A 121,896-nucleotide genomic window follows, 5' to 3' on the forward strand; every position below is an offset into this window, starting at 1 on the left:
AAATCCTTATGCAATTGGGCCCTAATACAAAATTTGTTCGATCATGGATCCACGACTCAAAGGAAACGTACACTGCCAGAACTTTTAATTGTCTGCGCCATAACTTTTTTTTATTGTCTTTCTCGATACACATGCACCCCGCCATGTTGTTGTTGTGTTTTGTTTTTGTTTGTGTTCGGGAGGGGGGGGGGTATTGTATGCCATTGTATTCAAAATTAATGTTTGCTAAAGTTACTGCTTAAAACATGCAGGAAACACCCACTAAAATTAACAGTACAAGGTATCATGACGTCTTTATCAAAAACAGAAAAAGAAGGTTGACACAGTCCTTAAATCTTTTCCTAGTGGTGTGAGTAGTCACACCAGTGAGCATGGTCCTTGCTCAATGGTCACACCATGCATGTAGGCCTACATGTACACATTTCATGGCAGCCTTTACTCATGTCTATCTAAACACAAACACTGATCATGACTTAAGCTAATAGTATTTATCACTGAGATATTTATGAGGTCAGCAATCAAAATGTGATGTCCAGGAGTGGTTTTCTTGTAATAATGGGTGTTGAGGGCTTTCGGGCTGACCCACCAAGTGACATGGTCAAGGTTTCATTGTTTGACATGGAGATAAAGTGAAGGTAAAACAATAAACATATAGTACACATAGTGACAAATTTATGATTGGGCATACAGATTTGTCATGAATACATATACAAATCTTGTAATTAATAACCAGGCCACATTGCAGTAGAGCTGCCTTTAAGCACAGATAGTAGCTGTGAACTACTACTCGTACTAGCCAAAATACAATGTCACCAACACTGAAACTGGAGTCAAAGTTTAAACGGCACAATCATTTTTTCTAGGTCAGCCCTTCTGGCAAAGTTTCGGTTTTTCTCTTCTCTTACAATCCCCTTTTCAACACCCTTGATGTGTCTAATTAGTTTCATAAGATAATCTGACTTTTGAGTGTAAAAACAAATCCGTAAATGAAGAAATGGTTTGAAACATTGAAATTATTGTAAAATAGAAAATCTGATCATTTTTAATTTCAAAAGTCCAGATTTCTGAATGGGCGTGCAGGGGGGGGGGGGGGGGCGGTCATCAATTGGGGGGCATTAAGGGGGCATGTTCCCCCACCCCATGACCCTCTTAGTTTTGTCTCTGAATATTACAAGTACAACCTCTGACTGGTAATGGTATCTTGCTTAGCAGCAAATTGGTAAGCAATATTTTTTGCTTAAGCAGCTCTCAGAAATGTGACCTGGATAATTGTATATAGGCCCCTGTAAAAAATTAACACTTGAGAAGTAAAAATTGTTTTTCGAGTTGAGATTGACTCACCATTTGGGAGGGATTTAGACTCGATCATCACAAACCGGATACTGGTAGTCCCACTCATCAGTTAGTAGCCTCTGTAAAAGTAATTTGAGTAGTCAATTAATCAGATGTTCAAATTATAGTAATTTGTTTTTGTTCACTTATGCAGTTAGGATACCCAGAGAAAATGTCTGATTTAAGAATCAACAAAGTTGTGTGTGTATAATGCTATGCTTTATATTGCCAGCCTGTTTTGAGCAAGCACCAATCATCATAGGAAATGTCTTGGCTAGTAGTGCAATACTCTCTCATCTTACTCTCTCATTACTGTCCACATTGGAATGAATACATACACTCTCTACCCTGTAATTATAATCGACAAACCGTCTTTTGAAAGTACAGGTTGCACTCAGCATGGAGCAATATTGATACATGCACTGATTAAGACACCTTTATACACCCATCGCAGACAGGCGCGCACCGAACCAAATAGATTAGGAGCGACTCTAGGTTGACCCAAATCAAATAAATTTTGGTTTCAGAACTCAGAATAACATTGGCTCGGCTCGACGTCTGAAATCAAGGTGCTGTAGAGTCATTCGGAACGACTGCAACAGTCGATCTTTTGACTTTTAGCATGTCCAGTCGCTTCGCTAACTGTTCAGGCGCTGAACTTTTCGTGTACTTAGTTCAGAGTTTGGTTTGGCGCGACTCTGGAGCACCTGTCTGAAATGGGTGTTATGTACATCACTCTGTAAGTAGTACAATGTACCTTGATACAGGGAGTTGATCTGGTTTTTATTTTCAAGGTGGTATACAAGTTAATATCATTAATGAATATATTAACTTCTATAATAGATGATAAAATTTGAGCTGCCTCTGGCTATGGGACAATCTCTTTAGTCTAGCTGGTAAGACAACTGAATTCTACAATAGCAAAGGTTGTGGGTTTTAATCCGACCCAAGTAATATGCCTTTGAATTTCTTTTCACAAAACTCGGGAAAGTACCGAGTATACAGCGGTTAGGGTAAAACCAAATAGTTTCTGGTAATGAAACCAGGGATGCCTTATAAGTGAACTTATAACTTGCAAGCTTGAGGAAACCTGCAAATAAAGGTGCTTGCTATGTGAACCAGGAACACTGGGGTTCGCGATAAGTGTCCTGGGTTCTTTTACATTCACCACCAACCCTAGTACATGAGGCCTATGGCTTAATGTCCCATCCGCAGGACAAAGCTATTGTGGTTAAGTATCTTGCTGGAGGGCACACGTACCATGACCAAGACCTGAACCCTCACTCTGGACCTGAATTCCAGGTCGCATGGGGCCTAACCCGGAATCTGTGTCAAACTTACCTGGAATATTAGTACCTCAAGCTGATGCAGAATCCGATTGAAATCTCATCCATTTTTAACCAGTTTCTTGGTCAGCCTGAGCCAGGAAAGGATCATGCCCCCTGTGACCCACAATCTGGGTCAATGCCGAGTTTCTAGGGTGAGAAAGATTGTTTAAAATTTATCAAGAAGTGTTACAAAAAAAGCCTGAGTGAGAAGTTACAACATGGGTCGACCTCTGACAGCTAGTCACTTGCAATTTTTAAGGGAAATTAAAGTACACTAGTTTCAGTTGTGAGCTCCTTCTCACTTAAGCCTTTGACCCAGAAACTGGGTCACTAATTCTGAGTTTTTAGACTAGGGTGAGAAAGGTTGTTTCAAAGTTACCGAGAAGTGTTACACAAATTCTGAATGAGAAGTTACAACATGGAGACCTCTGACAGCTAGTCACTTGCAATTTTTCAGGGTAACTTGAGTACACTAGTTTCAGTTTTGAGCTCCTTCTCACTAAAGTCTTTCTGGGTAGTTTATTTAGGTCACCTCTTGCATGGCCGATGGCATATCCATCCAATTATTCCAACCCATTTCATTGCTGTCAAGTTGAGTCTGCTGCACAGGCCTGAGAACACCAGCTGTTTAGAGGCTGAAGAGAGTGCCCCAAATAAACCCAAATGCCCCCCTTAAAGACAGTGGACACTATTAGTTATTGTCAAAGACCAGTCTTGTCACTTGGTGTATCTGAACATATGCATAAAATAACAAACCTGTGAAAATTTGAGCTCAATAGGTCATCAAAGTTGCGAGATAATAATGAAAGAAGAAACACCCTTGTCACACGAAGTTGTGTGCGTTTAGATGGTTGACTTCGAGACCTCAAGTTCTAAATCTGAGGTCTCGTAATCAAATTCATGGAAAATTACTTCTTTCTCGAAAACTATGGCACTTCAGAGGGAGCCGTTTCTCACAATGTTGTATACCATCCACCTCTCCCCATTACTCGTCACCAAGAAAGGTTTTATGCTAATAGTTATTTTGAGTAATTGAGCAGTGTCCACTGCCTTTAATATGTAAAATAACTTAAGCCCCTTTCACTTGACACAAACTTCCTGGGAAATTCCTGGGGAAACTTATTTGACCTATTTTACCTTTAGTTGCCAGCCCTCGCAAACTCCCGGGAAAAGGCAATTTTTTGGGAGAAAGCTCTCCCTGCTTTGGAGTATGTTAAGGGAGATTTAACCATTGGGTTGAGTGGTTGCATTTTCACCAGGAAAATTGCACCAAAATTTCCTGGGGTTTATTTCCAGGGAATTTGCTCTGTAATGTGAACAGGGCTTAAAGGAACACGTTGCCTTGGATCGGACGAGTTGGTCTATAAAAAGCGTTTGAAACCGTTTGTTATGAAATACATATGGTTAGAAAGATGTTCACAAAGTAGAATATAATTATCCACACAAGTATCACTCAAAATTGCACGGTTTTCATTATACGTCGCGAACTAACATGGTCGGCCATTTATGGGAGTCAAAAGTTTGACTCCCATAAATGGCCGACCGTGTTACTGGACGAGGTAAAAAGAAAACCACGCAATTTCGAGGGATATTTGTGTAGATCATTGTATTCTACTTTTGCAACATCTTTCTTACCATACCGATTTTATAAAAAACTGTTACAGGACGCTTTTCAAGGACCAACTCGACCGATCCAAGGCAACGTGTTCCTTTAAGAGTACAGTGAAAGCAGTCTGGAGCATCATATGCGTTTCTTCATGATATCAGTGTAATTAAATAATAGATGTTAAATTTGCATCGGGGATAAAGAATATTAATTTTGGTTTTTACCCATACATCGATGTGACTCACAGGACTCGGGAAAGTACTGAGTATACAGTGTGCTAACACACATCGGTGTATGGGTAAAAACCAAAATTAATATCAGTGTAATTGGTCATACTGTAATGGCAATGCAGACCCATGAAACATCTGATGTGAATCACTATTATCATCGTGGTCCTCCATGGTTGTGTTGTGACTCAGTCAGAGGGCTTTCTGAACATATCTCTTTTGGACACACTCTGTTTAATTTGGACAGCCTGCTTAATAAATAAGCAATTTCATATCAAGCTGCCACTGGATGCACCACTTTGCAGCAGAGATCTCTTAACTAGGTTGCGCCACATGTTAGGTCAGGCTTAATAATTTACCTTCACCAACACTGACATACCTTACCCTCAACAAAGTTTTCTTTTACTTACATGTAGGATAAAGCTTTCTGGCTCCAACACTTCCACATGTTGTCTGTTGTCTTAGGTGTACAGCTTTTTTTCCTTAAAACATAAAACATATCGTTTAAGGTAATACTGATAATTAATTTCCACAAAAAATTGGATGTCAAACATAAATGTCTTTGTACATAATTTATCACTGGTTGTTTTCACGACAATGCCAAGGACTGCAGCAGTGTCGTAGTACTCATACTTGGTACCCGTACTTGAGTACCATTTTTATGGTTCTTGTACTCTATACTCAATACTCGACTGAAAATTATGCAACATACACTGGACTGTCAAAGACAAATCTGACAATGCAGGCATGATACTTTAGGGAGGCAACACAGGCAATTACCTCCATGCCCCTGGTCATTGCCTTGGTGCCATTTCAAATGCTCCAATGCAAATTTACATTGTACTGATAGGGTTGCCCTTGACTGCGTAAAAACTGCCTTTACCCTTACAACAAAACATCAGGGGTGGATTTCAAAAAGAGTAAGGACTAGTCTTATCTCGAGTTAGGACTAGTTACTTGTCCTAACTTAGGACTAGCCATGCAATTTGTATATCTCCTAGGACTAGTCCTAAGTTAGGACTAGTCCTAACTCTTTGTGAAACAAACCCCAGGCCTGCTATTAATCGCGGATATTTCGTTATTGTTAAAAGTGCAGAGCCTTCCTTTTTAGTTGTCAACAAGCAAGGATACCAACATTTATGGAGGTAGTAGGCGTTTATCCTCCCGAATCCCCACCCAACCTATAATATCCCACATTTGCATCTGAAATTCTGACCATACAATGCTTCCTGCTTATGTCTTGTAGTTTGTCCCACTAAAAAATGAATGATAGCCCATTTTAATAGCAGTAGCGTGCCAATACCTGAACTATGGATTTCTACTTTGAATTACCTATCACTGCTGAGCATGCGATGCTGTGGTGGGACTGTAGGTGTAACAATACATTGACTTGCATTGTTTTTCAATTAATTTAAAAACAGGTGAATCCTGTTAACGAAAACTTGGAATTTGAGGAGGTAAATGCCCTTGATCTTGTATATAAGGTGCGTGCGGTCACGTATGTGGCCCTTTACTGAAAATTCATTGTGGGTTGGCTGAGCTACGTTCAGATGTACAATGTCACGTCGTTCATAACGAGTCGTAGCCCTGGCGCTGGCGAGCAGACGATGTTTTTTGTTGCCCAGTGTTTTGGGCGGGAGCTGTTTTATGTTTGGTTGGCAGCTACGCTCAAACCCTTTCTTTTAAACCTTACCTTGTAAGTCTACCTTTGTCTTGGTTTTGATTTGTCCATCTTGAGTATGAAGGGCGTAGTAAGTCATCTCAAAATAATACAGTTTTGTCCAAAAATGACATAACCAGACGAAATTCCAGAATCTCCAACACGGCAGCCATCTTTGAAATGGTTTAACTTACCATAGACACTAATGACCCTTTAACTTATTCACTATTCTATACATTACCTCAATTTGTTTGCACAGTTGGATTTATTTATAACAAAATAAAACCCACAAAAAAAATTTAAATCAATTTATTTGGTACAACTGTTCAAGTCTTTACAGACTGATTGATTGTTTCATTCAGACGAAAAAGCCATTTTACTAAAGAGACAAGTGCTGTCTACGGTAAAACTCTAAACCAATCGGTTAAAAGGAGCAAGCTTTTGGCGGCGGGCGTGGCTTTAATTAATAGTATGCGACCGTGCTTTTAGGAACGATTGTCGTACTTTAGGCTCAGGAAGGTACTAGCGGAACAAAGGGGTTATAATCAACCATTCAGAAAAATGGAGATAAACGTAGACAAAATTCTGTCTCGCTGAACAAAGTATCCTTAAAGAGGGAGGGGTGATGGTCGCCAAACGGCGGAAAGGCCACACTCGTTCCTTCAGCAGAGAACTTAAACATGTGTACATGGTTTTCTTCCAATTAATTCAATGGCAAAAACAAAGTCCATCTTGCATGTTTGCATTTAAAAGACACATCAGCACATGAAGTCAGTTTTATTGGATGGTATCTCCCCTTTGGTCTTTGCTTTGATGTAGAAAATGTCCGCAGCACGGGTCCCATATCAGATCCATCCCCAGATCAATTGACAAACATTACATGCGGGGTTGCTTACATGGATAGGCTTGTCACATAACATGTCGAGTTTAAATTAAACTTGGCTTGACCTTCTATTTAATCTATACAGCCGAAGCAGTATGGGGTGCATGCTTCGATGAAGACTGTTTCAGATGAGAGATCTCCTCTATAATAGGTCGTTAACCGGAAATTATATTAAAGGAGAGGTGTAACATTTTGATCGTTTATTATTGCGGCCATTTCTACTGTGTCTATGTTTAAGAGATGCAAATCAGGTTCCGATTTCATAGAGCTGCTTAACACAAAAAGTAGCTCTGGCCCAATTTTACAGAGCTGCTTAAGCAGAAAAAAAATTGCTTGACAACTCTCTGTTAGGCAGAAATGGGCAGGATACCAATCACAGACGGTACATGTGACATGGTAGTTTGGCTGGTAACCTTATTCTGGTAAGTAATTTTGTTGTGCTTAGCAATTTTGTATGTGCTGATAAGCAGCTCTCTGTTGAGCCCATCAGGTCAGCAAATCAAAATGTTGATTTACCAAAGTAAGGATACGAACCAAAATACCGTTCATGTATACGCATTTGTGACTGTTTTCCTGCTACCTTGCAGTTATAATGGGTATATGGGCTGTGGAAGAGATGACCGTGTAGGCCTTCTTTTATACTTGGGTTGCAAATTTGAAAGTGTTATGCATTTTGTTTGCTATAATGCAAGCATAGTAAAGAAAGCATCCTCTGTCATACAAGAACCAATTATTCAAATTGACTAGAGTTTTTGACACGCATGACAAAAGTTTCATTGAATTATAGTTAACTTTTGGTGAAATAGGTCATTCGTGATGCCTATATAAACAGCCATGATAACAAGTGTAAAGTGGATTGACAAATTGAGCTTAAACTGATTCCACTTTACAAGGGGAACCGTGCAAGCGACATAACACAAAATGCAACACACTTTCTAAAAAATCATAGCGTACGAACAAAATATAATTGCAGAATTCAATAAAGAAATTGGATTCATTTTAAGAAAATTACACAAATCCATAAAGGGAAAAAAAAATGCGGCCGATAAACGTATGACAATCAAGGGGTAGGCCTACCCCGGAGAGAACTGGTTGCAGCGTATCGGGGCACTGTGTGTGAGTAACTCAATCGTAGTTGCCGGCAGGGTAATTGGAATAAGTAGGCCGCCATAGCGCGGCAATTACAACAGATCGTGCAAAGGCGGACTTTTTTTATATCACCCGAGTTTTCTCCCTGGACATCATCGGGGCAGATGAGATCGGGGGAAATTGGGAGTAATGGCTGGGGAATCGGAGAGCTGGCGACACTGCAGACCAAGCACGGACACTGTGGGGGAGAGGAAAGACAGGATGCGAGGGGAGGAATTAGACTTAAATGGGGAGAGACAACCATCGCAGAATATTGAGAGAACATGATGAACAAAAGAGGTGGGAGGGTGAGGGGGGTATGGAAAAGAGGAAGGGAGAATGGGGGGGATAATAATTGAAGAAAAGTGCTGAATCGAGAACGAGTGAGAGACAAAAGAGGTGGGACGGAAGGGAGGAGTTCAGTTGGAGAAGGGAAATAAACTAGGGGGTAATTGAAGAAAGTGTTAAGATGCTTGACTGAAACAGTCCGTAAGAGGGACGAATATAAGACACTGTAAAGGGAGGAAATGGGAAAGTGGGGCTTTCGATGATAAAGGAAGTTCTTTTTTCGATGGTCTGATAAAGAGGGACAGTAAAATAAAAAAAGACAGTACCTGAAGCACAATATATGCTGATGACCGTCCGTTATCAGAGGAGGCTTGTCACTTGTACTTTCAATATTGGACCTGTCAAGTAAAAGTTTACATTAAAGGCAGTGGACAGTATTGGTAATTACTCAAAATAATTATTAGCGTAAAACCTTTCTTGGTGACGAGTAATGGGGAGAGGTTGATGGTATTAAACATTGTGAGAAATGGCTCCCTCTGAAGTGCCATAGTTTTAGAGAAAGAAGTAATTTTCCACGAATTTGATTTCGAGACCTCAAGTTTAGAATTTGAGGTCTCGAAATCAACTATCTAAACGCACACAACTTCGTGTGACAAGGGTGTTTTTTCTTACATTATTATCTCGCAAGTTCGATGACCGATTGAGCTCAATTAATTTTCACATTTTTGTTATTTTATGCATATTATGTTGAGATACACCAACTGTGAAGGCTAGTCCTTGACAATTACCAATAGTGTAATTTTCAGAGTTGTCGTAATAAATACACGGTTGTGGGTGACTCACTCTGGTCAGGACTTTCTTTGCAGGTCGTTCATAATCTCTCTCCAACTTCTTAGTCGACTGAGTTCAGAATTATGGCGAGATTTGTTCATTCTTGTTTATCTCCCATAAGTGTGGGGGGGGGTCAGTTGGAAGCACCCCGATGTCTCTGGCAACTACATCTGTAAAGGAAGATGTCTTTCCCTTTATCCTTCCATGTTTTGGTGACCAGGTGATGAGCTGAGACAAAAAAATGGTTCTTTAATGTTTCTGTGTGAGCGCCCTGCTAGTCTCAGACGACCCTGCTTTGTTTTGTTTTTATCAAGTGGACAGGTTTGGTTCATTGTCATACAGTTTAGTATTTTGTAAGTTGAGTTCCATGCAGTTTTGAAGTTTAATCATGTCGGACTGATATTAAAAAAAAAAAAACCTAAAATACATTGAAAGCTTCACTTACTGAAAACCCTACTTTTTTAAATATAGAAAGCAATGTTTGATTCAAGAAAAAATATAAATTATTTAAATCAATGTTCACACAGAGACAATCACCACGCAATCTCAGTGTACTATTCTCTTTGTATACAGCAGAGCAAAATGCCATGCAAAATGTGTTAGTTGCTATATTAAAAAAATCATCATTTGCTACTAAATTACTGCCATTCAGTTTGCGCAAAATCTGTTCAGTCGAAATATTTCGCTGTTCAAAAGTGCTGGATGAAATCGTTCCCTGAATCTTAAAGATGCTGATGAAAGAGTATTTTGCTCTATGATGACTCATTGCTTTATTGAGCATGGACCAGCTCTGTTGTCCCGTGTAACAGCAAAAGGACCCCAGGGGCTAAACATCACCCTCCATTCCAGGGCTATACAGTTTTTAATGAAACAACAGTCTTGGGAATCAGCACAATCATACAATATAGAGATGATTCCATGGATGAAAGAGACCGGATGATACCGATCGCCCACAGCAACTGTTTTTAAGGAAAAGGTTGACTTCCTTTTTAAAGTTCAAATTAACAAATTGGGCATATACATCAAATATGGAGGAAGAAAATCAAACTAACCAGGGAGGAAGGTATATCTTTCATCTATAAACAAATACAATGTACAAATCGTGTGAAACCCAACATTATATTACTTAACCCTTTTCTCGAGCCGACGTTCCATCAAGCCATTTTGAAACATTGTGGACACATCTATATACACACTAATGGATTTGGGTTAAACAACATTTCTTTGTACACCCAAGCCAAACAATGCACCCCTATACATCAATATGCAAATTGGTACAAGTTTCTTAAAATGAAGGACCTCTAGAATTTGAAACCACCCCGTTAACCGTCCCTTTAATGAGCTATCTGTGTCGCGGTTGACGCTTCTTCATCAGTGGATGCATGCAGAGTTGCATGTCATCACCACGTTTATTGGTTTTGCTCAATTACGCCGTCATCCTCATAACCAACTCCCTGGACTCCATCCGTTCTGGAACAATGTCATCATTATTAGGATGTTTGTTCCATCATTTCTACTGCACCCGGATTATAAAGAATAATGGGTTTTTTTTTTGTAAAATACCAAACTGCATGTTTTGCTTTTTGCAACCAGTTGAACCAAACGCATTGGTCTGTAAACATCTTCATCACATTATTTGACATAGTCTTTAACTTCTGAGAATCATTAATCAAGGAACCAGACCAACTCACCCTCAGCCTCGATTTGGTTAAAGTTTGATTTGAATGAAACAAACAAAATTGCTGCACCATGATAGAAATCTAAAGCCCGGCCAACGGATTGATATATTAATTAATTTAAAGGCAGTGGACATTGGTAATATTACTCAAAATAATTATTGACATAAAACCTTTCTTGGTAACGAGTTATGGGGAGCTCTTGATGGTATAAAACACTGTGAGAAACGGCTCCCTCTGAAGTAATGTAGTTTTCGAGAAAGAAGTAATTTTCCACGAATTTGATTTCGAGACCCCAGATTTAGAATTTGAGGGCTCGAAATCAAGCATCTGAAAGCACACAACTTCGTGTGACAATGGTGTTTTTTTCTCATTATTATCTCGCAACTTCGATGACCGACTGAGCTCAAAATAATTTTCACAGGTTTGTTTTTTTATGCATAAAAATGTTGAGATACACCAAGTGAGAAGAGTGGTCTTTGACTATTACCAATAGTGCCCAGTGTCTTTAAAAGAATACCATAATGTCATGCCTTGTTTTGTTTGCTCTATTTGGTAAGACACTGCTCTGGAATTGCAAAGGTCGTGTGTTCGAACCAGCCGAGTAGTAATTCATGCGATTTTTTTCCCCACAGAACTCGGGAAAGTACTGTGAGTATAAACAGTGCTAACTCGGGAAAGTACTGTGAGTATAAACAGTGCTAACTCACATCGGGGAAAAAGGTAAAACCCAAATTAGTATTCTGTAACTCTACTCACACCAAACACTGCAGACAATTAAACCCACAAATCTTGCTGGTAACAGCTATTCCCATAACCCATCCAAGAAGATGGACTGACCATGGCACGCATGGGAAACCGCTCCATCATCCTGTTCAAAAATGTCTAACCTTTTCGTGTTACCATTTTGTTAATTGCATGCAGAATTCTGACCAAGATTTATTTCTTAAGTTATGGTTGATGCTGATACAGTAAGTTACAAGTAACGCATGTTTTGTACCATTCGCATAATCCTTTAGAATTCTGGATATGATTTATCGCTTAATTACATTGCAGTGTCGGTTCATGACCGCTGCAACCTTTTTTATATTATTTTAAAAGTGAGCGATGTAAAAGTACTATATCGATTATCAGTATCAATACATGGCCCAGTTTCGTAGAGCTGCTTAAAGCAACAAATATTGCAATATTCTGCTTAGCAGAAATTAACAGAATACCAGTAAAACAAACTGTACATGTGACATGGTATTTTGGCCGGTAACCCTGTTTTGGTAATTGTAATTTTGTTGCTTAGCTGCTTTTTGTGCTTTAAGCAGCTGTATGAAATGTTGCCATGTGAAAAAGCTAACCAGTATCGATGAGGAAATTGATATGCGGATACTTGTTTCATCGACACTCTTTACCGCCAAGAATGTCCTCACGAAACCAACATAATCTAATTATGACAGATTTATGGTAGGACGATCTGTGGTCTCTCGCGAGGTGTACTTTTTTCTTGAACCTGCCGATTAAAGGGTTTGATATGATGGGTTCTTTTTGTAGGACACAAAACAAAATGTCCACAGATTTTATAAACTTACACGGTTTGAAGATAATGGTGATAGGAAGCTTCCCTTCAATACTCGCTGAGGTGCTGTAGTTTTTAAGAAAGTATTAAAAATAAGTTTCGTCTACCGAAACGAAAATTATTGTCGTGACATTTTGTTTTACTCATTATTTTCTCAAAAACTATAGCACCTTAGCAAGTACAATATTGAGGGAAATATTTCTACAAACATTATCTTCAAACCGTGTAAGTTTAATGTAAATCTGTGGACACTGTGTTTTGTTACCTACAATAAGCACCTCGACCCTTTAAAGGGGCAACAGCTCTCGGATTTTCAATGAAAAGTCACTGGAATAATACTTAATAGTGTTCATATCAAACTGGTGTTAATTTACTTCCTTGGGAATATTTATAGGGACTCACGGGGTTCAGGGTTCGGCTGAAGAGGAAGGAAACTTCCCCTAGGTTCAACACCTGTGTAAAAAAACTTTGTTTAAGTTCAGTAAATGCACCATAGACACTATCTTGACCTTCCAGACACACGTGGATACACTGCTTTCGGGAGTAAAACAGCTATGATGCCCTATGGTAAATATCTCAATGCCATGGCTAGCTTGCCCATGGTAATAGGAATGCGCCAATAACTTTTGTCAATTATAAAAGCAGCTTAGGTTATGATAACATCAAAACAGGAACATTTTGAATAGGAAATTATGGATAAAGGTATCCTATTTTTCCATCTTAACAATTGACATGAATTTATGCAGAATGTTAACTCTAATTGGCACATTCCTTTAGAAACAGTTTTTTTTTTAATTGATGAAAATACAGCCGGCCCCCGTTGTTTCATTTTGCCTAAATAGTTTTTCCCACGAGAGGGCGACATTTCATTTTTAGCACTGAAGCTTTTGAAGAGGGTGTCCCAGGTAAATCTGTCCACTGGGGATTTTTGTTACGATGTGGGAAATTAACGTGGGCTGAAGTAGGGTGATTTTAAAAGAGGGCGCTATGAGAAGAAGTTTGTACACAGGTCGCCACATGGGAGGACAGAATCTCCGAGGAAGGGGGGGGTGGGGCAGAATCTCCGAGGAAGGGGGAGGGGCAGAATCTGTTGCCACAAGGGCACTAGCATTCCGAAAATGTAATTTTCTCTTTGCGGTCCTGTTTTATAAAAGTTACTCCACTGGTGCGGACTGCCGACTCTGCTTATTTTCACTGAACAAAAGCAGCATTTTCAGCTCTAAGAAATTGGGCCCTCGATTTAGTTTGAAACCCTCCCAACGAAACCATAACTTTTGTATGACTATTTCCAGGCAGAGAGGGCGCTATTCAGTCTAGCCTACTTCGGTTTTCCGGGGTTCTTTATGTCTGTGGTTTCTCTATGTCTGGTATCGTTGGAATCTGGAGTGATTAATTACTCTCCTGATCAACGATTGTTTACCGAGCTGTCCAATAATATTGATTAATTCTCTACTGAAACTAGATACAACTTCATTTTATTACTATCACCCCAAAAAAATCATTTCATATATATATATATTTTTTTTAAAGACTTTGTTTTGTAAAGGCCCACATTTTTGATGCACCTGCTTGTAAAAAGTATAGTGACCGCGGCATCGTGTCCTCTATTCTATTAGTATTTTAATTTTGTGGACAATGACGTCACCCACTTTGTTCACTAAAAGTGAAGATTTGTGGAAATGTATAACTTGTGATGGCTGGCCTTAAAGACACTGGACACTATTGGTAATTGTCAAAGACCAGTCTTCTCACTTGGTGTATCTCAACATTATGCATACAATAACAAACCTGTGAAAACTTGAGCTCAATCGGTCATCGAAGTTGCGAGATAACTATGAAAGAAAATCACCCTTGTCACACGAAGTTGTGTGCTTTCTGATGTTTGATTTCGAGACCTCAAATTCTAAACTTGAGGTCTCGAAATAAAATTGGTGGAAAATTACTTCTTTCTCGAAAACTACTCCACTTCAGAGGGAGCCGTTCCTCACAATGTTTTAAACTACCAACCTCTCCCTATTACTCGTTACCAACTAAGGTTCTATGCTAACATTTATTTTGAGTAATTACCAATATTGTCCACTGCCTTTAACCCTTGCAGTGTACAAACCAATCAGTTTGTATCTTCCAGTTCATACCGTCACACCCGGCGCCAGCCCGGACCCAGCCACACTTCAAAGTATCCATTCAAGTTAATTTCATCATCTTCACATTCTTACACTTGAGAGACAGAGAAAACTATACCAAACTATTTTTTACCGACCCCCCCCCCAAAAAAACAAAAAACGCCTGTAGACTTTAAACGCAACCTTGTGTGTACCTTAAGGGTAATCTTTAAAATGTGTGTGTAGGCCTACATCAAAATTGCCACTGTCGTAGTGCTTTTCATTTTGGGGAAATTTTGTCTTAAACCGATTCAAAAAGAGAGTCCTTAAACAAAATCAGGAATTTTGTTGGGGTTGGCACTCAAAAAATGCCGGATGGGGCACCTCGAGAATGAACATTATTTTTGTCCAAATCGTACGCCAACGCAAATTCCCTCCTCAAGTTTTGACTCTGTGTGAACGGGTAGGCCTACACATTTTAAGGTGGAAATAACTTTGATACAATGTGAAGATTATCCATCAAGGATGGAGCCACTTTATGAATTATTATTGTGTGTTTCAACACTTTTTTATTATTATTGTAAATACCACAATAACCACAAAAACCACATCACTACTTCACAGAAAAATCATATCATACATTTCGTCACCCGCAGCCACACGACACTTGAGAATAAACGACACCTCCTTGACCCTGGTTACGAAGTGACTGGAAGCAACAAAAGAAATCTCTAACAATAGCAGGGGGATGCAGTGCCATGCCGCAGTGTGTGGACAACAAAAGCCACGCTAAGCGAAAGTCTTTTTTGTTGTCGGCTAGGGAGCAACACTTGCACAATGTTGTTTACTTGGGGAGTTTACATTTCACGCGTAGGTGTCTAGCAGACACGCGTTTGTTTAGCTACTGTTCAGACAGGGTACCAGTCGCCTATGCCGTGAGAGAGTGCGTAGCGTCGTCAACTCTGACGATTGAGTAATTAAATTTACTCGCAATTTCTTGGTAAATCATCATGGAGATATGAACAAAGAGTTAGTAATTACGTCAACTGACTGCCTTGAAACCATTCGTTGAGATACACAAGTTTTGGGTGAGTTTTCTGTTGTACAAACTGTTTTAAACATCGTTTGACTTTGATGTTGCTGGTTGTGTGTGCCATCTTCCGTACTAAAACTGCATTTAGCGGACCGACGGTAATCCATGCCGCCGGGCAAACATCAGTGAGCACGGCGTGGTGTTAGTAGTGTCTGTGGTCCGTCATGCGTTCATCCCATCCCATCCTTTCCATTATTATAAGTTGAAATGGTCGATGGTGGAAGGAATTCTGGGAAGTTGTCCGTTCTGAAATAAAATATCTATTGTACTTTTACTCAACAAATGAGATACACACAGTCCTCTTGAGACTTGGTAAAAAGAAAAATGAGTGAACAAGACGAATTAATTTATAATAGACGACGCTCTCCCGACCTCCTTGTAAAGTTCCCCAGCGGAAGTTTCAGGGGGAAACCTACCAAGTACCAAGTAACAAAAAGTGTTGCACTACATACCCAAACTGCGGGCAGGATTATTATAGGGGTACATAAGTTTTTCCGGAATTCCTTTTTTTAGTAAATATTTGGGACCAATATTTGTGAAAAAGTGGTGCACTGGCAGGAATATGAGTGAGAATACAGCAGTAAGGTTTTCTGGAATTCTTTTTATAGCGAGTTGCATGAATAAAAGCATTTGCAAACTAGCATCAGTTTGTTGGGGAAAAGATGCCAAATCGGATAGTTTATCTTCTTTCTCACTAGTTTTGGGGATCAAAAAATGGTTGCGGTAGGCCCTATGCCAATCAGAGTAGTTGCGATAACATAACCCTCCTGCCGATGCAGGAGAATTACGTTATCACAACTACAGTCAGAGATGCTCTGGCTCAGAGTCAGATTAGTAATGATTGAATTTGCTCTTTATGTGGGCCAACCTTTGTTTACAAAAAAAGTGACCTTGCTTACATTCCACAGCATTTCCTAACTAGGCCAAGATACTACACTACTAGACTAGACATCATATTCATAGGAAATGTCTTTATGTTTCTTGTCATATTTTTGAGTTAAGAGTTTTAAAGTCACCTGGAAATAGAATTTTTTTTCTTTCAAACATAAGAGTATATGCTTACAAACAATAAAACAATTTTTTTAGTAATTGTTTGTCACGATTTATATGTTTAAAAAATATATAAAGTTGTTTGGGGGGCTGACTCCGCCTACCCCTTTTGTGACGTCAATCGAGGCCAGTGTTGATCGAGGCAGACTTTGCCTGCAATGCGTATAGTAAACACATGTGCAAAGTACATGTACGTCCAAGTCGTGAGTTGGTACATTTCAAAAAGTGTTTTTCTGCATTCAGCAGCAATACACCTGGTCACGACTTGGTCTGTACATGTACTTTGCAATTGTGTGTACTCTACGCATTACAGGCAAAGTCTGCCTCGATTGACGTCACGAACAGCGCCCTCTCGGGTCGGGGTCTACTCTTAAATTTGTAAATAACATAAGAACTGATTTTGTTAAAACCTTAGTTAACTGTTTATTCACATTCCACTCATCAAAACACATATTAGTGACAAAAGCTTTATTTTGAAAACATACCACTTCCAGGTGACTTTAGAACTAAGTACTAAAATAGCAAAGCAACGGCTGAACATTTCACAGCATTTCCTAATAACCAGGCCGAGATACTATACTACTAGACATTATTCATAGAAAATGTCTTTATATTTTTTGTCATAATTTTGAGTAAGTAGTTATAAAACTGAGTAGCAACAGCTGAACAAGTCGGTTGCACCATCAGCAAGTTAGTCCATTCTTTGTGGTTGCCAAGGAACAAAATCAGTGGTCATTGCATTGCTGTGGAATTTGCCTGAGGCTTGGCAATCAGAATGCCACATTTCTGCAATGTTACCGTCAAAGAAATGAAAACCTTCAAGTAAATTGTACCATAGAGCAAGGAAAATGAAATGCAAATTGTGAATACTTAAGGCCTTGAAGTAGGCCTATGTGATGTGTTTACTCATCTGTAGTCCCAAATTGAAAAATTCTGTCCAACAGCCACATTTTACTAGGCTAAAAAGGTCACTGAAACCACCACCGTACATAGGTCAGCAAAGCCCTGGTAGGTCCTATGGTCCTACTCAATAAGATTTTTTGTCCAAAGACCAGAACGATGCATGACTGATGGTATAAACAACTTTGTGTGTTAAATCTCCGCTCCAAGTTCCATAACATGGCCTATCAGTTGATTTGCACGAAAAACTACTCTGGATTGAAATATTATAGTGTGAATAGGTTTGTCAAACTTTAAATAGGTCAGGTCCGTGTCCAACACAGGGAGTTTCATTGTGGTGAAAATGGCCTTTATAGTTGAAGGAGAATTGTTTGATCAAACAAAAAACCTGCAAAAAGTTCATCTCCATACTTCCCCATGTAGTGTGGCTATGGCATTGTAACCATCCCATCTTGATACCATGAGTGTGACTGTGTTGATATAGTTTACTGTGAGGTTTGTATTTATTGATGTGGCAGAAACCTCTCACACCAATGCTTGCTTCAACCTAAAATTTCCAACCCCCAACTCTGGCCATACCATGCTATCCCAAATAATGAGCAAATTTAGAAATTAAAGCTACCCTCATTCATACCATTTCTCTCCTTACTTAATCCAACCAAAGGCAAACCCCAAGTGTGGACTTTTCTTCAGAACTCAACAACTGTAAAATATTGTGTCACAAAGTATTGTTTTGAGATTTACAAAGTTTTAGACTTTTAAGCTACATTACAGCAAAAACAGCTTCCTTCAACAAGTCACCAAACTGAAGGCAGAAATCTATTCCTTGTAAAACATTGGCCATGTTGTTTGCATTTATAATTTATGTTTGAAGACGATTGATATTTAAATACAAACCTAACACAGATATAACAAGAACTGTGGTGGACTTTGTTCAATTGTGATGTAGGTTTTATTTGTACAATTGTATGTACATGACCTTGTGTTGTAAAGTATTGCTCTTCATGGCAATTCACTGTTGGTTTAAAACCAATAATCCATAAATGATATCTAACATATCGAATATTCTAGAATATTTTCTGTGACTTAATTAACTTATGTTTGGGAAGTTAATTTAGTATTGTACATTTTTGAGTTATTGTAGAGTCTTGTGTACGCTGTATATTGACAATAACAAACACGATGGTATTTTGTGTTTGGTCCCTTTATGCAGTTTGAATTTGTTTTATCTTCTATTCTATCATCATAACCAACATTATGTTTCTAGCCATCTTGGTCCAACTTCATAAACAAAACTGCTTAACGGTATCGGCCAATTTTGTGCTTACTGCAAGTTTCCATTTCATAGCGTTGCTATCGTCAGCACACTAAAAGGTCCATGCTAACCTTCCTGTGCTTACTGTATGAAAATGAATGACGTAAAGATGCATATCCATGGTAAACGAGCAGCTGGTCGTCTAATTTTCTTGCCAACTTGTTGAATAGGCTTATGATAAGATCAAACTGTTTTGCTATGTATGAGTTAGCACAAAAACTTGCTTCTGTTAAGCAGAACTGTGAAATTTGACTAACTGTACTGTCTAATACGTAAAAGAGTGAAAAACACCACTCTTTAAATTTCGAGTTTTCCCTCATATGGCTCTTTAAAAAGAGCGGTGGTTATTTCAATCTTTTAGAGGGGTTTCACTCCAGGACATACAGAAAAATCACTAAAAAAGATGCAAACTTCAATCTCAAAGAGTTGTCTCTCATATGGCTCTTCAAAGAGTGATTTTTCACTCGTTTGCATTAAGAGAGTACTCTACGGTTGGCAAAGGTGGTATTATATTTAAATTCCATATCCCACCCAAGTAACATTATGAATTACAGGCAACGAGCCTGTGAATTTTTTTCAAACCGGACTTACAAGGAAATTTTGAGGGTTCCTTCACATGGGTCAAACACAAATATCATGTTACTAATGCACTACCAAAGTTCAAGTTGACAAAGCTCTGAAATCTAAACAATGTGATTAATGGGAAGTGTTTCTAGGGGCTCTTCCAATGTTAATCCTGCCTTGTGCGTGATTCCCAAGATTCGACTGACCCATCTTAAAGGTTCCATCTCAGGCTCTCTCTGTCCTTCCTTTATGGTCTTGCCAGCTTTGTCTTCAATATTTTAAGCTATCATAGTTTGACAATTATCAACAGTTAGAGGTTGATGTGAGTTGTTCAAGAAAAGTGAGAAAAGATAGCTTTTCATATTAAATTGGCATCAGGGATTTAAAGAATCTATATAAGAACAAAGTACCCACTGCTAAAAAAGGATTCAAACTTGTGTAGCTGTAAGACACCTGGGTTCGAATCCCACCTGAGTAATATGCCTATTAGAAGTGTGTTTTTTTTCCCACAGGTCTCGGGGAAAGTACTAAGTTTACAGTGCTTTCAAAACAAACACAAATGAGATTGTGATGTATAGCTGGCAAAAAAGGCAAAAGACATATTATACAGAGAAATCATTGTTTACAGCATTATGAGCAAAAAGGGGACAGTCCTCTGGTCATTAACAAACTGCAAAAGAGGGGTGCAGCAACCTGAATTGGATTTATGGTGAAAACTGGAGGAAAAAATAAATCTCAAAACTCATTGAGCAGCTGTGCAGAACTCTGTTCATAATTTGTTTAGCTATGTGGAGGGAAAAAAGAGGCAAACATCCTTTAGCTTCGCGGAGGGGGGGGGGGGTTAAGTTTTTCAATGACTAATTTTAGCCGCAGGACTAAAATGGAACCCTTTGTAAGACATCATAACTTTTACTGTGTAAATGACCTACAGGGCATTATTCCATTTCATTGAGTCAAGTGTTAGTCTAAGAAAGCAATCTCTGTTGAGTTTACCCACTGATCTGGGGCTAATGTTTGTTTGTGGCGAGCGGCACAAATCTCTCTTCACACGGCGTTTCGCCGGATCCGAAGTGATGTGGTCTGAAATGAATTTCATGGGTGATAAACATCTCGCAATTATGATATTCTGGATAACCATGTAACCTGTGTGGTCTATTGGAAGACTAAATTACCGTGCCTAAATGACTTCATGGTCCAGCAGGTACTGGATTCTTAAAAAAACAGGGTTTCTTTGATCTTTTGATTAAGATGCAGTTCCAGGTGTTTCCCCTTTGAGTTTGAAGCAAACTAATCATTACGAGTGAATAGTATCCCTAGAAAAAATGGCCACTTAGAGTTGAATCTTAGGGCCATATCACATGAGGCAATTTACAGGCAACCAGTTCCAGGCAATCTCCAAGAAGAAAACGCATTCACATTTGATTGTTTGCCTATTGCTCTTGTGGATCGTGAGACAATGTTGCAAAACTGACCCATGTGCTACCAAAGTGGTCCTGTAGCATGCACTGCAGTTGGTTGCCTCAAAGTTGCCTGTAAAAGTTGCCTTGTGTGACAAGGCCCTAAGTGTTAGCCAGAGGGGCGTCTTGGTGTCTGTTGGACACCCTATTTCCCTTTACGTATTTTAACTGGCATAAGTTTACATCGTATATTTTGTATGCAAACAATTTGGACATCAAGTTTTCCGAAAAAATGTTTGAGACCCTTTTACCAAATCCTGGCTGAAACCTTGCCTCGAATCAAACATTAACTTTGATATTATGATTTTTAAAGGAATTATTTTCAATATCTAAGAGAGGCACCATGGTGACATTGAGTTTTGTGGTGCACTCATTTTCCAATTGATACAGTCCACATGAAAATGGAGAAAAAACGTTCTCTGACCGTATGTTAAAATGGTGTTACTGTCAAGTGTTATTTGTTACTCTTCCAAAACAAAATTTTAAACGTGGCTTCATCGGATATAAAAATCAAATTGGTCTGTTTATATTCCAAGTACTGATTTACAGTGCTTTTATACACAATCACATCGGTTTAACCTGGCCAAAACTTGAATAATATTCTTTATCCCTGAGGGATAATTAACATCAATCAAATTTATCTTGTTTGCAAAAAAAGTTTTTTGAATTAGATTTTGGGGGAAGGGTACTTCATAAACAATACTGCATAACTACGTTCTTAAAGGGGCACAGCAATTTTCTTTTGATAAGGGGCACTTCCACGAGAACAATTTAAACTTGTATTGAAACTTTGCAAAGGGCACCACAGCAAAAAGCACAGGGCACCAGACAGTTGCTTTGGGCGTCGTAGCGTAGATTATGATAGGCTCAATAAGTTAATTATGTCGTGTTTAGATTTCAAAAAAACAATACAGGTGGCCATGTTCAGCTGGCCATTTTTGCACATGAGCACCTGCTAGAGGTAACATGGTACATTTACATGTACCAGGAACAGGCAGTGCACACGTACAATATGTCGGGTGTTGAGTACAAGCAAGCAACCAAACAAACTTGCACTTTACAGACATCATCTCACAGCTTATGTAGAGATCTGGTTCAAGGATTACATCCCATAGTACCCCCCTTGATCTGTTTAGATTAAACTAGGAAAGAAAGCTCAGCTTCTGATAGCCATGATGAAAGAAAAGGCGCTGAAAAGGGGGATTTCCCAGAAGAGATGAAAAAAGGAATCATTCTGGGTATTTAGAGCTACATATGTAGAAATTCAAACTGGACCGTAGACCCAGTCAGACCTGATACTTCACGGAGGCAAGGAAGGCGATTGCCTCCATGCCCCTGGTCATTGCCTTGGTGCCCTTAACTTTTTATTCAGTAGAAATGTACAATTTCCTTTTAGGGTGCCCTTTCCCAAGAAGAAAATGCCTTGGTGTTCTTGCCCTTTCAAAATTGAAGCTTACAGGCCTACTGCCCGGTGATTTAGCATCAGTCCAAAGCGCATTGACTAGCAAGTCCTGTGGTATTGTATGTTTGTTAGCTCTTGTAATGTAATGAGATTTTTTTTCCTAATGCTGCTTCAAATTTAAATAGTTCAAATGTTTTTCTCTTCTTAAGTCAATTTTGGTTTTGTAAAAAAAATTATGGTCCAACAAACTTTGTGTTGTTGTGGATTTTTACCCTAAGTTTAAGCCATGCCCTACATGTACATGTACCTTGCATGGGTTTTCTTCAATTTGGTCCCCCCTCCCCCAACAACAAGGATCAATCATTTCTTCTTGTTTCCTATTGATATTGTTCATTGACACAAATTGTGCTGTTGGATGGGGGTTGATCAAAGAAAAATTGACTAGAGCGGGATTTGAACCAACGACCTCCGGTTTAATGTGCCAGCGCTCTCTTCCAACTGAGCTACATGTATCTAGCCACATGTTAGCGGTCTCAAACAAAGATATCAGACAAACCATAAGGAGATTGCCAAATATAAGGATATGATAGCAAACTGTATACAGTTGGTAGAGCGCCGGCACGTTAATCCAAAGGATGTTTGCTCATTTATCACTCAAGTAAATTATTCTTTGTTCAATCCAAATCATTTCATGTTTACCCTGTCGGTTTTCCTTGTGGTTTATTATTTGATATCTGGAAATAAAATAAAATAAACTTATCATATTCTCTTAATAATGTTTATCAGCAATATTATCTTAACACCAAGTTACATAACGGCATAATTGGATTAGGGGTTACCAATCCACCTACCCCCAATAACTGGCAATTTGTCTCTCTGGGCCCAGCCAAGGCCTCAATTTACACAGACCAGGGCTTGGATTTGACTTGAATGAAGATGTACCTCGGTGTAATATTTTGAAGAGAAACAAACTATGTTCAAATATTGATTTTTTGAGTCTATAAAATACCTTTCAATTCTGTTGAGTTAATACCCAAAGAGACAAATGAAACAAATCTGTTCTTACGTGTCTTTAAAAGGGTCCGGGAAGTTTTTGTCGGACAAAAACAAAATGTCCACAGATTTACATTAAACTTGCACAGTTTGAAGATAGTGATGGTATAAATTTTAATGCATCAGCAGCATGTTGTCAAGAATTAGGAAGTTATTTCTCATTTTAATTTCAGTCTTGTACAAACATTTTTGGTCCAGTAAACATTTTGTGCTACACATCGCTTGGTGTTGTGAATTTGGAGCCCTGCGAGGGGCTATGGGGTATACATGTATGTCCTCTGTTGCCCTGATCTTTGCCTTGGTACCCCCTGAAAAGTTTCTCCCTAGAATTCAATATTTCTCAATGGGAGTGCCCTTTGCAAACTGAAAATGGCCTCGCCCCATCAAAGATGAAATTCCAGGCTTGTCACTCCTGTACCAATGTATCCTACAGTCATTGTAAGAAAACATTCTTGAAGAATAGCCCTTCAAATTCCTTGAAATGTATGATTCATGATTCATAGAAATATGATATCTCGTCCCATCGGACTCAAACTCACTTGGTATGTGGTTGCCAAGAACCCAGCGTCTTGACACTCCCTCACTCATGTGACTTTGGTCTACTTGTGGGTTTGTTCCTCACCCGTATCAGGTTCAAGTCACAGGTAATTGAAGATTCAACCATCAATAGCCAAAACCAGAAACAAATTTTGGGTGGTGGGGAATGTTTGTGCGTTTGTCTCAGGTGGCCTGGATTGAGTTACTACTTTGCATAAGACCATAATGCAATGTACTTTATAAGTGAGTACATCACTGGTCTCAATGACATGTGATTTGATGTGTGGGTGAGTGGAGCTATTCTTAAATTTGTGATTTCCATACATTTTTGTTCAGATCTAAAAGCCATGGCACACACTCCATCTTTGAGGCAACCAACTGCACTGCACGCACAAGGAACACTTTTTCAGCTCAGGAGATGTTCTTTTATGTAAATTGTAACTCACTAGCCCTAAGAAAATATTGAACAAACTGAAACGGGAAAACATTTTTTTGATTGTCATTCTAAACATCTCCTTGTTTTAAAGGGAGCCACAGAGCCAACACCAGGGCAACAGTGGCCAAGGACAGGACACAAGTTCAAAAACCTATAAAGTACATTCATAAATACCTCAGACAGTTTCGCTATTCATATTGGTTGAGAGCACGTCACGTGGGGTGTTTAAACCTTTGATAATGACCAGTGTTTATAACTGGTTGTGAGCGGATACTCCGCGCTAGTCTTGATGCAAGACGTTTCTTGTTACAGGCGATGCAGGCGCTGTCGGTGAGTTGGCCGCGCTGTGGGCTCGGGCCTTTATCACACGGCAATTCGACCCTGCCTGTTTTAAACGTCCGTGTGAGAACTACACATTTATTCCCTTAATATTATAAAGGGGCTTAGTCTGTGGCCTCCATACAATTCTGGGATCTAGTGTAGCCACAGAGGGACTTCATTCATAAGTGCAGAGTTGTAAAATTAAGAAGTTGGAAGAATTATTACACACATAAAATATTGCACCTGTAAGTTATTGAGCACTTGGGCTATTCTTGGCCATAAAATAACCAAGGGTTAGCGCTTTCCCCTAGAGAGTGAAATAAATTTGAGGACTTTGGCATTATGTGCCACCAGTGTGTCTGACCTGGTTCCTCCTGTTGGCATGGTTGGAGTGTTTGACTTGTTTGAGCATGAAATCAGGCTTTCTGCTTGTCCTGATCTCACTCATACACTTTAGCTTTGCTTAGATGTAGAACAAAGAGCCACTCCAATAGCTGTATTCCATGTACTGCAACTCTTTGGAACTTTCTGCCTGGTGCATGTCCCCCCATCCTACGTTCTAGACTGTTTTAAGATGAATATCAATTCCTAACTTTGGCTCCCCTTAAAGCCATTGGACCCTTTCGGTACAGAAAAAAAAAAAGTTCACAGATTTACAAATAATTTACAGGGTTTACAGAAGGTAATGGTGAAAGACTTCTCTTAAAATATTAGTCCATGAAATGCTTTACTTTTTGAGAAAACGGTAAACAATATAAATTCTTTTTAGCGAGAATTACGGATTTTTTTTAAACACATGTCATGACACAGTGAAACGCGCGAAAACAGGAGTGGGTTTTCCCGTTATTTTCTCCAGACACCAATGTCAGATTGAGCCTAAATTTTCCACAGGATTGTTATGTTATGTGATACACGAAGTGTTGGACTTGGGCAATACTGTTTACCGAAAGTGTATAATGGCTTTAAGCGATTTTTTATCTTTGTCTTCTTGTAGCCCCTTATGAAGAGTGTTTTTTAACCTTGTTTTGAGCTTCCCTTTTTCCTTTTTAAAAAATCATACTTCACCATAAAAGCATAGACAGTGAACTGTTGTGATTTTCTCCTAACGTGAATGAGATGTCAGTCACGGTCACAGAGCACTTGGGTTTTTCTTCAACATCAAATCCATTTATGGCCCCATAAAGGAACAGAGGTTGAGAAGCAAAAACTGCCACTCAAGTTGTAAAAAAACTAAACCATTAATCCATTTGACCCCCAGTTCACAACTGGATCATTTTGCAGGAGGAGGTGTTAGTGCTAGACATTCTTGAGGAACACCTTTGCAGTACTCCAGCTGTCCCATGGGGTTTAGGCAGGGACTGTTGTAGAGGATTATAAAGGGAGCGTATTGCCTTTGTGTTTTTAACTGTTGGTTTGCTTTAATAATAAAACTAAACTGCAAATTTCAATTCAAAAGGTGGTGGTAGCGTTATAGAGCTTGTTTAAATGTCCATGCAGGAAGAATAATCCATAATTGGAAAATTACACAATCTGAACCCAGATTCAAGTATATGGAAATACAGTATATAAACTGACATATTTTGTTCCATAATCACATTTCTTCAAAGTGAAATGATTTTTAAAATGCTTTCCAGTACACAATCGAAAGCTTTTTAACTTAAGTTATTTTTTATTGCCATTAATTTAGTTTTAGCTTTAAAAGGTTTTGATACCTTTTGTAGTATCAAGTTTTTGGTCGTGACATGAATCCCTACTCACTGAGAATGAAATTGTTGTACATGTACATACAGACATGTAATAAAATTTACCTAAGGAAGTTTTTGAGAAAAAACAAAGTGAACATTACAAAGCAATGTTTTTAGAAAAGTCAGGTAAACCCAATGTATAAATGCTTAAATAATTTTCGTCTCACTGGGAAATGTTTTACTCATTTCTCAAAAACTACAGCACCTCAGCAAATAATATTTTAAGGGGAGTTTTTTGCAATCATTATCTTAAAAAAGTTTAATGTAAATCTGTGAACGTTTGTGTTTTGTGTCGTACAAAAAGTACCCAACCCTTTAATGATGGACTGTCAGTGTCAGCAGGCAGTATGAATAGCTTGGGATGACCCTTGAAGGTGGCCCTATATTATTTTGATAGTCCCCTCTTGGTAACGTTGCCATAACCTGTTGCTCCATGCTTGGAGGAAGGAAAGGGCTAGGGTTGAAGTGCTCAGATGACAAACAACTGAGGAGAAAAACTTACTCAGCAGTGTTTCTTTACTAGCCAAAATAACATTAAGTTTGCATTGTGACTGATGCCCCACTTAATCTTTGCTTAGCAAAGTATTGGGCCTAGGCTTTCTTTACAAAATGCTCTGCTGTTATGTAGTGATGTCGGCATCAAAATGAACATTCATTTTGCACGTATGTACACACATTGTATTTGTAGTGCTTTTTTTTAATTTTTTTATAAAACAGTTAAGACATAGGCCTACACAGCATTTCTCCCTTAGCAGTGATCCGTTGGCCTTAAACCAGTTAAATCTGAGGACCAGTCAGAATTCTCCCTAAGTGGTCCAGGGCCCAATTTCATAAAGCATGTGTAAGCACAAAAATTTGGGGCAATCCACATGCCAGATTCTGCATGAAGAGAACCTTGCATGTTTAAATGTAGGAATTTCATTGCCCTGGTGTTGGCCTTGGTGCCCCTCTCATTTTTTTTCCAATGGAAGTGCCCTTTCCAAAATGAAAAAATAGCCCTGCCCTCTCACAGATGAAATGCCAGGCCTGTACATGGGTTACATATTCTTATATTATAGTCCTTTTTGAAATTACATGTATTTATAATCATGATGTCATGTACATGTATGTAGGTGGCTGCAAAACTGTAGCAATCGTAGCTTTAATTATAATACTTAATTGTCCCCAGGCACTTAGCGGCCCTTATACGGCCCGAACCACATCAAGTGGGTTTGAGTGTCCTATAGTATACTGCATAGCGGAATGTTTACTGTTGTACATACAACAGGTAAATAAGCTGATTGATTAATGTACCTCTATGCCACAATGATTGGCACCACACAATACCTTCATTGCGGGTATACTTAGCCCAGGTATTCCACACATTGTCGCCCACAATAGCCCAGTTGCGAACTGACATAGGATTTGGGGGTTTTAAAATGGGTCTTGCTGGGCCATTGATTGATAATGCATTTTTTATACGGGGGAGGCCGGGGGTTTTGTAGGACAATATTAAAAATTGTGGGGGGTTTGGAGGGAATGATATAAAGTCAATATTGAACAATGTCTGCATAGACACGCTCTAGACATCAGACAAGCTGGGTTGGGCCAAATTGTTAAAAACTTGTTTAGCGTCCTGCCTTTTTGAAAAAAGGAAGGAGGGCCTTTTTTTTTTTATCAAAAGGGTCGCCCGATACATATAGACATTCAGTTTGCCTTTTTTTTTCAAAGTTGGATTTGTTTTTTCGTCTGAGATGGTTAAAATGTATCCTTTTTTATTTGTTTGAAGAAAAATAAAAGAAACATTTAAAAAGGAGGCAGCCTCTTAATTAAAAGGAAGCAGACGGGCACGCTCAACATTATTTTTAGAAAATTTATTAGGCCTTAGGCGCTAGCTGACTGTAACGCATCGGTCTACGCACATTTTTTTGACTGGATGATTTCTTTTTGACTGCCCGAGGGGCTGCCTTGGGAGACATTATTGTTAAAGAGAACAAACTGCATCGTGACTGAGTGGTGGTTATACCCGTTCAAATCCTGCATAAAAGTTTTCGATGAAATCTAATCAGTGAAACTTTGATAAACATTTCCCTTCAAACAATGTCGGTTTTTACTTTTTTGTTCTTTTAAATAATGTGAGTGCTTGACAGAAGTTTACTTTTATAAATGGAAATTGGTAGAGTTAAAAAGTTCACAAACTGGCAGCATTGTCAGGTCGTTGGCCTGCATGGCTTGCAATCAAAATTCACCCTGATTTATTGAAATGTAGTTCACAATCATCCAATGTGAGTGGGACAGTAGGGGTGTTTGTCGGTTAGGGGATTTGTTTTTCGTCAAATAAGGTTCGGAAGAGGAAGTGCCTGACAAAAGTTCACTATTTCACAAAGAGTTGTTCTGCAAGGTGGAGCTTAATGTTCATTGTTAACTGGTGCCACGGATTTACATGTACTTGGAGCTGTTTTATGTTCTCAAAAAGTGTCAAAAAGTGTCATCAACCGTAGGTAAATGTAACCATGTTATCAAAGAGGGCATTCACTCAAGAAACACCATTTGTTTCAGAAAGCCTTTTGTTTGGTGAGAAAGGCTTATTTATTAATCTTTTTCTCAGAATTTCGAAAAACCCTAAAAAATCTGGGCATTTTGGGTAAACAGTTTACATTGCAAAAGAAAACACTGAATGAAAGAGTTAACAAGCCGCCATCATTATCAGGGCCCAATTTCATGGCTCTGCTTACCGTAAGCACGGAATCGGCGCTTACGGAAGCAGGGAGTTCTGTGCTTATGACAAGCGTATTTTACGGGTTACCGGCGTATGTGGGCTTCTGCGTGTGCGTACTCCACGTTACTTGGTATTCTGCGCTTACAAGGCTAGCGCAGAAATTCGGCGCTTGCACGTAAGCAGGGAATCGTGATCGTAAGCGCAGAATTCGGCGGTTAGCGTAGCCATGAAATTGGACCCAGGACGTTGGATTGCATGGGTTCAATCTAAACGTGTAGAGTTCAGCTCTTGCCAGTTTGTCGTACATGTCTAGTTAATTTCTTGATTTCGTTCTCTCTTGTCTTTAGGAAATTTGAAGGTCTTGATAGTCCAGCCCTAAGCCCTGTCCGATGAGGATAAGAAGACTTCAGCCACTTGAGACGTTACAACTAAGAATGGCCTAGGCTATGGCTGAGCCTATGGCGCAATCGTCAGAGAAACTACGATTGGCTGCCAGCAAGGGACAAGTGGGTTACATTCGAGAGCTTGTCAAGGCCGGGGCTGAATTCACACCGGACAAGGTAAGTACATTCCCATCAAAGCCTGGAAAGTCATCTTTAAAGGGGCAAGGCCGGTTTTGTCTTGCAAAGACCACTTCTTGATTGCTCAAGTTTGTGATATTGAAGGGACCAGCAGGAACAGGCCATTACCTTTATGACCTCCGTTTATTTCCATCCCTGGTTTGTTTACTGAATTTTTTAAACAAAAACAGTTTTTTCGGTATTTTTCCTGATTTCAGAGAAGATTACTGTGTAGTTGTGATCAGCAGATTGTGTGGTAGAGCCCTGGTCTTGACAGTTGTGTCCTTTTAAAAGCAAGACACCTATCATCATTTTTCAGTGGGATGTAAAGGCATTGGTTCCCCATGTTGTGTTAAGCACGTACAAGAACCCAGTTACAACTACATGGGGTGCGTTTTGGCGGCTGTAACCAATAATTGTTTCTGACGTCATAACCAAACGGTAACCGAGCTCACAACTCGATTGTCGATCAGTCTGAACAGCAGAAACACTGACCAACAACCAAAACAGTTTTTGGTGGGGGTCGTCAAAACGCACTCATGTACATGTACATGTATCGCTCAGAGAAGAACACTGTTTTCTCTCTGCTTGGCGATTTTATACTACAGTGCCTCTGGGTCAGCTTGGTAACCTTTCAAGTTTTGTATCCTGACTGGTTTTTTTCTCTCTCACACAGTATGGACGGACAGCCCTCCACTATGCAGCCAACTATGGTCAGATTGAGGCTATCAAACTCTGTGTACATCTCGGCTGTGAGCTGGATACGCAAGATGTGGTAATTATTAATAATTATTAATATATTAATTGTTTTTATATAGCACTTTATCTATGGGTGTCTCAAAACGCTTGTCATTATTTATTTCTAGACAGGTTTTTTTATATACCCATTCATGTGACACCTTAGTAAGGGTTTACAAATTGCTGCGGTAAGGGTTTACAAGTTGCTGTGGAGCATTCAGAAGCCACTGCCCGAGACACAGTGCAAACTCCCTTCTCATTAGTAATAAGTGCAACTGCGTTCCTTTACATGCATTGCACAACACTCAGGACCAGCATCTCTATCCTGTCCCAAGGATGAAGAAATAATGGTTAAGTGTCTTGCTTAAGGACACGAGCGTCAAGACCCGGACACAAACCTGTGTCTGCTGATCAGAAACACCAGAGCTTGAGAGTCCAGTGCACTCTACTGCTCAGCCATGACAGGGCATTTACAACTAATTCTTAAAATGGAAACAAACCAAACCTCCATAGTTCTAGGAGTATGACCAGGGGGCCATACCTCCATAGTTCTAGGAATATGACCAGGGGGTCAAACCTAATGAAAAGATACATGTGTGCTGGGACAATTTTGTCCAGCAATTTTGCATAGCAAAACATTTAGACTGCACTTATTTTGTTCACACTGAATGCCCATACTGAGAAGCAAATCATGATTTTTGAGTAGCAACTGAGTCATTTTGTGTAGCATTCTGCTCTGCTATACAGGGGAAATCATTCACTGGTGTTTACAATACATTATTAATCCAACAGCAACCCCATCATCAGTTCAAAAAAATGCAAGCTGTTGTAAAAAATATTTTAGGTAATGAATCCTGTGTACTTACACTGTTGGAATTGATTTTTTTAGGGGTTGTAATAAAATATGTTTTGTATAAATGTTGCAGTGGTAACTTGGTAAACTAGCCAGCTGTAACAGCTTGCTCATTGAGTTAAACTTGCAACACAATACAGTGTTATAGTGTGACAGACTGCCACTTCAAGGTTAGGCTATGCTTAAAGATACTTGACACTATTGGTAATTGTCAAAGACCAGTCTTCTCGCTTGCTGTATCTCAACATGCATAAAATAACAAACCTGTGAAAATTTGAGCTCGATTGGTCGTCGGAGTTGCGAGTTAACTATGAAAGAAATAAACACCCTTGTCACACAAAGTTGTGTGCTTTCAGATGCTTGATTTCGGGACCTCAAATTCTAAACTTGAGGTCTCGAAATCAAATTAGTAGAAAATTACTTCTTTCTCCAAAACTAGTTCACTTCAGAGGGAGCTGTTTCTCACGATGTTTTATACCATCAACCTCTCCCCTTTACTAGTTACCAAGTAAGGTTTTATGCTAATAATTATTTTGAGTAATTACCAATAGTGTCCACTGCCTTTAACTGATTTTGGCTATCAACCCAAATCAACTGCCACCAGGGGCATGTTGCCACCTATTCTTGGGGCTGAAACAGGGTTACCACCAACTGTTGAGGCTGAAACAGGGTTACACTCGTAACAGTCCAAAAGGATGTAGGGAGGGGTATCATCCAATAGGATGCCTGGCTGGTGGAACAGAATGCACAACCCTCCTAACATTTTTATGATGCAAATGTGGTTAAAGTGCCTTGCTTGGGTTATGACTGGTTGTCTGCCCCACACTCTGCGGCTGACAACACCAGAGCTTGGATCCGGTGAACCATACTAGTCGCGCCGATTCCAGTTCTTGTTTTTTTTAGTAACAATTAAGTAATTTAGGTAATGTCCTCCCAAACTTTAAACCTTGGTGTATAGGTTATGGGTATTTGCTCAAAATACATTTAAACTCAAGTGACTCGTGACTCAGTCACAACGCAAATGACTTGTGACTTGGACTCAGAATCCACACTGAGGACTAAGATTTTGTGACTCAAAGAGTGTGTACTTGAATCCAAGACTGCAACAATAAACAAAACAATAAACAAAATAAATGAATGCAGTCATTGAGGAAAGCTGCACAAGGCTGTGCAACAAACCCTCAAATGTTGGATCTCAAACTTACATTCGAGCAGGGCTCAAATTCTTAAAGCTTTGGGTGGATTTCACAAAGAGTTTAGACTCGTCCAAGTTTTAATAATAATAATAAAAATAGACTGTCTTCATAGGGCGCTTTTCACGCCCAAGGGTTGTCTCAAAGCGCTTCCCATTATTACCTCTGGTCACTGGGCCTTACATCAATCCTTAAACCATCTCAGCTCCCTGGGGAGTATACAGACTGCGCAATATATGCACTTGGCTAAACCAATCAAAAGAACCATCTCTGCCCTCACAGGTACCCGTTTTACCCCTGGGTGAAGAGAAGCACTTATAGTTAAGTGTCTTGCTCAGGGACACAAGTGTCACGACCGGGATTCGAACCCACACTCTGCTGAACAGAAACATCAGAGCTTGAGTTCGTTGCTCTTATCCACTCGGCCACGACACCCCTTTATTTTTAATATCTCCTAGGGCTAGTCCATAACTCTTTGTGAAATCATCCTCTGTAAAAAACACATTGTTAAGCACAGACAAATATTGCTTTGCAGAAACTTGTTACCAGCCAAAATTCCTTAAAGTTGACATTGTTGTGACTGGTTCCCCGCCGATTTTATTACTTTGCATAGATGTTTGCTAAGCAGTAGTTTCTGCTATAAAGGCTTTATGAAATCGGGCTCTGATGTTTTAAAGGCAGTGGACACTATTGGTAATTACTCAAAATAATTATTAGCATAAAACCTTGCTTGGTGACAAGTAATGGGGAGAGGTTGATGGTATAAAACATTGTGAGAAACGGCTCCCTCTGAAGTGCCATAGTTTTCGAGAAAGAAGTAATTTTCCACGAATTTGATTTCAAGACCTCAGATTTAGAACTTGAGGTCTCGAAATCAACCATCTAAACGCACACAACTTCGTGTGACAAGGGTGTTTTTTTCTTTCATTATTATCTCGCAACTTCGATGACCGATTGAGCTCAAATTTTCACAGGTTTGTTATTTTATGCATATGTTGAGATACACCAACTGTGAAGGCTAGTCTTTGACAATTACCAATAGTGTCCACTGCCTTTAAATGCATTGATCGATGTTAGTAAACTTATAACCTTTCATTTCATTATTCAAATCTTTAAAATACTGTAATTATATCAACTAGCTTGGAAATCTTTCAGTTTTTGGCAGAAGAATCCGAGGAGTTTTTCTTCTTTTCCCCCACATTTTCCATCAAATTCATGTCACACATTTTAATCGATCGGGTTTTCAAAATGCAATTTATTTTTCTTCAGAAAATAAAATTCTTCAAATGGTTGTTTTTTATCAGAATGATGGATGCTCCTACCACCTGTACATTGTAGATTCTTGTCAACTGGTTCAATTGTATCCTTAATCTCACATCCTTTTCCCCCCTTTTCTTTAGTATGGATGCACCCCTTTACACCGAGCAGTGATTGATAACCACCAGGATGCGATCAAAGCATTATTGCTGGAGGGGTGTGCAGTAGACAGACAAGATGAGGTACAGTAAATGATGGAAAGTTTGAGCTCACACTCAGTCAAAAATGTCAGACTGCAATTATTGGTGGAGGGAGGCATGACGCCTGGAAGCTCTGTCCCTATCTTGATCCGTCGTCCAAAGTGACAGAAACTGAAATCCATAGAAATCCAACCACAGGTTTTGTTTGAATAATCTCATGGTGTTGAATATCTGAACTTTTGAAACCCCCTTCCTGCCGGGTTCACTGACTGACTGGCTTGTTGAAAACGCTCTTTGAATTTGATCAATTCACGTCAACTAGCGATACAAATCATAGTTCAATAGGCATAGGGTGTCATGACTGAGCGGTTTAGAGTATCAAATTCGAATTACAGACCCAATTTCATAGAGCCTGTAAGCACAAAAAGATGCTGAGCACAGAAAACTCTTGCTCAGCAAAAATAGGTTACCAGCCAAATTGCCGTATATTTACCATTGATACCCCACTCATTGCTTGCTTAGCAAAGGATTTTGCCAAACAACATTTTCTGCTAAACAGCTTTATGAAATTGGGCCCTGGTGGTTAAGTCATCGGGGTGTGGGTTTGAATCCCGGTCATGACACTTGTGTGCTTCAGCAAGACACTTCACTATAATGGGACGCCTGATGGCAGCAGACTTACCAGGTTAAATCCATTGTTCTCGGTCATGTGCGCGTGCTCAGAACTACGTAAACAATGGAAGTTTACCTGGTAAGTCTACATCCACCTAGCGTTCCAAAGTCTCCCATTGCTTCTCTTCACCCAGTGAAATGAAATTAAATAAAATGTTACAATTTTTGTCTTGTGAATTAGAATGGGAATACAGCACTACATGAAGCAGCATGGACTGGATATGATGAAATAGTACACCTGTTGGTCAAGCAGGGAAAAGCAAACTTACATGCAGGAAATAAGGTAAGTGCAAATACTTTAAATATGTGGTCAGTCTCCAGATGATGACCAGAGCAGGCTTTGAAACATTGCGACCAATTAAGCAGTGAAGTTAATAACGAAAAGTCCTTTCTATCCACAAAAGCGAAGGTAGTAGTCCCAGCCGATTGTCTACCTTCCCCCCAGGTAGTAGTTAAAAAGCAGGACAGTTCTTTTCAGAACTGAAAAGTCTCCCAAATTCCGAAAATCTACTTCGCGTTAATAGAATATATGCAAGACAAGTTCTCAAAAGAAAGTTATCATTAATATCAACCTAGCAAGTAGACATATACACACGGTGTTACTGCAAACCAAATATATAATGATACCTCACCATGCAATGCCTCAAATCCCATAAATAATTTCTACTTTGTGATGAAAATTTTCCACTCTTCTGATTTCTTTAGCATGGTAACCGACCCCTTCACCAATCATGTCAGAACGGTCATAGTGAAACCACACGGATACTCCTACGAGGTGGATCCCATCCAAGCATCAAGAATAACGTAAGTAAACTTGAATATAGGCTCATACTTTGGTAATGACCCTGAGGAGAAATTGTGTAACTTTTATCTGAACATCTAATTGTTATAAAGGTGGTTATGGTAGTAAGTATTCTGTAAAACTATTTTATCAGAAGTCAATAAAAGTATGTCAAAATATTTAAATCTCCAAAGATTGCCTGCAGGCAATTTAATGGAAATTTTCCATGGCCAGAGATGCCATTGGTACTTGTTAAACGTGGGTAGATTCAATGCTCAGTCTCCTGACGATGACCAGAGCAAGCTAGTCGAAACTTGACACCAATTTAAGAACTGACTCAGCTGTAGTACAGTTAATTACGATCCTATAAGCTAAAGTAGTAGTCCCAGCCTATTTTCTATACCATCCCCCCCCCCCCCCCCCGGTAATAGTTAAAAAGCAGGACAGTTCTTTTCAGAACTGAGAAGTCTACCGAACACCCGAACAATCTACTCCGAGGTAGTAGAATAAAGAAAGACAGTTCTCTAAGAACAAACTCTACCTGGCAAGTAGATACAGACATGGTTGTAATGCAAACCAAATATATATTGATACCTCACCATGCAATGCCTCAAATCCTATATAGATTCAATGCTCTTAATGAAAATAATGTGACAGTTTATTTGATGTCTTCTCAACAAGTTGACACTGTATTCAACTCAGTAGGGGTAAATAAAAGAAGCAGCTGTTATTTCTTCAAAAGGGGATTAAAAAAATCCTGCTCTTTTATAGCACTTTCGATACTGTTCCCACGAGCCCCTTGCAATCTATAACTCCAGGGGTTACCAAAAGTGAAGATGCAATCATTTTTAAACAAACCTCCGAATATTTTGCTCCAAGTCACTCAAACCTTTTTGTCAACAATGACTTTTGCCTCATTTTACAAAAAAAAGCAATTTGTGTATAGAATTCATTATGGCTTTTTGAGAATTTGAAAGAGTAAAAGTACATGTTGCCTTTTTATCCAAACCGCTTGACCCCTCATTCTATCAGTCGTGCATGAATAGTTTTTGAGTAAACATCGGTGAATAACTATAACATTCCATGTACATGTATTTAAGTTTATTACCTTTATTGCACAAACATCAAAATGCATCGTGAAGCAAAAGGGAAACTCCAAACAGGCACCCAGGCCCACTAAATGGGGACCCTTGATCACACAATAGAACATGTTGACATACTATACAACAGTTGGATTTATTTTGCCTGCATTGTCGCAGACTACAAACACTCTGTGACGTCTGGGCTATTCACGTTTTTTAAGGCGCAGCTGTAAAATAGAATAGTACAGATTTCACCAGGTGAAATTATTCTGCAACAATTGTGTGAATGAAATGCATTCAATATTTGTTTTCTATAACCTTATACAAGTACAATAGTGCTTTTTTGTAATTTGCTTATTTGTATCTTGTATCTTTCTCTCATTTTTTGTTTTATTGTTCTCGTCATGCACGTGGAGGTATTTTGCATTAGGCGCTTTACAAATGTCTTTTTATTATTATTATCCTAAGTTTCGTTCGAAATTTGTTTGTACAAAATACAAACTCGTCATCCCAACACTCTTTTTGAGATATCGCTTGAAATCTGGAGCGTTTACGTCCATGCAGGAAGAATAATCCTGTCCAATCCTGATTGGAATACACAATCTGAGAAAACATTCCGCCTCTCAGATTCAAGTTTCGGGGGATTCATTCATTCAGTCGATGCGGAGCATCGGATGATGGCCCTCCAAACACGTTGGTCCTCCATTGCTGTACGCAGCTCTTCCCGACACAGTCCAGAGTCCCGGCACAAGGTGTCCACATAGGTGGTTTGTGGTCTACCTCGGGAACAGTGACCTTGAGTAGGGGCCCAAAGCACAAGCTTGCTCGCTGCCAGCTCATAAAAACTGATATATTTTTACATAACCACATTACTTCAAAGTGAAATGATTCTTAAAATGCTTTATACTATCGAAACATGCTGTCAGCTTCTAACCAACTCAATTTTCATTGCCATTAAGTTTGAAAGTGATTCCATTTAGATTTATTATCTCTTCAAGCTTAACGATACTAAGTCAGATTTTTTGCCCCAAACATTAAAAAATAGATTTGTTTTGAGTGAATGGTATTTCAAAGAGTATCACCCACTCTAACGACAAAAAATTTAACTTTTACTTTTAATGGCCAGGAACCATGACAAAAGTTTAAAGCGTTTCTTATAAAGCACATAAGAATTGGTCACGTGATATATTGTCCTGACAAAAACTAATTTTGAGCACTTTATTTCACTGCTACTAATAATTGGCGGACTTTTTCGAGCAATGGCTCAAATGAAAGCTCGACCCCCATCAAAATAACTATTGAATTTTAAATCAAAATTTTGGGGTCAAATCGGCCAAAAATCTGACATAGCATCTTTAACATTTTTTTTACAGTGCTTTTGATTGTTCTGTTTTTTTCTACTGTAGAATGGTGAGAGTCCATTACATACAGCTGCCCTGTTTGGTCACATCACCTGCTGTAGGATACTCATCAGTGCATCCAGCAACGTCAACACCACCAATGCGGTAGGTCATCACTCATCAATAATATCAACACAAATCAGTGGCAAAAATGTTGAATCTTTTTGCAAAAACATTGTATTTTGCACGAAAAATGCTTCTTACAAAAATGGTGCATAGGCCTACACAATGTACTTGTTTTGTTTGTACATCTGGGCTTAAAGACACTGGACACTATTGGTAATTGTCAAAGACCAGTCTTCTCACTTGCTGTATCTCAACATATGCATAAAATAACAAACCTGTGACAATTTGAGCGTGATTGGTCTTCGGAGCTGCAAGATAACTATGAAAGAAAAAACACCCCATGTCTCACGAAGTTGTGTGCTTTCAGATGCTTGATTTTGAGACTTCAAGTTCTAAATCTTTGGTCTCGAAATAAATTCGTGGAAAAATACTCCACTTCAGAGACAGCCGTTTCTCACAATGTTTTATACTACCAACCTCTCCCCATTACTCGTTACCAAGTAAGGTTTTTATGCTAATATTTATTTTGAATAACTACCAATAGTGTCCACTGCCTTTAGTGTTTGTTTTTGTTTATTTGTATGGGGGTTTATTACTTGCTTGTTTGTTTGTTTGGATGTTCGTTTGGTTGTTTGTTTGTTGTGGTTTTTTGGTTGGTCTCAGTTGGGTTTGTCAGTTAAGTGTGCTTGTTAAATATTTATTGTTTTTATTTTATCTAATTTTAGTCCTCATAACGCCTCTTTTGACTTTGGCTTTTAAATTTTCTATTTTTCTTGTGTATAAATTTTCTCCTGTGCTTTTTAAGATGTTTATAGAAAAATGTAAATCTGTATTTGAATTCAGTCTCTGGACTGCGACAAGCAGATGTTTTTACAATAAACCAGTGATAGTAATAATAATAATTAACACTTTCAAACTCACAGGCAACGATAGTATTTCAAACACACTGTTTCTTGCTTTTGCAAAAACGTATCTCAATGCATGATTACACAATGATCCAGCTGATTCAGAGACGAAATAATATTCTTTGATGTGTTTTGATTCAGGAGGGGAACACACCTCTTCATGTCGTCTCTGGTCTTGGAAAGAAGAAGATTTCCAAGATATTGATAGAAGCTTCCACTGATATCAACATCAAAAACAATGTAAGCCATCATACTACATCAAATATTTGAAGATGCTATGTCAGATTTTTGGCCCCAAACATTAAAAATTGATTTTACTGAGTGAATGGTATTTCAAAGAGTATCACCCGCTCTAACGAAAACAAGTTTAACTTTTACTTTTAATGGTCAGGAACCATGACAACAATTAAAAGCGTTTCTTATAAAACACATGAGAGTTGGTCATGTGATATGTTGTCGGGATGCCGACAAAAACTAATTTTTGAGCACTTTATTTCACTGCTACTACCACTGCAATGGCTCAAATGAAAGCTTGTAACTTTCTCGACCCCCATCAAAATACCTATTGAATTTTAAATCAAAATTTTGGGGTCAAATCGGCAAAAAATCTGACATAACATCTTTAACACAAAGTAATTTTCACTGGCTGTGTGGCATCATGTTCATAAATATTCCTCATTGATACAATTTTCCAAATCAACTCCACGTCAGAAGATATCAGCAGGACAAGTTATTATTTGAATTGTGTAGTCTCCTCATTGAATGCTACATGCTACAACTTGATGTCTTTAGATGAATTGATACACCTTCTTAGTCCTTAGTATTTTAGAAACTTACCCTGCGTTGGATTGCTTTGACATTTGGGTCAGTCAGGCAATATATTCTTCCCACTTCAGTCTGATTTCCTGGTTTGTTTGTCCTTTGAAAAATCAGCAAAACTTTCATGAAATAGAATGACAAGTTTATTAAAGCCTATACCCAGACAATATATTAATGTCTCCACAGACCAATTTAAAAAACATCTGAAAACACATCTCTTTTCTGTTTAAGCTTCTCTCTTTTTTTCTCTTTTTTTCAAACATTGTGTATGTAGCTTTTCTGATAAAATTTATTTGTTTTTTCGCATTTTCAGTTTTTGTAAACGCTGTGATATACTTTTCTATGGGGAATGTTTCTAAATTCTTGTTATTATTATTATCATTGTTATGATTGTTTTTTTATTTTATTTTATCAGAATGGAGATACTGCATTGGAGGTAGCGAGGAAGAACAACCACGCAGACGTTGTCATGTTACTGCTAGCAGCCATGAAGGTATCCCCATTGACACAAACAAAGAAAATCAACTTTAATACTGCAAGTCTCAGACGTATTCAAGTTATTTAATAACATTGTGAGGACCTGGTCTTCACTGCGTGGTTATGATAGGGTTGGTCGCTGGTTGCTGTTAATGGACAGAGCCGAAAACAAGGTCCATTAACAGCGACCAACCACCAACCAATTATGGTGAAGTGTCTGGCTCAAGGACCTGGGGTCCTTTACCCATGTGTGGGTTGTCGTGGCCGAGCAGTTAAGAGCACCGAACTCAAGCTCTGGTGTTTCTGTTCAGCAGAGTATGGGTTCGAGTCCCGGTCGTGACACTTGTGTCCCTGAGCAAGACACTTGATTGACTATAATGGCGTCTCTCCACCCAGGGGTAAATGGGTACCTGTGAGGGCAAAGATGGTTCTTGTGATTGATTAAGCTTAGTAGCGCATATTTGTTGCACAGGCTGTATACTCCCCAGGGAGCTGAGATGGTTCAAGGAATAAATTAAATGGCCAAGTGACCCGGGGTATTAATGTTGGAAGCGCTTTGAGACGCCCTTCCGGTGTGAAAAGCGCTCTACAAAAATCAATTCTAAATACTATTAACCGCTTAGCCGTGACTAGCATCTTTTATATTAAAATTATGTGTGTTTATGAAAAGTGTTTGTTGCACTGACTTTAAATCGTTTATTCTCCCTCAAGTTACAGAAAAGCCAGTCGTCACGGCAGCATCATCACCATCATCACCACCGGAGCAAATCACCACATAAACCCCTCACCACTCACCATGACAGAGAGACATCGAAACCAGAGACAGCTCATCATCGTAGACACGATAAGGTAATATTATCCGTTTCCTTATTGTTCGGAGTTGCAAAGTTATTGCTTGTTGAAAAAAGGGCAATTCATATGTGATACAAAGAGTGGCTCAGCTTGTTTGCTTTCGACCCCAAATCCATGTGTTTTGCTTAATGTATTGTGCTAAATGCGTGATAATGAAAACACACAAAGCAGCACACAATTCCATGTATTCATATTCCAGTCTGACGCTTCCATTTTGAAAGAGCAAGGGCCCTGTGGCATTTACTTATTGGTAAAGGGCTATGAGGAAATTGAAGATTTCTGTGGGAGTATATCATGGGGGCACCAAGGCAATGACTAGGGGGTCACTAAGGCAATTACATGTGCATGTACGTGTGTGTACATATAGTTTTGTTTGTTGTAGTTAATATTGATCTTTTTATGTACCTTGCTTGTAACCTTTCTCCTTCAATAACCCATCTTAGATTTCTGTTTTTGTTTTTTCCTCTTAGTTTCCTGTTTTTGATCCATGTCTTTTCTTAATTGCTCTGTATTTTTACCATGTAACTTTGTATTGATTGTTTATAAGGCTCTGAGGGATAGTAGTTGTATACTCTAGGTATGTTCAGACAGCGTACTTGGTTAGACCCGGACCGGTTTAACTTTTGAGGTGGTTGTAAAAAGTTGTTCCCCTTGCGTTCAGACAGCACTGAGTTAAACCCAATACGGTTTATCTTTGGTTTTAAGAGGTCAAAGCAAACGCGACACTGTTACTGTAACATCCAGTTTTATTGTCTTGTTTATTGGTCACCATGTGTTTATGTAATGATTACGGAGGTCAATGGGTCGTCTATGGTGAGTTAAACCGGATGTGGTCTTTTTTATTCTGTCCACAGTGTTAAAAGATAAACCCGAAGCGGTCTAAAGATAAACCCCCTCGCTGGTCAGTCTATCTTTTTTGGGTTGAACTTGATTCGGACTAACTTTAGTTCCGTTCAGACACACAGAGTTGAACTTGATAGGGTTGAACTATGAGTTAAACCGACTTTAGTACTGTGTTTGAACGACGTCTTTGTCTAAATAAAATTTCAAATAAACAAATACCATGTAACATGTGCCTTTAACAACTGGTATTCTGCAAATTATTGTTGTGCAGAACAAGATTGTTATGCAGTATTGTCTGTTTAAGCATCTTTATGAAATTTGGCCCTGGCTCAGTATTTTGTAATCTAAAGGATATACTTATATTTATAATTAAACGGCACACTGGCAATTTGGAGGGAGGGGAGCCTTTAATTGGTAAAATTTTCTACTTAAGCAGCTCTATGAAACTGGGCCCTGACCAAATGTTTTGTATCCTAAAGAATTTGATGATTCATTTTCATTAAAAAAAAACAGCACACTGACAAGGTGGATGGCGGGGAGCCTTCAGCGTCTCGTGTGAGAGGCAGGAGAGAACTTCGAAATGAAGAGACGAAAGGAGAAGATCCAGAACACGCAAATAAAGGGGAAGTCAAGAAGCATACCACCAAACATTCTGCACATGCTAAGAAGGTAAACTTAAAACACTGGACGCCTTTGATAATTGTCAAAGACCAGTATTCTCACTTGGTGTATCCAACCATTAAGTATAAAATAACAAATCTGTGAACATTTGGACTCAATTGATCATCTAAGTAGCAAGAGAATATTGAAAAAAAAAAAAAAAAACCTTTGTTGAACAAATAGTTGTGCTTTCAGATGCCCTGTAAGTTTGACCAATCTAGAAATCGTTCTTGCATTTGCTGGATCTAATGATAAACAAACGTATTGGGGCGTTCAGGATCATATCCTAAGAAATCAAACAACTTTCTGAAAAAGGAAGTCGGAGGATTTCGAACCGTGCAGCATTAATGAGTCAAAACGGTTGTTCCTCACTGCAGCCTGTATCCAGTATGCACAGAACACATGAACCCACCGCTCAAAAAACACAACAACCCACCGTTCAGAAACAAGTTACATTCGTCAAGGATGAGTTGAGGAACAGACTATTATGGGAACAGCAACTCCACCACCAGATACACAGGGTGCCAGACAAGGGTCGTCATCACAAGCACAAACATCATCAGAAGTGTCTGTACAAAGATGACGGAGGTCAAGTGACCCAGGTAAACATTTACCAACATATTAAATTTGATTTACCCTTACACCGATGTGTGTTGGTACTGTGTACTATACTCCCGAGTTTTGTGAAAAACAATCCCAGGCACATTACTTGGGTGGGACTCGTACCCACTGCATTTGCAACTCTAGAGCAATGTCAGTATCCCACCTGAGTATGCCTGTGATTTCTTTTCACAGAACTCGGGAAAGTACTGAGTGTACAGTTTTAACACGCATCGGTGTATGGGTGACGAAAATTATTATTCTGTATCCCCGATGCAAATTTAACACCTCTAAAATTTACCAACATGTTCAGATTCTGAAAAAAAAATCAAGTTTTTGTACTTTTGTTTGGATCATGTTTTACAAATCATGCTCCGCAGGGTTAAATGCCAAGCACGTTCTCACGTGGTATTTCGTTGCCGAGTATGTCAAGTTCCATACTAGCTTGTGCACGAGGAGAACCCTGCCTGGTCTCATGAACAATCTCTTGTTAATTTTGTTGTCTGTTTTCTTTGTTGACAGGGAACAATGAAGGAGACTTGCACCTGTTCAATTTACATCCACAAACTACAGAACCAATTGGAAGCCAGCAAAGAGAAGATGCTGTCTGAAATAGATACCACCAGGGCCCAGTTTGAGCACAAACTCAGTACATTGGACAAGAAGCTCACCCATCAGGGAACTTGCCTGGACCAGCTCAGTAAGGAGCGCGTGGCCGCCGAACGGACAGAATGCCTGCATCGGATCGATCGCCGTATGCTTCAAGAGAGGGCGCTGTGGTCTGAGGAGTACGAGCGAAGGCTGAGCTATGTGCGCGATGAACTCCGGCGTTACTTCGAGGTCAGGTTAAAGACAGTTCAGGAGCAGCTGTCGGTGTATTACCCACCGAATGAGAGAAAACCTTTGCATGGAAACCCTTCTGGTTTTGATAGGATCTCGGAAGGAACGGAGGATTCTTCAGGCTCAGATAAGGACCCACGAAACAGGTCCAAGTCGGGCATGTCTGGACATAGTGGGAGATTAATTCCGAGGAGGAAACAGTCACCGAGTCCAAGTAGAAACAGTACTGCAGTCAGTGTGGACAGGAATCTAATCCCACCGAATAACCTGAGGGTTAATGGACCGGTTAATCCACAAGTTTACCCAGGGAGAGACTATCAACCACAAGGACCTGCCGTTGATAACTGGGGGCGGTCACGGGCGGAAAGTCGTAACCCCACTCCGAGGGGTAGAAGAACGGGTAGTTTTACACGAGCTTTGCATCGTAACGCATCCTCAAGCCCTGAATTGAGGGCGTATGACAGTTCACATAAGGAGCTCGTTTCGGCTACCTACATCCCACCTATCGCCCATCCAGATCTGCCACAGTCTTCCCAGCCGAGGGAACCAGAGAGCAAGGCTATTGCTGCTAGCTTTAATTTCGAGACGGAATCAAGCGAGGACGATACGTCCAGTGATAGCACAGTCCGTTCCCAACTTCAGTCCCGCCCTCAGATCATCTCAAACCACCCAGAGAAGCAGCCCCAAGGCTTGGGGAGTACATATTCCGAAGAAAAAGCTATGTCCACGTCTGATCGTCCGTTCCAGCGCCTCTCAAAAATTGCGCTTGAGCAGAAAGCGCAGTACGAGAGTCTCCATAAATCTCATGAAACAATGCACGAGTACGGCGCATCCTGGCAACAGCCTGAAGACGCTCATAGCGGAACATACGCACAGCTTACACACAGCTCACTAACGCAGGAGATGTACAACCTCCCATCAGATGCTTCCACAAAGTCTCTACCTCTGACGTCTTGCGACCAAACCTCCCCGGACTTAGTCTCCCAGTACTCTTCCAAATACTCGCCGCAACAGTCCTGCATATCTAACTCGTCGTCGGGAGTCTCCTCCGGGGACACGGCGACCACCTCCTCCCGGCGATCGCGGAGGAATCCAATCGACGATGTCCTGATCAGAGCTCTAGCGATGGAGAGGGAGAACAATAATGACAAACAGAGTATCTCTCAAGAGCAGCCTAGGGTAGGATACCCGGTGGTCGCTCAACAATCTGTCTATGTTAAGAATTTTACACGGACGGAAATGGGGCCATCAGGCGGTATGCAGAAGACATCATCGAGGAAAACACATGAACTTCAGATATGAGTTAATCTCATAGAAATAGAACCCGGAGAATGCTGAGTGTCTCATTGTGCGTGCGGTTTCGTTGTGAGACCATTTTTATGGACGCGCATACGCCATTTTCGGAACGCGTGTATGGCAAAATATTTTGCCATACAATTTTGCCATACAATGACATCATCATTGACCAATGAAGACACTAGAAATGGTCTCTGTGCGCTGAGATCTTGCCATTTTGCCATACGCGCGTGTCACACGATGATAATTTTGCCATACGCGCGTATTGCGCGGTATTGATACGCCGCGTCCACAGATGACACAGGGGGTGGTCGAGCTCAGCGTTCTCCGGGTTCTTTTTCTATGGCTAATCTCCAACTCTTACCTTATAGACCATTAACATGCTGTCTCCATCTTGGTCATGTTCCTTGTATCGAATAACAATAATGAATGCTAATAATCATTTTGAAAATAGGAACCAGACTATTTTGTTCTTCCAGCCTCGGTTTGGTTACATTGATGTCAATGGGAAAAAATTCAAGATGGCTGCACCGTGATAAAGGTCTATTACACCCATGTCTAAACACAATACAGGTATGGGATCTTGTGACGGGGTCCATGGTGTTTTGTACACCCGAGGGGGCAAATAGCATCTGAGGCAAAGTTGAGGGCGCCATTTTCCCCCATGTGGGTGCACAACACCCATGGACCCCAACACACAGTGTAAATAAACATGACATCTTTTGCTAGAATTGATTGAAGTATCCTTTTTACACAGAGTTGGGGTTTTGTTCTTCCTTTTTATCAGTCACTCAAAGGAAATAAAAATAAAGCTAACAAACTTGTAGTGCTTTCAATACGCAGTCCGAATATAGGACAGGAAAGCTCAAAATTCTGGAATGATTTTTAAAATCTGTCTGTACAACAGACAATTTAGGCCTACAGACAATATAATTGTCTGATTCAGAAATAAATAAACAAGTTAATTGCTGCAGAAGAAAACATGCAAATGCAGGGAAAAGTTTTTCATTTCCATGAAACGTCATTCTTCAGACTTTTAGAAAGCCCTGGCCCAATCAATTACAAAAATTGGTGTGCTAATTATACAATATGTTTGGGCGAAATAATTAACTATTTAATTGAGAGTGCAGATAACTTGTGCTGCAGGGTAATGGTGTATTAGTCTAAAGACGATTCCAAAGACTTCAGCTGAATACATTTTTACTTCCAGTTTATAAAGAATCTTGAATCGTTTAAACAAAATTCTTGTTTCAATCTACATTAACCACTTGGTTGTGAAATCATAAAATCTCACTTGTTTAGTCTTGGCTTTAAAGAGTTTGGGTACTTTTTTATGACACAAAACACGATGTCAACAGGTTTACATTAAACTTACACGGTTTGAAGAAAATGATTGAAGAAAGCTTCCCTTAAAATAGAACTTGCTGAGGTGCTGTAGTTTTTGAGAAATGAGCCAAACAATGTCACGAAAATTACATATTACGCGACTATCCTGAAAACATTGCTTTGTGATTTTCACTTTTTTTTCTCTCAAAAACTTGACGCTTAATGAAGCTGACACTTCTACAGGTAAATATGTATGATTACGCTCAGACATTCCATTGTGGAGCTTGCACAGGCATGCACTCACCTAGCTACGCCTCATTTCCCATGTACAATGAGGGACACATGGTACTGTAATTCGTGCTCCAAATCTCCCATTTTCTGTGGGTTATTGTGTAATTCCCCATTCTAGAATTACGGTTGTTCAGTTTGTTGGCCATCATTGTGTTCAGCATAATGGGAGGCAAATGCAAGACACCAGCATACCAAAGCTGATAATCAGCCATGGCATACAGCCAAGGTTTTCATGGTGAAGACGATCCCGTTTTTCTCAAAAGAGAACGACAAACTTTATTCATTTTATAAGAACCTTTTTTTGTACAATACTCGGGCGCTTGAGTGTTTTTAAAATAGTAATGTACAATTTGACCCAGTGGAAATTAACAAAACTTACATATGTATACATGTACATGACTTGTCAGTGTTTGAAGCTACTGCGCGATTTTATTTTTCCAGCTCAATGTTTTGTTTGTAAATATCACATAAATTATATATTTGCTTTGAGCATTTTTCCTGTTTTCTGATAAAGTTGTAAACAATGTAGTTAATGTAATAGGCCTACATGTACATTTGTATTTTGGTTTTGCATTTTAAAGGGAAGGTACACGTTTGGTATTTACTCAAACAAACATTAACTTAAACACTGACTTGGTAACGAGCATTGGAGAGCTGTTGGTAGTATTAAACATTGTGGGAAACAACTCCCTCTGAAGTAACGTAGTTTTTGAGAAAGAGGTAATTTCTAAGTTAGTAATTTCTCACTAAAATAATAAAAGATTTCTAGCTAGAAGTCTTTTATTCCTCTCTGAAAGCACACAAATTCGTCCAACAAGGGTATCTTTTCTTTCTTCATTTTCTCGCAACTTTGATGACCAATTGAGCCCAAATTTTCACAGGCTTGTTATTTTATGCCTATGATGGGCTACACCAAGTGAGAACACTGGTCTTTGACAATTACCAAACGTGTACCTTCCCTTTAAATTAAGTAGGATTTGAAACTTTGCATGGTGGAAATACAAAACAGTAAAGTTTGCGGTAACGCCATGTAATGATAATATCTAAATGAGTTGGGGTGGTTCTGAGAAGAACTGTTGGTTATGACATCTTGATAAGTATGCTCTAATCCAGAAGTTGATCAGAAATTGATCAGATCATACTAATCGCAACGTCTAGTTGAAACCTACGGTTCTTTTCAGAACCGCCTCAACTCAATTAGAGATTATCATTACATGGTGTTACTGGTTTGGTTGCAAAATTGTGGTGACTCTAGGTCCGGATGGCACAGAATTTTCTGGTTCGAAACATGGCTAATTGAAGATAAAATTTTCTGTTGTGTTTGGCTGATGGAATAATTCAGAGATGGAGACAATGTTTCCTAGAAAGACACGTCTCCGGTGACATCACAATCTAGGCAAGTGGGTTTAGTGCTTAACCCTCCTACTGTCTGACAGTTTAATAACACCCACTGTGTTTTTTAATGATGGATAAACCTTTATGTGGTATTGTGATTGCATCTACACAGTATATAGTCAACCCTCCTACTGTCTTACCATTCATTACCATACACTTTGGTCTTGAATGATTGATAAACTATGCCAATATTATATCATATGGTGAATGCATCTACACAGTACATGGTCAACCCTCCTACTGTCTTACCATTCATTATCATACACTTTGGTCTTGAATGATTGATAACCTATGCCAATATTATATCATATGAATGCATCTACACAGTCCATGGTCAACCCTCCTACTGTGTGACCATTCATTATCATCCACATTGGTTTAGAATTATAGATAATCTATGCTAGGCAACCATACTAAATTTTCTGGTGAATGCATATACGCAGAGCACTCATTGTACAGTTAGATACATGAGAAAATTAAATTAGCTGCTGCAAACTGCTTTCCAACCAAAAGGACCTAGAGTATAAATGCAAAAAATAGTTAATGGCCTGACGTTTTGACCCCAGCAGAGTCTTTCTCGAGGGCTAAATCAGATTGAAACATCAGTACAGTAACTATATTTTGCAGTGAGATTTATGCCGAGTTGGCGCCAACAAACACAACATGTGCATTTGAATTATTTACAAAAAACAAATCTATGGCCCTACATTTAAGGTGTAGAGATGAAAACTTACAAAAACAGAATCAACACCCTTTTTTAATTGTGAGGGAAGTTACCTTTATTTTTTATTTTAAGTAACGTTTATTTTTATTTTATCTATTACATACATGTATGTTGTGTACAATCTATCTTTTTAACCCCAATATTTATTTGAAAAGTTTTATATACGTCCAAGTCTTTTCATGTTTTAGACCCTATATCATAATTTATACATGTATTCATAAATCAGATCTTATTGAGTCTTTCAATGATATTATGCATATTTAATATTCAAATTAATCCATATTTACTGTGTACAGAAGTAGTTTACTAAGAGATATTGACATGCATAGTGCCTTTAAAAGACTTCAACTAATAATGTATCGAAAAATATTTTTTGAAAAAATGATATTTTGATAAAGTTTGAAAACTAAAATCATGTGCTTTCCACTTTTTAGACTGAGATGCGTTTTATTGAGAATAAATCATCTGTGCATCATATCAAATACTCGTGAAATCAACTGATTTAGGGATGTCCAAATAACCTCTTTTTCAAAAATTATTTTACTTCAAAGGGAGCCGTTTATCATAATGTTTTATACTTAATCAACCTCTCCCCATTTCTCGTTACCAAGCAGGTTTTTTGCTAATAAAGCCCGGTTCATACTTCATGCGAATGCGAAGCGAATTTGACGTGAATTTGACGTCGCAGCGATATTCGCAAGTGAGTTGCCCGGAGCCGAACTGCTGCGTACATTCGTTGCGATTTTTGTGACGTCAACATTCGCTTCGCATTCGCATTCGCAGGAAGTATGAACCGGGCTTACTTAGTTTGAATAACTACCAATAGCGTCCCATGCCTTAATGGCAGAATACTACTGTCATCTTCATTCAGTCTCCTGTCAGTCAACTCTCAGAGCCAACATGTTTTCAAAGTGGACTCGAAAGAACACTTAACAATGCCCTAGAACCATTTTTAAAACCCTCTTGAATACAATATTAAACAATAGATGTTAAATTTGCATCAGCAATAAAGTTATTTTATTATTTTCTTTTTTTTCTTCACAGAACTCGGGAACTCGGAGTATACAGTGCATACACACAACGGTGTATATGGGTAAAACCAATAATATAAAACAGTATCTCCGTAAAGCATGTCAATAAATATTTGTTGATAAGTTCAGGGTGAAAAAAAAACAAAAGAAAAGTGAGCCTTCTCTAAGTTACTGAAGAGTTTAGAGTTTCTCGATAAGAATTGCTGAGGCCCCACCGCCGCCATTACAGATTCCCGCCAGACCCTTCTCGCCAGATTGCAGATTATGTACCATGTGTCCTGTGATTCTTGCCCCTGACATTCTGCGGGAAATAAATAACAATAAATTATGTCTTCTTTGAAGGATATGTGCACCGTCGGTACAGTTTGTTTTGTTGAATGTCGGGCCTGATACTTAACAGAGGCAACGAAGGCGATTGCCTCGATGCCCCCTGGTCATTGCCTTGGTGCCCTTGAAACGCTCCAGTAGAAATTTACAACCTGTACAAGCCTGGAATGTTGTCAATCAAAAGTAGTATTGAATGAAGAATGATTCGTGGTTAAACAAAGAAAAATTGACAAGAGCAGGATTTGAACCAACAACCTCCAGATTAATGTGCCGGCGCTCTTCCAACTAAGCTATCTTGCCCCACTTTGTTTGCTCAGGGTGTGAGTCAGAAGCCATTATACAACTGTTAACTGCTGTGTAGCCAGGGATCACATCAAAGTTTCCGATACAACCTACGAAGCGGCAGCCAGGGATCACCTTATTTCAGTTTTGGAAACCACACTGGAAACTTAATACTGGGTGAAATTTAAATGATTTGGTGTTGAACAAAGAAAAACTTACTAAAGTGAGATTTGAACCATCGATCTCCAGACTAATGTGCCAGCCCTCTTCCTATTTTGTCAATTTCTATGCACATAATTCCAAACAGTATAATTGATAAATCAGAAATATTACTCATTCACTGCACATACCCCTTGACCCTACTTTGAATAAATCTGCATAAATTAAACTACGGACTCACCCTATGGGGTGTCCAATGCTGACTGCTCCACCGTTGACGTTGACTTTACTTGGATCAAGCCCAAGGAGCTTAATGTTGGCTAATACCACAACGCTGAATGCTTCATTCACTTCAAACATTGATACGTCCTCAAGCTTCACTCCCGTTTGCTCCAAGACCTGTCCATCAAAAGAAGATTTTAATACTCGGGGCCCATAATGTTAAAGCGCCCTGAGCGTCACTGAGTGACGGGTATGTGCGCTGTATAAGAAGCCACTGTTATTATTATTGTAAATATGAATAGTTTGCAGCAGGAAATAATGGTGTTTTCTTTTACATGTACCTTTGGCATGGCATATGCCGGTGCAATAGGAAACTCAATGGGGGCTACGGCTGCATCGGCAAAACCTGCAGAAAAAAAAGATGAATATTTGAGGTAATTCTCTTCAAAATTTAGTGAATATTAGGTATATTAATTTTGGTTTTACCCTAACACCGATGTGTATTAGCACTGTATACTCAGTACTTTCCCATAATAATAATAATAATAATAATAATAATAATAATAAAACCACTGTATACTCAGTACTTTCCCATAATAATAATAATAATAATAATAATATCACCGTGAGGTCCCTATGCGCTGTAAAAGGAAATCAACAAAGTAAACAGATATGTTTTTAACCGAGTTTTGAATTGTTCTGATGTCTCAGCCTGTTTAACAACCTCGTTCCAAATAACCGTCCCAAGTTCTGTGAAAAAAAAAAGGCTTATTACTCGGGTGGGATTTGAACCCACGACCTTTGCAATTCTAGAGTAGTGTCTCACTAACTAAACCTCACAAAAAACAGCGGCCACTGAAAGAGTTCATACCTAGAATTCTTGCGAGTGGTTTGACTCCTAGTCTATCAGCAGCCTGTGATGTCATTAGAACCATAGCTGCTGCTCCGTCATTCAAGGTGCTTGCATTCCCAGCTGTTATTGTACCTGGAGAGTGGAAAATAAGGAAAGTCGTAGTCACTCTTGAAAAGAGAAGGGGTTCGCCCCGATGTTCCTGGCTTGATTGGCAGCATGTTGCGCCAAAGCACCTTGTAAACCATTACATTATGCTCATAATTCAAACATTGTCCAACATACCTTGCAGGAAAATACTGTATGTTTAAAGTGCCTTGAGCAATACTGAGTGAAGATAAGAAGCCACTATTATCATTATTATTATTATTCAGGCAAAATATTTTTTTTGCAGGATGCTTACAACCATCACCATATAACAAGAAGAATTACTTGGTTTTTCTGTTCAGGGCCATTACCAAAGTATGGCTTAACTGTCACATTTTACTCCTCCACAATGTCTTCGGTCCACACTTGAAATAACTCGCTTGAATGCTTCCCTAGTAAACAAAGTTCTCGGTCAAAGGCTTTCCAGTGTGGCTGGGCCAATGATTTTGAACAATCTCCCTACTGGCATGAAGGGAATCTGTTGCTTCATCTGCATTTCATAAACTTCCAAAGACACATCTTTTGATGTTAATTGCTTTCATGTGCCTATGATCTTGATGGAATAGCGCCTTATAAATTTTAGTTGTTATGTCATGTTACGTTACAAACAGTTGGATAATCATTTGAGTTTCTCAAACATTCTTTCTGTCCCACCTCAGTCTCATGACTCTTTCTTATGAGTCACTTACCATCTTTTTCAAAGACAGTCTTGAGCGACGTAATCTTGTCAAAGTTGACTCTATGATACTCCTCGTCCTCTGCCACTACAATGTCCGGCTTCCCTGCTCAGACAAAAAAAAGTAATTTGTTACATAGTCATAAACCAACAAATCATATTTGTGATTTGAATCGTCAAGTTTAGTTATTTGGTCTTCTTGTACTGGGGTAGGTGGGTCCAGCAGTTGTCAAAGAAAGGTTCTCCCTAAAATTTGTATCAATTAAGTATTAGTATTCTTTATTTATTTTGTAATCCACACCTTGCGAGGTGATAGTCCACTATTATTCAGGCCTTGTGTGAATGGCGACTTGAATAACAAAAACATTCAACAAAATTCTAATTATATCAATTTTGGTTTTTACTCATACACCGATGTGTGTTAGCACTGTATACTCAGTACTTTCCCCGAGTCCTGTAAAAAAATATCACAGGCATATTACTCGACTGGGATTCAAATTCACGATCCTTGCAATTCTAGAGCAGTGTCTTACCAACTAGACTACCAAGATTACTGAAATTCTAATTGTTATTTAGAAATCCTCTCACCTCTCCTTTGTGGTACATTGACGGGGACAATCTCCTTTTGGAAGACGCCAGCCTAAACAAGAGAAAGACATTGTGAAAGATAAAGCAATAGGTTTCATACTTCAAAACATAGCTTCACATACCTTGCAGAAAAAAAAATACTGAGAGCTTCGATACAAACCATTGGGTTGTGATAAATCGTATTTAAAAAAAAGCTAGTATTATTATTATTATCAAAAATTTCCAAACACAAAAGAAGCAGAGAACTTCAGAATGTTTCAAACTTACTGCTCCGGCTGCTTGGCTTTTCTTGTAAGACCCCAGAGCGAATTCATCTTGCTGGGCCCGGGAGATATCCAGTTTCTTAGCCGTGTCTTCCCCGCAGTTTCCCATGTGGATCTTGTTGTACACGTCACTTAAGCCATCCTTGACAATTGCATCCTTGTTTTAAAAACAAACAAAAGAAAAAAACACCTTTTAAGTCTATCAGGCCTCAAGACAACCCATTGCCCCCACAGAAACTGCCATGGTGCCCTGTGCTTTTGCTGTGGTGCCCTTTGCAAAGGTTCAAATACAGGTTTACATTTTCCTCACAGAGGTGCCCCTTACTAGAGGGAATTTGCTGTGCCCCTTCAAGAGCAAAGTTCCAGGCCTGTAGCCGATTTCACAAAACTTTACGCAGCTGCGTAAGTCCACTTGCGCAACGTTTATGGCGTAAGTTGCGCCATAGGCGTTGAGCAAGTGGACTTACGCAGTTGCGTAAAGTGTCGTGAAATCGGCTGCTGGTCTAGAAACCAAAAAACCCATGGCGCAAATATCACCTAATTTTCTATCTCTTGTAGGAGAGCTACTTTAATGCATCTGAACTGTATACAATTAACTTTAAGCATGATTGAAGACACCTTTAAACAACAGTTTAAACAAACACAAACAACTGAACAGTATTCAAACCTGCACAACTCTGCACTTAATAAAGAAGATAAAAGCAAAGTCATTTCGCAATGGATCATTCAAAATCATGTGGAATATGAATATTCATGTGACCGTTGACATAATGACCGACCTCAAGGCGGTGACCTCCATAGGCGGGTTCGGATCTTGGCATGAGGAATGGAACGTTGGACATACTTTCCATACCACCAGCAACCATCACATCCTGGGGGGAAAAAAGATTAAAGTTTCTGGTCAAAATGCAACCATGGTCAAAATGTACTGAGACTACAGTGTCCCGAAACTGACAACTTTATCCACAAGTTGAAGATTGGGGAGTGAGAAGAAGGAATGCACTGATCTGGAAAATAGACATGAGCAAGGGCCTGGTCACTATCTGCAGTCAATATAAAGCTTCATCTAATAAAGCCCTTCATCAAAAATTCTGCTCATAAGTGGAGAATTTCCGCAGCGTACAGCTATCCAATAAGCAATAACTAGACAGGGAATCCATCGCAAAAGTATCAATTAACATGGCATTTTTTTTGGCTGGTGCCGTGATTCTGCTAAGTGAGATCTTTACCTAGTTAGGGTAAAGGTCAAGCACGATATTTACCTGGTGACCACACATGAGACTCTGAGTTGCCATCATGACTGCTTTCATTCCGGAGGCACAGACCTTGTTGATGGTGGTACAAGGAGTGCTGAGAGGAAGACCTGAAAACCAATCAACAAATAATTATTATTATTATTTGACCTCAAAAAATACAAGTACATCAAAAAGCATACTGTAAAAGTGAAAAGATACCACACAAAAACCAACCATCGTACAAATGAACACAATCATTATTCAAGCAAAAAGTCAAAAGATCAATTTCAGTTTGATTGAATATCATCTAAATTCAGGAATGAACTGAAAATTCTCTGTACAAAAAAAGTGATTTTTGGAAAAGTGATGTCCTTAAACCTATGTGGATTTTGATAATAAAATTCCACTTGAAGGGGTATAAATCGCATTGGCATTGCATGTGCTTCTTGTTTGTTTGAGGCTACAGTGCTTATACAACTCTACGATTGAGACAGTACTGTCTATTTAGTAACTTTGTAAAACATTCCAAGGTTCATTCAGAAACACTGGTCACTAGAGGACAGTATTGTTCGTACCAGCTCCGAGGGCAGCCTGTCTCGCTGGTGCTTGGCCTTCTCCTGCCTGGATCACATTCCCCATGTACACCTCCTTGACTTCTTCATTAGGGATTCCTGCAGGAAGAAAAGTAGTCACAGACTAAAAAATCTACCTTTATTTCAGTGTTTGTGTCCGTGATTAAAAGTTGTTGAAGGGTTGCATTTGATTAATTAAGACCAGGTCAACAGAGGCCATTGCGTCTGTGGCCTGCATGCACTTCCAGGCCCGTAAAGCGCTGTATAAGAACGCAGTATTATTATTATACTATGAGATTTTATTATTATACTATGCGGTTAAGAACACCGAATTCAAACTCTGGTGTTTCTGATCAGATGAGTGTGAGTTCGAATCCCCAGCCGTGAAACTTGTGTCCTTAAGCAAGACACTTAACCATTTCTTCGTCCTTCAGATGGGAGGTAAAGCTGTTGGTCCCATGTGTTGGGTAACGCATGTAAAAGAACCCAGTGCACTTTTCGAAAAGAGAAAGGGTTCACCCCGGTGTTCCTGGCTGTGGCTGCTGTCTGCGCCGTAGCATCTTGTAAGGTGCTAAATAATCGGGTCTCAAAATTTATCACTGCAATTACCTATCTTTCTGAAAGTTTGTATATACTTTGAACAGCGCCTTGAGTACCTTGTTTGGTAGATAGGTGTGGTATATAAGACTTCGATATTATTATTATTAATTTAATATTATTTTGTTTTTAAATACCGTACCTGCTTTGTGGATGGCTTCTTGGATTGCTATGGCACCAAGTCTGGTTGCTGGGACGCTAGCCAAGGTGCCCCTGAATGATCCAATGGGGGTCCTTACTGCACTCACAATCACAACATCCTGGAGAAGAAGTTGACATCACTAGTGATTTATTGGGACTGTTAAGTTCGCTTGAATTATTAGCTGTATTTTGTGTAATAAGATTGTGACTGTTATAGTGTAAATATTTGATAAAATGTTGTAACTACGTCATGTTTAGTTGTAATAGCTACCAAGAAAGGTAGCAAAAGCTTCAAGTCAATGGGTCACTCCACTCACTAAAAATTTCCTGGGTGAAAAGCCATGGGAACTAAAGCTGCATTTTCTATTCTACTTACATTAAGTCCAGATGCAGTGGCTAGAGTTCTCCTTAAGGATTGGCCCCCTGGCAGCTTTCAAAAAGATTAAGAATATAAACAAAAAAAAACAGTTATAACCAAACAAAATTAACTTGATAAAGTCTAAAACTCATTCATCCAACCTTTGATTCGTTCTAAGGGATTAACACAAACACAATTGAAAATTTATTTGATCATGTTGTGAAGCTTTGACACTTATGACAGTCTTTCCCAGTCCCATGCCACAAGGGCCAGCATCAGAAAGTCCCACTGTTGACCTGTTAATCTAAATAATTCATTTGGGAACCTTTGGTAAAAGGTAGTGAAAATCCTATTCAAATTTTATTAAAATAAAATAAGTAACAACACTTAGAGAAGTATATTATAATTACAATTTTCAAAAAATTAATAATACACTTAATAAATTAGGCCTATCCTAAGCGACATGATCGATCACCAGATCACTAGCCATGAAATAGAATAGAATAGAAAGAGAAAGTATAAAAACTATAATATAGTCATGTAGAACTATAAATGACTCGGTTCGAACCTCATGCATAGTTCCCTTCAAAATCTCTTCAGAAAACGCCTTGGTCCCTTAGAAGGCTTTTTAAACATTGATTTGAAGAAGTTGAGAATGAGACTTGAGTTGATTAGATAGAGAGTGAGGGAATCCCCCGCCGTAGCACCAGCAAAACTTCAAATAATTTATGGGTGATCTACTTTAAACCAATGGCCCTTTTAAGATCACATATCATTCTTTAAGTCACTTTAACCTTAGAAATTGATACTTACCCAAAGAGATTTGGGAACATTTATAAGACGATTCATTGCAGCCATTGGGATTTTGATCATGTTGTATTTTTGCACGGCCGGTCCAGTAAATTGAAGGGCGCCACCAACAGTTCAAAACTTTCCATGTATTATTCTTAAAGGTATGATTTTATAACCAATTAATGATCACAAAGTTTTTCCCTGAATTATTATGTTATGCTCAAACTATTTTATTTGGCAACTGACTTTAGTAACTTACAGCCCAGAAAATTTAACTGATAAGGTTCGAAACTCATTTAACCTTAGATTTGTTCATAAATTAAAAGGGATTCAACTGGTTTTTTTTGCACAATTCCCGTCTCAATTCATGATATTGATAACGGTAAAAAAATGATTGGATAATTTAATAAATAAACCCACAATACCAGGTTATAATCTGATATCTGCTGTATTTTATGACCATCGCAAAAACAATAAGAAATGCTGGTACGCTATATAGTGTCGGCTAATGTATCGTATTAAATCCCCCGCCTTTTTTATAGACATATTGTGTTGGTTATCCTCCATGGTTGTATCCACTTTTATCAAATTTGTTTTTCAAGTGTGGACTTAAGTGTAGATTTCTTCCGGTGACTGGTACTTGCCGTATGTGGCGGACAGAAAAATGATATTGCAGTACAATCAAGATGCCCCTGCAGTAGTTGCGATAACCTAACCCTCCTCCCGACGGCGGAGGAGGGTTATGTTATCGCAACTCCCCCTGCAGGTACAGGATGGTGAAATTTAAAGCACAAAACTGAAAATCCCCCCCCCCCAATATACCTAACCGCACCCCCGCCCACCCACACCTCTCAGAGCATTCACGACGCAACATATCCTTTAAACCCTACAACTTCGTCCCCGTGTTTACATTTGATCCCTCTGCAGGTTATTACAACGACTAGACTATCCATCCGCACCCTGGGAATAAGCACATCATAACATGTCTACACTAAAAGTATACCATTCTCAGACGGTACACAAACTGAGTGCGATTTTTGTGTGAAGCGGAACAGCTTTCGAGGCAAAAACGGACAAAAAACTCTAGAAAAAACTCTTGGTGAATGGTAATGTATTTTGTTTGTTTCTTCTATGTGTATAGATTTGAAACAACTTTTATCATAAATTTAGCTCAAATTATCTGGGTGTCGTCTTTATAAATATAATTAAATAGTTTTGTTGAAGAACTTTCTGTCTACTGACCGACTCTTATTTCTTCATGTAATGAATGTATTCCAGTTGTATTGTTGTAAACGTTGTGTTGTGCACAGCCACAGTTGTGTGGTACAGTCGTTTAGTTCCGGATCATTGACCAGTTCTAGATTAAGCCTAAACTAATTATCATTTACAAATTTCCGTTGATAATGTGAATAAAAACATCCAATAAACCACCAAACGGTTTGGCAAACCCAAAATGAAATGCCAATTATACTAGAGTCCTAGACTGTGGTGTGACTGTGTATTTAGGACTGTAGGAGTAAATAGACATAAGGTTTATCGCACATAGCAAAATATCAAGAGAGGACGCTGTTGAACCCACTTAAAGGTATAGGCGTTGCGTGCGCGAGTCGTAGAAACTGCATAGAAACCGCCCCATATTCTTTCCCACAATGCATTGCGTTTCTGAATCGCGTTAAACCTTATGGCAGAGGTTGCATGTTCAAGTGCCGCTCGAGTCAATACTTCTATTCAATGAAAACAATAATAAACAGTCATAATTATAATTTGTTTGTATGCACCCGAAGAGCACCTAGTAAAAGCGCTTCTTCCAACCTAAGTTCCCCTGGGTACTGGGCCATTTAAGCCTGTGCTGCCAAATATGTAGGGCACTAAGCTAAATCATTTAGCCTTCGAGAAAGACTCTGCTAGGGTCAAAACGTCAGGCCATTAACTATTTTTTGCATTTATATCATCGGTCCATTTGGTTGGTAAGTTGTTTGCAACAGCTAATTTTATTTTCTAAGCTAAATCAATCACAACTAACCATCTCTGCCTTCAAAGGTACCCTTTTAAAGGAACACGTTGCCTTGGATCGGTCGAGTTGGTCTTTGAAAAGCGTTTGTAACCGTTTTTTATAAAATGCATATGGGTAGATAGATGTTGTAAAAGTAGAATACAATGATCCACACAAACATGCCTCGAAATTGCGTGGTTTTCCTTTTACCTTGTCGACTAACACGTCGGCCATTTATGGGGGTCAAAATTTTGACTCCCATAAATGGCCGACCATGTTAGTTCGCACAGTAGAAGGAAAACCACGCAATTTCGAGGCAAACTTGTGTGGATCATTGTATTCTACTTTTACAACATCTTTCCAACCATATACATTTTATAAAAAACGGTTACAAACGCTTTTGTTTTGACCGACTCGTCCGATCCAAGGCAACGTGTTCCTTTAATTACCCCTCTGATCGGGAGTCGAACCCACACTCTGCTGCACAGAAACACCAGAGCTTTAGTTGGGTGCTCTTTTCCGCCCGACCACGACACTGCAAACTTTGTTTACAGATTTACCCAGTCACTTTCTCTTATGGTTTATTGTTTTATTACATGTTGATTTTATCCAACAGTGTTGTTATACTCAATGAGGTTGTAACTATGTTTTGAGATGGAGCAGAGAAAGTCTAACACCGTCCACCATCTTTTTAATCGCCAAATTCAAGTAAGTGAAGCGCAAGGTTCGCAGTGAAGCTATTTTTATTGCAAAACCACCACCAGGCCTGGAATTGAATGGAGGCCATGACCTTTACTGTTGCCTCTAGTATTGATCTTGGTGCCCTGACAAAAGTCACAATCAATTACAGATAATACACTTAAAAGCAGTGGACACTATTGGTAATTGTCAGAGACCAGTCTAATTCTTACTTGGTGTATCTCAACATATGCATAAAATAACAGACCTGTGAAAATTTGAGCTCAATCGGTCGTCGAGTTTGCGAGATAATAATGAAAGAAAAAACATCCTTGTCACACGAAGTTCTTAACTTGAGGTCTCGAAATCAAATTTGTGAAAAATTACTTCTTTCTCGAAAACTACGTCACTTCAGAGGGAGCTGTTTCTCACAATGTTTTATACCATCAACCTCTCCCCATTACTTGTAATCAAGAAAGGTTTTATGATGATAAGTATTTTGAGTAATACCCAATAGTGTACACTGCCTTTAAAGCCATTGGACCCTTTCGGTAAACAGTATTGTCAACGGCCCACACTTCGTGTATCACAACTTATATATCAAATAACAAACCTGTGAAAATTTAGGCTCAATTGGACATCGGAGTCGGGAGAAAATAACGAGAAAACCCACACCTGTTTTCGCGCGTTTCGCCGTGTCATGACATGTGTTTATAACAAATCCGTAATTCTCACTAATGAGAATTTATATTGTTTTACCGTTTTCTCAAAAAGTTAAGCATTTCATGGAACAATATTTCAAGAGAAGTCTTTCACCATTACCTTCTGTAAACCCTGTAAATTATTTGTAAACCTGTGAACTTTTTTCTTTTTTTTTGTACCGAAAGGGTCCAATGGCTTTAAAGGCAGTGGACACTATTGGTAATTACTCAACTTAATTATTAGCATAACAACTTACTTGATAACGAGTAATGGGGAGAGGTTGGATAGTATAAAACACTGTGAGAAACGGCTTCCTCTGAAGTAACGTAGTTTTAGTAATTTTCCACAAATTTGATTTAGAGACCTCAGATTTAGAACTTGAGGTCTCGAAATCAACCATCTGAAAGCACACAACTTCGTGTGACAAGGGTGTTTTTTCTTTCATTATTATCTCGCAACTTTGACGACCGATTGAGCTCAAATTTTCACAGGTTTGTTATTTTATGCATTGTTTGAGAAACACCAACTGTGAAGACTAGTCTTTGACATTTACCAATAGTGTCCAGTGTCTTTAAGACTTTCCAATGGAAGAGCCCAGTGTTGTAGCAAGACCAATTTTAGTGGTGGACTATAAATCCAATTTAGTCCACTAAGGGCGAGCGGTTGAACAAAATTATTTATATTTAGATATGGGGCCATCATTGCTGAAGTGCAATCTGTGTGAAATCTGTGCTGGGCAGCACAGGATATATTGCTCAGAGTGCTGGGCGAAATTTGTTAGTTCTGGGCAGGCCCGCCTGGCACCGCCCACCGTGGCTACAACACTGGAGTGATGCCCTTTGTTGTGCACTAAGCTAAATCAATCACAAGAACCTTCTCTGCCCTCACAGGTAACCATTTACCCCGGGTGAAGAGAAGTAACGAACTATAAGTTTGTGATTTCTGTCTCAAGGATGCAAGTGTCATGACCAGGAATTGAACCTACACCCTGATGACTTAGCAACCAGAACTTGTGTCAAATGCACTAAACTGCCAAATGACACACTAATCTGTATAATAATAAGCCTCATTTAAAAGGGAAATCTGTTCTATTTCTGTGTGCTTGAATTAAGGCGTGTATTAATTATTTGCAATTTTGTATTCCCCTGCAGGATAAATTCCAGCTTCGTTTCCAGCGACAACATCACGTTGATGAGAGCTTGATAAACCGACTAGGCCTACTGCATGAATTAGAGGTAAGGTCTTTGTCGAAGTGTCTAACCAAATTTGTTTACTCTCCGGCAAGGAAAACTATTAAAGCAAGGATACAGAATCCACCCACTCAACCAACCTTGTCCATGGAAAATATACATCTCCTATTTTAAAGGCAGTGGACACTATTGGTAATTACTCAAAATAATTAGTAGCATAAAACCTTTCTTGATTACGAGTAATGGGGAGAGGTTGATGGTATAAAACATTGTGAGAGATGGCTCCCTCTGAAGTGCCATAGTTTTCGAGAAAGAAGTAATTTTCCATGAATTTGATTTCGAGACCTCAGATTTTGAACTTGAGGTCTCGAAATCAACCATCTAAACGCACACAACTTCGCGTGACAAGGTAGTTTTTTCTTTCATTATTATCTCGCAAGTTAGATGACCGATTGAGCTCAAATTTGCACAGGTTTGTTATTTTATCCATATGTTGAGATACACCAACTGTGAAGACTAGTCTTTGACAATTACCAATAGTGTCCACTGCCTTTAAAGTTGCTTTATTATTAATTTGTTTGTCTGTCCTTCAAGGGATTCTTTTTTGCCATGACCAGCGCCCAATTTCGTAAAGCTGTTCAGCAGAATTTAGAAAATTCTGCTTAGTTAATTTCTTTGACTCTGTGGGTATGTTCAGACAGCATACTAAGTTAGACCCGGACCGGTTTAACTTTCGAGGTGGTTGTAAAAAGTTGTTCCCCTTGCGTTCAGACAGCACTGAGTTAAACCCGATTGGGTTTATCTTTGGTCAAAGCAAATACGACCCGGTTACTCTAATATCCGGTTAATTGTCCTGTTCATTGGTCGCCGTGTGTTTACGTAATTGTTAGGGAGGTCAATGGGTGGTCTTTTGTGAGTTAAACTGGATGTGGTCTTTTTTATTCTGTCCACACACAGTGTTAAAAGATAAACCTGAAGCGGTCTAAAGATAAACCCCCTCACTGGACAGGGTATCTTTTGTGGGTTGAACTTGATTCAGACTAACTTTAGAACCGTTCCGACACACAGAGTTGAACTCGATCGTGTTGAACCATGAGTTAAACCCACTTTAGTACTGTGTCTGAATGATCTCTATCCAATTGCTCACCAAACCAATACCCTTTCTTATTATACAACCTTGTCTGTTTGGTTTTCAGGGCCACAATGGGTGTGTGAACTGCCTTGAATGGAACCACAGTGGCCAGTAAGTTTCTACAAAGTGTATTCATATTTCTTCTAAGTTTACGATACAACCTGGGAAGCGGCAGTCAGGGGATCACCTTTAAAGGGATGTGACATTTTATTTAAAATATCAAGTAATAAACCACAAGGGGAACTGATTGGGTAAATTGTAAATGATTTGGGGATTTAACCAAAGAAAAATTGATCACCACTAGACCACCCAAGCCCAGTAGCCAGAGGCAGTCTGTCTTATATACCAGGCATTGAATCACATGAAGGCTACGAAGCCCATTTCTTTCGTTGCCCCTGGTTTTGGCGATGGTGCTTCTTCAAAAGCTTCCCTTTAAGATTTTCCAATGGAAGTGCCCTTTGCAAAATGAAAATGGCCTTGCCCTTTTGATGATGAAATTCCAGGCCTGATATATCAACCTTTGTTTCTTCCCTCAGGTTACTAGCCAGTGGTTCTGATGATCTGAATGCAATTGTATGGGACCCGCACAGGAAGAGAAATCTCTGCACTCTCAGAACTGGGCACCATGGCAACATATTTTCTCTGAAGGTAGTACAATTTTATTTTTGTAGATGCAATTTTAAAGGGAAGGTACACGTTTGGTAATTACTCAAAACAAATATTAGCTTAAAAACTGACTTGGTAACGAGCATTGGAGAGCTGTTGATGATAGTATAAAACATTGTGAGAAACAACTCCCTCTGAAGTAGCATAGATTTTGAAATAGAGGTAATTTCTCACTAAAACAATAAAAGACTTCTAGCTAGAAGTCTTTTATACCTATCTGAAAGCACACAAATTCGTCCAACAAGGGGGTTTTTTCTTTCATCATTTTCTCCCAACTTCGATGGCCAATTGAGCTCAAATGTTCACAGGTTTGTTATTTTATGCATACATGTATGTTGAGATACACCAAGTGAGAACACTTGTCTTTGACAATTACCCATAGTGTACCTTCTCTTTAAGGAGCTTGTTGTGGGTGTGCATCAAGGAACAGTCCTCATACTTTTACTGCATGTTACATCAGAGCCAAGGGCCCTAATTCATGGATAATGTACTTACCCAAGAATATTGTGCCTACAGTGCCTGTAAAGTGTATGAATCTATGGACAATGTGCACATAATTCCAGAGAAGGCAAATCCATGCCACTGGGCACTGCTTCTTGATTTGTACAATGATTAAAGACACTGGACACTCTTGGTAAATGTCAAAGACCAGTCTTCTCACTTGGTGTATCTCAACATATGCATAAAATAACAAACCTGTGAAAATTTGAGCTCAATTGGTTGTCGAAGTTGCGAGATAACAATGAAAGAAAAAAAACACCCTTGTCACACGAAGGTGTGTGCTTTTAGATGGTTGATTTCGAGACCTCAAATTCTAAATCTGAGGTCTCGAAATCAAATTCATGGAAAATTACTTCTTTCTCGAAAACTATGTAACTTCAGAGGGAGCCATTTCTCACAATGTTTTATACTATCAACATCTCCCCATTACTTGTAATCAAGAAAGATTTTATGTTAATAATTATTTTGAGTAATTACCAATAGTGTCCACTGCCTTTAAATTGGCTTTTCTGAGAGTGCTTTGCTTCACTACCGGTAAAAAATTAAATGAACAAGTTCAGTTGTGTATGTTCTGTATTTATTTATTTATTTATTTGATTACATCTCTAACAGTAACAAGAACAGGATGAATAGGAAACAAGAAGCAATGTTCAGTTTTAGATTTGGTAGGAAAACCCAAGCAATCAGGTAGGAACTGACAAAACCCAATCAACATACAAGGCTCTTGTCTAATCCTCTGTACGCTTTTGTTGTATGGTTTCAGTTTTTACCAAATGCAAACGACGCCACCTTGGTGACCGGAGCAGCCGACTGCAAGGTGAGGGTCCATAGTCTAGCCAATCAGGAAAACACTCATGCCTTCAGCTGCCACGCCGGCAGGGTCAAGAGGCTTGCCACCGCTCCCAATGTACCCTACATGTTCTGGAGTGCCGGAGAGGATGGAACAGTCAGGTATGGAAGCTCACTAGCACTGATGATGTGTACTGTCAAAGACCAGCTGGCGAAGTTAACAAACTCTTCCTAACTTAGGATTAACCTTAGGACTTAAAGGCAGTGGACACTATTGGTAATTACTCAAAATAATTATTAGCATTAATTCTTTATTGGTAACGAGTAATGGGGAGAAGTTGATAGTATAAGACATTGTGAGAAACGGCGCCCTCTGAAGTGACGTAGTTTTCGAGAAAGAAGTAATTGTCCTCATGTTTAGAATTTGAGGTCTCAAAATCAAGCATCTGAAAGCACACAACTTCAGGTGACAAGGGTGTTTTTTTCTTTCATTATCATCTCGCAACTTCGATGACCGATTGAGCTCAAATTTTCACAGGTTTGTTATTTTGTGCATATGTTGAGATACACCAACTGTGAAGGCTAGTCTTTTACAATTACCAATAGTGTCCAGTGTCTTTAAAAGGAGTTAAGTTCCGTATGCGAAGATGTTGGGAAATCATCCTAAGTTAGGACGGGTGTAATCATTGTAACTTAATATAGGATTAATCCTAGCGTTTTGTGAAATTCGCTGCTAGGCCTAAAGTTGTTAAACAGATAATACTGCTTGACTAATTTCTTTGCTAAGCAAAAACTTAGTGGGGCACCAGTCACATTAATGTAAATTTAAGGTAATTTTTGCTGGTAACTTAAACCAGCCAAACTACCATGTCACATGTACAATTTGTGACTGGTATCCTGCCTATTTCTGCTTAGCAGGCTAATGTTAAGTAATTTTTTTGCCGAAGCATCGATTTGAAATTGGGTCCTTGTGGCTAGAGGAACTTGGAATCCTCATTTAAATAGCTCTTCAACAACTTCTGCTAAGCAACAATAAGTAGGACACCAATCACAAATGCTACATGTTAAAAGTGGTAATTTAGGAGGCAACCTTTTTGTCGTAAGCATATCTCTGTTATTTTTATTTCTGTTCTGCAGGCAATTTGACCTTCGAGAGCCGCATACGTGCAGTGAGAGCTGTGGCAATGTTGTGATCAATTTGAATTGCTACATTGGGAAACATGCAGAATGCAAGTGCCTTGCCATAAATCCTCATAGGCCAGAACTACTGGCTGGTAAGAAACTCGCTCTTCATTTCCTATATTTGTAGTGTTGCTTTTCATGCAATTTGAAATCAGGCACTGTTTACTTTATAAATGTTTAAGCCTGGCCTTGGTATCTCGGCCCAATTTCATGGCTCTGCTTACTGTCAAATTCTTGGCCTACGATCACCATTCTCAGGTTGCAGGGCAAGTGCTGAATTTCTGCGCTAGCTGTGTAAGCGTAGAATGCCTAAATACATGGAGTACGCACGCAGGAGAAAGTGGATCAGAGCATTCTCCTGAAGACGATCGGAGCTTACTGATCAAAACATAAGGTGTCAACCACTGATTCTTTTCAGAACCAACACAACTCAAAAGAGATTTACACTAGGTGCTCCTGCAGACCTCACCTAATCACAAGCTCCTTTATTGTTCCCTTGTGTCTTCAGTTGGTGCTAGTGATCCATACGTGCGTATCTACGACACACGGATGTTGTCTCCGCACGCCGTACATTTCTCCAGGGAGGAGAGGCAGGGTGCCTCCTGGAGAACCCCGGCCCCAGACCCTGATGAGAGCGGACCTCTACCCAGTAAATGTGTGCAATATTTTGTGGCAGGTACGTTTATATGTTTGACAAAGGGGGGGATTTCTACGGGGAAACAAAGTAAGACAAAATTTACGATTTGAACCAAGGACCTCTGGATTAACATGTCGGCACACTATCAACTGAGCTGAGCTATCTAGCCCTATCTGGATAAATATTCTCAACGCTCTAATTACAGCTCAACGAGAAGAGAAGATAATGAACAAATTTCAGTTTTTGATGTGGGAGGAAATCCCAGAGAATTATTCCAGGGTAAACCCACGCAGTCAAGTAGGGGCTGAAAACCCAATCCACATAGTGCCCCGGTAGGATTTGAACTGGGGTCCCAGAGGTGGAAGGCGAGGCAAGACACCACTACACCAACCTGACCACCCCATGATGAGTCTCACATTTTACCAATATCGCTAGTTGGGTGGGTAGGGGGGGGGGGTTGGGTTGGGGTTAGAAGCCATACAACTGTTAATTACCGTGTGGTCAGGGATCCCTCAAAGTTAGAAATTGCTTTACCAGAGCAAATGTGTCCTCAAACAAATGTGACAAAAGGTCTTTGTCAAATCTCCTTCCATTTAGTGATGCACCAACCTTTTCTACCTTTCTTCCTCAGGTCATCTGCCCCTCAAAGACAACAACCGGAATCGTAAATACCGCTCCTTGGTCTCCACCTACCTTACCTTCAGTCCTACGGGACAGGAGCTTCTGGTGAACCTTGGTGGAGAGCAGGTTTATCTCTTTGACCTACACAACCTCAAGAAGCCCAAAGCTTTCTCCGTGGGTGACTACCGACTACCGGAGAATAGCAATGGTGTCTGCAAGGGTGAGGAGAAAACACCTAGGGAGTTTATTTATGGAGGGGTTCCTAAACCCTCACGCAATCATCTGATAGTCTCTCTTTTGACTAAGTTTTATCAGGCCGTGTTTAAACACTCCTCACCGTGTTTGTATTGCATGGTAAACCCTTTTAAATCATCCCAACTAGCCCATACATGTATAATCTTTTTGTTTTGCTTCGTTATTTTTTTTAGGAAAAAGTGTCAAGAAAACTAGTAAGAAACACAAATGTTTGGGTTTGTTTTGGAATGGTTGATTTTTGGTTAACATTGGAAAAAGGAAACTTTAGAACATCACTTTTTCTTTAACCTCTTGCTGTTGCTCATGTTCGAGCTTAATTTGGTCAAATCTTTGGGTTGTTTGTGGCCAACATTTCAGTACAATCGGCTTGCACTTATCAGAAAGAGAAAGAGTTTGCCCTCATGTTCCTGGTCTGATTTGCAGCATAATGCGCCTTAGTGCTATAAAGGAATAGGTCTCATACCCTAAAAACAAAGCTCTTGCAGGAAAAAATACTGAGCGCTTTGATATACCCCTCGTAGTGTGACAAAGCACTATATAAGAAGCCGGTATTATTATGATAGGGATTCAAATCCACACTCCGATGGCTTGACAATCAAACCTAGTACAGTCTTATGCACTAGACAGCCCGGCCACAACAAAACACTATATAATAATGTGACGGGCCTGTATACTTCGTTTTTGAAAGGGCAAGGGCACCAAGGCGATTGCTACTGGAGCATAAGGTCACAAGGGCACAAAGGCAATCGTTGCCCATCAGGCTGGATGGGATGAATCAATTAATTAAAGGTTTCTTTTTTCTTTTTTTTATCAGAAGTTCCAAGTCAAGTTGCTGAGGCCCTGTCGGCTAACGGCACATCAATAGGCTCAACAAACGGAGTGGCCAAGCATATCTCCCATGCTAGCAGCTACAAACTCCAAGAGAGCTCAGCTCACATTGCCAGAAGGTACCTGTTTTTTGTTTTTTTACGTTATTCCAAATTTTATTGAGCTTTACGCTGAATACCTTGCCTGACCAACTTGATGATAATGATACTACCGTTGGTTTCACCAAACTCTTCCTAACTAAGGATTAATCTAAGGACCATCCTAAATTAGGACGAGTTACTCAGAAGGCAATGGAGTTCTCTCGATGGTTGACTAGACTATTAAATGAGTCGTTCGAGCGAGTGTTTCACTGCGCATGTACAGTGCTGGTCAGTGGCCAATCATTGGTCGACTAAATGTTTGCACTCAAACTTGCGCTCAGCTGTAGGGGTAGTCATCTCTGCCATTTCGGACACCTCCAATTTTTTGTTGCAAATGTAAAATTATGTTTCTGATTTTTGAAACAGCAGGGAGCTTCCCCCGAGAGCAGCAGCCCTCAAGCAGGAAGGCAACCGATTCTTCTGTGACCTCAAAGATTACACATCAGCAATAAGGTTATTCAACCAAGCACTCAGCATAGCTCCAAACAGCACCGTACTGTATGGCAACAGGGCTGCCGCATTCATGAGACGGAAATGGTAAGCTTTCATCAGCATCTCCTAACGATGACTAGAGCAGGCTTGTCAAAACGTTAAAACCAATAAATAACTCACTCAGCGGCTATGAAGTTGAGAAGTCCCCTCAATCCACTAAGTAAAAGTAGTAGGCACTGCAGGTGTGGGTTTCACAAAGAGTTAGGACTAGTCTTATCTTGAGTTAGGACGAGTTAGTAGTCCTAACTTAGGACTAGCTGTATGTTTTTGATATCTCTTAGGAATAGTCCTAAGTTAGGACTAGTCCTAACTCTTTGTGAAATCGACCCCTGATTTCCTTCCTCCCAGGTAGCACTTGTGGGAAAGTTTTACCCCCAAAATAGTAAAGTTCCGATGTTTACCTCCGCGGCAAAAAAAAAATCGGTCAAGATTTGTCCCTATTTCTGGGATACCAATGTTGGCAGGTATGTAGATGTATAACATCTACCAAATATGTTGCGGTACCCAGTGCTAACACATATAATTCTAACTGCCTCTAGCCATCGGGCTAGCTAGGTGGTCTAGTGGTAAGACACCAGCGTGATTTGCCTGTGGATTTGTTCACAGAAACCTGTTGCTCAAAAAAAAAATTCCCAACTTTTTTCCAAGAACCAAATATCATGACTGATGTATATGTTGGGTCACACACCATCCAGATACTAGTCATTGACAATTGCCAATGTTGACCACCTGTAGCCGATTTCACGAAACGCTAGGATTAATCCTATCTGGAGTTAGGACGAGTAACCCATCCTAACTTAGGATGGGTTCAATGCATCCTTACGTCTTCTGATGCGGAACTGAACTCGTCCTAAGTCCTACGATTAATCCTAAGTTAGGAAGAGTTTGGTGAAATTGACGGCTGCTTTCAAACTCAAACAGAGGACAAAAAATCAAATGCATTTTTTTTTTTGCACACAGGGATGGTGACCTCTATGCAGCGTTACGAGACTGTCACAGTGCCTTGTCCCTGGACCCCTCACACCAGAAGGCCCACTTCCGACTCGCTCAGTGCCTCTTGGAGCTGACGTGGGCGCGGGAGGCACAGGATTGCCTCAAGCAGTACAAGTTTAAGTTCCCGGATCACGGCAGGCATCGGGACTGTGAAGCGTTGGATCGGGATATCACGGCCGCTGTCTTCTCCATGTGTGATAGTGGTAAGATCTTTTTTGTTTTTTTCTACAAGTTTCAAGTTTGATGAATCACTGAGCAAGTTCGCACAAAGACCTATGGTTAACTAGTGTTTTTTTTAGTGACGTACATGTAGGTAGGGCAAACGTACGAAAGTTGAAGTGTGAATGCCTCTAGTCATGTCATGTCAACGCGACCAGCGGATCAATTGGCATTATCATTTTCTGATAACTAGGGGACTCTTCACTGTGCTATGAAAACGGCTATTGATAACCAGCGATGTGAACACGTCCAGTTGGCTGGTTTCAAATAGTCCACTAGCATAGTCCAACTATCGTCGACAAGACAGGGTTCATTTACTCAAACTATAGTCTTTGAGAAGGCTCTACTAGTGTTAAAATGCCAGGCCATGAATAATTGTTTGCATTTGTACCGTACTGTAGGTCATTTTGGTTGGTAAGCAGTTTGCAACAGCTAATTCTATTTTGTCCCCTTATCAAAATTGTTAGCGTTTAAAATGTCAGTACAAACTACTGTCCTTCAAATGGAAAATATGTACTCTTCATCCTTACAGAAGACAGCAGTTCTAGCGACAAAGATAAAGTGGAGACTTCTCCAAGAAGACGATGGAGTCATCAAGATCACGTCTCAGACGAGGAGAAGTTGCTGAGGGGCGAGGCGTTCGACTACGCTGAGAGGTTCTGTGGACATTGCAATACTACCACAGACATCAAAGAAGCCAACTTCTTCGGAAGGTAAACACAGAGGTCCATCTGACAAATTCTTAACGGGGTTCGGAGTGTCATGATTGAGCTATCTTGTGTTCCCTTTAACGGGGTTCGGAGTGTCATGATTGAGCTATCTTGTGCTCCCTTTACCGGGGTTCGGAGTGTCATGATTGAGCTATCTTGTGCTCCCTTTACCGGGGTTCGGAGTGTCATGATTGAGCTATCTTGTGCTCCCTTTACCGGGGTTCGGAGTGTCATGATTGAGCTATCTTGTGCTCCCTTTAACAGGGTTCAGAGTGTCATGATTGAGCTATCTTGTGCTCCCTTTACCGGGGTTCGGAGTGTCATGATTGAGCTATCTTGTGCTCCCTTTACCGGGGTTCGGAGTGTCATGATTGAGCTATCTTGTGCTCCCTTTAACAGGGTTAGGAGTGTCATGATTGAGCTATCTTGTGCTCCCTTTACCGGGGTTCGGAGTGTCATGATTGAGCTATCTTGTGCTCCCTTTACCGGGGTTCGGAGTGTCATGATTGAGCTATCTTGTGCTCCCTTTAACAGGGTTCGGAGTGTCATGATTGAGCTATCTTGTGCTCCCTTTACCGGGGTTCGGAGTGTCATGATTGAGCTATCTTGTGCTCCCTTTAACGGGGTTCGGAGTGTCATGATTGAGCTATCTTGTGCTCCCTTTAACAGGGTTCGGAGTGTCATGATTGAGCTATCTTGTGCTCCCTTTAACAGGGTTCGGAGTGTCATGATTGAGCTATCTTGTGCTCCCTTTAACGGGGTTCGGAGTGTCATGATTGAGCTATCTTGTGCTCCCTTTAACGGGGTTCGGAGTGTCATGATTGAGCTATCTTGTGCTCCCTATAGACCACCGGTGCAGCCATCTTGAATTTCTCCCATTGATATCAATGTTACCAAAACGAGGCTGGGAGAACAACAATAGTCTGGTTCTCGATGATTATTAGCATGCATTATTGTTATTCGATACGAGGAACAAGACCAAGATGGAGGCAGCATGATAAAGGCCTATAGAGAGCATTCTTTATTTTTATTTAGGGCATATTGTACTGTTTAATGGTTTTGGGACATCTACGCAGCGCTAAGTTTGAGATGTGAGACCCATTTATATTGCACCGTGCAAAGGTTTACAAAAGTGATACGTTGCAATTTTCAGTCATCGTTGCCTGAAACACAGGGACAAATTCCTTGTCTCAATGATAATTGTGCTGCTTTCTGGTTTGTGCAATGGAACCACAACTGGTGGAAAATTTGCCGCCGTAATGTTGCTTCACAATTAATTGGAAGAACCCAACTTATCATTGATTTTTAGGAAATATCTGTCGGCAAACAAGATAAACACAAATGGCTATTAGTATTGACTATTGAGTTTTGTCCTGTATTTTTGGTCTGTAAAATATATTAAAGGCAGTGGACACTATTGGTAATTACCCAAAATAATTATTAGCATAAAACCTTACTTGGTGACGAGTAATGGGGATATGTTGATGGTATAAAACATTGTGAGAAACAGCTCCCTCTGAAGTGACATAGTTTTCGAGAAAGAAGTAATTTTCTACGAATTTGATTTCGAGACCTCAGATTTAGAACTTGAGGTCACGAAATCAAGCATCTGAAAGCACACAACTTTGTGTGACAAGGGTGTCTTTTCTTTCATTATTATCTCGCAACTTCGACGACCAATTGAGCTCAAATTTCCATAGGTTTGTTATTTTATGTATATGTTGAGATACACCAAGTGAGAACACTGGTCTTTGACAGTTACCAATAGTGTCCATTGTTAGGGTTAGGGTTAGGGTTAATCGAAGAAAATTGAAGAAAAACAAATAGACTCAATTACAGAGTTATACCCCTTCTATATTTGTAGTCAATCTGCTCTTTTCCTTATCTTCCCAGCAATGGTCAGTTCATAGTAGCAGGGTCGGACGACGGCTCGTTCTTTGTTTGGGAGCGGAAGACGACCAACATTGTAAGAGTTCTGAGGGGGGACGAGTCGATTGTGAACTGTCTACAGCCTCATCCCAGCTCCTGCCTGCTGGCAACCAGCGGGATCGACCCCGTAGTCAGGCTATGGGGACCCAAACCTCAGGTTGGAAACTCTCTCATAATGCACAAGATTTTCATTTCATTGTTTTTTGCAAGTCGCCAGACACACAAGGCCTGAAGGCCACTTCAAGGTGTGGGCTACAATTCATTTTTTTCCAGGGGCCGTTGCTACCTACTCTTGGGGCTGAAACACAGTCCATACAGATGTAGGCTTGGGTATCATCCATCTATAATAATAATAAAACAGAACATTTATTAGGCGCTTAATATGGTTGTTTCTAAGCGCACATTCAGTATTTTTCTGCAAGGTATGTGGGACTACGTTTAAATTATGAGACCCACTTTTACATAGCACCATGTATTGGTTTATAAGGTGCTGTGGCGCAACATGCTGCCAATCAAACCAGGAACACTGGGGCGAACCCCTTTTCTTTTCAATAAGTGCACTGGGTTCTTTTACGTGCGTTACACAATACACGGGATCAACGGCTTTACATCCCATCCGAAGGACGAAGCAATGGTTATGTGTCTTGCTTAAGGACACAGGTGCCACAACTGGGACTCCAACCCACACTCTGCTGATCAGAAACACCAGAGCTTGAATTCGGTACTCTGAACCACTCAGCCAAGCCACTTCCACATATATAAATATGGCGCCATATATAAATGTTACGATTGGTTGATTGATTGATTGTTTTTTGTGTGTGTGGTCTTTCCAGGATGGCAAAGCTGAAGAGCGATGTATCCGTGAACCAGACACAGCAGCCACGGCCAACCAGCGTCGCATGAACGCTGACCCCCTAGAGGTCATGTTGATGAATATGGGCTACCACATCACAGGAATGTCCGATGGATCCGACGATGAAAGCTCAGATGGACCCGTGCAGTGCAGAACAAGTTGATGGAGGGGGGAAAGAAAAACAAATGATGATTCCATTTATACTCTTAGCCGAGTGCCACTTTTTCAGCTGAGTTGCTACTGCCAAGTCCGAATTCGTCACTACAGCTACGGCTACGGCTACGGCTACGGCTGTTGCTAAGGGTGTTGCTAAGAGTCCTATATCTCAACACAGGATGGCGCGAAAATCTAGCTGTAGCTGCCAATGGACCCTTCCCATGAAATATGCTAATTACATTTACGCATGCGTTGAGACCCTGTTGGTTGGCAAACGCCATAGAGTTGTGCACTAAGCAGACGCGCAGTCGCATCTGCATCACGCACCCGTTAGCCGTGTACAAAACAGCGCGATGTTCCCTCATTTTGCCAACCAAAACGTTAGTGCGCACGCACTACGTGCAATTTACATGATTCATGGGAAGGGTCTATTCAGACATGGCCTAAGCATACATAGTTTTTTTCTGGGCATTGGGGGAAACAAGTTTAACAGAAACAGGGTACCTGCTAAACATTCACGTATGTATACTGTTTTTTGGCTGGTTCAACATCCAAGTTTTAGGAAGCACTAAAATATGTGTATTTGGTGTGCATGAATCAACTTTTATGTTAAAATTATGATCCACCATTGACAGAATACAAAAAGTGTTTTTATCTGGTTGCTGATGAACACATCATGGCCCAATTCCATATAGCTGCTTAAGCACAAAAAAGTAACTAAGCACAACAAAGTTATGCTTACTAGAATAAGGTTACCAGCTAAAATACCATCTCACATGTACTATCTGTGGCTGGTATCCTGCTTATTTTTGCGAAGCAAAATGTTAAGCATACTTCTCTGCCTAAAACAGCTCTATGAAACTGGGCCTATACCACCAACCTGTGAAAATGCCATCAAAGTAACAAGTTGGGGCACATTTTTAGGAAAACACCATGCTCTGTGTTTTATACACTCTGTGGACATTTCTTTGGTCTATACACACTTAGGAAAAATCATGTTCTGTGACACTGTAGGCAAACACTGTGTGGATGTCATGGTGTTTGATGATGGTAATTTTGTTATTTGTTTTGACTGATTCACTGCACATTTGTTTTGTTTTTAGACGGAGTTACTAAGCAGCGATCTCTCTTAACAGTGGTCTGCTGGCCTAAAGCCCGGCGATACTTCATGCGAATGTGAAGCGAATTTGACGTTACAACTTTCCTTAAGCAGCGATATTCGCAAGTGAGTTAAGCAGAGTTGAACTGCTGCAAGTTATTTGTTGCGAATTTGTGACGTTAACATTCGCTTCGCATTCGCAGGAAGTATGAACCGGGCTTAAGGCTAGTTAAAAATACCTGAAGACCAGTCAAAATTCCCTCCTAGTTAAGTGTTGAAAAGCATCCTTATGCAATGAGTAAAAGACTAGTGAAAATGCTGAATAACAGAAACGACAAGCTAACAGGGGCCAATTTCATAACGCTGTTGAGCAGAAAATACTGACGATGACTAGAGCAAGCTATGTCGAAACAGTGAGACCAATCATGAACTCACTCCCGTGGTAGTGCATTTAAAAACAATCTTATAAGCTAAAGAAGTAGTCCCAGGTAATTTCCTACCTCCTACCGAGGTAGTAGTTTAAAAGCAGGGACAGTTCTTTTCAGAACTGAGAAGTCTCCAGAAAATCCGAAAAATCCACTCTGCGGCTAGTAAAATTTATAGCAAGACAGCTCTGTAAAGAACAAACTCTACCTTGCAAGTAGATATACAGATGGTGTTTCCGCAACTCCTCTAATATAGAAAATACTGCTGGGCAGATTTCTTTGCTTAACAAAAAAATAGTGGGGAACCAGTTGCAACAATGTAAACTTCATTGAATTTTGGTTGGTAACCAGTTTCTGTTAAGCAAGATTTGTCTGTGCTGTTTATGCTAACATGCTTTATGAAATTACAGCCCTGTTGGCTAGTGAAAAAGTGAAGGGCAAACCCTGCTAAGTGGTAATTAGATACAGTAGTTTAACATAAAGAGGTGAAATTTTCAACTGTTTTCTTTGTATCATTAACAGAAATTTTACACAAATTTGTTAATAAGTTTGGAAAATATCTGGATTTTGAGTTTTAGTGTCGTCACTCTCAGAGGCAACCAATTTTAGATTCAAATAAAAACCACTGTATCATAGTTACTTTTTTTTTTATTGATTTGCCGTATTAGAACCATCATTTTAATTTCTCATTTTTGTTCATAACCTTTATGTAGATATAAAATTGCTTTTATAGTGGAGAGATTGAAATCTTTGGTCTTCATAATAATTTATTTATCACTGATATTTTTGTTTTTTATTTGATTTTTTGTTTTCCTCAAAAGTTGTTTTCTTTTCTTGGTCTTATTTAAAATTCTATACAATGCTGCAACTCCATTATGTACGTGTAGGGGTGACATCCTTGTTCAGGACAAAGTCCGCTCATAGAGGTGGTCTGAGTAACAATTTTGTCAAAAATTATTGGAAATAATTATGATTAAAAGTTTCCATCTACAACTTATCTTGTTTCTTTTGTCAGTGTTTTGTTATGTGCCCCTTGCATTGGCAGCAAAGATTATAGAGCGCCGCAAGGCGCAAGATGCGGAACTGAAGCTTTATCTATTGTTGGAACGTGAAATACGCATGGGCGCCATTTCAGCAAGTGAATGTTTTGTTTCCCATTGATAGGAATGGTCATTGTCTGCACTGATCTATTGTTGTATCAAAAGAGTTACTTGCCGAAATGGCGTCCAGTGGGATTTCACATTCCAGCCCGAGTTCCGCATCTTGCGCCTTGCGGCGCTCTATAATCTTTGATTAGCAGGCCTGGAATTACATGCAGACCATTGAGGCCAAGGCGTCTGTTGCCCAAGGCGTCTGTTGCCCCTGGTCATGGCCATGGTGCCTTTCAACATTTTCCCATTGACTATAAGATTTTCCAATGGAAGCTGCAAAAAGGAAAACGGCTATGCCTATTTTTCAAAGGTGAAATTCCAAGCCTGCTTTTGCTGCCATGGCTCAGGTCAGCAAAAAAGAATGTGGTTTATTTGGGGCATTACTTTATTCTCCAGTGCATATATTGTTATTGTGAAGCCATGCAATATTTAAAAATCAAATTTGGGGTAGGGTTGGTTGGTCCATGGAGGAATCAGCCATGGTAGGTCAAAACAATTTCCAAAAAATAATCTATATTTTTTAACCCCATTCTGAATGGCCCATATGTTTATTATTGATGTATTTTGAAACCGACTACACAAAATACACCATTTTAAACAACAAAACAATAAAGAATACAATTTCATTTGTTGTGTGTATGTATACCCAATATTTGTGTGTGCATTTCCGTATGTAAAGTACCCAAACTAAATGAAAAGGGAGCCGGGCACATACAATTTCATTGTGAATAGTGAATAAGGAAACACTTCAAACTTGGCAGTTGATAGAGTTCTAAGAGAACCTTCAGCCAAGAGGGTGAACAGACTTTAAGGTGATGTACTGAATACAACATAATGTGCGACGGTCTAATCCGCCCCATAATGGTGCTTTGTACTATACTCAGACATTATTGTTCAGGGAATTCCGGGACACCGGGATTTAACAACAAACCAAACCACAACCATAACAAAGTCGAGCGCCCTCAAGCGTCTTGATCGGGCCAATGCGCTGGAAACCGACCATCTGTTTCGTTTAGTTGTCTGTGGAATATGCACTGTATTTTGAGGTAATTATATCCGTTTTTCTCACATTTTTGAAAGATATTTAGCGATAAAATATTGTTCTGCTACCATTGATAGGTCCCCTGGCGAATTTTTGTATTGTATTACTAAAGCAGTCGTTAAAACACTACGTTTGCAATATGTAGTTTCGACTTTCGTGTTGACCCGTCATCAATTCATCATTTTGTATGTTTTTTAATATTCAATACTGCTGCACTTGAATCATAATTTTTGCAATGATTACCATTCAGGATTCATATCAACCATTCATAAATGACAGTATCGGAACTGTAAAGCTTGCCGGCTTTAGCCATGTGCAGTGAATGTTTTTGGGGGATTTAACGTGATACTTTTTCCCCTGTAATTTGTTTACTGACTTTAATTGAATTTGTTGTATTGCCTCCAAAAAAGGATTTTGTTCCTACCATCTGCTGACCATGTTTAGTGTTAACATGGTAAAAACGAAATTATTTTTTTTGAGGCAATACAACAAATTCTAGTCAGTAAACAAATTCCCTTTCTTATGATGTAGGCATGGAGTACTAACTCATGTAGCAGATCAATATGTAGCCCCATAAATAGTGCTAATACGTTGGACCCCCTCTGCTCCTTGGCCCTTAAAAATTAATAGTCTCTACTCTGTCGTTCGTTCCAATATCATCTCCACAAATGTTGTGGGGATAGCGTAATGAACCTCATAGTTCTAGGACTATAATAGTTTCTCCACAAGGTGAAATAATTTTATGCCTAGTACTTTAGTAGATCCCCCCCCCCCCTCCAAGTTGTCACTTACCCTAGCCCATATGCGGAGAGCACTTTAACCAAAAAAATGTGCGCACTCAGTTTGTTAAAATGTGCTCTCCACAAATGAGCTACGGTAAGTGACTAACTAAAGCAATGTAAGCAAGTAGCAGGGGTGTGAAAACACCCCAGTTTGAAGAGTAGAGCTTTCAAAACCGAAGATAAATTTACGGAAGCTTTCGCGCGCAGCTTTCACATTTCGCGCTCGCAAGCTTAATGTTTTGCGCTCGCAAGCTTACATGTTTTGCGCTCGCAAGCTTACATGTTTTGCGCTTGCAAGCTTTCACACTTTACGCTCATAGTTTAGGTTTTTTTTCAACGGCCTATCACATTCCTGAAGTAAGTAAGTGAATTTCCTGACCTTACTTCCTCTTTGTTACCATCAGAACTTTCTGACTGTCACTGTTGCCGTGGTGGATCCAATCCAGAGAGATGTACTCTGTACCTCGGTGAGGCTTTTTACTACACTCAGCTGAATTAAGACTAAGAGGAGATCTTTACCGATATGGAAGACGTCTTGGGAACCATTATTAAGGAGGCGAGTGCCAACAAACATAAGACCATCAGGGAGACTTGCTCACAGGCCATCGGTAAGAATCCTAACATAAGTAAACTTTCGGGTACAACCAGTAATTCTCTTTTAAGGGAGTGTTGACTCTGAAAGCTGTAAATTCCTCCTGAAGCTGTTTGAAACATCAAGAACCAAACCGCCTCTTTTTAGAGCCAACACTCCTTCATAAGAGAATTAGGCCTATTACATGGTTGTACCCCGCAAGTTTACTGTTACTTATATTTTATGCTTATCCACTTTAAGCATCACTTTGGTAAGAATCCTGTTTCAAGAGGAAATTGAGTCTTAAATAATCAACTTCTTCTCATCTGGGGAAAATTTCATCGAGCTGCTTAAAGGCAGTGGACACTATTGGTAATTGTCAAAGACCAGTCTTCTCACTTGGTGTATCTCAACATATGCATAAAATAACAAACCTGTGAAAATTTGAGCTCAATCGGTCATCGAACTTGCGAGATAATAATGAAAGAAAAAACCACCCTTATCACACGAAGTTGTGTGCGTTTACATGGTTGATTTCAAGACCTCAAGTTCTAAATCTGAGGTCTCGAAAATTACTTCTTTCTCGAAAACTATGGCACTTCAGAGGGAGCCGTTTCTCACAATGTTTTATACCATCAACCTCTCCCCATTACTCGTCTTCAAGAAAGGTTTTATGCTGATAACTATTTTGAGTAATTACCAATAGTGCCTTTAAAGGCACTGAACACTATTGGTAATTGTCAAAGACCAGTATTTTCACTTTGTGCATCCCAAAATATGCATAAAATAAAAAACATGTGAATATCTGGGCTCAATTGGTCATCGAAGTTGCAATAAGAATAATGACAGAATAAACACCCTTCTTGCACAACTTTGTGTGCTTTCAGATGCCCATTAAAGGCTTCAAGCCTAAATGATATCTCTTTCTCAAAAACTACATTACTTTCAGAGGGAGCTGTTTTCTTACAGTGTTAATACAACAATGTATCAACAGCTCTCCGTTTCTCATTACCAAGTAGGTTTTTATGCTAAACATTATTTTGAGTAATAACCTAGTGTCCAGTGCCTTCAAAGAGTACCTGCAGAAATGATGTGTTTTGCAATTTTTTTTAAGTATTAATTACAACACACCAATCACATGGTTCATTAAAAAAATCTTAATATTTGGCATTGAAATAGAGTTACGTTGTAACTACCCTCAACAACGGCTGATACTCAGAAGCTTATAATTAACTATTAATTAACTTTTGAAAGATCATTATTAATTTTTCATTTTTTTCATCAAGGTAAGGCCTATAATTAATTTGTCATTTAACAAAATTGTCAGGATAAACTTAAGTGGAAGTCTGATTTGTGCTGGTAATTGTTTTTTAATTATCTCACAGTGCAAAAGAAATCGCTGTCTCGCTATGTTGATATATATTATAAGTTATCACACAAGGGCGAGTGGAATACAGAAAAATACAGCGCTTCTGCGTCCCATAAGGCCTCGTTGAATATGGGATGCAGACGCGCTATATTTTTTCGTATTCCACAAACGCAAGTGTTATAACAAATTTATCTTCCATTCTCACGTGCAACACGCAAAGTTTAAAATTTCAGAACCTTATTTCGCAACAAAGTTTAGAATGTATTTTTTGCACTGTCCGTATACGGAGCGTGACACATTGACACTCACAGTACGCACTTTGCTATAAAAACAGAGGAAGTAGTATGTAGGTTTTTTATACCACCCTCCAGTTCGAGCATCTGTTTAGTGGATTAGCGCGTACTGGAAGATAAAGTTAATTGAAAACACACAGTTTTAATGTTGCCCTCAGAAGCGACTGAGATACCGTTATTTTTAAATTCTGCATTACTAAAAAAAAAACCAGTTATTTACAACTTGTTTTTGCAAAACAACAAAGTAGAAGGAGAGATTCTGTTTAAATTATAGAATCTAAAAAAAGACTGCTATGAAATTGCCTAATCTATGGATGTGAGCGTTGAATTTATTAAAAGCAAAGTATTTTGAGCAATGAAAAATAGCAAATAGGGCCATACATTTGTAAACATTATGAGACACAAAACACAATACCACTTTGCAGTCCTAACACTCACTTGTTCAATTGGCTGTAAAAACGGGTACTTCCGGGTAAAACCACCCCAAAATTTCCAACATGTGAATGGACTTGCAGACTTATACTGAAAATGTTTTGAGTAAGATTCATTTTCAAGATTCAATCCATGAACACATTATTGTTGTATGTAAAATAAATGACTTTTTGTTTGAATCTTACAGATGCATTAGAGTGCAAAGAATCGCCAGCCTCTCTAGGTCCAAGTGATCTAAGAGAGATCTGCCTCTTGCCGTTACGGCTCGCCTTGGAATCAAAGAACAACAAGCTTGCTGCTCATGCTGTTTCTGGCCTTCAGGTAGTTATTTGAAGGGCTCAATTTTTTTTTGGAAATGCATTAAACTGCAAGGCTTTCTAGTTCATTATTTGTACTGGTCCAACATTTATTTTACGAGACCAGATTCAAAATGAGATGAACGAGCACTAAGAAAAGATCTATCTCATTTGTCATGCTCAACAGAATTGAAAGATTGGAAAGATTGGTTGATTTCAGGGAACTTTTTGCAGAGTCAGAATTGGTAGCTCTGTCAAAAGCTTCCCAGAGATTTTAAGATTTTACAATCCATGGTGCCCTTTGGACCTTGCCCTCTTACAAGCTAAAAGTTTAGGCCTGACTAAAACTAATAAATGAAATAAAACTGATTGATTGATTGATTGATTGATTGATTGATTATTTCTTAGAAGCTGATATCTGATCCTCGCTTCAAGTCGGATCCATCCCAAGATGATGAAGAGCACAGATTACCCCTTCAGGTGCTTCAATGTGTTGCCTCATCCCCACAGCTTGCTGAAGATATCCAGGTAGAAATCCTAAAGGTACGTATGGGAGTACAAATATGATTTCGAACCCACAACCTTTGCAATTTTAGAGCAGGGTCTGACCAGCTAGACCACCGAGATTGCTAGATGCAATTTGAATCCTATATTTTAACAGTTTAATTTTCTATGAAAACTTGCATTGGGGAAAATATTAATTTTGGTTTATACCCATTATTATACAGCAATGTGTGTTAGCACTGTATATTCAGTACTTTCCCTAGCTCTGTGAAACAAAAATCACAGGCATTTTACTCGGGTGGGATTCGAACCCACGACCTTTGCAATTCTAGAGCAGTGTCTTACCAACTAGAACACAAAGATTGCCCGGTAGCTAGGGCAGTTCCAATCCTATATTTTAGCAGCGGGTACTGCAACGATTTAGGAGATGAAAATTTGCATCTTGGTAAAGAATGTTAATTTGGGTTTTACCCATTAACAATGACTGGTGTTAGCACTGTATACTCAGTACTTTTCCGAGCTCTGTGAAAAAAATCACAGGCATATTACCCGGGTGGGATTCGAACCCACGACCTTTGCAATTCTAGAGCAGTGTCTTACCAAAGTTGGTATCGAAGACAGAGACCGTGTTACCCCATAACTCACTGGATTAAGAAGCGGGAAAATATAATTAGCTGTTCAAAACTGTCTACCAACCAAAAAGATGATGGTATTATTGCACAAAAATTGTTTAATTTCTGGAAGGCTAATAAAAACAAAGATGAGAAAGACTCTGACTGGAGTTTAAACATCAGTCCATTAACTATTTTTTAGATTAATAAACATTACTTATATCTTCATGACCAAAATCACGAGTAAAGGGGTGTGTGCCTTTTGTATAACTCCTACAGTTTTATAGTTTGTCTTAGATTTTGAGGATTGCTAATTGAATATTCATGTTTTAATTTGCCATGAATATTCATGTTTTAATCTACACCAATAGATTCTCCTGACAGTGACTTGCTCCGCCTCCTGCTCAGTTAGTGCCCTGTCAGTCATCAAGGTGTCAGAGGTCAGTACTTAGTTCTTTCCTGCTTTTGATTGGTTATTTAGGGATATTTTGCATGTGGAGCCCCTCCCCAAATGTTTTAAGCCTCACTTATCTTTTTTTGGCCTAGTTAGTTTTAAAGCCTAAAGCCTGGTTCATACTTAACGTGAATGCGATTCAAATTTTGACGTCACATGGCTGTTTATCCAGTAATGTGATCCAGATTATTCATTGCGAATTTGTGACGTCATAGTTTTTACCGCATTCGCATATACAGGAAGTATGAACCGGGCTTAACCCTGTTGCTAACTGAACTTTTAAATCATCTCATTCAATGGGGGATTTTTAACAGAATTGTCGGTAGAACATCTCATATATCACACTCAAAAACGAAATCAAACAAAATGGAATCACTTTTGTCAGCATTGGTGATCTGTTCAGTCCATGTTTGTACAAAGCGCCCTATCACGTGATTCATTCACACATCATTGTTTTGAGAGCATAAATCCATATGTTTGGCGTACTGCCCTGAGTTTGTCCGTTACATTACCTAAGGGCCTTTAAAAGTCTAAGGAAGTCAATTCATTTTTAAAAGGTGTTTGCGTTTTTGAGATATCGCCGAAAATCTGTAGCGGTTATGTCCATGCAGGAGGAATAGTCCGTAGTTTGAACACACATAATGGATACATTTCATGCAGAAACGTTTCTCAGTTTGAAATGTTATTGAATTCTTTTGTTGGCAACTTTTTCTCTCAAAATGTTATGCATTATCAACAGCTGCAGTGCTTCTTATTGTCTTAATTGTCTTCCTTTTTGGAGTAATTACCAAAAGTATACTCTCCCTTTAAGTTGGTGCAACTTGTTCTCACTGATCTCCAAGCAGTCTTTGTGATTAGGGTGTTTCTTTAACCTGATCACCAACATTGTTGTATTGCTTCTTCAAGTTAAAGCCATTGGACCCTTTCGGTACAGGAAAAGAAAAAAAAGTTCACAGATGGTGAAAGACTTCTCTTGAAATATTAGTCCATGAAATGCTTTACTTTTTGAGAAAACGGTAAAACAATATAAATTCTCGTTAACAAGAATTACGGATTTGTTATAAACACATGTCATGACACGGCGAAACGCGCGAAAACAGGAGTGGGTTTTCCCGTTATTTTCTCCCGACTCCGATGTCCGATTGAGCCTAAATTTCCACAGGATTGTTATTTTATATATAAGTTGTGATACACGAAGTGTGGGACTTGGACAATACTGTTTACCGAAAGTGTATAATGGCTTTAAAGGATTTGGGTACTTTTTGTAACACAAAACACAATGTCCACAGATTTACATTAAACCTACACCGTTTGAAGATAATGATAGTAGAAAGCGTACCTTAAAATATTAGTTGCTGAGGTGTTGAAGTTTTTGAGAAATGAGTAAAACAATTTCATGAAAATGTGTTTTTACATGCTAAATTAATTTTCGTCTCATCATAACTGAGACGGAAATTATTTTCATGACATTGTTTTACTCATTTCTCAACAACTACAGCACCTCAGCAAGTAATATTTTCAGGGAAGCTTTCTACTGTCATTATCTTCAAACGGTGTAAGTTTAGTGTAATTCTGTGGACATGGTGTTTTTTTGTCCTACAAAAAAAGTCACTGTAAACCTCTATCTTTGAAGGTGCAATATTCCCTGTTGTGACTTACTATTTTATTATTGTGGTAAAGAAACTGAGAAACTCAATCAAAAGTGCCTTGCACTGTAGCATGTTGGCTTGAAGATGGCTTAAGGCCGAGTCACACTGCAGCGATAACAAAAACGATAACGATCATGACGCAGAGAGAGCGCATTCTATTGGTTGAATTGCTCCACGCAGAATACGCACACGCTCATTCAACCAATGGAATGCGTTCTCTTTGCGTCGTTATCGTTATCTTTCTCGTTATCGCTGCAGTGGGACCGGGCCTTTACAAAGGAAAGATGTAGAAGAAGACTGAGTTTTAGATGGGGGAGGAACACTTGCGTATGGGGACACTTTGATTAAGTGGGGCTGAGGGGTTGATGTGTCTATTGTCTGAAAGTTTACGATATTTCTCTGTCCAATTTGTCTTTTCTTATTACTGTGCCCGAATTTATCACAAAATTTTGTTCAAATTTGGGATGGCACCATTTTGTGTTCTTCCAATTTTTACTCACTATTTTGATCATATTTGGGAAGGCTGTTGCCAAAGGGGTTGTACGCATTTGGGGAGGAAAACCCACTGTGGAAACCTATGCAATATGGAGGGACTGGAACCTCAAATCGCATGCAAGGTTCCGGTCCGGCATTCAAACCGGGTCCATAGAGGTTGAAAGGCACGACCGATAAAACCACTAAACAAACGAGCCAACCTGAATGCCCAACTTGCCTCTCAACAGTTTTGTTTAACGTCACACAACTTGAGTAAGCATGACGTGCACAGAGCGTGTCAGATCACGCTGCTGCAGATCCTCAGTATACTTGCGCAGAACGCCACGCAACTCATGAAGCAGGTAATGCATCTGTCCGTCGATATCATGGTGGTGCATGGTGGACTGATGTCATGTAATCGCATACTGCATTCATGTTGTACAGTGTACATGTTGTCACCTTTCTTTTGTGTTTTGTTAACATTTCATTTTGGATTATTAATGTTTTTCGATGAGTCTTGTTCAATAGATGGGTTGCAATACGCGTCATCGACCGCCATTTTTGATGTATTTAACAAGTACACGTGCAGTCGTACACGTTGCACTTGTCCCTTGTTAATACATCAAAGATGGCAGTGGTTGACGCGTATTACAATCCATCTATATAGATTTTCAAGTGACACAGACCCTAAACATAGACTTTGTACGGTCACTGGCGACCGTTCAGGGCATGAAAGAGTTAACTGGTAGATCTTATTGTCGACCTTAATCAGTGGGACAGACACATCTGTCCGTTGATGTCATGGTGGTACACAGTTAACTGATATCATGTAATCGCATGGCGCATTCATGTTGTACAGTGTACATGTTGTCACCTTTCATTTGTGTTTTGTTAACATTTCATTTTGCATCACAAATCTCTCATAAATCTTGTTCAATAAAGGTTTTCACAGATATTGACAAATGACTCAGACCCTACAGAAAGATTTTTTTCTTTTTTTTCTTTTTTTTCTTTTTCCATAAGCCACAAAAAACATACAAATACAATAAATCACAGAAAAAGTAACCAACAGAATTGAACAAGAATGCCTAAAGGGCAGTAAACAAGAAAACCACGGACAGAAGACAAACAAAAAGGGACAACAAAAGGACAACCAAGGACTAGACAGTACCAACTAGACATCTAAACATCAGATAAACAATATAAATTGGGCAGAAAATTTTACAGAAAGATTTTGTAAAAAACTCAGCATTCACCCTTAGCAGTGGTCTGCTGGCAAATAATTTCTAAGGACCAGTCAAAAATCAGTCACAATGGTCCGACTAGCAAGTTCATTGCTTCCAAAAGCCAATATGTAAACTAGCTCAAACTTGTTCAAACAGGGGCTACAGGATAATCGCAATAAAACTAATACCTTTTTTTGGCCAAACAGACATCGTAGATACTGATTTATAACCATTTTACACTTAAAATTTGCATTTGGTAATAAATAAATCAAGTAAAAAATGCACCTCTCCGCGCGGCTTTTTCAGCCAAGAGTCAAAACCGGCTTTTCTATTACAATGATATGCAATGACCCCTTGACGTCAGTGGCGATTTTCCCCAATTGAGTGTGTACACAGTTCTCTATCTTTGACCAACTGAGGGCACAATTTTCCACATCAAATAGCGCCGATGACATCACGATTCCTTTGTCACGCGGGTTTGTTTGACCTCACGTTTTTCAGAATTTTAGCTTGGAGTGTTTCAGAGAAAAAACATTTTTACCATGTTTTAGCGCGAGGTAAGAGACTCGTTAGATGTTGTTTCTGTTTCCTATGGACTGCATCTATTACAAAAATGTAACAACTATATATTTCTGAGCATTCTGTAGCCACTGTTTAATACAGATTTATACCGGCATTGACACTCGACACAAACCCCACACACAGATTTAGAAAAACTCAGCATTCTCCCTTAACAGACTACAGTGGTCTGCTTGCCATTAATTTCTGTGGACGAGCGACACATGTAAATTAAGTTAGTAACCAAGTGAAGCTTGATGTCATGCATGTAAGGAGGCAGCTGGTTACTCCATATTAACCTTACTCAATCTTTAATTCCTATAAACTGGATATCATTCATGGTCTATGACCCATCCATTGTACAGTCGAGTGATAATAGCGTTGAGTGCACAGGAAAAAGGCATAAGGCTCTATTCCCCCATCTACCGGCCACACTATAAAGTGTGTTGTCCAAGTAATAGGCCTAGATTACAGAAAATCGTTAAAAAAACAAGCAAAAAAAAAATAAATAAATAAAAATACACAGTCCACGCTAAACAGAAAACATATTCAAACAAACTCAGCTAAAAATCTTGTTTGAAAGCCATACTGGGTGGTTACTTATTTTGTTTTGGGGGTGTTTTTTTTTATAGATATGGTAGCATAATTGTTATTTTGTGTAATATCTTGTCTTGATGGGATGGGAAAACGAAATGCATGTGGACACTTACTTCAAAGTTCATACTTGCCTTTCTTTACTAGTTTGTAAAAATTGTAATTTTATGTCTGATTATTTTTGCATGATGCTGTAGAATATGCCCAAGTCATTAATCCAGGTAAAATCCATTGCAAGCACTTGCACAATGCCTAAATAACTCAAAGATGCACACTCACCAATCGGAGGCATACATTTCTACTCAGTTTTGAAGTTTAGATACTCACTTGTATAAGTTTAAGCTACTCACTTGTGTGAAGTTGAGCTACTCACTACTCACTTGTGTGAAAATAGGCTACTCACTTGTGTGAAGTTAAGCTATGTATTATTAGCTTGTTTGCAGTTAAGTTACTCACTTGTTTAAAAAAATAAGCTACCCACTTGTCTGAAGTTAAGCTGCTCACTCAAGTGTGAGTTCAGCCGCTCACTTAAGTGAAGTTATGGTACTTACTTGTGTGAAGTTAAGCTACTCACTGGTTTGCAGTTAGGCTACTCACTGGTGTGAAAATAAGCTACCCACTTGTGCGAAGTTAAGCTGCTCGCTTGTGTGAAGTTAAGCTATTCACTTGTGTGAAGTTAAGCTACTCAGTTGTGTGAATGTAAGCTATTCACTTGTTTGAAGTTAAGCTACTCACTTATGTGAAGTTGGGCTACTATCTTGTGTGAAGTTAAGCTACTCACTTGTTTGCAGTTAAGCTACTCACTTGTGTGAAGTTGGGCTACTATCTTGTGTGAAGTTAAACTACTCACTTGTTTGCAGTTAAGCTACTCACTTGTGTGAATGTAAGCAACACACCTGTGTGAAGTTACGCTATTCACTTGTGTGAAGTTAAGCTACTCACTTGTGTGAAAATAAGCCTCTCACTTGTGTGAAGTTAAGCTACTCACTCAGGTGAAGTTAAGCTACTCATAAGTAGCAGATAATTGGTAACTGGTCACAAACTGTGCACATTTTTTTGTAATCTGATAAGCAAAACTGTGTTGTGTTTAACTAAAAATGCACTTCATTGGTTCAGTTCATTGGTTCAGTTTGTATCATGTGACGTAGATTAGATACACTAAACTAATATCTGCCTAACCATTCATGAATTTGTTACCCATATCCATCTCATTCTACTTTGCTGTCTTTAGTAGTGATCAAGTGGATAAATATAATAAAACAGTTTTATCAGATTGAAGTGACAAAGTTAGGAATTTTGTTTACTTAAAAAAAAAACATCAGGCATACAACTTTATAGCCTTTTATTTGGCTAAGTGTCATAAAAAGGTGTACACTTCAGCTGTACGCAATTTTCGGAACCAGGAAGTGTATTTCTTTTAGTATAAAAGTTTTAGGTTGGTGTCGAGAGAAGGTAAAGTACATTTATTATGCAGAAATACTTGCTTGTGAAGTGGCAGAGTTTACCTGTTTGACATTTTTTTAAAACTTTCTAAAGTGGCATTTTCCAGTGAAGCACTTCAGTGGCTATTGACAGCTGTATTGTCTCAATGTTTAAACTCTGCTGTTACATGTAGATGAACTGTATATACTTTGCATTAGTTATGATATGAAAGTTGCATGATGTAAGACACTGAGAAGGTTTGCAGTTGCACCATGAGGATATCTCTTAGCTGATAAACCTTATACTGGTAAAACAAATTTCCATTGAGTTGACCAATCGTTTGAAACCATTCAACTATTAACTGCATGGGTTTTGAATGGTGGTATGGTAGTACAACGGTGATCAGAACTAATTGTGGTGCACGGTGTACACATGCATATGTTAATAATAATAATAATAATAATAATAATAATAATAATAATAATAATAAACGAGACTTATAAAGCGCATTTTACAAAATTCAATGCGCTGGAAGAGTGCTACGGAAAAGACGATTATGAGAATAGATGTGTTTTTAATTTACTCTTGATCGTCTGGAGTGTGTTGGTGTTCCGAAAATGTTCACTTCATTTTATCGTATTGCAGGCTGGCATAGATTCTTTATCATTAAAAACCATATCAGTCTGTAATTTGCACATATCGCCCTGATGAACTAGCTTTTGTACGGGGAGATCCCTGCTATTGTTTGATAAGCACAGTGTACATTGTATGTGTAGGCCTGGGGCCAATTTCATAGAACTGCTTAAGCAAAAAAATTGCTTAAGCACGAAGATAGCTTGCTTATTTTACACATGTTACTGGCCAAACTTCATGCCATATATACATTGCTTGTGACTGGTATTTAGCTGTTGTTTGCTTAGCATAACAATTGAGTGGAGTCTTGGCCGGTAATCTGATTTTACTAAGCATGATTTTTTTTGCTTAAGCAGCTCTATGAAATTGGGCCCTGGAGGCCATCCCCTCTGTTGCCCTAGTCTTGGCCTTGATCTGATGCTCCTTGAGAAGTTTCTGTAGACTTAAAGATTTCCCAATGGAAGTGCCATTTGCAAAATAAAAATGGCCTTTCCCTCTCATAGATGAAACTCAAGGCCTGCATGTGTACACAGTGCTTGCCCAGTCTCACAGGAAAACAATCTTGTAAGTTCTTAATAATTGTAAGTAACAGGTTCTTGTCTGACCATCCAAAACATGAAGAGATATTCCATGATGTAACATCAAACCCTTGATTGTGTCCACTTCTTGTGATGTGATTTTTGTTGTTATTGTTGTTTATGTTTGCATGAAATCAGCTGTGCATGGAGTGTTTCCAACAGAGTCCTCATGCAGGGGTTCGTGCCATCTCGACCCTGGCCGTAAAACAGACCCTTGGATCGTTCAGCGTCACTAACAGAATGCCTCAGGATATCGCACAAAATGATCAAGAACCAACGGTAAAGAAAAAATGCTTAGATTTCAGATTCAAAATGGCAAAAAGGGAAAATCTATTTCGTTTCATGTCCCAAGGAGTACTTGAAGAAAATGATGACAATAAAGTTATTCAAGATATTTGAGAGAAAAGACGTCTTTTTAATAAATAATACCAAACACTTTTGAAGTACATAAAACAAAAAGTTAATTTGTGCTGGATACAAATTTATTAGGAAACCTATAGTAGCAAGACAATTAAAACAAAAACGAACAGATATCATTTTCCATTGTATATCGTTGTTTTACCTCTAAATTGGCTGATTGATGACATCAATGCATAAGGTCGACTGCCAGCTGCACAAAATATTTTGTCTGTAAAAATAATGATAGATTTAGATAAACCCTTAATGGTAGACCTTAGTTTGCCAACTCGGCTTTTAGAAACCTAACTTTTAACTGCAAGTTTTTTGTTTCTTGTTTTGCGTTGCTAACACTTGGTATATGGCAGCAGGATGCAGTGACAACGAGTGCAGGTTTGTTACGTGTATTATGTGTAATGGTTTTGCTTTAAAAAACCATGGTCTTGTGTTGGTCTCTGGCTTAAACTTTGTGTCAGCCATCTTTAATCCTTTCTTGGGCCCTTTTCAAATCCATGGCTTTGGCTTTGGATTTGGCTTAAGGCTCTGTTCTCTCATCTGAAGCCCTGAGCACAGACTCAAAGCACGCACAATAGACCGATTTAGTAGGCTCCACCCTCGACGCAGGTGTGAGCAGGAACACGTGAGGCTCTCCAATGCCTTTCTGCACAACTCTGCCGCAGGCATGTGGGACCTTAGTGTCGGACCTTCGTTGCGTTGTGATTGGTCAATACGCAATGGGGCGGAGCTTAATGGATCGGTCTATTAATTGAAGGCACCCATGATTTCCTTTTTTTTGCAAGAGTAGACCATGCTTAAGCCAGATTCATCCAAAGCTGTGATTTCTTAAAGACCCTGTGTCCGTCTCATAAGTCATTTGTTTCATCTCACCGTTAGGAATTTTGTCTACTAAAACCATGCACAGGCATACAAATTTATAGCCTATTATTTGGCTAAGTGTCATAAAAAGGTGGACACTTCAGCTGTGCACAGTTTTCCTGAACAAGGAAGTGTATTTCTTTTAGTAAAAAAACCCAACAAAGTTTTAATTTGGTGTAGAGAAAGTACATTTGGATTTGTCATTTGTTTCATCTCACCGTTTCTGTACATCAAAGATCCACAGACTTTTATGTCGGCAACCCAGTAAAATTATAGGCAGTTCAGAAGATAGAAATCACAAATCGACTTTTGTTTTCCATTATGTTTTTAGTATACTTCTAGTATAGGGCTTGTACGCTGAAAATAAAAATCAAATGTTTTTTGTTGTGCTTAAAAAAATACCTGTTTACTTTGACCATCTGTTGAATGAACGTCAACAGATTTTGAATTGATTTCCAATGAAGAGTTGATTGGTGATCCATAAATAGTAAAGGTTGAGAGTTTTTTCTATTTGCATTTGCGGTTTTGCAACAGCACCTGTGTTCTCCTCCTGGCCAAACGTCAGTTTAAACACATGAGGACCATGTTAAGATAAGCACAACAAAATTATACTTACCATAATAGGGATACTGGCCAAACTACCATGTCACATGTACAATTTTTTGACTGGTATCCTGCTCATTTGTGCTTAGCAGATCTCTATCGAGCCTACCAAATCACATTCGCCATATCAACTCACTCCAGACACTCAAATTTCAAGCACATCTGGGCCCAATTTCATAGAGCTGCTAAGCACAAAAATTTGCTAAGCATGAAATTTCTTCCTTGATAAATAAAGATTACCATCAAAATTGTTAACGTGATTTTCTGGATAAGCAAACACTACAGCTAAATAGCAGTAACAAGCAATATGCAACAAATGTAAATTTGGTTGGTAATCCTGTTTTTATCAAGGAAGATATTTCATGCTTAGCAAATTTTTGTGCTTAGCAGCGCTATGAAATTGGGCCCTGTTCCCTTCTCGCCTGTAAACTCTTTTTTCTTCTTACCCTTTTGTAGCATTCTTTGGCAGTCCATTGTACATGTGTAGCTGTAGAACTGAGTCTGACTTTGAAAAAAAAAATTATTGAGCTCCCACTGCTTAAAGGAACATTACAGAATTGGTCTTTGCTAACACAACAGTTGCTGGCAGTGTAAGCACATTATGTAATCCACCATATACATAAACTGACAAACCTGTTGAAGTTTGAGATCGATCAGCCATCTAGGTCACGAGAGAATAGTGACAAACCGATTACAAATTTTGCATTGCATCGATGCCAAAATACAAATGAATAAAACACTCACTGAGCGATAAACTCCAAACGCGAAGTTAGATTATTTATTTCTCATTAAATATGACATTTCAGACAGAAATATTTCAAGGGATGTTTTCAACTATCATCATCAATAGACCGTGTAAGTTTTATGTAAATCTGTGATCTTCACGACTTTTGTTTCTCACCAATTCTGTAACGTTCCTTTAATGTAAACCACTGATTGTGTTTCTTCAAGTTACAAGTGCCATACAAATTAATTTGTAGAATGCTGAAAGACACCTTAAAATATAGAGTACTGGGAAAAGCTGGGGACCAGTAAAAGCTGCTGAAGCTGGAAATTATGCTTAGCAATTTTCTTAGCAAACTTTGTGAAATCATAGAATGCTATGGGGATCACCTTGGGAGTGTCAGTTATAACCATAGCTCTCAGCGAAGTCAAAATATGTTAAAATATGTCAACAAACTTTGTTTGAGTTTATTGTTTTTTGTTTTCATTATTATTGTTCATGTTGATATTTTGTTTATTCTTGTGATAAGTAACATCCTTTTGCAACAACTTTTCACATTAAAGCATCAGTCTCACTCAATTTAATTTCATTGACACCTTTAAAGGGAAGGTAGAACAGTATCATAATCAGCTTTCATTCTATTTTACTAACATGTGGGAGGGGGGGCTTGGAAAATTGAATCAGTCCATTAATAAACCGCAAGGAAAACTCACCGGGTAACTATTATGGGTAACTGGTGACTGGGAAACGAATCTATTTGGGGTATATTGGGTGGAAAAAAAATTCGACTAGAGTTGGGTTTGAACTTGCGACCTCTAGATTTACATGCCAGTGCTCTATGGGGGTGCCAGTCAGAAGTCGTACTACGACAAATGTAAATTGTCCCCAAAACTGTTTTCTTTTAAAGGCACTGGACACTATTGGTAATTGTCAAAGACCAGTCTTCTCACTTGGTGTATCTCAACATTTTTATGCATAAAATAACAAACCTGTGAAAATCAAAGTTGGTCGTCGAAGTTGTGAGATAACTATGAAAGAAAAAACACCCTTGTCACATGAAGCTTTGTGCTTTCAGATGTTTGATTTCGAGACCTCAAATTCTAAACTTGAGGTCTCGAAATCAAATTCGTGGAAAATTACTTCTTTCTCGAAAACTACGACACTTCAGAGGAAGCCGTTTCTCACAATGTTTTATACTATCAACGTCTCCCCATTACTCGTTACCAAGTAAGGTTTCATGATAATAATTATTTTGAGTAATTACCAGTAGTGTCCACTGCCTTTAAAGAATGTCCTAAACTGTTAATGCATTTTTACAATCACTTCTAGCTGGAATTAACCAAATTTTCTACCTTCTTAATTAAATTAAACATTTTCATATAAAGTTGTGACAATTTTTTATTTGATGTTATTTTTCTTTGCATTGCATGATGCTAATTTGGATTTTTTTTATCAGTAAGTGTTGTTTTAATTTTCACTTTCCTTCTTTAATTAAGTCACACATGTTTTGAATTATTTACACAGTTTGAAGCTTTTAAAATTGATGTGTCATTTGTCAGCATTATCTTACACCTCTGGTTTAGACTGTCATAGCTCAAAATGGAATGGTTAACTCTTTCATGTACTAGCGACTGGTTTGAATCCCTTCAGAAAAGTAGTTGTAAAATGAAAAATAAAGATCGCACAATCACACAGTTTTTAGAATGGGAAAGAGGAATCTTAAGGGTGCTTTCATAAAAAATAAAAATAAATGTTTGATGTTTCTGTATCATCAATTAATCACTGAAATAAATGGTATCAATATAAACCACAAGGGAAACTGACTGAGAAATAATAAACGGTACCTGTACATGAACGAGTTAACCAGCTGTTACAGACAGCTGCCACAAACAATTGGAGTAAAAATAATTACTCCCATTCATCTAGATTTAACTTCCACTGTGGTTGTTTAAAAAAGTTGGTTAATGTGAACATGCGTCATTCACAGTCATTGAAACAGGTGTAGGCTACATCTTGAGAAAGTAGAACTAGCTTTTGCTAACTGCTAACCAACCAAAGAAACTTGTGGTATAAATGCAAAACAATAGTTCATGGCCGGACGTTTCGACTCAAGGAGAGTCCATCTTGAGGGCTTAATGGTTGTGTTGTCATTTAGCCAGGAGAAAGAAACTAGGGTCCAAAACTTCAGGCATTTCACTTGTTTTGCCTACTACCAGTTCAAATTTTGTTTTTAGGTCGTTAGTTAATGGTTGAGTGAGGGCCCAGTGTTCTTCATGTTCATCCAATATACTATTTTCTTTTTTTCTTGTGCTTTCTTTTGAAAAGCATTTGGAAAAATAAATAAACAAAATCCATTCATTCCTAGTTTCGCATGAAAACACCCACTTTCCCATTGGCAACTACATAAGGTCATCGGTACAAGCCCTATGGGTTTCTAGATGGCTCTCCGCTCACTATGTACTATTTGCTTCAAAGCCAGTATTTTATGACTTGTTGTTTACTTGAATTTCAATTAGCTTGTTTACTTGAATTTCAATTAGTAAACAAACACAAACAAACAACAAACAAACAAACAATACGCAAATTTCATGTAAGATTTTATTTTTTAATTTTTTTTTTATTATTGTTATATACAGTTAACAACAATCTTCATGTTCCTGGTTCGACGCTAGATCCACATGAGGCTTTTGTGCAAGTCCTGCAGTACTTTTGCTCCAAGCTCAATGACTCACAAAGGTACAGGGTGAAGAGTGTGACCAAATAATATTTTGTTGAATGTTTTTCATAATGATATTTTAACCCTTGTGATTTGCCTGTGGATGTCTTTCACGGGACTCGGGGGAAAGTATTGAGTATACAGTGCTTTATACATATCGGTAAGGGTCAAAACAAAACTATGGATGGATTACACATGACGTCATTGATCACCATGTTTGATTTAAATTAATGTAGAAGTGCACGTGTGTACACACTTGCACAATAAGTACAGGTTATGTCATTTTTTTTAAAACCACACTTGCAGACATTATTGGAGCTACTGATCGAAACGTTAATTTGAAGCCAACGGTTCTTTCCAGAACCACGTGAACTCGTTTAGAGATTATCATTACGTGGTGTTACTGCAAACCGTTACTATATATAATAGTACATTTGATATGTAATAATAGTAATAATAGGTACAGCTGTCACTTTCAGCAAAACTTTCATTTTTAAGGTAGCTATAAATAGTAAATTTATGGGTAAAACCATGTCTAAAATAAGTGTTGGTTCTGAGAAAAATTGTTGTGAGACCAAATTAGAACCAACACTTCTCCCAAAAGAGATTTTATGCATGGTTGTAATAATAATAATAATAATAATAATAATAATAATAACAACAAATTCTTAATAACCGTCTTATTGCGCTTTACATGAGTGCCCTGCCGTCGATTTCACCAAACTCTTCCTAACTTAGGATGAATGTTGTCAACCTGTTGGTTGTTTTTTATTCAGATTAAAATAAACCATTAACAATTATAAAAAAAATTAATCTTAGGACTTAGGACAGGTTGAGTTCCGTATCCAAACACGTAGGAAACATTGAACCCATCCTAAGTTAGGACGGGTTACTCGTCTTAACTCGAGTTAGGATTAATCCTAGAGTTACGTGAAATCGGCTGCAGGTCATTTGGCCAACAACATTCCTTTAATCTTTCTCAGCTCCCTGGGGAGTATAAAACCTGGGCAACCATAGCGCCTTAATGCCCCAAAGGCTTCTACCCTAGCAGATGCCCATTTATACACCTGGGAGGAGAGAAGCAATTATAGCAAATATCTTGCTCAAGGACACAACTGTCATGACCGGTATTCGAGCCCACACTCTGATGACTTAACCACCAGAACTTGAATTCAATGCTCTAAACCACTTGGCCATGACACCCTACCCGCAAGTTTACTATTTATAGTTACCTTATCATAAACACCCATGAAAAGCTTCAACCATCACTCACTTTTTGTTTGTTTGCTAGAGCTTCACAAGGTCACCATGGCAACCATGGTCAGCCTCTTCTTACACTTCAGCTGGAGGCGGTCTTAGCGATGTTGAGTAACGCCGGCCCTGAGCTGAGGGAGAGTCCCATACTTGTCAAGGCCATCTGGTAAGAAGATAACCTAAAGTTTCTCCTAGTAATTGTTTTAAAAATCGGGCAATCTTGGTGGTCTAGTTGGTAAGACACTGCTCTAGAATTGCAAGGGTCATGGGTTTGAATCCCACCCAAGTAATACGCCTGTGATTTTGTTCACAGAGCTCGCGAAAGCAGTGCTAACACACGTCAGTGATGGGTAAAACCAAAATTAATATTCTTTATCCCTGATGCAAATTTCCATCTATTCAAACAAAATTCTTATCTTCACTTTTTATTTTTAGAAAGACTCTGCTAGGATTGTACCATCAGGGCCCAATTTCAAAGAGCTGCTTAAGCACAAAAAGTAGCTTAGCACAAAATAAATATGCTTACCAGAATATATTTAACGACCGAAATACTATGTTAAATGTACCATTTGTGACTGGTATCCTGCTCATTTGTGCTAAGCAGAAAATTGTTAAGCAATATTTCCTGCTTAAGCAGCACTAAGAAATCGGGCCCTGGAAATTGATTTTCAAATATGTTTTTGCCCTTTGGAAAAAATCAAATAAACTGTTATTAAATAGCCTGAAAAGCATATACCATAGTAGGGCAGCCCTTGTTCTCAAAAAAAAATTGTTCTACTTTCTTATATGGACAAACTATCATGCTTGATTTATTGAGAAAGACTTTGCATTTATACCACAGGTGATTTTGGCTAGTGAGAAAGTTTCAACAGCTTTTTATTGTTATTGTGCTTTTTTCCCCCTCCCTGCTTTTTTCTTAACTTTTATACATTTTAAAAACTTTTCTTCACAGGCAACAGCTTTGTCCGAGCCTCATTGCCATTCTCGGCATCCCACGAGATGAGAAGTCCATCGTCTCTTCCCATCACCCAGCCACGCCCGCCGCCTCACCAAATCACGAGACCAGCCACGCCCGTCACTCGGGCCTCCAAGATCAAGGGCGTGGCTCTGGGGGTTCTGCGACCGCACCAGCCACAGGTAACTCGTCTGCGAGGATCGTGTACAGCATCGCAACGGAGTTGGTGCGTCTTGTAGGAGGTCTGGAGTCTATGAGGCCTGTTCTGGGGTCTCTGTTCCATAGGATGCTCCTCTATCCTCCTCCAGTACACAGAAATGAGGCTCTGAAAGTCTTGAAAGAGGTTAGTGAACATTTGTGGGATTGACAAAGGCCTTCTTATATAGACTAATCCAAGCGTCAATGGGAGATTTTGTGACCCTAGGGGGCAGCAGACTTACCAGGTAAATTTGCATTGGGTGTGTTCGTTTAGCTTCCCTGGGTCGACCCCGGTGTGTGGCGGTTTTGTTTTCCAGGTCAAAAGTGGATAATTATCTGCACACGCTCGTCCTGGAAAAAGAACACGCCACACACCGGGGTCACCCCGGGGAAGCTAAACGAATGCACTCATTGTTTACGTAGTTCTGAGCGTGCGCACATGACCGGGAACCATGGATTTTACCTGGTAAGTCTGCTGCCACCAAGCGTCCCAAAAGTCTCCCATTGTGCTTCACCTCGCCATGGCTGCGCGGCCATTTCTGGGTTGCTGGCAGTGCAATGTTTGTACACAAAGACATGGAAAAATCATTGTCTTTTTACGAAGTAAATTCTACATAATTTTGTCATGCTGTTCTGTTGGGGAAAGTGTGGAAACCCTTGAAGGCACATAATTTGCATAAAGCGTTAAAAAGGTGGCGATTTTTCTATGTCTTTGCGTACAAAACATTGCAGTGCTGCGACCAATTACCAACCCATGGGAGGACTTTCTCTGACCTCAGTGAGGGGGATGTTTGAGCTTATGACTTTGGATGCAAAGGGTTCATTAATTTGTTGTGCATTTCTATTAGTTTTCTGGAAAAAGTGATTATTGCTGGGTTTCTGATTTCTGTCTTCCTCCATGCATTTTGCGTAGATGCTTTCAACACCTGAGCGTATATTGGATCTGGCTGGTCCTCCTCTAACTGATCAAGACCCTGAGAAGACTGCCATAGGGAAGGCAGGGAACAAGACCAGAAGCACTGATATGGACCTGTTAAAATTGTAAGAAAGTCAAAAATATTTTGTTAATATGTGAAATAATAAAATCATAGAAAATGAGTATTATTTACGTTTTACCCTATAATCCTTTTGTAAAACCACAAATATTATTCTTTATTCTTGAAAACATCGACCAAAATCAACAAATGAATGTTTAATTAAGAAAACGCATGTTTCTTTTTGCCAAACAATTTACCGAAGACCACTTTCATCACTGCAATAACCTGTCTTTCTGAAAGTTTGTATATACTCGGCGCCTTAAGTACCTTGTTTGGTAGATACGTGCGCTGTATAAGACTTCGATATTATTTTGATTTGTCCCTCATTTTAACCAAATTCTGCAAAAGCATTATACGAATCTCATACAAATTGCACTGACGGCCTTATAGTTCTGAGCAGACAAGTTTATACCGTAATTCCACAATGTCATTTTTTTAAATCACAGATTGATGGATGGTATAGCCGGTGCCACGCAATCCCGTGATAGTGCCGTGTGCCTGTCCAGCGTTGCCTGTGTGGGGGCGCTCTTGTCCTCGCTGGATGAGATAAGTCAGGGCAAGGGTCTGAATGAGAAGCAGGTGGAACTGATTCTGAGCCGGGCGCAAGAACAACAGAAAGAAAACGGTAAGACGAATTTGGACAATTCATTCTTACATCCTGACACTGTCCCAACCATTATTTAAAACGTAGTTAGGAAGATAAATATCTTTTTAACTTTTATGTGTTAAGAAACATTCATATAATTTGCTTTTACTCTTACACTGATGTGTATCAGGCACTGTATACTCAGTAGATTCCTGGGTTCTGTTAAAACAAATTCATAAGAAAAATTAAAGTTGTTTTGTTACTTAAAAGTAACAAAACAATTGTGTGTGGGTAAAAACCAAAATTAATATTCTTTATCCCCGAGCAAATTTAACATATATTATATCGTTGCGGTACTTACTGCCAAAACAAAGGATTCAAACTGCCTCTAGCTGACGGGCAACCTCGGTAGTCCAGTTGGTAAGACACTGCTTTAGAATTGCAAGGGTCGTGGGTTCGAATCCCACCCGAGTAATATGCCTGTGATATTTTTTCACAGGACTCTGGAAAGTACTGAGTATACAGTGCTAACACACATTGGTGTATGGGTAAAAACCAAAATTAATATTCTTTATCCCCGGAGCAAATTTAACATCTATTAAAACAATTTTTAAAAGATTGATAGAAAAATATATAAGTACCTCATTTTGAAAATTATTTGATTGTTTTCCGTGTGCAGATAATCTGGATGTTTTACAAGCCCAAAAGTATGATAGAGACGATGATTTGCCAAAGCCTGAACTCGTCATTTTGGGAGTCAAGGATAAATCAACATCAGATGGAGAAGAAGCCTCTGTTTGCTCTGACATTGAAGGAGAAGCCAAGGAGGTTCAAATAGAAAGGAGCGACGAGGAAACAGGAGAAGTTGACGAAGATGAGAAGACAGAGAAAGCAACTGTGGAAGACGGAGAAGATGCAGAGTTTGAAGTAGAAAATGGAGAGGTGACAGCTGAGGAATTAGAGGGAGGTGAGCCTGAAGAAGAGGAGATTGATATTGCAGATCTGGGCTGCCGTGTTACAGAGAGAAGTGAGGAGAAGGAGGTGGAGGGTCAGGTGAGCAAAGATGGGTCGCTAGGAGATGATGAAAAAGAGGAGGCTAGTGAGGATGTAGATGAGGCAGAACTCTCAAAAGATGTGGAGCAAGAATCAACCGAGGGGGCGACACCTGAGGATGCTGCGGAATCCACTCCACCTGAAACCAAGAAATTCGCAAAGATCGTCCAAGATGTGGACTCTAAGATGGCTGACCTAGCAACGGGCGACACCCATGTGATGCCGTATCACCTGGACCAGGAGGATGATGCCGACGATCAGTCCTCCGCATCAGCTCCCTCCTCCACCTCGTCATCCTCGACGCCGCTTATGTCACCGGAGAAGATTTCGGCGGAGCGACTTCTGGCCGAGCAGCAGGAGCAGAAACGGGAGGAGATTGAGCGTCTTTCCCGACAGAATCTCGAGAAGGAAAAGCAGGGAGCGAGGGATTTCACTGAGGCATTGGTGGCGCTGTTGCCTGCGATTATACCAATGACGGACACTGTTGATGTCGATGAGGCACTCCAGAAATTTGCATCACACTTTGTTGCAGGTAAAGCTCATTTTTTTCAGACCAACCCTTTCAAATTCTTAGTACCCTAAACCAGACCTCCCACTGTAGTGTGTATCAACCTTTCAGAACAATAATTTTTGGTTGAACAAGGAAATATTTACTAGAGCCGGATTTGCCATCTCCTGATTAAATTGACGTCTCTCTACCAACTGAGCTATCTATAGGTTGAGGGTCTCCCTATTTTGTCAATATCTTTGTTTGGGGTGCTGGTCAGAATTCATACAATCTGTGAAGCAGCAGCAGAAATACGGACAAAACAGGGAGACTGCCAACAGTAGGGCTATATAACTAGTTGGTAGAGCGCCGGGGCTGTAATCCAGAGATTGCCACGTTAGTTTTCCTTGTGGTTTATTACTTGAACTTCAACTAATATCGAACCATTACTACACTTTTTACATCTTGTGTGAGATATTTCATGAAGCTGTTGTAGATTTTTGTACTCGTCCCACAAAGAATGAAATCAACATTTTCACAAAATAACGTGGTTTTAATTTTCAATTACTCAGGACACTCTTTCCGAAAGCATGGCATGGACGATGGTCCATTGGGTCTGAACATGGCACCGGTCATCAATGCAGATGGTATTTATGTAGCCGTCTACTTTGGTCTTCTCCTCAATCTCAAGTTGATTCGCAGCGGACACTATGAGAGCCCTGGCCAGCTTCCACTGACCAAAGTAAGTATAGAGGAATTAGATTTAATCTCAACTCTTTCAGCCCAAATAAACCATTTTCAATATGACGTTATCATTCAAACACCTGCCCACAACAATGCGTCTGTGAGCGTGTATGCGTGCCATAAAAGTCAAACCGGGAATGCTGCGTGCTGATTGATTAATTGATGTACGCATTTTGATGCGCATATGGCATGCCCTACAATTTGGCCACTTTCATGGCAACAGATGCATTGGTCGATACGTTCTATAGCGAATTTAGTTGACTGTGCCCTATAGTCTGCTTGAGCCTCAAGGGTGACTTTTGTCGCCCAATATAGCGGACACAAAAAAAACATACGAGCAACACAGATTGCTGTTAAAAAGCTTGTGGATTGTCCATGGTTACCCTCCAAACCCAAGCGTACCAGCATTGGAAAGAGAAAGACTGGATCTTTTTAATGGCGGTAACAAAAAATGGGGTTGTTATTATTCAATCACTTCAAATTGGAGTGGACAGATCCTAAATGCCAAAAATTTATGGAGTGCCATAAGGTTTTTGCAAACAAATGTTTGGGTTTACAGAACACGAAATAGTTCTAATTCTATATTTTAGCAGCCAGTATCAATGCAAATTGAACAGAAATATTAAAAAAAATTATTAACACTTTGACTATTAATCCCAAGAATTCTTGTGATAGACTTACCAACCTACCCCATAGGATATGTCATTAGTTTTAAAGAATCTTTGGTTTTCTTTATAGAATCAGTTCATTGAGAGTGTTCACAACAGCGGAGTGCTGGTTTACCTGTCATCAGCCTGGCTAGGGGAGCTGTATCAGATTCTAATCTCAAGGAATCTACTCGGGGAGGCTGGGTACAAGACCAGGTCCTTCCACTGTAATAAGGCCCTCATATCTCTGCTCACTGGTAAGTGGCTATGAAATGGGCTTGTTTAAAGGGAGGGTACACGTTTGGTAATTGTCAAAGACCGGTCTTCACACTTGGTGTATCCCATCATAACCATAAAATAACAAGCCTGTGAAAATTTGGGCTCAATTGGTCATCAAAGTTGCGAGAAAATGATGAAAGAAACAACACCCTTGTTGGACAAATTTGTGTGCTTTCAGATAAGAATAAAAGACTTCTAGCTAGAAGTCTTTTATTATTTTAGTGAGAAATTACCTCTTTCTAAAAAAACTATGTTACTTCAGAGGGAGTCGTTTCCCACAATGTTTTATATTATCAACAGCTCTCCAATGCTTGTTACCGAGTCAGTTTTTAAGTTAATATCTGTTTTGAGTAATTACCAAACATGTACCTTCCCTTTAATATGAAGGAGTTGTTGTGTTGTTGTTGCTTTTTTATTTCATTTCATTTATTCTGGTTGTGAAGCCAAGAACTCTCAGAAAAGTTAACTTAATCACTAGTCAAGTTCCCAATGAAAAGCAGACAAACAAGGAAAATTTAGATTACATGTATATTGGTCACAGTAAACTTCACGTCCCGAACTGACGTTTTCCAATATTTCCTGTTTTCAAGGTTTTAAACGGCAGTGTAAGAACACGTCGCCACTCTTTTATTCCCGTAATATTGACCCAATTCACCTGACGTCATCATCGGAATAATCTTGGGTGCGCCATTTTGGTGGTCAATGTCAACGTGTGTTATTCAGTGAAGTGTGCATTTTGGGCGACGCGGCGTTTACACGTTAAGTGTGACATCAGTTGCCGCGTGTGACGCGCGTGCAAGGGGTCAATACATTGATGTGGTTGTTTTTATGTTGACAGATATTGATGGGTTGCACAGCCAGGAGTTGGGTGGTCAGATGCTTCATGATGCAGCGTTGCATAACCAGAAACTACTCAACATTATCACAAAGAGTACAACAAAAGCCAGTGAAGCAGGTACTTCTGTCTTTGTCATTGTATTGGTTAAAGGATTTGGGTGCTTTTTGTAACACAAAACACACTGCCACAGATTTACATTAAACTTACACCGTTTGAAGATATTGGTAGTAGAAAGCTTCCCTTGAAATATTAGTTGCTGAGGTGTTGTAGTTTCTGAGAAAAGAGTAGAACAATGTCATGAAAATACTGTTTCATATACTAAAATAATTTTCGTCTCATGATCACTGAGACGAAAATTATTTTCATCACATTAATTTACTTATTTCTCAAAAACTACAGCACCTCAGCAAGTAATATTTTCAGGGAAGCTTTCTACTGTCATTATTTTCAAACTGTGTAAGTTTAATGTAAATCTGTGGACATTGTGTTTTTGTCCCACAAAAAGTACATAGACCTTTTAGATGGGTTGACTTTGGCATCTTTTGCTGTTACTTAGTTTATGTAGTGCACAAACGTCAATCTTAGGCAAATTGCTATATTAACCCATAAAGCCATTTGCAAGTTCAGTTTCAAGAATAGTTTCAGTGGCAGTTATCTTGACCTGCATTTTACTCCCAAAATGGCAGATCATTGGCAGCCATTTGCTATAGTCAGTGCAAGGGGTCAGTTGCTCACTGTAACAATTAAGCTTAGGCTCTATCTGAATTGGTGGCTACAGCGTCGTCCATGAATGTTTCTAAGGGTTTTTCTAAGGATTTTCCATGCTTTAACACATGGTGACATGACGATCTTGTTGTAGTCACCAATTCCGACATGCCCTCTTAACCAAAATATTTCTTACCACCAAATACAGGGATGGCATTCACCCAGGATATTCTGCTGACCCTCTGGAAGCAGCTCTTGGCAGTCCTCGCCGTCCCACTCTCCATGCGTAACCTGTCCGGTATCGGCAGCATTGCGCTCATGTTGGGCACCGAGGGCGCTAAAGAACAGAATATACGAGATAGAGACGCAATCTGCCTCAGTCTGGAGGCACTAAGGAAAGCAGCTGCACTCAGTTGCACTCTCGGTAAGAAATAGAGGTTCTTTTCTTTTTCTTGTAAGGTTTGCAGTAATGTTATGTATGGTTTGGCGCCATTGCTGCCCCACACAAGGGATCATTAAACTTGGCAGGAACACAAATTTAACACTAGTTCTCTTTAACTTCTATGTTTTATTACACTTGGATGCACAATTTGTATTTACAGAAGGAACATAGTTTTAATAATGAGTAACTGCGTGTTGGCATGCAAGCTTTTAAGACGGCACGACTAACATCTAATGCAATCAATACATACATGTGTACAGTAAGTTCTTTTTACAACTATATGATGTTTTCTTTTTTACCTTGACATCGATGTGTTTTAGGCACTGTATACCCAGTGCTTTTGCGAGTTCTGTAAAAACATCCACAGACAAATAACTTGAGTACTTCGCATTGGTAGAGCAGACGTCTTACCACTAGACAATCGAGCTAGCCTATTGGCTAGAGGCAGTCAAAATCCTTAGCAGCAGATCTAACACCGATTTACTAGATGATGTTTTCTTTGCTTGATTCTTTATCCCCAATGCAAACAAAATGTAACATCTTAGTTTTATGACAATGACTGTAGGTCTACAGGCTCGCTGTGCCGACCTCTTCTCTCAAATTGCCAACACTTCCTGCATGAGTGAGGACCCGGCCCTCCGCCCCCAGCAGACCTCAGGGGCAGGAGGCGATACGTCATCCGTCAGTGGGAAGATGTCCCTGCGAGGGCGCTCTTCAAAAAGTCAGGGAATACGACTTCATGCAGCACATGTACTGAGTCTGGATGCAATACTGTCCATGGGTCTGGAGATGGGGAGCCACGCTGGAGAATGTTGGCAGCATATATTCAAGTGAGTATAGAGGTTCAAAGGTGGTCAGGTTGGTGTAGTTTTGTCTCACCTCGCCTTCCACCTCTGGGACCCCATATCGAATCCCACCGGGCCACTATGTGGATTGGGTTTTCAGCCCCTATTTGACTGCATGGGTTTTCCCATGGAATAATTTTCTGGGGTTTTCCTCCCACATCTAAAACTGAATTGTTTTCATTGTCTTCTCTCTTCTCATTTGGCTCTAATAAGAGTGTTAAATTTTATATCCAAATCCACAGACACTTGTGTCCTTGAGCAAGACACTTTACTATAATTGCTTCTCTTCACCCAGGGGAATACATGGGTACCTGTGAGGGTAGAGATTGATATTGTGTATGAAAAAAAGCCCTTGGAGCGCCATGGCAGCCTAGGGTGTATACTCCCCAGGGAGCTGAGAAAGATTAAAGGAATGCTGTTGAACCAATGACCAGTGCACTTATGTGAAGCGCATTGATATGTTATTGTAAAATGTGATATATAAGAACTAGTTATCATCATTATTCCTAATACATGTGTTTTTGATGACTTCATCTGAACATACATGTATCATTTCAAAATGTTTGAAAATGTTTAACTATGAACAAATAGATTATGCTAATTTTGAGATAACCTCTACAAATTTCCCAGGTGCTGTGCCTATGTCTCCCAGCTCGAACACTGTCACTTCAGCAGCAACAACCAGCCATCGATAGCCCTGCCCAAGGTTACCGACGCCCCTCCGAACACTCCAAGTGGGGACGACTTAGAGCTCATGATGCCCTCCTATGTCCCCATCCCATCAGCCGCGCCTGTTGCGCCGACCTTTGACGTGTCAGAAGTCATCAACAGTGAGATTGGAAAAGATACTGGGTTTGAGGTTGGGTCGGCAAGGGGTGGAATGCTGAGTGCAACAACGGCGGCGAAGGTTGTATGTGGGCTGTCTTCAGAGGTGGACAGGTTAGTACCAGAAATTGATTTTTTTTTCTCTAAAAAAATCGTTGTGCCAGGGATTGTATACTTTTGGTAGTTGGAACCCATTATTTGTTCCAACTCTATATCATGTATATAGATCCCACATACTTTACAAGTTTAGAGAAAAACGATTATGGCAGACTGGTTTCTGAAGTGTCTTTTACCATTATTTGTTTGCAGGTATTTCGATGAAGCGGCAAATAACTTGAATCTGAGTTCCCTGATTGCCTTCCTTCGGGAGCTGAGAGCTGCGTCAAGACATCAGCTTTACCAGAACACAACAAAACAGGTAAACTACTGCTTAAAAGTGTCAAAATATTCTTGCTTGTGTGACGTAATTGTGCTGAAAGCCACCGCCACTTTATGACCAGAAACTCCAAGGATTGCCAGAAGGGCCTTGTTTTACAAAAATTGGTTAGCAGAAATAGCATACCGGCCAAAATAACATTAAGTTGCTACCCAAAATTGTTTAAATTTATCCAGACAGTTTCCCTGGGCCCAATTTCATAGAGCTGCTAAGCACAAAAATTTGCTTAGCATGAAATTTCTTCCTTGATAAAAACAGGATTACCAACCAAATTTCCATTTGTTGCATATTGCTTGTTACTGGTATTCAGCTGTTGTTTGCTTATCCTGAAAATCATGTGGAAATTTTGTTGGTAATCCTGTTTTTATCAAGGAAGAAATTTCATGCTAAGCAAATTTTTGTGCTTAGAAGCTCTATGAAATTGGGCCCTGATGGTTTATTACTGTAACTTCTATCAAACCTTTTTTTGCGAGATAAGGTCCAATGCTTGTTATGCTTGTATGACACTTTTTTCATGGTGCTGTTGCAGAATTTGTTTCTTACCCCCCCCCCCAAAAAAAAAAAAATAATAATAATAATATGAAACCATCAATATATTTTTTTTGATTTTTAAACACTTGACACATCTGTGAACTCTTCTCTCAGAAAATAGTTTGGGTTTAATTGTCATTTTTCTCAACTCAAATTAAATAAGTCTTTGTTGGTCTGGCTCTACTTTAGGGTCAGAGTGCCATAGCACCAACCTCCCCCAGAAAGTCTCTGAATACCTCCGGGCAGGCCAGCACCTCTCTGCTTCTATTCCGCATGGGTGATGTGATTCTCAAGTGTGCTCGTCATCCTAGCCGTCCACTGTTGCACCTCATGCAAGCCTGGAGTGTAGTGGCACCACACTTTATTGAGGTATGTTCCGAACTACTTACTAGTAGATTTTCACTTGTTTGAAACTTTCCATTGGGTGCGTTCGATTAGCTTCCCTGGGTCAACCCTGCGGTGATCACTCGGGTGAGCCCCTGATAAGAGCCAAACGAACGATCACTCACCGCTCTCGTAGTGACGTCATGCACCTCTGGTCAACCCCAAGTGACTCACTCCACAAGCAGGGTACTGTGGGCTGACCTGGGTGAGCCCCTCGAATGACATCAAAGCTATGCAAATGTACCAGGGGCAGACCAGGGTCCACACAGGGAAGCTAAACGAACGCACCCATTATCCCCCACAGTAATTATTTTCAAAACATAGGTTTTTTTTTTTCACATAACTCGGGAAAGTACTGAGTATACAGTGCTGACACACCTTGGGTTTATTAGGGTAAAATCAAAATTAATATTATTTATCCCTAGTTCAAAATCCATCAATTAAAAAACATAGTTTGTCAAAATAAGCAACCAAAACTAAACAAAGCGAAGACAACCTACAGTCATTTCAGTGCAACAATGTCATCATTCCTCAAATAAGATTTGTGTTACATACCAGCAACCGATTTCACGAAACTTTACGCAACTGCTTTAGTCCACATGCGCAACGTTTCAGGAGCAACTTGAGCCATAAACGTTGAGCAAGTGAACTTACGCAATTGCTTAAACTTTCATGAAATCGGTTGCAGTTTTGTTAGCGTCACAGTGTCGTATATAGATTGCCAGATGGATAATTATATTTTAAAGTACCATCTAGCCACTAGGATCTAATATGAGCTATAAAAGAACCGGATATTATTATTACAGGTTTTTTTTCTTTTCTTTTTCCCCTACTCAAGTGAACAAGAAGCTAGTTGTATAAGTGAGCTACAGCAAGAGTTCATACATTTTACGTGTAGCTTAAACTTAAATGCATTTATAAAGCCCTTTAACATGAATAAAAATAGCAATGTGGTTTTAAAGTACACAACAGTTAAAGCCATTATACACTTTCGGTACTGAAAAAAAAAACAGAAGGTAATGGTGCAAGACTTCTCTTGAAATATTTTTCCATGAAATGGTTTACCTTTTGAGAAAACATTAAAACAATATCAATTCTCGATAGCGAGAATTACGGATTTATTTTGAACACATGTCGTGACACGGCGAAACGTGCGGAAACAAGAGTGGGTTTTCCCGTTATTTTCTCCCGACTCCGATGACTGATTGAGCCTAAATTTTCGCAGGTTTGTTATTTTATATATAAGTTGTGATACATGAAGTGTGGGACTTGGACAATACTGTTTACCGAAAGTGTATAATGGCTTTAAAAAAGAAGCAAAAATTCAGTAAAAAATTGCAATACAAACATTTTGAGCAGTGGGCATGTTAAAAAGCAATTTATGTACACTAGATTTTAAAAGACGTGTCTGATTGGGATACAGTGACAGATTCTCCTGCTCTAACCTCATGAATTGTTCCTCTTTATATTTTCTGCAGGCTGCCTGCCACAGGGACCGTCATGTCTCTAAGCAGGCTATTATATCCATCCATGATGTCTTAACGGAGCTCCTGTCAGTCAAGATGGAGCATCCTTACTTCAACTTTCATGAGGCCCTCCTCAAGCCTTTTGAGAGCCTTCTGTGTCTTGAGCTGTGTGATGAGGACGTTCAAGACCAGGTAGGAATAATCAGAGTCCAATATGGATTACTATTGGACGCTTTGCAGTGTCGTTTCCAAAATAATCCTTCCTCGCTCATTTGTCCAAACAAGGCAAGGTTGTGTCATGGCGGACAAGAAGTATTTTCTTAATTTTTTTTCTTTTTTTAAGAGACTATAGAAAACTGCAGTTTTTTCAGCTTGTACAAAGCTAGGCAACAAATACCAAACTGATTAAGATTAAAGCTTGGTTCTCGTGTAAGCGAATTGCAGTAATGCAATAATCTGTATGCGCCATTTTTCCAGTTGTGGCGCAAGAAATTTTATGAAGTGAAGAATGAATCGGGCTTTACTCAGAAAGTCTGAAGGTGCTTACAGCAAGTCTCATCTTGCAAAGCTTCAACTCAAACATCTTCATTCTTTCAAAACTCTTCAGGTTGTGTCTTCCATTTGCGAAACTGTAGAAGCCTCCTTTGCCAATATCAAATCCGGCTGGCGGCCACTGTTTGGGGCCCTCCGTGCAGTGCGAGTCTACAAGCAGCAGTTGACGAATAACATGGACGAAGAGACCACAGATCGTACTGAGCACCCTCTGGCCCCGTTGTTCAACGTGTTTGAAGCCTTTTTGAATACAGACAACGTTGCAGTGTTCGCCAACGCCGCTGTTGACTGCATACTGTGCCTTTTGAAATTTCTCAGGGGTTCTGGTAAGACTTTTTTCAAACTAACATTTTCTTAAGACTTCTTTAAAAAAACTGACATCGCAGGGTTGAAGTGTTTATTTTTGTAAAAACTTTTTTATTTCATTCCATTTTAAGTATATTTGCTTGGGTTTTTTCTTCTTCAAAACAATCCATAAGTCTGATATAAATGTTTTCAGAATGTGAAATAAAGATTCAATTGTGAAAAATTGTGTACATATTCATGGATGATGAAGACTTTCAAAAAGCCATTCTCAAGTCAGATTTAAATAATGTCTGGTACACTGATGTCACAGCAGACCTCTTAAAATTACATTTCCATAGACTACAGAAATTGCACGGTTCATGGGTAAGTTTATGCATATAATACCTTAAAAATGGTGAACACCCACACACAATTCTGTTTGAATTTGTATGGCACAATAGTTCCAGGATGTGCCTATTAGGAGGTTGCTGTACAGTCTTTTCCCGAACCATGTGATGTAGCAGAACTGTCTGAGTCTAGGAAATCCAATTTAAGTGTTCATTTGTGACCAAACAAGTCGTTGTACCACACATTATAAAAAAAATCTTACTCGCCAATGTGTTATTGATACAGAATAATAAAACATATGTAGATACATCACATGTACCTGGCTTTTCCCCTTCATTGCATTTGATGAAGTAATTGTTGCTCTAAAAGCTTATGTAGTGTTTTTTTAATGTACTATGATAGTCTTCTAGTACCTTCCTTGTTTGATACGTATTACACTTTATAAATGAGACCCATGAGTTTAAAAAAAATTTCTTTTCAGGATGTACCAATACATCAGATAACTTGCCGCCAAGCTCCTCTGAGCCTCCCTCACCTGAAAGTCATGCAAAGACCCTCGACCTGTGCTTCCCAGCTCTCAACTACCTTCATCGCTGCCACAAGATCCTCGCCTCCATCTACACAATGCCAGCTTGCCCGATCTTCCGTGGGGCGCAGTCCATCAAGTTAGGGGCGCAGGAAGTTGTCCCTGATGATCCCTTGACCCCGACGTTCCAATCAGGAGGACAAGCATTTCGCCGGGCTAGCAGTAAGGACGAGGATCTCTTTGAGCCGGTGATGGCGGAGCAGGTGGACGATGCAACGGGGATCAGTAGGGTCTGGTTCCTGCTGCTGGAGGGTCTGGCAGGAGCCGTGTCGACATGTCCACGACAGCACCAGCCTCAGACACTAGAGCTGCTTTTTGAGCTGCTGAGATCAGTTCTTTCTGTTCCAGGTGATAATCTTGGATTTCTTATAAGTTTGGGCATGATATCTTTACTACTTGAGTCTGTCGGATTTCCTGTTTGTTTTGCCCTCAGTAAATTCTGCCAAATTGTTTTAAATTAGTCTGAAAAGTGTATACAATTGTGTACCATTGTTTTTTGCTGAGCAAGATTTTCCTTGGCTAATCAGGTTTTTGTGCTTTATGAAATTGGGCCCTGGATGCAAAAGTAAAAAAATACTGCCTTGCTGCACTGATATATGTACATAGTGCAAGGGGTCTAAATCAAATGTTGCTAAGTTTGTGCCAAACTGCAACACTAATCTAAAAGCAAAATATGACTATGAAGTGTTTTTTCACAGTTTAATCTGCATCAGAGAGTTCAATATATTTGTGTGCTTTTGTTTCATTTTCAGGTCCACAATTTGCTGTATTTGCCGTCTCGGAGCTCCTTCTTCCAATGTTACACTCCTGGGTTCAGCGTAGCCGACAGTTTGCCTCCGTCTGGGAAGCAACTGCAGCCAACTTCAAGCATGCGTGCGGTCTGTCCACGGACCTTGTGGTGGAATACGTTGTGCACTTTGTGAAAATGGACATGCCCATGACAGGACTGTACTCCATGCTACGCCAGATGCTGGATGTGCTGATCGAGTGTGTTGGGCAACCTAATGAGTCCGTGTCCAGACTAGGCTGTTCCTGTATCAGGTATCACATATGCTGTCTTTGAAAACTTAATATTTCTCTGCCCACCATTTACAAATAGCATGGCTATGGCTCGATTTTATTGTCATTGTGCATTGAAGTATAGTACGTCCTTAAGCAACACCCTAAGCAACATTTGTAGCCATATGAAGGTTAAATTGTTTGACCTGACCACAGCCACTTAAGCTATGTCCCAATTGGCAGCTACAGGTATGGCTGGATTTCCACATCGTCGTCATGCATTGAAGTATTGTACATCCAAACACCCCAACATTCATAGCCATAACCATAGCCCCCAATTTTTTATACGGCCGTACTTGCTCCATATGAAGGTTAAATTGTTTGACCAGACTGCAGCCACCTAGGCTATGTCCGAATTGGCGGCAACAGGTATGGCTAGATTTCCACATCGTCGTCATGCACTGAAGTGTTGTACATCCAAACACCCCAACAATCGTAGCTGTAGTCATAGACCCCCAAATCAAACATGGCCATATGTCCTCCATATGAAGGTTGAATTGTTTGAACTAACTCTACTTCTCATGTCCCCCTTCACCCAGGGGTATAAATGGGTACCTGGCAGGGTAGAGGTTGATATTGTGTATGAAAAGCCACAAGCGTCATTTGGCTGCTCAGCAGGGAGCTGAGAAAGATTTATGGAATGTTATTGTCCCAATGACCAGCAGCCGATTTCACGAAACTTTACGCAACTGCGTAAGTCCACTTGCGCAAAATTTATGGCGTAAGTTGCGCCACAAACGTTGCGCATGTGTACTTACGCAGTTGCGTAAAGTTTTGAAATGCGTTTTGGTTTTAACTAGTTATTATTATTATTATTATTCTCTCCTCCCCAGACACTTACTACTGAGTGCAGGTCCTTCATTCACCCACGACATGTGGACTGTGGCATGCTTAGCGATGCAGCGTGCCATAGCCATGAGTCTACGCAACCTGAAGCTCCTGATGTCATGTTTCCAGCCGTGGTCCGATGATTTCATGGGTGATATCTGCCAGGTGAAGGTCGCTGCCAGGAGGGACGTGAGCGAGCTGGAGTACTTAAGGCTGCAGCAGTTGGCTCAACAGGTGGGTGTGGTTTCTTATGTACATGTACCTTGAATACTTACCACCTCAAGAAGAGCAACTGGCCTAGCCTTTTTGAGGTATGGCGGACACAATGCTACAACACTGTAAAGTTGTGGTAAATTTGTGCGTATTGACCATAGAAATAGAACGTATGTTATTCAGTGAAGTGCGCGTTTTAGGCGACGCGGCGTTTACACGTAAACCTAATGACCACCAACATGGTGAGCGTGGCATCAGTCGCTGCGTGTGACGCGCGCGTATCACGTCCGCCATACCTCAAAAAGGCTTATGGAAAGACCTGTGTGAATGTGTGAATAAAATATATTTTTTAGTTTTTTAACCTATCTGTAAGCACGGTATACTCAGCTGCTAGAATACCCGCTGCTAAAATATTGGATTCGAACTGCCTCTATAGCTACCGGGCAATCTCGGTGGTCTAGTTGGTTTGACACGGCTCTAGAACTATAAAGGTCGAGGGTTCAAATCCCATATGAGTAATATTTCTGTTATTTTTTGTACAGAATTCAGAAATTACTGAGTGTACAGTGCTATTCATCGGTGGAAGGGTGAAACCAAATAGCTATTGTTATTTAAAGATTTGTGTACTTTTTCAAAAAGATAATGATAGTGGAAAGCTTCCCTTCAAATAGTACTTACTGAGGTGCTGAATCTTTTGAGAAATGAGTAAAACAATGTAATGAAAATACGTTTGTAAAATGCTTAAAATAATTATGGTCTCATGAGACCAAAATTATTTTATGACATTGTTTTACTCATTACTCAAAAACTACAGCACCTCAGCACGTAATATTTTCAGGGAAGCTTTCTACTATCATTATCTTCAAACTGTGTAAGTTTAGTGTAAACCTGTGGTCATTGTGTTTTTTGTCCTACAAAAAGTACATAACCCTTTAAATCCCAATGCAAACTCAACATCTTCTAAACATTTGTGGTACCAACACTACTCAAGCGAGATTTACACATGGTGCTACCGCAAACCTCAACTGATTGTACTCCCACCATACAAAGTTTTAACTGCTACTAATTGTCTTGTAGGTATTTCTGTTGGAGTCTCAACGCACTGGAACTGTTGATGTTGACAATGATTCCAACCGGTCCTTCATTTTTATCATCTATCCACCCGACATGGACCTGAATACAAGCATAGACCAGATCAAAAGCAGGTGAGGCATTTATATAAAAAGCAGAGTGATTTGTTGAAAACAAGTTTGAAATTTTCAGTTTAAGGTCAGTAAAACTTGTTGAAAGCCCAGTTTATACTTTCTGTGCATGTGAATGCAATTTTGGTGGCGCAAAAAATGATATACTTGGTTTTATAGGTGTTAAATTTAACACATAACCTCTGATCGACTCTTCCAAAACTCTACTCTGCAGTAGTAGAGAAGTCTCACGAATTCCAATAAAATCTACTCAGTGGTTGTTGAACATAGAGCAAGTCAAGAAAAGAACATAATCTACCCAGCAAGTATATGCACATGGTGTTACCGGAAACCAAATATACATTGATACCTCTCCATGCAATGCCTCAAAACCCATATAGCTAAGATTTACCCTGTTTTGTATCTTTATTTTTTGAATCTAGGGTGTCCTTCAGAGGTGTTGTCCTGGGTCTGCTTGCCCATCAGCTCCTCATCCAGACCCTAGGGACAATCTTCCTCTACGGAGCTGAGAACCAAACCAGCAGGGAGCAAAATATGATTGCTACACCAAGTAGTGTTCCACAACATGGTACAACTCTCGGTCAGGAACCAGACCCGGACCTCACAGACACCTCTCTGCCTGGGCTTCTAGCATACCTCTCACCAAAGAATCTGGGGCTTCTATTGGAGTGCTTCGTCCAGTCGTACCAGACAGCTTGCGACTTCAACAGCCGTCCTGGGCTAAAGTTTCTTCTACAGAAAGTGGCAAAGTTTGAGGTGGCCGTCAACTTGTACTGGCAGGCTGGGGTAAGTTTCACGTTTTACCTCCACACTTTGCTGGAGCTTTGCCACCATGCCAGTGGGGAGAAACTAACACTTGATCACATCAAGAGTCTAGTGAGACAGCGTGTCGGGGAAGATTGTCGGCCGTATTCTCCCAAACCGGTCACTAAGAGGGTGAGCTTTGAGAACCCTCTATCTGAGTATGAGCACGTCGGGGATGGCGTCAAGAGAGAGCGGTCCGATACTGACAATAGCATCTCTAGCAGGGGCAGTGAGGGAAGCCTTCAGCTACTGTGCGACTTAACGTTCTACCCTTCTATTCAAAACCCCAATCCTGACTGGATTGTTCGCCGCCTTCATGGCATTTGTAATGACATCTGTGCCTCCTACATTCAAATGTACCTTGATCAGCAAGGAAACATGGTGGACATATCGCGGATCAATGAGCAGCCACTGTTCTTCCTTGTCGCTCCGAAATCTCCCGAGGTACCCTCTAAGCCGAGCGAGTTCTTCGGCTTCGATGAAGGCGATGAGGAGGAGGAAAGTGAAAATGAGGATAAGGACAGCGAGAATGAAGGGAAATCCCCAACCCCTAAGGATAAAAGCCCAAAGTTTGCTTCTCACTGGACTCCCAAGATCAAATCTGATTCCCATGAAGAGGAGAGCGTTGTCGACGTCATGGAGGAACACTTGAACAAGAAATCAGGAGATTCAAAGAAGAAGGGTGAGAGCGTCTACACCGTTGCGTCGCGGAAGACAATCAAGAGCTTGATGCAGGAGTACAAGAAGAGGAAGACGCAGCATTCAAGATCTGTGTTCGTCAAGAAGCCGACTTACAAAGAGCTGAAATATACTCAGATGCTTGAGAGACGGGATGCTGCTGCTGCAAACGGATCGTCTCACGAGGAGCGGCAGCGGCACCAGCAGATCAAGGACGAGCAGAGATCTTCGATCACGCGAGACAGCGAGGCAGAGATCAACACATGGAGCGACATGGTGCACACCATGCTTCAGCTGCTGCAGCTGCTTCCAGACTCCCACTTCCAAGCCCTTCTGCCTGCCGTGTTTCCTGGTATCAACCAGCTCATCAGGCATGTCCTGGACGACAGGGTGAGGCAGGCGGTTGTAGAGTTCATGGATAGAGTGGCTCATCTCTATGAAATTCTCTGAGTCGAGTTCTAAGACCTTTCAGACATAGCCCCTTTTCAAACTACGGCTTAGGCTTTGGATTCGTCTTCAGGCTCTGCCCTCTCCTCTAAAACCCTGAGTGCATACGCTATGTACGCGCAATTGTCACAACAACTGCAAGGCCATGCAAGCCTGAGCCGAATCCAAAGCAGAAGCCATGGTTTTGAAAAGGGCCTATAGTCAGTGTCCGAGTTTGTGGCTATGGCTGTTGCTAAGGGTGATGCAATAGGTCTCTTAAAGTGGCAATAAAGCCACAGCTGTTAAATGGGACTGAGGCCTCACACTGTTCTTGTGTTGTAATTTTCACTGTTAAAGGTCACTCAACTCACACATGGGCACACTGACAACATTGGCACTCATTAATCAAAAGCACATTGTTTTCAGACTCACCATGGTTTGGTTAGTTGGATTTCCTGTGTGGCACACTTTGAAAAATTATACTTATATTTTACTGCTTTTAAAGTGAAATCACCAGTTTAAATATAGGCCTATGGAATTAAAATCATCAACAGGATTTACAAAGCCTGTCTTTTCTTTGATTACTAGTACTTCACTTAAATTCAGGGTATTTGTAAAGTATGTAAGTTTATGATAAGTTATCAAAATTTCTAGTTTATAGTGACCATAATCTTTGGGAATTTGATCTGTAAATGCATGCATTCTGTTTGAGACTCACATAAGCGATTCATTCCCATACTTCATTTTAATTCAGTATCATTTTGGGGATTTTCAAACAGAATTTATTTGTCACCAAAGCATACATTTAATCTGTAATGAGGAAAAGTGTTGAAAAGTTCAGGAAATGGCAATGATTTTTTTTTCTACGATTGGTTTATTTAAATCTATCACAACTAACTTGGTCTTAGCTCATTATCTGCAAGTCTTGCAGCCAATTAGAAAGCTTGTTTAATTTTCTGTTGTTTTTTAACCACCAACCTTGGGTTTAATGTGATGGCATTCTACCTACTGAGCTTTCTAGCCCTACATGTACGGTCTCCCCATTTTGTCAATATCTTGTTTGGCAGTCAGAAGCCATACTAAAAATTCTATCCAAAAGACTTGAAAATGCAAGTCAAACTGTTGAAGATGTTTGTAGCCAATAGGGTTTATTTTGTCCTGCTCTTTTTGCCAAAAAACAGTATTTATTGAAGGGTCCATGAAAAGTTGTTGTTGTTGTGCCGAAAATACAGTGAAATTATCCTTACTCTTGAGCTGGGATAGATTAATTTGCAACGATTTAATAATAATTTATGAATCTCACAGACATGGACAGTGAGTTTAGGGTTAACTTACTCCATTGTTTTTTAGTGATAAGGGATTGTCAAGTTATATTCACTTCGGGGTTAAGGACTAGAAGACTGTGAGAACAAGGTTGTTATCACCATGACTACTGAAATCTGTAAATACACAATGTTCTCAATTTGTATGTGAAGTCCGCGCTTCATAATTAAACAAAATAATGAAGAATGTATATTAGCTGAAGCAAATGACTAGTGCCAAGCTATTGGAATTATTCAGTTTAGTTATTTATTAATGTGCAATTGAAGCTTTTATGATTACCATAACTTGTTTGACAAATTATTGTCAAGGTTAATTTAGAAGAGTATATAATTATTAAGTTTAGTTGCTTTAAAATAAAGCGAGTTAACACTCAATTGCCCTTTTCACACTACTCTATTTCTGGGGGGCAACACCCCCCCCCCAATTTACACTTTGGTTGCTTTAACCCTGATCTACCCTGCCAAATGGGCATACTCCCTGCCCAGGAGGGGTAAGTGGTTAAACCCTGGGTTAATCTTAAAGGGAAGGTACATGTTTGGTAATTACTCAAAAGAATTATGAAATTAAAAACTGACTTGGTAACGAGCATTGGAGAGCTGTTGATAGTATAAAACATTGTGAGAAACGGCTCCCTCTGAAGTAGCATAGATTTTGAGAAAGAGGTAGTTTTTCACTAAAATAATAAAAGACTTCTAGCTAGAAGTCTTTTATTCCTATCTAAAAACACACAAATTCGTCCAACAGGGGTGTTTTTTCTTTCATCATTTTCTCCCAACTTCGATGACCAATTGAGCTCAAATTTTCACAGGCTTGTTATTGTATGCCTATGTGGGGATACACCAAGTGGGAAGACTGGTCTTTGACAATTACCAATAGTTTCCAGTGTCTTTAAATCATGCAACCTAAACCCTGTGTAATAGGGACCTAGGCGGGGACAGTGTAAAAGTGCACAGGAGAGCAACCAGAGGGTAAAAAAACGCTGGGGTCTCGCCAGGGCTGTATGCCACGGGGAATAAGAGATATAGTGTGGAGAGGGCTTTAGATTTGGTTTAAAGTAGATGTGTTAGATTTTAAAGTAAGATCTGTGTAATTATGAAATATAAATGTATTTAATTTGTCTTATTACTTGCTTGCGTCATGTAGTATTTATTAGAAAACACTGCAAATTTTGAATACTTTTTGCTATACTATCCTACTGTTCTTATACTATCCACAATAAACAAAATGAAAATTGTTTTGGTTGATCATGCAATGGACAGGCAAGGTTCAATGCCAAAACAATAACGACATTTCACAATAATGGGGGAGGGTGTTCATATGGCATTTTAAGGGTACTGCATAGGCCCTGTGCATAGTACGAGATGCCGAAGCTGAAGTTTGCGCATGTCTACTGATATGCCTCCTTTGGCCTCGGTGAGGGCACTTTTTTTTAAAGAGTGTGACGTTATTTGCAAGGAGTCTATTAGCATTTTTTTGAAGTGTTACTTCATTTTAAATATCTTGGATTGTGAAATATTGTCTTAGCATTAATCTGAGGTTCAGTAATAATTTTGATTGTAGTGTGGAGAAACAAAATCTAAATCTAAAACTCTTCTTTTTCTTTCAATTGTCTTTAAAAGCTTTTGAAGACTTGTCAGACTGCCTATATACATTGCTGTTGGTTTACACTTTAAGGGTTTGCACAGCATCCTTTTTTTTTGGAGGGGGGAGGGGGGCTTGTCTGTATTGTTTATTTTTAATTATATTTTGTTAAATTTTATTATTTTACTCATTAGTTTTATTTGTATTAGTTGTCCTTCTACAGCCCTTTTGAAGGGATAGGAGGGGCAGATTGGAATTGCCAAAGCGTTATATATCTGTTGAAGTTGTGTACTGTTGGCTCCATCAAGTTAAATTATGACTCTGCATTCATATTAAAACAGTTAAGTTAGTACTATTTATTTAGATATTGCTGCACTTATTTTCAAATTTTATTAGCAAAGTGTTTACTAGCACGGTAGAGCATTAAAAGATTTCTTTCAAGAACACATTGTGTACGGTCCATTACCTTAATTAGTTGCTGTTGTTTTGATTTTGTTTGTTTTGTTTGTTTTAAGGATGGCAGACTAAAGCCCGGTTCATACTTCCTGCGAATGCGAATGCGATACGAATGTTGACATCACAATTTCGCAACGAATAGTTCGTAGCAGTTCAACTCTGCTCAACTCACTTGCGATATCGGTGCGAAAGGAGGGTTGTGACGTCAAATTCACGTCAAATTCGCTTCGCATTCGCAGGAAGTATGAACCGGGCTTAAGGCTGTATCCGAATGGTGGCTACAGCTTCGGCTATGGCTAGATTTGCACGTCACCATGCGTTGAGAAGTACAGGGTGTCCATAGCAACAGCCGTAGCCATGGCTGTTTCAGCCAATTTGTTTAGGCCTAGAATGTCTTATATACGCACCATGGCCAAATTTCATAGAGTTGTTTAAGAAACAAGATTTCTTACAATTTTCTGCTAAGCAGAAATGAGTAGGCAGTTACAATTGTACATGTGACATTACAGTTTGGCTGGTAACTTATTCTGGTAAGCATAATTGTTGTTGTGCTAAGCTACTTCTTGTGCTTGAGCAGCTCTAGGAAACCTAGCCCAAACTCCAGACTGTTATTACTTCACTCTTCAATTCTTTTCACTCTTCAATTCTTCAATTTCAATTAAACCATATTTTACCAGTTATTAGGGTCTACAATCAATTGATTAAATAGAAAACATTAATTATCTGCAAACACCTGAGCCACTAAAACCTTCCTCCATGCTAAAACCAACATCTTAAAGTTTCTTTGTGTTTAGTGGAATGAAGGCTTCAGCAATTGCATGAAACTTAAAGGGGAAAAAAATAATGAACTGAAATCCTTTAGACTAGGGGGAGGAGGGTGTGTGTGTGTGTGGGGGGGGGGGGGGTCTTAGAAAGAGTGGCAGCCCCTCCCACCACTCGGGACAAATACCTGAGCCACTTAAACCAACCTCTTACAGTTTCTATGTGTTTAATATTGAAATTAGCGGAATGAAGGCTTCCAAGTGCAGAAACAGAATCTATGTTCCAAAAGAAAAGTAAATGTTGCTTTCAATAATTGATCTGAAATGTCCCGAGTGGTGGGAGGGGCTGCCACTCTTTGCAAGACCCCCCCCCCCCACTCTCTCCCCTAGTCTAATAGATTTCATTATATTAGGTTTTTTTTCCTTTAAGTTTCATGCAATTGCTGTTATTTAGGGATTCTTTCAAGTTGATACATCAAGCTAGTTATTTCCACTGACCTGCATTTGATAAAACTGTTGCAGCCAAAGTTGCTTGGAGGGTGAAGATTGGTATGAAAAAGATGTATCTTAGAAAACATATTATTCAGCTGTAGTTAGGAGCGAGAGATTTTAGAATTAATTGATTCATACAACTTTTCAGTCAAGTCTTAGGGAAATGATTGTTTTTATTCAAGGCTGGAGAATCGATTAGAGTATCTAATAATCAAATATGATCTTTGGTTCGACTCTCTTTCTTTTTTACAAATATTTGGGTGGCATATAAAGATTGGTCTAAGTGGCTCTATATACACCGTTTATGTGAGCTTACATTTGTTGCACCATTGTTTGTACTTTTCTTTTAATAAATATTTACAATTTATTGTGTATTTTTATGGCACTAAAACGGCACATGCACAAAACAAAGTCACGAGAAAATGCTTTTGGAAGGACTTGGGACTTTTTAGACCCAAGGTTAACGCCCCCCCCCCCCCCCCCCGCAACACCAAAAATACACACCCTTGCGGGCAGTTACGGCTTAAACTTCTTTTGTTCAGTTATTCCCTTTTCTGAAGAAATCCTCTGTGGGTAGCACTAGCACAAAAATAGCTTGTTGTGCAGCATTGTTCCAGAGTAAAGTTTTCGTGCGAAAGGGCACCCCCCCCCCCAATTGTTTCTCATGCTTGCTTCTATAGGTCTGTATGTTGAATGTCTTTTCGGTTTGGTGCAATTACGCGTTGTAGCCAATCTCTCGGGTTTAGGTTAAAGAAAACGTACTTATAATTAATACACACTTTAATTAATACTGAGGTGACACCAAGTTAGTGGAGACTGCATATTATCTTCATTCCCATCGTCTTGGACAGATTTTAAGAACCTCTGATGTTATGGTTACATTTTTATTTGACAAAACAAAATATTTCTTTTCGGTTTTCTTTTCAAGTCGTCATTGGTTCTATAACATGTTATCCTGACAAATATTGAAATTGCAACAGGGCGCATGGGTTGGGGCGGGGGGGGGTAGGCAGGGGCTACTTTTATAAAGCTGTATTTGCGGGACTTGATCTTAGGTGGCCTTATTTCTCTTGGGGCTGTGGTATGGTCTATAATAAATAATTGATTAAATACACAGTGAATAAGGTACAACTATTTATATTTCTTGATGCTATAAAAAATACGGCTGTTTTAAACC

The 121,896-nt window shown here is 39.4% G+C and overlaps 4 protein-coding genes across 10 annotated transcripts; 3 read left to right on the plus strand and 1 right to left on the minus strand.

Annotated features, from left to right (window-relative positions):
• The first annotated feature begins 15,563 nt into the window (after nt 1–15,563).
• On the plus strand, nt 15,564–48,800 carry LOC139946869 (uncharacterized). Of its 2 annotated transcripts, none has more exons than XM_071944618.1 (13): nt 15,564–15,716; nt 29,547–29,759; nt 30,436–30,534; nt 33,944–34,042; nt 34,854–34,955; nt 35,378–35,476; nt 37,942–38,040; nt 39,048–39,146; nt 40,141–40,218; nt 40,914–41,051; nt 42,411–42,566; nt 42,935–43,159; nt 43,680–48,800. In XM_071944618.1, exons 2-13 carry the CDS (start codon nt 29,646–29,648, stop codon nt 45,297–45,299), a joined length of 2,928 nt encoding a protein of 975 aa, XP_071800719.1. In that variant the 5' UTR covers nt 15,564–15,716; nt 29,547–29,645; the 3' UTR covers nt 45,300–48,800. The 2 variants fall into 2 exon arrangements, with proteins under 2 accessions (XP_071800719.1, XP_071800720.1); XM_071944619.1 differs by having other exon boundaries at nt 40,920–41,051.
• A 201-nt stretch (nt 48,801–49,001) lies between these two features.
• On the minus strand, nt 49,002–57,385 carry LOC139946870 (acetyl-CoA acetyltransferase, mitochondrial-like). Of its 2 annotated transcripts, XM_071944620.1 has the most exons (13): nt 57,291–57,385; nt 56,496–56,549; nt 56,121–56,238; nt 55,385–55,480; nt 54,837–54,937; nt 54,354–54,446; nt 53,579–53,731; nt 53,312–53,363; nt 52,737–52,829; nt 51,922–52,035; nt 51,392–51,456; nt 51,070–51,227; nt 49,005–50,361 (listed from the first exon to the last, which is right to left on the minus strand). In XM_071944620.1, exons 1-13 carry the CDS (start codon nt 57,348–57,350, stop codon nt 50,241–50,243), a joined length of 1,278 nt encoding a protein of 425 aa, XP_071800721.1. In that variant the 5' UTR covers nt 57,351–57,385; the 3' UTR covers nt 49,005–50,240. The 2 variants fall into 2 exon arrangements, with proteins under 2 accessions (XP_071800722.1, XP_071800721.1); XM_071944621.1 differs by lacking the exon at nt 56,496–56,549 and having other exon boundaries at nt 49,002–50,361; nt 57,291–57,364.
• Nucleotides 57,386–58,277: 892 nt separating this feature from the next.
• LOC139947371 (WD and tetratricopeptide repeats protein 1-like) lies at nt 58,278–76,517 on the plus strand. Its single transcript, XM_071945269.1, has 15 exons — nt 58,278–58,375; nt 59,879–59,970; nt 61,794–61,877; nt 63,029–63,075; nt 63,501–63,612; nt 64,895–65,082; nt 66,058–66,194; nt 66,611–66,778; nt 67,371–67,580; nt 68,430–68,562; nt 68,950–69,120; nt 70,036–70,271; nt 70,820–71,000; nt 72,891–73,083; nt 73,760–76,517. The coding sequence occupies exons 2-15, from the start codon at nt 59,917–59,919 to the stop codon at nt 73,940–73,942; spliced, it is 2,097 nt and encodes a 698-aa protein (XP_071801370.1). The 5' UTR covers nt 58,278–58,375; nt 59,879–59,916; the 3' UTR covers nt 73,943–76,517.
• A 1,080-nt stretch (nt 76,518–77,597) lies between these two features.
• Nucleotides 77,598–120,336, plus strand: LOC139947035 (brefeldin A-inhibited guanine nucleotide-exchange protein 3-like). Of its 5 annotated transcripts, none has more exons than XM_071944856.1 (29): nt 77,598–77,656; nt 78,839–79,042; nt 81,287–81,420; nt 81,804–81,938; nt 82,882–82,950; nt 85,336–85,449; nt 90,237–90,377; nt 90,863–90,887; nt 95,334–95,433; nt 96,705–96,833; nt 97,620–97,965; nt 98,734–98,861; nt 99,304–99,482; nt 100,123–101,028; nt 101,556–101,725; nt 102,466–102,631; nt 103,492–103,608; nt 104,405–104,620; nt 105,204–105,468; nt 106,114–106,422; nt 106,618–106,726; nt 107,465–107,644; nt 109,138–109,317; nt 109,733–110,003; nt 110,792–111,244; nt 111,649–111,937; nt 112,789–113,017; nt 114,074–114,201; nt 114,621–120,336. In XM_071944856.1, the coding sequence occupies exons 2-29, from the start codon at nt 78,958–78,960 to the stop codon at nt 116,128–116,130; spliced, it is 7,083 nt and encodes a 2,360-aa protein (XP_071800957.1). In that variant the 5' UTR covers nt 77,598–77,656; nt 78,839–78,957; the 3' UTR covers nt 116,131–120,336. The 5 variants fall into 5 exon arrangements, with proteins under 5 accessions (XP_071800957.1, XP_071800959.1, XP_071800958.1 ...); XM_071944858.1 differs by having other exon boundaries at nt 95,370–95,433; XM_071944857.1 differs by having other exon boundaries at nt 90,866–90,887.
• The last annotated feature ends 1,560 nt before the right edge of the window (nt 120,337–121,896 follow it).

Source organism: Asterias amurensis, chromosome 14 (assembly GCF_032118995.1).
Source record: "Asterias amurensis chromosome 14, ASM3211899v1".
Lineage (NCBI taxonomy): Eukaryota > Metazoa > Echinodermata > Asteroidea > Forcipulatida > Asteriidae > Asterias > Asterias amurensis.

Bases quoted from the DNA above. Each gene is read 5' to 3' on its own strand.
- LOC139946869 (XM_071944618.1), top strand. From the start codon at position 29,646: ATGGCTGAGCCTATGGCGCAATCGTCAGAGAAACTACGATTGGCTGCC. The intron at 35,477-37,941 runs GTAAGTAAACTT...TTTCTACTGTAG, and splicing joins ATCCAAGCATCAAGAATAAC to AATGGTGAGAGTCCATTACA. The intron at 42,567-42,934 runs GTAAACTTAAAA...TCCTCACTGCAG, and splicing joins ATTCTGCACATGCTAAGAAG to CCTGTATCCAGTATGCACAG.
- LOC139946870 (XM_071944620.1), bottom strand. From the start codon at position 57,350: ATGATCAAAATCCCAATGGCTGCAATGAATCGTCTTATAAATGTTCCC. The intron at 56,550-57,290 runs GTAAGTATCAAT...TCTTTTTGAAAG, and splicing joins ATGTTCCCAAATCTCTTTGG to CTGCCAGGGGGCCAATCCTT. The intron at 54,938-55,384 runs GTACGAACAATA...ATTGGTTTTCAG, and splicing joins ACAGGCTGCCCTCGGAGCTG to GTCTTCCTCTCAGCACTCCT.
- LOC139947371 (XM_071945269.1), top strand. From the start codon at position 59,917: ATGGAGCAGAGAAAGTCTAACACCGTCCACCATCTTTTTAATCGCCAA. The intron at 61,878-63,028 runs GTAAGGTCTTTG...TTTGGTTTTCAG, and splicing joins GCCTACTGCATGAATTAGAG to GGCCACAATGGGTGTGTGAA. The intron at 71,001-72,890 runs GTAAACACAGAG...TTATCTTCCCAG, and splicing joins GAAGCCAACTTCTTCGGAAG to CAATGGTCAGTTCATAGTAG.
- LOC139947035 (XM_071944856.1), top strand. From the start codon at position 78,958: ATGGAAGACGTCTTGGGAACCATTATTAAGGAGGCGAGTGCCAACAAA. The intron at 79,043-81,286 runs GTAAGAATCCTA...TGAATCTTACAG, and splicing joins GACTTGCTCACAGGCCATCG to ATGCATTAGAGTGCAAAGAA. The intron at 85,450-90,236 runs GTAATGCATCTG...GCATGAAATCAG, and splicing joins CCACGCAACTCATGAAGCAG to CTGTGCATGGAGTGTTTCCA.